Source organism: Urocampus carinirostris, chromosome 7 (genome assembly GCF_059441175.1).
Source record: "Urocampus carinirostris isolate Australia breed hairy pipefish chromosome 7, RoL_Ucar_1.0, whole genome shotgun sequence".
Taxonomy (NCBI): Eukaryota; Metazoa; Chordata; class Actinopteri; order Syngnathiformes; family Syngnathidae; genus Urocampus; species Urocampus carinirostris.
The window spans coordinates 34316081-34460259 of NC_142355.1; the positions used below are offsets into that span (position 1 = coordinate 34316081).

General features: G+C 40.3%; 2 protein-coding genes and 3 pseudogenes across 5 annotated transcripts; all 5 read right to left on the minus strand.

Moving 5' to 3' along the window:
- Positions 1 to 9184: 9184 nt before the first annotated feature.
- On the minus strand, positions 9185 to 86511 carry peak1 (pseudopodium-enriched atypical kinase 1). Its single transcript, XM_088340671.1, is given in 7 exon segments — positions 9185 to 12372; positions 12375 to 13548; positions 17170 to 17915; positions 26174 to 26385; positions 31602 to 34975; positions 48041 to 48108; positions 86302 to 86511. Coding segments are annotated over 5 exon segments (5463 nt in total). The 5' UTR covers positions 34856 to 34975; positions 48041 to 48108; positions 86302 to 86511; the 3' UTR covers positions 9185 to 12295.
- Positions 86512 to 87116: 605 nt separating this feature from the next.
- LOC148363126 (U2 spliceosomal RNA) lies at positions 87117 to 87260 on the minus strand (annotated as a pseudogene).
- A 254-nt stretch (positions 87261 to 87514) lies between these two features.
- On the minus strand, positions 87515 to 87654 carry LOC148363127 (U2 spliceosomal RNA; annotated as a pseudogene).
- Positions 87655 to 87893: 239 nt separating this feature from the next.
- On the minus strand, positions 87894 to 88030 carry LOC148363128 (U2 spliceosomal RNA; annotated as a pseudogene).
- A 10705-nt stretch (positions 88031 to 98735) lies between these two features.
- hmg20a (high mobility group 20A) lies at positions 98736 to 110006 on the minus strand. Of its 4 annotated transcripts, XM_088340679.1 has the most exons (10): positions 109704 to 110006; positions 108928 to 109169; positions 107015 to 107092; positions 105774 to 105983; positions 105563 to 105695; positions 103250 to 103287; positions 102093 to 102168; positions 100819 to 101034; positions 99264 to 99396; positions 98736 to 99151 (listed from the first exon to the last, which is right to left on the minus strand). In XM_088340679.1, exons 2-10 carry the CDS (start codon positions 109039 to 109041, stop codon positions 99124 to 99126), a joined length of 1026 nt encoding a protein of 341 aa, XP_088196805.1. In that variant the 5' UTR covers positions 109042 to 109169; positions 109704 to 110006; the 3' UTR covers positions 98736 to 99123. The 4 variants fall into 4 exon arrangements, with proteins under 4 accessions (XP_088196805.1, XP_088196807.1, XP_088196806.1 ...); XM_088340681.1 differs by lacking the exon at positions 108928 to 109169 and having other exon boundaries at positions 109704 to 110005; XM_088340680.1 differs by having other exon boundaries at positions 98736 to 99396; positions 109704 to 110004.
- Positions 110007 to 144179: the final 34173 nt, after the last annotated feature.

The window sequence follows — 144179 nt, forward strand, 5'->3', positions numbered from 1 at the left end:
TTTGGAGATATGGAAAGAATGGATGAAGGCCCTTTGACTAAAGAGTATGTAGTGCAGAAGTGGTGAGAAAAAGAATGAGAGGAAGGCTCAAATATGGTTGGATGGCTGTGGTAAATGTCCTCTGGATGGGAGGTTGATTGATTTAATCATTGCAAGAGTGTGAGCTAGGGATACATGTGAGTGGCGAAGGATAGTTAAGAATGACTGATATCGATGCAGCTCGAACTGGCTAACCTGGGCTCCGGGTGGCTTGCTTGGTCCAGCGTGGGGCCATATGATGCGGAGGGGGTAAACCAGGGTATGTTGTCAGGCTCTTCGCTGATGAGGGGCTGCATGTCACGGCAACTCTCGTCTTGTGCTGTGGGCTTAACACTGTTGGAATTTCTTGTTAAATCAACACGACCTTAAATTAATCATCTGACTCCAATTTGTGACCTTTCCCAATCACCATTCATCCAAACAATTTGCGCGCTCTTTTCTGCATAGAAAGTTCCCAGAAGCCGGGGTTTTCACTCACGGGTGGATTTTATTTCTAACACACAAATCACTACATCTCTGCACGCTTCTCCTTCCAAAAAGCTTCTTCTTCTTCTTCCGAGTTGCTCAGCAAAGCATCTCCTCCGCCCCATCGCTGGCTCTCATTGGTCCCCGTTCCCGGAAGAATGGCGCGTCGACTCCTCCGCGTAGGCCCTCAGACAGCTCGTAACCTCCCTCTGCCTGAGAGCTGACCCAGGTCAAAATTTACGGTCTCCCGAAAACTTTGGCACAAAGAGTCCAACAGACGAACCCAAATTCAAACTTCCATATTCCTTTATTCCCTCTCATGACCTCAGACGACAGGTCATCACTCAAACACCCCATTTCCCGAAAATCAGCAAACGATTAAAAAAATAGCAGAAAATTAAAAATCAATAAAAAAAATCATTCTAGTATAAAATCATTAGTAAATTTCATTCCATTATAAAATGATTAGTGAATTTCATTCCTCTCTCATGGCCGCAGGTCCCCGAGGCCACCTTCACATACCCACACCCCAAACTCCCGGAGGGCCACCTCTGTCTCTGCCTCCTGAGAGTCCTTCTGAGGGATCAACATGTACTGGCCACCCTGAGGGAGTGGCCCCAACGTACGCTCAATTGTTCTTACAGTTAATGATCTAATACAGGGAATACAGCAACAGCCACATAATACCATAATAGCGGCAAACACAGCAATAGAAGTTAGTACTGATGCAATCAAGCCTTTATATTTACCGAAGACATTCAACCAGTCAGAATACCAACTGGTGTCCACACCTGAATGTTCCCTCAGCATGCGCAGACCCTCCAATGCCCTGGTAAGTCGGCCATCTGGAGATGTATTGTTGGATATCAGAGTGCAACACTGGTCTCCAAAAATATCGCAAACACTTCCCCTTTCAGCTAATACCATATCTAACCCCATCCGGTTTTGAAATGCCATCAGAGACGTGGCCGCCAATTGTTCATGCACCGCCTGGAGTGCAGAGCTGGTGAAATTAGCCAATCGTTGGACATTGTAATGCACATAATTGATTCTATCCACATTCTTGTTTACGGCCACATAAATGAAAATGCTCTCCCATCCTGCTGCAACTTGGTCCACTAATTTCTATTCATCTGGGACCCCTCTTGGTACTCCAATTGCATCAATGTATGTAGGGTCACCTGCACTTAACCATTCCTGCATGTCCCTCTTCCTTCTCATGAGGAAGGGAATTCTTCCCCATTGTCCAACGTTTCCCCAATTCATTTTGGCCAGGTCCAATGCTGTCACACTAACTGGCATGATCAGCGTAACAAGGGCACACTTACCTGCGGCATTGGTGGGCAGCCTATCATACAATACTTTCTCTCCACACTACAACCAAACATCCGCGCGAGCAAGAGGGGCTCCTGCTGGCCAAGACACATTTTCATTACACCATGACTCCTGGAGGTTCCCAACCCCAGGGCCGGTCCCATTCAACTTCAAGCCGGTGAAATTTTGCTTTGCAACTTGGGTGTCAAAAACAGGCTTTTCTTTTCCATTCCTGTCAGTGGAAAGGCCGAGTCCAATTGGCTACACTCTCCTTGGAGAGTCTTATACAGGAAACCTAAGAGGCAAGTTTTGGATATAGCTTTTGCTGCAATGATTTTCAAAAATGGTCTTGCACCTAAGCAAACCAAACAATTCTCGTTTGTATTATTAGCTGCCTGGTCAGCCATGAGTAGCCAATTACTTGTAACCATAGAAATGCCTGTGTGAATCATAAACCAGTCATCCACTGTTGTCTCAAAAACCCCTCAACGCTATTATTGGGATACTAAGCTTTGTGATTGTGTTTAGAGCCACTGTAAACCGCAACTAATTATTATATGCCCACTTGACCATCCGAGGTTGATATCCCTTCTCACTCAGTGTCACATCGGGAAGAGCGTATTGGAATAAATGTTTGGGAATTTTGAGTGTGTTCTCGTCACTGGCCACCTCCCATTAGGGTGATATGGCGTTTGTATATAGATTACTGTAGCAGAAAAGTGCAGTAAAGGTTATAATAGTAAAAAAAAAAACAAAAACAAAAAAAACGAAAATTTTGCAGAAAAGCAAAGTCAAATAATAATAAAAACACTTCTGTGAAAGACTGTGCTAACCCCCAGACCCCCCCCCATTTTTTTAGTTCTTAGTTTTCAAATTGGAGAAAAGTTTAAATAACAAAAGTTAAAATAGGTACTTATACCAAAATATATTTAAAACTAATTTTAGTACAACATAAAAGTAGTTAAAATATTGTGAAAATGAGTACTTACCACAAGATTTTTAACATGTTCCAATTGCAGAGGATAGTTAAAAAATACATAAATATACTTCTGTTGGTAGTAAGTTCTAACCTTAAAATGTATAAAAGTTCTAGAATTGAAAAGGTAAAGGTTAAATGACAATAACTGGAGCACTCCTCTGAAAATAGATATAAAAATACTTTAAATATTGCAGAAAAGTAGTTAAATAATAATCAATAAAAGAACAGTATTGTGAAAACAGGTACTTACCCAAAAAACATTTGAAAAATGTTGCAGAAATCTAGTAAAATAATAGTAAGAAAATATTGTGTACTTACCCCCAAAAATATTTTTAATATTGTAAAAAAAAGTACAATTTAATAAGTCTATAAAAAGCTTTGTGAGAGTAGGTAATTATACTTTTTTTAAAGTTGCAGAAAACTACAGTTAAATAATAAAGAAAAAAAATCATTAATGCGAAAATAGGTAGTTAACCACGAAAAACAAATCAAAGTTTCATTTGCAAAGAAAAACATAGAAAGCAATTTAAGATTAAAATCCTTCAGCACCCCCTAGCGGCGCAATTGGTGTACTGGCTGCCCAATAATTTTGAAATAATATCAAACAAAAGGCACATTTCATGTGAAAAAGAAATGTATATATTATGACTGGAAAACTAAAACTCAGCAAGAAAACAAAGATACATATAAAAACATAAAACTTTATTGTTTCTGGTCACTGTTGGTTAACAAGAAACGTTCTGTACATGTTTAATTCAAGACAGCATGACTTTTGGTGGGGATCATTCATGACACCTAATAGGACCCAGAAAATAAAACATTTGTGCCGGAAATGCACTGCAAAGTGAACACAACTCGGATAAATCACTTTTGCTTTGTGCTCAGAAAAAAAAAAAATATTTGAGAATTCAGATTGTGTTCTTTTACAAACATGACTCCGAAGCATTTTGAATGTTGAATGACAAATATTAAACTGGAGAAATGCTGACATTTGTATTGTGTTCAAACAAATTCTTAAATGGCGTGTATGTAACGCCGCATTTATTCTACTTGCTGACGCCATCTTCTGGCTGAAATCATTATTGCAGCGCCTTTTGTTTCACGTGTTATGTGAAATTCTGAGATACGCTCAAATAAACTCTTCCCTTTTCATTTTGTGCGGGGTTTGAGTTGGCATTTCGATTATATATAAAACGGTTCTCTTCTCACATTTGATATTTTCATCCTAGAAGAAAAAAAAACCGTCAACACACATTGTATATAGTCAATATCCATATTAAACTCTACTGGACTGTCTCAGAAAATTAGAATATTGTGATAAAGTTCTTTATTTTCTGTAATGCAATTAAAAAAACAAAAATGTCATACATTCTGGATTCATTACACATCAACTGAACTATTTCAAGCCTTTTATTATTTATTTATTATCTCTACAGGGGCACCATAGAGAGTATCCTGACCAGCTGTATCTCTGTGTGGTGTGGAGGCTGCAGCGCTACCGACTGGGGTAGTGTGAGGAGGGTAACGAGGACAGCGGAGAAAATAATCGGGACTACACTTCCCTCCATTCAGGACATTGGCCAGAAGCGCTGCTTATCCCATGCTAAGAACATTACCGGGGACCCCTCTCACCCCCATCATGGACTATTCACTCTGCTAGCCTCTGGGAAGAGGTACTGCAGTGTGCGGTGCAGGACCACCAGGCTCCGCAATAGTCTAGTCCCCCTGGCCATTAGACTGTTAAATGGTCAATCTAACATATAGTTAACTTAAATCTAAACGGCTGCTAATTTGACTTTTGCACTAGTGGCAGTTTTTTTTATAGCTTGCCACTCCTTGCACATTTGATCTCTGCACTATTGTTACTTACAGTGTTATTACTTACAGTGTTATTGTTTACAATATAATGGTACTGTGTACCTGACTTGTTAACCTGACTGCCCATCTTGCACATCTGGTTAGCGTCTCTTCTTGCACTATCGGCACTATGGTAAATAACACAATACAGCTTTATTTATATCTGTACACTGAAGGACACTGAGGGAAACTGTGGGAGTCAGATCCATCGACATTTCGTTCTGTATACACGTGTACTAGAATGACAATAAAGTAGATCTGAATCTGAATCTGAATCTGAATCTGATTTGAATATTGCTGAATTTGGCTTACAGCTTAAGAAAACTCAAAAATCCTATCTCAAAATATTAGAATATCATGAAAAAGTATACAAGTAGGCTATTCAACTAATCACCTGAATCATCTAATTAACTCGAAACACCTTGCGAGGTTTCCTGAGCCTTAAAAACACTCAGCTTGGTTCAGTAAACTAAATCACAAGTATGGGGAAGACTGCTGATCTGACTGCTGTCCAGAGGACCATCATTGATACCCTCCATCAGGAGGGTAAGACACAAAAGGAAAATTCTCAAAGAGCAGGCTGTTCACAGAGTGCAGTTTCAAAGCATATCCACAAAAAGTCTGTTGGAAGGGAAAAATGTGGCCGGAAACGCTGCACAACCAAGAGAGATGAAATGAAATGAAATGATCTGCATTTATATAGCGCTTTTCAAGTCAATGACTTCCCAAAGCGCTTTACATTGTGCTTCACATTTCCCAATAGCGGCCGTGATCCGTGCAGCCATGTAAGGCGCTAACCTGCTTATTGGGGGTATTGGGGGGTTCAGTGTCTTACCCAAGGACACTTCGACATGTAACACAGACAAGCCGGGATTCGAACTGGGATCCCTTAATCCTAAAACGATCGCTCTACCTCCTGAGCTACTACCGCAGCCTTAACAAAATTGTGAAGAAGAGCCGCTTCCAGAATTTGAGGGAGCTTCAAAGACAGTGGGCTGAAGCTGGAGTCTAGGTATCAAAAGCCACAGTTCACAGACGTGTCCGGGAAATGGGCTACAATGGCCGTATTCCCATGGTCAAGCCACTTCTGAACTCAAGACAACGGAAGAAGCGTCTGACTTGGGCTATGGAGAAGAAGCACTGGACAGTTGCAGAGTGGTCCAAAGTCCTCTTTTCAGACGAAAGCAAGTTTTGCATTTCATTTGGAAGTCAAGAGTCTGGAGAAAGGCTGGAGAGGAGCAAAATCCAAGTTGCTTGAAATCCAGTGTGAAGTTCCCACAGTCAGCAATGGTTTGGGGAGCCATGTCAGCTGCTGGTGTTGGTCCACTGTGTTTCATCAAGTCCAGAGTAAATGCAACTGTGTACCAAGAGATTTTAGAGCACTACATGCTTCCATCTGCTGAAAAGCTTTATGGAGATGAGGATTTCATTTTCCAGCATGATCTGGCACCTGCCCACAGTGCCAAAACCAACAGTAACTGGTGCACTGACCATGGCATCACTGTCCTTGATTGGCCTGCTAATTCCCCTGACCTGAACCCCATCGAGAATTTGTGGGGTATAGTTAAGAAGAAGATGAAAGACACCAGACCTACAAATGCAAATGAGCTGAAGGCCGCTATCGAAGCATCCTGGGCATCAATAACACCTCAGCAATGCCACAGGCTGATTGCCTCCATGCCACGCCGGATTGATGCAGTAATCCGTGCAAAAGGATTCCCAACCAAGTACTGAGTGCATAAATGGACATTTTCAAATGTTTGATTTAGTTTTGCTGTTATAAAATAATTTTTTTTACTTGGTCTGAGGAAGTATTCTAATATTTTGAGATAGGATTTTTGAGTTTTTTTTCAGCTGTAAGCCAAAATCAGCAATATTCAAATAATAAAAGGCTTGAAATAGTTAAGTTGATGTGTAATGAATCCAGAATGTATGACATTTCTGTTTTTTTAATTGCATTACAGAAAATAAAGAACTTTATCACAATATTCTAATTTTCTGAGACAGTCCAGTATAGTTGCAAAGGCTATCCATCCATTATATGCACGCTTATCCTCAGTAGGGTCGCGGGGGCGCTGGAGCCCATCCCGGCTGTCTTCGAGCAGTGGGCAGGGGACATCCTGAACTGAATTCACTCGCTCATTCACACCTCGGTACAATTTGGATCGTCCAATTAACCTGAAATACATGTTTTTTGAATGTCAGAGGAAACCGGAGTGCCCGGAGGAAAACCACAGGGAGAACATGCATACGCCACACAGGAGGTTCAATCTCATGACCTCAGAACTGTGCCGCACACGCGCTAACCACTTCGCCGCCGTGCTGCCCCGCAAAGGCTTCAGTTTTTAAAAAAAAAGATAATGCAAATGACAATTTATTTTCATTTCTATATTTGGTGGACCAGGCAAAATGGTCGGCAGACCCCAAACAGCCCCCGAGCCACAGTTTGGTTGAAACAGACCTTTACATTATTTTCTGGTTTTCTCTGCAAGAGTGTGATCATCACGGACCTGTTCCTACAGTATTAGCTTCGGGTACTCTGCAAAAACTACGTCCTGAATTTTCCACCTATGTAGGGAAAAAAACATGAAAATGAGCAATCCAAAGCAAAGAATTGAACAGAGGTGTGTTCACTTTCTACTCAAGGTGCAGGTTCCCTCCGACAACAATGATCTCCTCGCCTCATCCTTCCCCAGTCGAGGCTGAAGAAAGTCGAATCGTATTCGGCTGCTGGAGAAAATAGCGCGTTGTGGACTAAAATAGATTACTATATATATATCCCGCTTAAAATCTCCAAATACAAAGAAAGCCACCAGTGCTCTCCAGACATTCTTCACTATACAAATCCCTCTCGCATCGTTTCTCCCGATCCATTTAGAGAAAAGTATCTCTCCCTCATGGAAATCATTTTTCCAGGCAAAAGAAAGAAGCGCAAATACAAACTAAAGCGTATCGTCCGTGTCAGATGTCGAAGGGCTTATGTGCAAAAAATCTGTAAAAGTGGAGTTGAAATCGAGGCATGTGGAGCAGAATCCAACCCTGTGTGCATTTGTGTGCTAAAATCCAGTCAGGATTAAGAAGTTTATGAAAAAATTAGGGATGCACGATCATTTTCGAACCAGTAACGACCAAATGATGTCCATTTTAGAAAAAAACCCTGACAGGGTGGTACACCCTTTTCATGACCAAATTCACTTTTTAAGGACCTTTAAAGCCAATTTTCCAGTACCATTAAAAAAATCCAATGTTAATCCTGGTTTTTTGCCTGTCCACAAATCTATCTATGATTTAAATGGTAAATGGTCTGCATTTATATAGCGCTTTTCAAGTCAATGAAGACCTCCCAAACCGCTTTAAATGTGCTTCACACTTACCCATTCACACACACACACACGCACACCAATAGGGAGTCAGCCAGGCACCTTGCTTATTGGGGGCAATAGGGATTCACTGTCTTGCTACTATTTTTGTGGATCTGAACAATACGTGTATAAATATTTTTGAGACACACCTCTCACCTTATAGGTGTTGGGTAAAAATCAAAGTAATATGTGGCTTACATTTATAGTTGCAGGTAGTTCCTGTTAGAATTTATAGGAGAATGCTGTACAAATTAATGACAGCTGCCGTTAATCAGAAGAGGAAACGCGATGGCAAAGCAAAGCCGCCATGGGGCGGGGTCGGCGTCATTTTTAGGCAGACGTGTTGAGAAACATGGCGGCCATTTCACGTTTTTACAAGCACTGAAAATTCAAGCATTTACAAGTATTTTAAGCCCCTGTATGACCTCTGTAATACACGACTTGGCCATTATCAGTCGCAATGCTCATGTTGTGTGCAAGTACATCAAATTTTTGGATGTTTATAGATTTTTAATTCTGCTTATTTAAGATCTGTGATGAGGATTGACTGCTTAGTGACCAAATCCCACAAGTGTCTTCATCGCGAAACAATGTGTTACTTTTTTATACTAGACATACAAAAAGTGTAGTACAGTCCACAAGTTGAACGTTTTGTGCTCTTAGCAGATTATCGTTGCCATACATTTGCTTCAGTTGCTCCGATATAAAGGACCTCTACAGCTGTAATTGTTTTTCCCATCTGTATCAGCATTCATATTAATGTTGATGTATTATATATACACTAATGTTTACAGCTAAAAGCCCGAGGATATCATTTCTTCCTCATGCCACGGGGCCCTTTAACTCCACCCAGGGAGTAAAAGCCCACATTAAACCCCACCCTTACATTTGCAAATTACCCTATTTTTATTAGTGTGTATTTTCTGTAGCACTATTTAAATACTCTATAGAAAAACGTTGTATTGGGTATTTTGTATTCTATATCTTTATTTAGGTCGGTGGTTCGCGCCCCGGCCGAGTCATTCCTAAGACTTAAAAAGTGGTCGGCGGCGCCCTCTGTTGGCTGCGGCTGCATCGGCTCGCTACAACGGGTCAGGTGCAATCGACATTTCGTTCTGTGTACATTGTTACACAGAATGACAATACAAGGAAATTATTATTATTATTATTATTATTTTATTTTTCAACACAGGGATACTGCTGGAAGTGTTAATTTCCCTACGGGGATGAACAAAGTATCTATCTTTCTAAAACAATGCCAATTGATAAGAATGAGCAATACATTGTTCTGAGTGAAGGCATGTGCGCCATTCAGTATTGGAGTAGATGTATTATGTATAAAAGTGCTGTATTTTCACATGTACACACCCATAATCATTCCTGTGGTATTTATGTCAGTTTTACGGCGTTCATAAAAATATCTTTTTGTTTAGTCATGACTGACAAACACAGTGGTACCTCTACTTAAGAATATCTCTGCATATGAAAGTTTCGAGTTACAAAGAACCTGAATGGGATAATATTACCGCTAGTTACAAAGGCGTTTCAGGCTACTAAGTAATACATACAGTAGTACAGAGCGCCATTAGCCGATTCCAGTGTTTGCTGAACGTCAACAAACTGGCTATCGCTAACAATCTGCCTGGCAACATAGTGCCCATGCGTGCTCCCAGCATACTCTTAGTGTCACCGTCAGAGACGTCAAGGAGGAGGGTTTCCTGCAAAATGGCGGAGAGGAGGACGCAGCCATCATTCAATCAGTCCGGATTAAAGGCATTTTGGCAAAAGTCCATGAAGTTTCAAAATTTGTGGAAAGGAATCTACCAGGAAAGTGTTGACAGGTCAGGCTATCGCAACTTCTCCCTGGCGCATTTCCGACAGATTGTCAGAACTAACCCTATTGGATCAGTTTTTCAAGAATCGTGGGGGAAAAAGGTAAATGAATATTTGTATTATTTCCTTCATTCTTTACATTCTTACATTCTGTGCCTCTTTTTTTTATCTTCATTGTGCGGTAATCTAATTTTAAAATGTATCTGTTTCATGTTCTGATGCCCTTTTATGCATTATCAAAAAATTACCGTAATGTACTATTGCGGAGCTTGGAATAGATTAGTGCATTTACATACAAAATGAGTCCCTACTCACTAAGTTGTCAGGTTACCAAGCGACTCCCAGAACTTAAATTCGTAAGTAGAGGTAGGTCAAGATTTAGTCTCTCCAAAACTACTTTTTGGACACATGTTTACAGAAGCTCTATTGCGAGAAAAAACGTTATCGTGCATCCCTAAGAAAAAAAAAAAAACTTATGTTGGTTATATAACGGCAGTTCCTTTTGAGTTCTTAGTCAGAATTGCAGGTTATAAGAAAAGCGGTTTGCATGTTCCAGAAGGACGGCGAAAGAGGCGATGTGGAATGGACGAGAGTCTCCACTGGTGAGACCGAGTGGTTCGTGGTTCCCTTTTTTGTAAGTCCACAGAGAGAATTTTCATTTTATGTGCCAACAAAACTCACTTGAAGAATCAGACTGGAGTAAAGTCAGGGAGGGAAACAACAACATTGCACATTCTTTGATGAGAAACCAAACAAATGGCCAGGTATTCTCTGATTTCTTGACTATCTCAAAATGCATCAGGGTGACTATCAGGATTTATGACCTTGAAAACAAAAAATCTGGAGATTGCTAATAAATCACGTTTTTGTTTTGGCCTTCATCGTAAATTGTGTTCCGGCAATGTATAACCGGACAATTTGTGGCAGGCGTCGGCTTCATCAACGGCTACGGAAGATTGATTTGGATCGTTTATCATAAATTCTTCAAATATAAATCACCATCATGTCAAATAATACCGCTGTTGAATAATGACTGTGGTTCATGAATAGCAATGAGAGTTTTCAGACCGATACTAGTACTTAAAAATATAGCCCTCACTGTAACAATTAGGGCTTTTACATCGTTAACCTAGAAATCTCAGTACGTCATTTTTGCAAAATTTACGGTCGTTTTCAAGTTCCTTATTGGAAAACAACCACAAAAACATAGATCCTGCCGATACTGGTATCACTCCAAATCACAAGTACCGATAACATGAACAACAAAGGCGAAATGAATAAAACTGGCTATTTTGCACAACGCAGTAATTGGTATTAGTGATGGACGAGAATCGGAACCTGTGTTGATATCACTCTTAATTCAACGTAATATATCTTGCAAAAGTTAATGTTACCAGATTTGGCTGCTTCCTTGTGGTCGTGCCCTAATCAAGGACTTGAAATTATATTAAAAAAAAGTTGAACTATACAAAAACGGTCATTTTTGCAATGCAGTACTTGCTATTAGATATGTACAAGTACCAGTACTAGAACCCGAGATCTGTGTTGATATCAGACTTCATTTAAGGTAATATTTCTTGCAACAGTGAGCGACGACGGTTTCGGCTGCCTTCTGGTGGCCATTTTATAATCTAGCACTTCAAATTATAAAAAAATTGTATACATTTCGTGCAATTCTGAGGGAATATTAACAAATACATTTTTGTTAGAGGAAAAATTACTAAAACTGATAACTTGAAATAAAACCAGTATTTGTGTAATGCAGTACTTGGTATTTTGGAGTATCCATCCATTATCTGCACCGCTTATCCTCAGTAGGGTCGCGGGGGTGCTGGAGCCCATCCCAGCTATCTTCAGGCAGTGAGCAGGGGACACCCTAAACTGGTTGCCAGCCAGTCACAGGGCACACAGGGACAGACAATATTTTTGAGTATCGATAATAGAAATTAAGGTCTGTTTAATATCTTAATTTAAAGTAATATTTCTCGCAACAGTGAGCGTGGCACATGTTGGCCGCCCTCTAGTGGCTCAAAAGGTTTTGCTGAGTATTAACAATTATGATTTTTGGAGGGCAAAGGAAGTAGTGTTGTCGGTCAGAAAAAACATGAACATTTTTAGTTTATAATCTAGCCATGTTAAACTAGTAAAGAGATCCTTTCAACGTTAAAAAAATATTCAACTGTCAACAATTTGGTTACAACCGAGAGCCAAATGATGAAGCCTCATTATTGCGTAATACTGAAATCAAGGTTGTGATGGTGTCACTATCTGAATACCTTTGGACCAAACCATTTTTGAAAATTATTGACGGTCTAACATGGATCTTGCAATCCTCTTATAACAATGTGAGAATGAGCGTCAGGTGCTAGTGACGCTAATAGCCCACACAATATGTCAGTATCGGGACTAACGCAAGCAGTTGTTGCCTTGACAACCATAGAGCAACTCAGAGTGGCTGCGACTCAGTTCTATGGAAGGTGTGTTCTAAGGGAGCGTGGTTATGCCCTGACTGTTCTGGTTTAGGGGCTCCGGTTGCTGCAGGATGTGTACCACCCGGCTCAGGCTCTCCGTGGTCGCGAAGGCCAAATACTGGCAGCAGAGCCAGTCTTCCAAGCTCACGCCAAAAGCGGAGTCCATGGAGCGCTCTGCAAATTTGATCATCATCAGAGTGCGCTTCAGGTCCAGCCAGTTCTGGAGGGTAGCCTGGCGCTGGCTGGCGGCGGCCGGTGAGGACGCGGACCCTGAGGCGATGCTGCAACCCAGAGCCTGGAACAAATCCTCGCGGGGCCCCCACAGCAAGCTCTGAAGGCAGGCCCGAGCCTCCGACATCCGTATCCTCTCCGACGGGTTGACGGTGAGCAGTAACCGAGCCAGCTGCTGCAGGCCCTGCGAGTACAGCGAGCGCGCCGGCAAGGGGGGCAAGTCGGCCCAGGTATATTCCTGCTCCTTCAGGTCCGGTGTCTCCTCGAAAGGGTTGGGCCTGTGCAGCATCTCGTAGATGAGGATTCCCGTTTGGAACTCGTCGCACTTGCGGAACTGGGTGGCCGTGATGATTTCCGGCGCTAGTCGGGAGTGGTCCCGCAGGGTGCCGGGGTCGGTGGTCACCAGCGCACTCTTCTGCTTGGCTTGTGAGAAGTTGCTGATGATGAGGCGGGCCGGACAGGTGGAGCTGGCAGCGGCCGATGATTCGCTGTTGTTGTTGGGCTCGGTGCCGGGCTGGCAGTGTACCAGCAGCAGGTTCTCCAACCGCAGGTCGCAGTGGGTCACGTGGTACGGCTTCATGTGCTCCAGGCCCGAACAAAGCTGGAGCAACAGGAGACACACCTGCCGCTCGTACAACTCTGGGTTTTGGGTGTGCCGGGACACCCCTTGGCGGACAAAGTCGGCTACCGTCTGGAAAGGAACCTCGCGCGTGATGACCACCACTCGGCTCCTCAGGCGGCCGGCAGAGTCCACTGCTGAGGTCTGGTCTGACTTGCCATTGGGACGTTTGGATTCTTGGGATTCGACATCCTCTTTCAGGGTTTCCGTTTCCTCTTCTTGGTCTGCTTCCTCTTCCCAGGGTATCATGCTGCCGGGGACATCTGCAAGAAAGTGGCCGCAGTCCTGCTGGATGTTGAAGTGCAAGGCCAAGCTCTGCCTCACTGCCAAGCTGTGGAAGAACTGCTGCTGCGTCTCTTTGACTTTGCTTCGGCAGATCTACAAAACAACAAAGGGACCCTGTTAATTTTTGCTCCAAAGTGAGCAAAAAAACAACCTGATATTTTCTTGTGAGAAACCGTTTTAAAGCTAAGAGCTACTTTTTGTTACAGCTCGTTACAAAGTGACATGGCCGGTTTCTTGTGTCCCGTTTCATCTGGAGGGACGAAAGCATGACCGACTTAGGTGCCGAGGTGCCTAACTTGTTTGGGTGTTTGGGCATTTGGGTTGGCCATGGTCAATTTTTTTTGTGTTTTTTGCTACTTTTTCCTCTTTTCTTTTCTTTGTTTTTGTATACGTGTTTGTCTTCATGTCGGTCACCCCTCTTGAAAGATACGACCAAGGTAGGTAGACAGATAGATATTTTAAAATAAACTTGATATGGCTGCAAAACATTAAAGCTTTATCTGAGTTGCATGACAAATGCAAGTGTTCGTTGAAATTTGAGTACCGTATTTTCTGCACTATAAGGCGCACCTAAAAGCCTTTATTTTTTTTAAAAGCTGACCATGCGCCTTATAATACAGTGCCCCTTATTTATGGATCAATATTAATTCGCAAAGTCTTGCAACTAACTTGCAGCCGCCGACTAGATTTTCCCCCGAACGCCAAGTAGTCTGCGGTGTATGCTGGGATTTATTTACCGGTGTTTCATTGGCTAACCAATGTGTCAATCATCATTTAAATGGATCACTATTGGCTAAAGTCATTCGGAGGTCAAGGGGAGGATCCTTTTTATCATTTTCAGGCTGGCATTGGCTTGAACGGCAAAACAAAGCCTGCAATTGGCCAAAAAAGACGTGTCAATCATCAGTTGAATCGATCACTATTGGCTAAAGTTATTCAGAGGTCAAGGGGCGGATCCTTTTTATCATTTACAGGCTGCCATAGGCTTAAAGGGCAAAACAAAGCCTGCAATTGGCCGAAAAAGATGAATGTGTATAGCACGTGGTTAACGGCTTACAGAAAGCATTTTTTACTATTCTGCATTTGTAAATATTTTATTCTCCTGGATTTACTACACTCACGGATATAAGAGGACCACGGCTGCACATTATTATGAACACAACGACTTCGGTGAGCTACTCCGGCTATATATATTATCCCTGTATCTTGTTTCAGACTGAACTCGATGTTTCTGTGATAAGCGGTGCAGATAATGGATGGAATGGAGTGTCCATTTTTTAATTAAACTCAATTCCAAGTGTTTATTCTCATATGTACAGTAAAGTTGCGAGCGAAAAAGAAAATAGAAACTAAGGAATGGGTGGCATTTCTTGAATCCCAAGACTTTAACCGTCCGAATGATGGAACGATGCATTTGAGTGACATTGTACGGACACCGCATCCGCACGTGTTCTCGACATGTATTTGCGTCTTTGCAAGCTTTCGGAATGTTAAGGGGGTAATAAGTTTGACTGAACTATCTGACTGTTTTGTCGACGTTCCCATTGTAGCGCCTTATAATCCGGTGCGTCTTATGTATGTCAAAAATAGGACCAAAAACTATTTTTTCGGGGTGCGCCTTATAGTGCGGAAAATACGGTAGTTATTTGGTCCAAAAATGTCAGATATGCTGAAAATGCCAAAAAGCTTGTTGTCAGGCTGAGACCTATAGATGTATATTAACCTTAGAACCTAAAAATGTCATCTTTGTTTATCTATTAACTGTAAATTCTAAGAATTGAGATTGGTTAATATTTTGTAAAAAAAAAAAAAAAAAAAAAAAAGCTCAACACCGATTAACTATTTTAAGATGACCAAAACCAAAACTTTTTGGATTTGGATTTTGTTTTGACATAACTGTAGTTTATCTGGATTAAGCACAATTATCGAATTAGAATTGTCTTTATTGTCATTGATATTAACATGATAATCTTCTATATTGGTGGGCAGTAAAATTTACTTTTGAAAAATTGATTGAAAATACAATAGTGATAGTTCCCTTAAATCCAAATAGTATTAAAAACATGATAAAATGGCTTGGTATGGGGTTTGACAATCTATTTGTAGATGCACAAACATTATTTAGCACATATTTTACAAGTTAGACACAGAAAAATTTGAATACTTTGGAGCTCCAGCCAAATTTAAAAAAATATCGCTAAATGCTCAGCTCAAATGAAAGTGATGTTGGGGAGGATTGCAAAGTGTTTGTATGGGCATGATTTAAAAAATCAGTCTCTTGAGTCTTCCCATTAATACAAAAGCAAAGCTTTGAAAAGCGCGGAATTTCATATCCGGTATTAGTAATGAGAACGGCCGATCTGTTTTGCATCTTGAAGACCACATAGAGCAACAACAATGCAACTCTTGGATGAGATATCAAAATAAATTAAAATTGTCCTGACAATACATCAAACTGGAGCTATCCAATTGCATCTTTTCAAGTCAAGTCACATATATATATATATAGCCCTTATTCACAAAAATGTCTCAAAGGACTGCACAGGATTACAATGACACAATTACCTGATCTTAAACCAACATGCGGGCAAGGAACAACTCAAAACCTCAGCGTGAGGAAAAGAGAAACCTTGAGAAGGGACCTCACAAGTGGTAATCCCCTTTTCAGGATGACGAGGGTGAATTACACTTAGCATTACAATACACAAACATGATAAACAATAGGTAACATAACATCTTTTCCCAATACCAATGACATTGTGGCCCGTGGAAAAGCAGGAGTGAGATTAACTGATCCTAGACTATTTTTGTAGTAATTATCCATAAGCTACATGTATTTACTTTAACCTACCTTTCCCCATTTTGAAATATTCAAATATTTTGGCAGTATTTTTTTGTCTTTAACTGTGAGCATTAATTGAGATCCAAGTGTTAAAAGGTGGCAGTATAGAGTTTTTATTCTTTATATATAAATATATATGATAAAAAGTGCTGTTAGAACAAATCTTTATAATTAAACTAAATTGGAACATTGAAAGTGTGTGGCATTGGTGAAACATAAATTTGGAACTACAGTGAGACCTCGGTTATCGTGGTTAATGGGGACCAAACCACCCGCGAAAAGTGAAAATCTGCAAAGTAGCGACGCCCCTTCAAAAATGCTTTATTCTATTATTATTATTAGTTAGACCTGCGAAGCTCTGAACCCGCGAACGTGGAACCACGGAGTAGCGACGCCCCTTCAAAAATGCTTAAAAAAAACAAAAAAATAATAATTTTTATTTTATCATTATTTTTTAGGCCCGCGTAGCTCTGAACCCGCCAACGTCGAACCGCAAAGTAGCGAGGTCCCACAGTATTCAAGAATGGCCAGTTGTCAAAGATTTTATATTATCATCACACATTTACTCATTTATAAAACATATTTTTAGTGTTGGAATAAAACTTGCTGAGAACACTGGAGGGAGAGAGCGTCAATGGGAACCTCATCGTTTTTAGCATCTCCCTATCTGTGCAAGTGCAACAAGGGTTCAAATATAAGAAGGTGCCCACCGTGCTGAGTTCAGCACTTTGTGGTTTTCTTGTATTGCATACACAAGCGACAGTTTCAACAATGTGCTTGTCAAGATATAAAACTATTGCTTCCCCCTGGAAAACAGATGCAAGGCAGGGTGTGGCATCTATAGAAACTGTCTTAAATAAAATACATCTGACCTTGATAGCATAGTTGACCAGCGGGTCCTTGGCATAGGAAGCAGTGTAATAGACAGCATCTCCCGCCTCGCAGCAAGGTGTCCCAGTGGTCAGCCTGAAGTCGGACCAGCTGTCCGTTTCAAACCTGAGGTGATCTTTTTGGCCCGCCATGAAACGATCCTCGCACTTGGACGTCAGTTTTCGGAGGGTGTCCGTGTGGAGGCCCCTGATCCTGCCCACCACCTCATCCCAGCTGTCCAGTCCCCGGTAAAGCGCCGGCCTGGTATGCTTGGCGCTTGGTCCTGCCTTGCGATTCTTCCCGGAGAGGGACTCGGTGCTGGGGTAGATTTTCCTCTCTCTCGAACCGCCAGACACCAGCGATGACGTGCTGTTAGCTGGACGGGCTTTGCTGACTGCGGCCGATGGACGCTCCAGGGAGTCGCCGCTCTCTTGATCGTGGGTGCCGACAGAGGAGCTCTGGCTTGCCGTCTCCCAGGTGGTGTCCAAGTCGTAAAGGGGGTTGGCAACACTCAGGTTGCTGCCGCCAGGTTTGGCCTCCGCCCTGGGTCGGAAGGCACTTTGGTGGGGTTCCTTGGCGGCGAGGCTGGGCTCGGTGATGGAGCGAGGGACGGCCTTTTTGGGCAGGGGTGGTGGCGTGTCCTTCAGGGCCGGTAGCTCGGTATCGAGATCGATGGACGCCAGGGTATCGTTGGATGCCTTCATGTTGCGCGGCTGCTTCAGCGGGATCATGTTGGCTCTTGACTGACCTGCATGAAAAGTTAAAAAAATTCAAAACTCATACTTTTCAATAGATGTAATGTACAGCGGCAACCTTTTCTATAACACTGACTGGTTCATTGTCTGACAATATTTTTACGGCCTGGCCTAATGGCGGCATTAGACATGTTTGTACTTTCTCTAAAATAAAAATAACAACAATTATAACATTTATAACAATGGCAACATAAATAATAATAATGTGAGGAAATCCACTGTGTAGTCATGTGGAACATTTAGATGTCCTCGTAAAATCGCACCCAAATCACATTCGTTCATTTCCCAAACTGCTAACCCTAACGAGGGTCGCTGGGGTGCTAGGCCCATCCCAGTCATGTTTTTAGAATGTGGGAGGAAACCGGTGTGCCCGAGAGCATGGGAAGAACATGCAAACCCCACACAAGTAGTTCGGTAGCTGGAATTGAACTGTGAGGTAGATGAGCTAAAAGGAACACACTCTGGCCGCGATTGTAATGTTTAAACCCAAACGTCAAGCCGATCCGCGTGCAGAGTAATAAATACAAACTTACACAATAAACTAACCCTGCAAAAAGCTTGTTGTTGTTATGTGGTCTGTTATGGATCCATGCATTCTCCAACTCTATAGCCAAAAATGTTTTTCCATAGGGGCAAGTTTTGTTTACAGTCGTTATAGCACAACATAGTTGACCATTCTCCACGCTGATTGGCTATAAGGGCAACATTTTGGTTTCATTCATCCCCTGACTGTATCTTCGGTGACAGGTGAACCCTGTGACAGGCCACTGCTCCCGCCTGTGCAAACCGCACTGATTTGAATCAAACATACGACCTCAAAGCCTCAGTTCAAGTTCAGTCTGAAACTCAGCGGTGTAAGTAAAACGTCAACATGTAAAAAATAACCAGTAACCAGTCTGCGGCACGTTGGTTGCCGACCACTGTTATACTGCAATAATCCGTAATAAAATCAACACAGCTAATTTGAGGAAAAAGGACTAAGAAATCTTTTTTGCCAACATTAGTAATGATAGGCGGACCTTGCACAGCTTGACAGGAGGTAGCGTGCTGGCGGCACGTGAGGGAGCTGGACACGAGTCTTACCCCCTGCTACTTGGTCGGCAGGCTTAAAGAGGCTGCTGGAAGAAGTGACCTTATTTTAAATGAGGGTGTTGCAAGTGACTGAAGGGGCAAAATCCAGTGCCAGGCAGCCAGATGGCACATAAGATGGAAAAGGTAGAACTTGTGATGTGACATTATACTGTTTTGAGGGGGGCATAGCAACATGAAATTGTTGGGGGCTAAATTTACAAAGATCATCATCACATCTGATCAATTATACTTCCCGTTTACATTATTAATGTACAGATTCATAGGCCACGTGGTCGCGTTTAGGCCGTCATCTTGGTAAAGAAACGGATGCCTTAAGACCGAGCAGTCAGGATGAAGCAAATGGCTTTTGTTAATCCTCCCCGGGACGAATATATTTAATGCATCTGCTTTAATCCAAGCGTGTCTCGCACTCTTAGATTCCTGCTTGACTTATTAACACTGGGCTATTCACATTGGTAAAATCTGATGAAACAAATAATAAAATGTTCATTACATTTTAACAAACACAGGTCTTTAAAAGCCATCGTGGGAACAAAGCTTGTTTACCGAAGCTGTTAGAACGAGCGGTCGATAGATAGTGCTACTTGAATTTATTACAATAAACAACAAACAAATAAGAAAGAATGTCGGGTGAAGCTGGCTTAGTGTAAACATTCCAGCCTTTATCAAAATTATAGACAATGAACGAGCATTCCTGGTAAACCCATCACATATAAAGATATTTGAAAAAAATCTACCGCTAAAGATAAGAGTCATGACATGATTTCACTTGTTGCTATGGTTCAGAGAGAAAGGCGATGTCATAAGTGGGTGGCTTGAATGGGTAAAGGCGATGCACAACAAGCAAAATCGTGTAAACGAGTTTAAGCCTACCTCAAGTGCTCCAATGTTTAAAAAATTGAAAGGAATGTAGTTTTTCTGCACTGTTTCTGTCTGCTTCCATCCCAAAGATGTCTCTGATGTAGCTCCCGTTAATACTTTCTCCCTGTGTGAGACGGCGAGCGCTGTGCCTCCCACTGCTGTGCTCAGTTAATAACAAGTGAGGGAGGCACATACTAACATGCTAGAGATAAATGAAGGCAAACATGGACCAAGAACTAAAGAATCTAGGTTTTGTTCTGAAAAGTCTTGATGCTTACCATTGAATGATTATCACCTAAGGCAGAACATATCTTTTTATCTTTTTCTCAATGACCTCAAGATGGCTAGAATCAGAATAACCTACGAATAAAAAAGAAAAGAACATGAAATTTATTTACCGAGTGTATTCTACCGTTTTTCACTTCAAAGAGGGAATCTTCTTTATGAGACTTGGGCTCATCCCAATTACTTCCTCTTTCACCTAGACACATTTTCTTGTTAATCTTTCCCCTCCACCACCTTACACTTCCACAATTTTGTTGAAGTCAAGGGGAAGATTCCTTTTTAGGAATTATGGACATATTTTCTGATTCACAAGTCATCAATTTGAGCTGTGTTTGTTGTGACATCAATTTTTTTCCCTTATTTTTTTAAATTTCACCCATTTTAAAACAGTAATATTGGAACTAGTTACAACAATAAACTTTAGAGTTTAATTTGACAAAGAAATAAGTATACTGCCAGAAAAATACTGCGCTTCACTTTTGAATATTCTTCTTCATCACAACAACCTGTCCTCGTCTCTGTGCTTTTCTTTGTCCAACAGAGCCCTCTGAAGCCATGGCTTGGGAGAAGCTAGGGCGCTCCCGACCTATTTTTGTGAAAAGAGGCTTTTATCCCTTACACTTCACTTCTTCCTACTCTTTGCAAAAGATTTGGATTTTCCCTCTAAACATTGTCTGCTTAGAGGTAAAACTGAGGGAAAGGGGAACTAATTGGGCTAAGCCCCAGTCAAACCATTACATAAATTGATTGATTGGTTCGTTTAAAGGAGGACAATGGAACTTAACATGCAACATAGTTTAAAATGAACCAGAATTGTCCAAAATGTATTTTTTGTCTGAAGCCCCCTGGCCATGATAAAAAATTGAGCATGAATAAATAAATCACAACAATAACCAATCAAAAAAAAAATTGTGTGATAATTTGGATCTCGTCTTTTTCTCATAATCATTAATTGTCAATTGATAGACCTCTAATCAAATCTTGTGAACCACTAATAAAAAAACAAAAACACATACGGAACCATGCTAGATTCAACTCTTGGCTCATTAATTGTAGTAAAGATGCATTAAGCCACCAGAACTACAGGAACTGCATGACCTCCAATCAATGTTTGACCAGAACATATTCCCAACATTTCATAAGCACTCGTGGCGTGTGTAGGCTGCAGTGCAATTCTGCCCCGCAAACGCTTCCCACCGCTTTGTAATCTTCCACTCACACAGCAACTTTCCCTGTTTCAAGTGGTCAGTTAAAAACGCTTGACAACGATGACTAACTCTCCCTTTTTCTTTTTCTCAAAGCGCTACCATGTGTAGCAAGTACGTTTACAGGAAACTGCCACGTTAAAATCTCTAGTCTAGAGTCCGTGAAGAAACAAACTGTTACAAAGAGACAAAACAATTCAGTACAGTAAGATACAACAAAAAAAAGCAATAATAGTAACGTCAATTTAAAATGCAAATGAAAGTACTACTGCAAGCTACGGTTGCAACCATCAGTCGATGTTGTCGACAAGAAAATAATTCCATTATAGACTATTGACGCCAGGCATGTTTTCCCCAAAGAGAGGCATATAAATACGCGATTGGTTGGTTGTATGTTCACTTAACCAGTAGGGTCATCGGGGCAGCATTTACTGTGGTGTCTTTGGCGTCATGTTTCCTTCCGGTCTCGAAACGGGGACCTTTTGTGTGTTGGGCAAATGTGCTAACCACTGCACTACAGAAACATTCATTCATGCACTCTGCACCGCTTATCCTCAGTAGGATCGCGGGGGTGCTGGATCCCAGCTGTCTTCGGGCAGTGGGCAGGGGACACCCTGAACTGGTTGCCAGCCAGATGCAGGGCACACAGACAAATAACTCAATCGCTCATTCACAATTTGGAGTCACTAATTAACCTGACATGCATGTTTGGAATGTGGGAGGAAACTGTAGTGCCCAGAGGAAATCCATGCATGCACAGGGAGAACATGCAAACTCCACACAGGAAGGTTCGATCTCATGACCTCAGAACTGTGCCAAACACACGCTAACCACTGTGCCGCCGTGCTGCCCACTACAAAAACATACTTGAAAATAATCTCTGCTGAGAGACGGTCTTGTGCAATAGAATCTTTGCTTCGAGCAGTAACATAAACATCTGGAAATGGCGGCATCAACATCATGAACGCATACCAAAACTTCTAAAATTTGTAAGAATTTGCGTAGAGCAACTTGCAAAGTTTGTAAAGCAGACATTGCGAATGATGGCAGTAGCTCGGTGATGCATGAACACTTAAAGAACACTCCGGCCAGTTGAAATAAATGGAGTCTGACATGCCTCGGTAAGATTCATGTAAGGTTCAAGCATATATGGTTTTGAGGACATGCATTACATGTTTTATACATATATATTTCACTGTGAGAGCTTAAGCGTTATTCAGGACCGTGCCTGAAAAACGTATTTGAAATTACATGCATGGAGACCGATGAACAAACGTGAGTTATTAAAATGTCAAAAACGACAAATGTCAGTTGTTAAAACCGTTTTATTACAAACTACAGACGCCCCCCTACTTACGGACATTCGGGTTACGAAAAACGGTAGATACGAAAAAAAAAATTCGGGACCTCAAAAAGATATCCGGGCATTGCTGCTGTAAGTAAGATTTTGTATTGTGTTCACCTTTTTCCGAGTAGAGGACAGTAATGTAGTACTTCTTTCTGCCGCTACCGGCATGTGGCGCTGTGATAGGTCACCCAGAATCCACCCCGAAGAAGAAATCCAGCTTCCTCTTCCCAGTTTGTGTGAACATACTACAGTGGGACCTCGCTACTTCGCGGTTCGCGGCTTCAGAGCTTCGCGGTAATGGTTAAAAAAAGCCATTACGACGCCCCTTCAAAATGGTTTTTTGAAGGGGCGTCGCTGCTTCGCAGATTTTCACTTTTTGCGGGTTTTTTCGGCGGAACGTCAGCGGACGCGGGATAAGGCGGCCGGCTGGATGGGGCGGGGGAGGGGGCGATGGCGGAGGTCATTCCCAGGCCGCGCAACGGAGCGAGTTCGGCGGACGCGGCGTCACCCTAATAAGGATAAGCGGTGCAGATAATGAGATGAGATGAGATCTTCTTTTTTTTTTTTTTTTTTTGAAGGGGTGACGCTACTTCGCAGATTTTCACTTTTTGCGGGTGGTTTTGGTCCCCATTAACCGGGTCTAAAAAATAATTAACCGCGCGATAACCGAGGTCTTACTGTATACTGTATCTCCAGCGCTTAGAACTTTGACATTTTTATTGATTAATATCTCGTGCATCCATTCAATATGGTTGGTGTAAAGTGTAAAGGAGAGGCGAGCCGTTTCATTTGAAAAGAAATAGGAATAAGGAAGCTTGATGGGGTTGAGAAAATGGTTGGATCGCTTTTTTTTCAACCACTTTTTACCATGGAGGAGGAAGTCACATAACTCTTGAAGCCCATCTTCCAAAAGTAAGTTAAACATCACTTTATTTATCTTGATAGAGCATATTATTTTATGAAATGTTTATTTTTCAGTACAAAACAATATAGGTTACTTATACAAGCCTTAAACATCCTTATACAAACCTTAGACATACAAAATATAGCACTGAAGCAACTTTCGAACAAATTCAACTTACGAACAATCGTTCTGAACCTATCTCAATTGTAGGAAGGGGGGGATCTGTGTTGAGAAACGTCAAGTCCTTTTGTTACAGGCTTCGCAGTTGACCACTGAATGTACTTCACAAAATTCACATATTTGTTTTATTTACTGTTCTACTGCTGCTACTGAAGCCGTTCTTGTTTTACAGGGATAATACATGTTTACTTGATTTTCACTTATTATTTATTCGCCTGTCCCTAAAAAATGAACAGAGGTTTATTTGTGGATTTACGTCCCTACCGACCGAGTACTGCGCCCGATTGTTGTTTCTACAAATCTGCATTATGTAAAAAAAAAAAAAAAAAAAAAAATTTTCTATTTTTAAAAATTATTTTCTGCATAGTTAAATCAACTTCTTCCTAAATTTCTAATTTTTTTTTAAAAGCAGCCGATAATTCAACTTATTGTTTCAACAGTCGCAACAGACTATCGCAGATAGTTCGACACACTCTGCTCAGGACTTAATGGTCTTCTTCACTAAGAAGATTCAATGCATACAGGAAGAAATTGCAAAAGATATTGTTAGTACCACACGTATTAAAGGACTGAAATTTACAGATGCACGACAGGGTGGCTGCCATGGGAAAATGGCCGGTTTTAGTGAACTGTCACTTGATGATCTCAAACAAGTGGTGAATGCGGCCAAACCGACAACTTGCCAGTTCGACCCGCTCCAAGGTTCACTTATTAAAAGTCTTTTTAGCGTCCTTGGGCCTTCAGTTCTAAATATTATAAATACATCACTCTCCTCAGGTGTAGTTCCAGCAGCTTTTAAGTCCGCCGTTATTAAACCCACACTGAAACGACCCAACCTTGATCCAGAAATCTTAAGTAATTACAGACCTGTGTCAAACCTACCTTTCCTCTCTAAAGTACTCGAAAGAGTAGTGGCACAGCAGCTGAATGCTTTCATATCTGAGAATAACCTTTTTGAATCCATGCAATCAGGATTCAGGGCTAACCACTCTACTGAGACAGCTCTGATCAAGGTAACAAATGATCTCCTAATGTCAATGGATTCTGGCGCTTCATCACTTTTGCTGCTGCTGGATCTTAGTGCTGCTTTTGACACAGTGCGCCACAATATCCTACTAGAACGGTTGGAAAAATGGATTGGTCTCTCAGGAACCGTCCTCTCGTGGTTCAGATCCTACCTCTCAGATTCTCAGATAGGACGCACTGTGTTAAATATGGTGAAACGACATCTGAGCCCTTTAATGTTACCTGCGGTGTTCCGCAGGGTTCAGTGCTCGGCCCCCTACTTTTCAACATTTACATGCTTCCATTAGGTGATATTATTCGCAAGTACAATATCAGCTTCCACTGCTACGCAGACGACACTCAACTGTATCTTCCGTTGGAGGAATCTTCCACACTAAACTGTGGAAATTTGGAGGCCTGTCTCACTGAGATAAAAGAGTGGATGTCACTCAATTTCTTGCGTCTTAACTCTGAAAAGACCGAAATGTTAGTCATTGGTCCTTCTAAATGCCGTGACTTATTCTCAAAAACTGCTGTGAACATTGACAAATGTCACATCACACAGAGTGACTCAGTTAAAAATTTAGGTGTCATATTTGACCCTGATCTATCCTTTGAGATGCATGTAAAGCAAATTACTAGAACTGCCTTCTTCCATCTTCGCAACATTGCTAAAATCCGTTCAATACTGTCTCAGTCTGATGCGGAAACAATAATTCATGCATTTGTTACCTCCCGTCTCGATTACTGTAATGCACTACTCTCCGGTCTCCCGAAGTCCAGAATCAATTCTCTTCAGCTAGTACAAAATGCCGCAGCGAGGCTTTTAACTAGGACAAAAAAGTACGATCACATAACACCGATTTTGGCTAACCTGCATTGGCTCCCAGTTAGCCAAAGATGTGACTTCAAGGTTCTCTTAGTATTGTACAAAATCATACATGGACTTGCTCCCTCTTATCTTTCAGATCTGATCTGCCACTATGTCCCGGTCCGAAGCCTACGATCTGAGAGTGCTGGTCTTCTGATGATCCCGAGAGCAAAGAAGTCTTCTGCTGGTTCGAGAGCGTTCTCCATCCGGGCACCGGTGCTGTGGAATGCTCTTCCCCCTGAGATCCGATCTGCAACCTCAGTGGAAATGTTTAAATCTAAACTTAAAACTCACTTCTACTCCATTGCATACGAATAACCTACTCCTCTTGTCGGTTGAAAATAGTCTGTGTAATATAGTGTAACAATCTGTAAAGCCCTTTGAGACTCTTCGTGATTTAGGGCTATACAAATAAAAATGACTTGAAATGACTTGACAGTCGGTGACGAGTCAACTGTTAAAATGGTCGTGAGTTGCATCCCTACTGCAAGCATCCTTACCGAGGTTACTGTAGGTGGCGCTGCAGCGGCTGGAGGCGGGAGACTGGTTGCCGTCATCTTCGTCAATGCTGGCGCTACGCTCGATGGCCTGGTTGGCGATGGCTTCTCTGACCTCCCCGAGCACCAAACTCAGATTCACTGTGGCGGGAAGTGGAGTGACAGTGGGCAGCTCCCGGGTTGCTGCCACGTTGTTGGCAAGGCCTGGTATCTGGCTGCAGGGATGGAATGAGATGATTAGCAAGGGATGTGTTGGTGGGATTAAACTTAGATTGATTATTGATCCAGAGGGTGATTTAAAAGAATTGGGAACAAATGCTATCCACAATATTTCGTTTTCAAAAACTGATTAGAATTTTTATTCAGGTAGTGAATATTTTTTTAAAAAAGGGATTAAGTCGGCTATGAACGTCAATGACGTCATCTAATTTATTGCCTTTGACAAAAGATGCTTTTCTGTAGTGCAGAGGTTAACACATTAGCCTAACGCGCGAAAGATCGCTAGTTCGAGCCCGGGTGGAATCATTTGTAGGCCTAGAGAGGGGTGGGCACCAACGGGCTGTACTTGCCCAGGTCACCCAGGAATCAAGGGTGCCCCTAAGACGCTTGTGGTTAAGGGATCCAACCAACCAATTAAAAAAATAGAAGAATGTTGTGAAGTGTTCCTTTGATATGAAACGCAGAGGTAGATCTTACACAACAGCAACAGTAATTACAACTAGGACTCTACTTACAGTATATGGAACTATGTCATCCATAATATTCTGGGATGTATTTATAAATAATCAACCTCTGGCTTTAAATTGTATGAGTTGTCCTCATTCGGGATATTTTTATGCCCCAAAGCACATTAAGACCTTTAGTACAAAAATGAAGCAAACTCTTAGATTTGGCCGTGCCCTTCATTGTGGAGTGATTTGGGTGAGGACCGTGACGATGGGGTGGCCATTTTAAGAAACAACCCTCGATTCATCATAAAGGGGAGCACTGTGATGAAAGAAGGAGGGGAGCACTGTGATGAAAGAAGGACGCGATCAAACAAGAACTAAAAGCTTTGGCGGAAATAAAGAGCAAAGGCAGAATGTCACACTTTCACTTTACCTCCAGAAATCTTGTAGAATATGATATGGTGAAATTGTGAATGTGTTTAATTGCTGTTAAAAGTGTTGATAAAAATTGTTCAAACCTCATATTGTTAGAATATGATATAATGAAATTGTTAATGTGTTTAATTGCTGTTAAGTGTCAATAAAATTGTTCAAACCAAAAAACTCACTAGAAAAGCCTCATGTGTATTGTTCAACTTCTCGGGGAAATTTTGATTTTATTTTTTTGAACCAATGGCAAAAATCCCACAGTTATATTCATCCATATATAGCGTAAATCTGAGCTTTGGGCAATCAAATGATCAAAGCGGCGCTGCCACGAGCGGCTGCCTTTTCCAGCAGCTGCCCTATTGTTTTATTGTCTGCTCCTATCTTCGGTGTTTTTTCTTCCCGTTTTGACAACTACACTATGGATTACTTCTATCCTATGGACATGGGTTTTAACGCACAAGAAATGCGTGTATTCAAGGAATTTCAACTCCTTGCCCTGAAAAATTCTCGTGCCGGCGTGATGAAGGGGCCTATCGTGGAAGAAAAGCCGGAGCTAGCGAAGCGGCTAGCGGCGTTATAAGTCTTCGGTACCATCCGTAATCATGGTAAATGCGAACTCACGACCAAATAAGATCATCGAGTGCTGGTGGAAAACATCGAAGCGCACAGGGAGCGCAGTTGCTGTGTTTTGCGGAAACGTGGCTCACGTTTAGCATTCCGGACGCTAACGTGTAGCCACCTGGAGCTACCCGGAGCAATCCGGCTTCAACGCCGCTAAACAGAGACACGAAAGCCGGGGGGAATCGGAGAGGAGGCGGATATGCTAACACGAGGTTGTGTATCCCTGGATTTTCACAAAGAAAAGTTTTCCATCTGCCGCAGGGATGTCGAATTTTTGGACTGGCGTGACGTCATCCACTTTGCTACAAGCACCCCTAGGGCATCATGTTCATCTGTTAATAAACAACGGGGTAGACTGCTGGAAGTGTGAATTTCCCTACGGGGATGAATAAAGTATCAATCTATCTATCTATCTATCCACGTTAAAGTACACCCTGTGAACAGCAATGGAGCTCACTTTTGGAGCGTGGACAAAACAAGCAAGGTACCTCACTGAATGTGGAGATTGACATAAAAGAAACCTCTTACTTTATGTTAAAAGTTAAATGTCAGAACACATATTTGCCCAATGAAATTGCTCCTGCTTTGCTTTTGTAATCAGAATACGCGCAAATGAAATGTAAATGGGCTTATATGCCTGTCTGTAGGCACGTACACGAGTCATTCGGATTACTCCAGAATTCCCATATTCCCATTTCAATCAGACTATTGCTTGCATGTAAACCTAGTCATTGTCGAGACACTCGAATGATCCAAAATCAGATGAGTCATTTACTTTGGGAAACGTTTCGATTATTCAATTTTCAAATGACTAACAGAAAAAAAGCCCCAGCCTGCGCACTCAACTTTTACTCTAAGGTCACTGAAACATGGCACAGCATGTCTGAAGTAAATAAATCCCAAAGTTTCGCCACACGGCAAAACCTTTCCACTCAACATACTTAACATAAATATGGTGTAAAAGCTAACTGCCGTATTAAAGGAATGACTTAGTAACACATTTTACAAACACTATATTCCAAAGTACAATAACAGTCCTAGGCCCTGAAATGAAAGGTGAGATTCCGCACAACTCGAATACAAGATATGTCTCAAACAATGAGTGTAGAGGAAAGATTGCATATACAGCTGGAGGGACCTTGACACCAGAAATACCTTTACGGCTGCTACACGTTTCAGAGTCAGGATCTAACTTGTTGAGGTGGCATGAAAGCTAGTTTATTGTGCACTCTGTTTTCTTTGCTTGACTGAACCACTGAAAATTAATTAAATTTATACAAAACCTCTCACTATATCACATCGTCCCCAGGACTTTTTTCCTCAGTTACTGGAGCCAATGAGAAACACACAGTTGACAGAAAAAATATTTAGTTTTGTCCTCACCCACTGTACTGGCTTACGCAGCTTCCCATTTGTGAATCTTGACTATCACATGAAGAGAAAATCCCCTTGTAAAGACGAACACATCTGGTAAAACATTTTCTTGCTGGTTTTTGCCTCGTCGCCGCCAAATCTTCCTACCTGCGTAAGGTGATGTGTGCTTGCTAACACGGTAGAGCACGCCTACTGTGTGCTAATAAAACGGCCTCAGTCAGGGGAAAAAAAATGATAGCATAGTTAACTCTTTACGTAGCATGAAGAAGTGGTCCGAAGACTGGTTTACCACCGATGGACCGCTTTGTTTACTTAGCAATGGCTCAGGCTTTTACGAAGGTGCTGTAGAATGTGAGAAGTCGGAGAATTACAGCTACGAAAAAAATTCAAATGTCACATACTCGTGGGAAAATGCTTCTCGACTCTCACAACAGCTGACTACACCACTCAGGAATTGGATTCACATTCCCAAAACGTATAAGGGAGTTCATATTGGAGTGAAGCAAAAAGTGCCGAAATATCTTTCTGATAGAGAAATGAGAATGCATTTTTATGTAAATAACCGTTCATATTTTAGTAAAAAAGCTAAACGACCAGTAAATGGTCTGCGTTAGCGCTTTTTAAGGTACATAAAATGGTCCCCGTATCCATTTGTCACTTGTGATTTGTGCTCCACTCAAAAGGTATAGCCTCACAAAAGCAACTTAGTAAGCCGAGTCACATGTTAAAGTGACAGTGTGTAATAATTCACCACTCCAGGTCAGTGTGCTGACACTATAGAAGGACAAAAATTACCATTTGGCAAAACTTTTGTTGTGCGAGCAAAAATGAATTTCAGCCGGTGACAGGACATGAACGTTCGTGTTAACCCCTCCAAACAACCCCGATAGAAAGATGGATTCGCCCGGAGCTGCTGAAATGAGTGAATAGCTCCAGTTGGAAAGAACTAATATAAGTGGCTTACTTGACAAAACAATCGCAAGAGAAAATTTTAATTTTTCAAGCGTTGGGACCCCGAATCACGGAACTCAGCGAAGTGACACTGAAGGACGAAAAAGGAGCAACTAACTGTAACAAGACCGGCTAGGGCAAGTAATGGCCTGCAGTCAGGTGGCCAACATTAGTGGCTAGACAAGGAAGCAGTGAAAAAAACTGCCTTAATTTGGGGGCTCGTCCACCATCACATGCGGTGCTCATCTGTGTCCCTGGGCAAAATGGTAATTCAAGCTTTCGTAGTTGTAAGATATAGGCCAAATAGGGCTACACGATTTTGGAAAAACAAAACAAATTATTTGCGATTTCAATTTTAAGAGAAGAGCATTTTCTTTGATATTTTTCTTTTTGAGAGTACTTAATCATAGTTAGTTTTGTTTTTCATAGAATATTTTGAGACGCTGGGGGGCTGGACAGTAAAGGTCAGGGGTCTCCAACATGCAGCCATGGAGCCAATGCAGCCGGCGGGGTGATCGTTTGCCCTTCTCCCGTCATATGAAAGTTTAAAGGGACGGTTTTATTATTTAGCGCCTCCAAGTGATTAAAAAAAAAAACATTCATTAAAAAGAACAAAATTGATAAAAAAATAAATAAAGCAAAAATACATGAATTATAATATAAAAATCAATTTTTAAAAAAATAACATGTTCCTCTAGAAATTAGCAATTATTTTACATAACCTAAGTTAATAGTCAGCCATCTTGCTGCTATGGGTAACTAAAAACCTCAAAAAGACTGGGCAAGAAAATTTTGCAATTTTGGTCACTTTGAGTCTCAATAGTTTGCATTCTTCCTTGCACTGGTTTTTGGTTGCACTACACAATACAGTAATATCTAGTGTTCAAATAATACACATTGTCCCTTTAATTTTATTAAAGATTTTTTTCTCAAGATTTTATTTTGTGTAGCAAATTAGAAAATATTTGAAAACAGTGGGATTTTTTCAGTCAGAGCTTTCCTTGTGACAAAACGGATTTGGCCCAGTTTCCCCTCGAACCTAGCTTCAAAACAGTACTAGGAATCAAATGGACCGAACCATTTCAAGGCACTGGAGTATTTCTGATGCTTTTGTTTTGTTTCTCTCTCTTTTTTTAAATCTTTTATCTATTCTAGTCTCAGGTCCTTTATTAGGGAAAATAGAGTTTCAAAAATGCAAGAATTTTTGGGGGTGCTTGGGTTAAATTTGGAGTGCTTGTGCAACCCCCCCAAATGTCCAGGGGAACGTAAGAGTGCGGCGGCGAGATCATCCAATAGACCAAAAAAGCAGTTCGGGGACAGAAAGGCCACGAGCATTAATATGTCACTATATAATACACACCGGGGCTTCAAACCTTTCTGAGAAATACCTTATATCATTGACAGGAGCGACTTCAGCGACCTCCGGTGTTGGTGCTTGTCGTCCTGGGCTCAAAGGTCTAGACTCCTCATCATCGCAGGGCTTCAGCACTGCAGTCTCTTTACATTCTTCTACTTGCAAATCTCCTTCAGCGCTTGCGTTGCTTACACTTTCCGTTTTATAGGTAAAAACAATGGTCGGTTTCTGAGAGGGATCCTCTGGTTTTGCCTCCGAGAACCAGTGCCGCTGCTGAACCGGGGGCGGCGGAAGTATGTGAATGACAGTCCCGTCCAGACCGACCAACTTGCCCTTTTCCTTCTCTGTTCTCTCTTTCTGGTCGTCCTCATCTTTCCGTCGACGGAAGAAACTCTTAAACGAGATCCAGCGTTTGGGTTTTGAGCTCTCGGGCGGATTGCGCTTGCCTTCACCGTTCAGACGGGTTTCGCCTTCACTGGAGCGCATGGGGGAACTGGAAGCTGAGTTCCTCGTCCAATTGCTAAAATGTCTCTGGAGGATATTCGAGGCATGATATGGGGAAGATGTCGACCTGGGAGGGGGGAATGGGGCATTGGGTTCTGACCGGCTAGGGGAGAGGGGTACAGCAGCAGAGGCACTCTGAGATTTGGACAAAACTTTAGACAGGGTGTCTTTCACAGGCTTGGAAACACTTGCTTCATTTGAAGAAAATAAGGATTTTGGTCGTGAAAGTGTCTCCTTGAGGGCATCGGGCGGAAGGGCGTAAAGTTCCTCGGGACTGAAAGTTTTCTCAGTGGCAGAAGGTGACTCTGGAGGGGACAGGGGAGGTTGAATGGAAGCCACAATCTGTGAGAGTACAGCACTGGCATCCACTTGATGGTTTAGTCTTGCTCCTAAGGAGGAGTTTAGTTCAATGAGGTTATCATGACTACCCAGAGTCGGACTACTTTTCGGTGGGGTTTCTGATAGAAATGGGGAAGAGTTGGTTAATGCAGTGGTTAAACTAGTCCCTGTTGGGCTTGTCACAGTGCTGCGGTCTGCAGTGGTTATAGGTTGTAAATAAGTTGATTTTACTGTTGCTTCTGAGGGAGCCATTGTTTCCTCCATGGACACCCTGTCTGATGTGCCTTGGGTCTTGTCCGTGGAGGTAGAGCGCACGCTCTCGGAGGAGCCGATTTCTTCGTAGGTGTGGCTAGTCACACGGCTGCCAATCCCTTTTGGCTGTGTCATCTCCCCGTGGAGTCCCAAGAAACTCTTGTACACGGCTAAGTTGTCATAAGCGCTCGGATTGATGACAATCGGTACCTTAACAGCGTTTTTGGAGCTGCGGGCATATGCTGGCTCATCTCGGATGATGATGGGGAAAGGAGGCATGCCCGCATTGTTAAAACTGTTAAACTTAATCTCTGATAAATTTGGAGATTTCACAGGTACCGTTCGGGAAGAAGACAGACCGGCAACGGGGGATGTAGGAGCCGATTTGTGGCTGAAGTGTTTCGAAGTTATAACTTGGCCGGTGGTGCTCCCATTTCCCAGATCGACTCTGGGTATCTTTTGACGAGGACTTGTGCTTGATGTCCAGACCTCTTGGTAACGTATGCTCCCGACTTTCTTTCGCGAGGCGTTTGAATCAACAACGGCTGTAGACGATGGCAATCGAGGCGATGTCGGGGACAGCGGCTGGCCCACAGAGGTGCTGGAGTGCATTGGTTGTTTTTTGTGCTTTGGTAGATCAGATATGTGCTGTTTTTTGCTCGTCATGGAAGCCGATACGTCAACAACAGTGTACGGTTTACAAATAAGTGATTTTTCCAAATTGACCACACGATATGGCTTGGCCTGCTCCTCCGTGGGGCTGAAACTGATAGTAACTGGTTGACCTGGAAGAGCCTGAGGCATTGATGTTGACTGATCCTTGTCATCCAATCTTATTGCAAGAACAGCCTTGTGCATTTCCGTTACCTTGACTGGACTCAGTGCTTTGTGAGCGGGCTCTTTTTTCACAGGAGAGGTACAAGACACAGGGGATTTGACAACTGCCGGGGAAGTCAATCCATTTTGGTTAATGCATGGCACACAGTTTTCACTGCTAGATGCAGTCTGAGAATCTTCCGGTACTGAGGAAGATGATCCCGGAGATATTGTCGACTCTGAATTTGTCAAGAAACCGCTACCTTGACAGTCTTGAGTTCCGTAATGTGGAATAACTCCCGTGGAATCCATGGAGGGGTAAGCATTCAAAATTTCATCGTAACTGTCGTCGTAGTCAACCGCACAAATTCGCTGTAAAGAACGATTGCGGAGCGGGACGGTATTCCACTTTTTACTGGCGGCAAAGGGCACTGGAGACAAAGTGGCGGCACGGAAGTTTGCAAAACGTGGCTGACCTCTCATACGGATCTCCATCGCAAGTAACTCTTCATCACTTTCATCCCAGCTTTCGTGCTCATCGTCTCTTTCAGACTCTTCCTCGTCCTCATCTTCGTCATCTTCTCCTTCGCTCGAGAATTCGGGGTAGCAAAAGCGACCGCCCTCTGTGCTGATTATCTCTTTGCTATCACTTAAAGATACGCGTTTTTGACTAGCACTACTACCACCACCGCCGCCGCCGCCAGTCATGCAACTTCCCATTGCCAAACAGCTTGCAGCTGGAAGGCCTCTTTCTAATGACCTTTGGTAGGAACTATTGATCCGCCCCCAAAATAAGTCTTTGGAAGCAGGTGTTAGACTGGGACCAGGGCCCAAACCGGCTATCTCTTTTAAAACATCGGTCAGTCCACTGTTGTTATTCCCGCTTGGTGTCCTAGGACTAAGTTGCTCATAGCCCTCAATTTCCTCAACACTGTCTTCTCCCTCGTTGTTGTTGCCTGTACCGCCCTTCCTCTTACAGTTGTATCCATTGCGATTCCAAACCATAAAAGCTGAACTTTTGCCCGGCTCCAGGACATTTGTCGGACTTTGCAGGTTGCCGTTAAAAGCTGACCCTAACGTAGAACATGGCAGCATCATAGTTGGTTTAACAGCAATGGTTGGTTTCTTTGCCACAGGGGGGCGGAAGTGTCCTGATCGTGCAGTCCCAGTGGTAGGCCTCTGGGAATTGTTTGTCTGGTTGGAGTTGGCTCTGGTCCCAGCATGGGGCGGATTCTGAAGCTGAGAGGTTGCCAATCTGTGTTCAGATCGAGGCTTGTCTCCCCCGCTCAGAGTGCAATGCAGACTTTTTGGCTTAAAGCAGTTCTTGCACTCGCCCGGTTTCCACACGTGCTCTGTAAATGTGCCGCAGGCAGACATGGCTGCTGATCAGTTTTCCTTCCGTCAGTGGACAGCAAAAACCTCCATGTAGATCCTGACCACAGTACCCAACTGCAGTTATAAATCCCGCTTAATTCTTATGAATGGGGGACGTTGGAACTGCAAGACAAAACAAAATAGAAAGGCAGGGTTAAGCTTTTGTTTTTGAAGTAAAAAAAGTAGATTGGAACATTGTTATATGTTTTCCACTCTACGGTGTGGAATAAGTGTTTTTCAGGGCCTTCTTTCGGTATTTTCCCCACTATACAACAAGATATTATAAAACTTAATGGTATTTATGCTTATGTAAAGTAACGTCTCTAATATAAATAAAATGCTGGGCTGCTCTTGGTGTGTCTCAGAGCGCCCAGCCACTTTGCAACTTGACCAGTTCATGTTACACCACACCAAATGGGAATACAACTTCATTGTTCCTTTACATGTATATTAATTTAGTCTTATGCATGTATATTACACCTAAATAGTACTTAACACATACCATTTTGTTATTTTAAGGTTTTTACTTGGGGTATCGGAGGTTATGAAGGCTCCTCCGTGTTATATGTCGAAGTGTCCTTGGGCAAGACACTAAATCCTTAAATGCCCCCAATAAGCAGGTAGGCGCCTTTCATGGCTGACTCCCTATTGGTGTGTGAGTGTGTGTGAATAGGTAAGTGTGAAGCACATTGTAAAGCGCTTTGGGAGGTCTTCATTGACTTGAAAAGCGCTACATAAATGCAGACCATTTACCATTAGCTTATTAGCATAAGTTTCTATATCCTGCTATGAGGCAATTCCACTTTACAAACCCCACCTCAGAAAAGATTCATGTAATTTTCCAGGGATCAACTGTATTCTTAATCTGATTAATCCAGCCTATGTTACAAACAACTGGAAACTGGGTAAAAATACCAGGCGATAAACAATAGGGGAGAGGAAAAAATATAAGAGGTAGTGCTGCCGTTTCCCCAATAGATGGCAAACTTTCTCTAGTATTTTTCGGAGACAGCAGCAAGACTTGTCCAACTCCACGAACAGGAGGAGAACAAGAACAAAACACTTAAGGGCAAAGGCAAAGATGGCTTCAAATGTTTTGGTTGTATTTTTCAAGTCGATCAGTTATTATTGCACTGTACTTATACTTCCTGGTGATTGTGACTCCAAGCATTCTAGGCACCATTTTATTATCAGGCTTTCATGCTTAATTTACAGTTGAGCTAAGTATTTGGATCCTTTTTTTCCACAGAGACTTTTTCATTTAATATCTATTCATAGAGCTTTGGTACAGGGATGCAAAACAGAAATATGTTCTGTCAGAGCAATATCCTCCTGACTACCAGTAGTTCAAATTTGTCCTCTGTAGATTACATTTCTAAACCTAAATATCTCCTACCCAGTGCACCCTATTGTGTTAACTCATTTGAGCTCTATAGAGGACATTCTTTCCAATGATACCAAACTTTTAGGAATGGGGCTTTGGTACGTTGACTTCACGGTGGAATAAAATGTCTTCCCTCAATGCAAGCACTTTTTTGGGGAAGAAAAGTGTTTAATACGCCTTGAAATGTTGTTTGCATTTTATTGATAAGACTCTTATGAACATGTTTAAGTCTTGTTTGAGTTATTTTATGTTTGCCTGGAAAGGGATGGGCGCCGCCAGGCTGTACATGCGCAGGACACACCATGGGAAATGGTGCCCCTACGACTTTAGTAGTTATGGGATCCAACCAACCAACAACCAACTAAGTGTTTAAAAAAATGTCCATTTTGGTAGACATTTGAAATTATTTCGTCCATTTTGTTCTTTTATATACAAACATTCAAATGTATTGGGACTCAAGTACTAAAGTAGACAAAAGCATGTCAGAATCCAGGAACAAAAATTGGTTTTAAAAATTTGCCAAACTCCGTCAAGCTCGTCAACGACCTTGATGTTTCAGATCAAGAAAAATCATGTGATTTCTGCTGATGAACCAGGCGTCTCAAGGATGTCTGAGTCTGCCAAGAACAGGAAAATTCTGCATTGATGATTACTGGTCAAAACCCAGTGTGACAGTATGTACCGGGCAAACCAAAGATAACTGGAATGAAGGTATTTGTCTTGGCTGCACCAATTAGTATTATTTTAGATTTTGTGGTCTAGCAAGTCAAAATGACTTTCATAGCTACAGGAGGAAAGGGAATCAGGGAACAAGTTCTTCTTCAATTGACAGTGTCTGTTCCCCAAGGCACCCACCTGTTTTTTGTCAGGTACTTTACAACAATCAGCCTCCTGGCTACAAAAAGAATGACAGTGACAGGAACCAAAGGTCCAAAGGACTGCAGGATCACATGCAGAGAGCTGAGGTTGAGTTTTTCCTTGCCCGCATGTTGGTTTGAGATCAGGCGATGGTGTAATTGTAATCCTGTGCAGTCCTTTGAGACCGTTTTCCGATTAAGGGCTATACAAATAAATGTGACTTGACTTGACTTAAAACATGTTATTTGCTTCAAGTGCAAATTTTTTTTTTCTGTTTTTTTCCAAGAAAGGCAGTTGCTTTTTGAAGTATACCAAATAAGCATTATGTTAACAAAAGTAAAACAAATATGGAGAGTTATGTCTATGTTGAACACTTTGTCAAGTTGACGTTTTGATATTTTTATTGGACCGTTTTTCAATGGATTTCCGTTTAAAAACAAAAATAACATAAAAATAAATAAAGTTTGCTGTATTCCTATTCCTTCACATAGATTGGGGGATTTCAAATTAAACGTGACTAGAAATAATTTGTTTTCCTCGTAGTCAGGGGGATGTGAGGAAAGGTAGCCTATAGAAATGTAGAAACTCATTACCAAAACCACCCAGTCCCTCCACCTTAATTTACAACATTAGTAAAATAACGCTTTAACATTTTAGTGCCCCTGCTCATGGCAACCTGAAAAAAGAATGGACTGCTATTCTTTAACTTTCATTACATACATTATTGACTTACGCTGATTTATGGCAGAATTTTTATTTGAAACGAAATCCAATTTTAGGGAGGACGGGTTCAATACAAAATTGCAAATTAGTATGCAATAAAAACATGCCAGTAGATATGAGCATATGAATATCGGCTGTGTGTTTGGGTTTTTCAGCCTTTAGTAGTCCGTTGGATGTTAGTATGAGTTTTCACTCAGTCCATCCAAAGTCCATCTATTCCTAGTCCATCCATAGTTCATTCATCCATCCAAAGATCATCCACACATGAACGCTTCCATCCTTGAACCCCTCCATTTATGCATCCATCCATGAACCGCTACATTGATCCATCCTTTAACCCCAGCATAATGGTAATGTTTCAGCCCGCCATTGGTCGATTTCACACACGAGAAAAAAAAAAAAAAAAAACACTATAAAAGGTCAGGCCAGGTATGCCTGGCTGCATAAGCCGCAGTCATTTTAAACGGCGAACAGCATGCATGCTTCAAGTCTCCTCAATTAAAGAGACGACTACTTTTTCTTTGTTTTCAAAGAATTTTCGTACATTTTATGATACGATCATCCTCTCCCTTCAGGTACCAAATCGTTCGCTGTCACAGCCCCTTTTCTTTGGCTCACTCTCCTGTCCCGCACACTAGTTTTCACATATTATGGAGACAAGTGTTTTCTTCAGGCTCTTGCCAACTTTTCCTTCTTGCCGCGAGGTACAAATGTGCCTCCCTTCTGTCTGATTATAATTCACTCCAAAACTTTAGGAGTCAATTGACTTTTAAAACAGGAAAAGGCATTGATGCTTGCATAATTGTAAAACAGAAAAGTCTTTGCATCAACTTAAGGTGACAATTGTCTTTATAATTTTCTAATTTACCATGTCTAATTTCATTCTGACGGATGTACATTGTGTTGGAACATATGACAGTAAAGAACATACTAATTTTAATTTTCAAGTGTATTATTTCAGTACTTTCAACAGACCATGACAACTTGAGCATCACAGTTAACGACCAAGACCATATACATTTGACCATTATTTGTGTTTTATCCAAAACAAAAAAAATTATGTGAAGATGTTACTGTGAATACAGTATTTCATAACAGGTTATAGAGGCTCGTTAATGGCAGAATTATGTACAGTGTTTAACATAAATAAGAGGAAATAATTGAATAAAACAATCGCAGATGGAAATTTGACAGAATATAACGGGTTTCACTAAATAAATAAAGAGACAATTTAACATTATTGTCGTTTTTAAAAGATCACGATCCTGTTAATTATTTGAATGTTCTAATACTGTCATATTACCACCCCTACCATAGATCAAGAGAATAAATACAAATCCTGAAAACTCTTCAAACCAGATGCAATTCAGATTTTCTTAGCTTGGCTTTAAGAATTCAGCTGTGTGCCTTTGGAGATCCTCCTGCTTACTGAAATTCTTGACAGTTTTGTCAGAAAATTAATATATTACGGTTTGCTGTAACAAATCAGACGCAAGAGTCAGAAAACCCAGGGAATGTAGATTTTTTTGAAAATTTGCACCAAAAAAAAATAAATAAATAAATAAATAAACACACACAATATCTATGTTTTTCATTAACATAAAAATATCCAGATGATCATGTATTTTCTAATAATAAGGTGAGATTATTTGTAATTTAAGTGACCTTGTATGAAAAAACACTCAATTACAAGAGCCAAAATGATCAAGCCTGCAGTACAACACGACTTCTAAATATTCTGGGATTCAAGCACAAAAAAAATCACAGTGGGCACGCTAAGAATAGATGCGCTTCATGTTTGAGTTCCCGACAGTGAAAAGTTTATTTCAGGCTTGAAAGGAATAAACCTTATTCTTTTTATAGTCTTCAGGATGAAAAATCAAAATAACCAGGAGGAGTGGAGACAGTAAATCTGTAAACTACAGAAGGGAGAAAGTATTATATTGAAATAATCTATGAAAACACAGTTCGCTTGACACATAGTTGAAAGTACTATCTGTATTTTTCATTTTTCATAGCCAGAGCATGCGTGGCCCATTTATGCACTTGTACAATGTTTAGATGTGGTGTGTTAATGGTGCAATGTTCAATAAATAATGATAAAAACAAATTTAAGATACTTTAAAGGTCTGGTTCTCAACTAGTCTGACTTGAGGACACACCATTCCACCCTTTTGACAAGTTGCAACCCAAATCAAGAATAAATGTCTACTTCTCAAATTTATCCAAGAAAAGGATTGTGCTGTTCTAAACAAGATAGTACGGTGTATTTACCCTTTATTTAAAAACCATATTACTTTAAGTACTGTATATAGTCACATATATGCCTACATCGCATATAAGCGACCCCCTAAAACTGCTTTAAAATAGCCACATACTAAAAGAAAATAAAAATGATAATAAAGTCAAGTACAAAACACTAATGATTAATTCATTACGTAGTTAAAAAATAATAAATTAGGGGCGGTTTGCAGCACTTTCACCTGAGTTTTTTGAAGGTAGTAACGTTTCAACTTATTAGATAATTTTTAAGGATATTGTGAGATTAAGGAATTCTGTCCTTATCTATATTTTATGTTAATAATGTATGTGTATTGTCTGTACATCCCTTTGTGACTACTTGTGATTAAAGGCTATACAAGTAAACAATACTTGACTTTTATAAAACCGGCCTCATGGCGCCCTCTGCCAGACCAAAGTGGTGCATGAGAATTCGAGATAATTAGTTGCAGACGCTTTTAATAATCGGTTTTATCGATTAGTTGTTGCAGCCCTACATTTATCTATCCGAATCCTGCATCCCTTCCAAAAACGATTTAGTCCTTGAACTATCTGGTCAAGCGTTTGAACACTGCATGTTGGCATTCACATCACAACGTCAAAGGCAGAGAAGCAAGAAAACAAGAAAAAAAAACATTCCAGCATTTGATATTGTGTAAGATCTGGGAGCATTTTGCCTGGGAAAATAAGAAAGACAAGGTCCCTGAGGAAACCAACCCTCAGGCTGAGTAGACAAGGCCAGATGTGTGGGAGGATGAACACACAATGAAAAGCATTTTTGAGGGCATGTAGTACACGCAAAAACAATACAATACATGCAAAAAGTCATTGAGAGGGTTTTGCTACCCCAGACTATTATCATTTGCATTTGTGAAGGAAACAATAGTACCAAATTGTATTCATTATAAGGCAAACCCCAAAAAAATAATATTTTGTGATATTTCTTTCAAATTTACTGCAAGGGATACATTTGCACAAAAAAGAATTTTATTTTTATTTGTGCATGGATAGATCAGTCGGAATATATCACTGATAACAAGTGCAAAACAGTGGATGGAACGAGAATCTGACCAAGATTGCGGCGTGGAGCACAAAGGATCCTCTCCACGAGACCACTAAGGATACAAACAACACATGAAAAGGCATTAAGTCTTCTCATAATCACACTATTTTTAGTAACAATACAAATTGCTGATGTTGTTATTAGGCAGGGCTCGAGAATATTTTCAAAAATTTAAACAGTCAGTGGCAAAGCTGACCCGCAAAGTCTATACGAAGCGCACGAGATTCTAAAATGAATAACGAGAAAGCCATTGTGGAAAGTAATTTGGTTGCCTGGAACTGAATGAAGAGTGCCGTTGCATTGTGCAAAGTAATTTGGTCGTCCTGAAAGATAAAAAAAAACAAAAAAACGCATGGCTGTATATATTCAAAACGTCTGTCAGTCACAATGCTTAGTTTGGGTCGAAAGAATGAAACAACATTCTCTCTAACTTATCTGGTACTGTGACTTAAACTGTGTAATAAAAAGATAAGATCTAATGTTTTGTTGTCCCTATCCCTAGTGATCTAGAGTGCAGGGGTTGGGAACATTTTTGAAGCAAACAGCTATAAAAGCAGAATATTTTCTTTTTCTTTTTTTCTAAAGAGAGCCATACTATAAATGTTGAGACAAATTTCAGCAAAACTGCCAATCCCGCGCTCCAGACAAAAAAAAATAATTTTCAGCGCATTTTAATTCACTGTGTGACATTGGGAGATTTAATAAAAATTACCGTAATATTCGGACTATGAGTCACAACTGCCCCCCCCCAAGCTTCCAACCCTGCGGCTTATACAACAATGCGGCTATTTATGCATTTTTTTTCCTAACGGCCACTGGGGGCGCCCAAAGAGTAAAGGTGAGAGTGAGACACAAGGAATATATGTGCTGAGGAAAACGCAAGTATAATGTAACTTCAAGAGCCATATGTAGTCCAGTGTTCTCGTTTCCCCGCGTCCCTGACGCATCATTTTTGCTGGGGAAGCATAGTCTCAAATCAACGTGCGTCCCCGGGACACCACTTTTTTGACACAAAATTGTCATTATTACCCAAATACATTTTTTTTAAACAAAGATTTACCACACTCCAAACTTTTCGTTAGGCAGATCCGGCAGATGTTGTTTTGGTCTCGCGGTTCGAGTTTTGGTCTGCACGCCGATCTCGAGTTGTGTGGTGAAAAGTCCGTCTCTTTTTAGAGAACCGGCTCTTTCGGCTCAACTCATTAAAGAGAGCCGGCTCTCAAACGGATCACTTGCTTCGATGCATTACATTACGAATTATGATGTTGTATAAAGAAGTTAAGAAAATAAAGGCAGGTTTGTGGTTATCCCTTTAATCGGTATATTACCATAGAAAATGAATTAATAATTTGATGATTAAAACTGAATGAATAAATAGATTTCTATTATATATTAGTCACTGATTTACAATTTCAACCTCGATAACACTAAATTTTGGGGACCCATAGATCTCTGTTGGGACCCATTGATTTTTGAGCATGTGAGTCCCCGGGACCCATCACTTTTCAGAGGTAAAATGAACACTGGTAGTCATGAGAAGAGCCGTATATGGTTCGTGAGCCATATGTGCTCATGAAAAGAGCCGTATATGGCTCGCGAGCCAGATGTACTCATGAAAAGAGCGGTATAGGGCTCGCAAGCCATATGAACTCATGAAAAGAGCCGTATTGGGCTCGCGAGCCCTATGTACTCATGAAAAGAGCCATATATGGCCTGTGAGCCATATGTACTCACGAAAAGAGCCATAGGTTCCCGACCCCTGGTCTAGCGCAGTGTTTCTTTAACCTTTTTTGAGCCAGAAAAGTCAAAATTTATAAAATGACACAGAACAGTAAGTTCAATCACAATATAATTTATAATACCACCAGTTTTTACAGCGCAGACCCTTGACAATGACATAATATTTGCAGAAAATGATTCATAAATGTTTTATAAAATTTAAAATTTTAAAAAGTGACATTGGATAATTTCTCCCGGCACACCTGGCGATCTCTCACGGAACACTAGTGTGTCGTGGCACAATGGTTGAAAATCACTGGTCTAGTGGATAGGATCCGGCACTCTCCCCGCCTTGATCTAGTTTGATTCCCTTTTAACTCAATGATGAGCAATTGTAAACCATCCATGTCCCTAGCAGCCAGGTGGTTAGGATTTGGTGCTCTTGCCCTTGCCATCTGGTTTGATTCTCATTGCAACCATTGATATGCAATTGTGATCAGGCAATAAAATGTGAATGACTGATCAATAATTGCAAAAATCAGGTGCACGTTCTGATCAATTTGGGGTTTTTAGTGCGCCTGAGAGTCTGGAAAATACATGATATTAGGCCTCTATTCTCAAATAAAAGACAGTGACTTGTTTGTTTGGATTAGCATTAGCGTCACAACTTTATTGGCACTCAGTCAGACCCACTCTAATGTAGTCTGACCCCAGGCAGTAATGGAGATGAGAACCGTGAATTTACACTCTCACACTTGGAGTGTAAGTCACAGTGTTCCACTGCAGGGCTAAAAATAACGCGATTCCCCCGCCCTCCTCCAATCATTATCTTGAGCGGCTTTCTCAAAGTCTCTCACCAAAATATGTCAACACAGCTTGTCTCACTTTCTGCTACTTTATTATGGAGATGTAGCGATATATTAGCCAGGGGGCTGATGACACAAGAGAACGTATGAAACTTTGCTAAGCTCCCTGCCGAGCCTAAGCCACCACCTACCAAAGCCTGAGATTTATTTTAGGGATGCAGTAAAACTGTTTTTCACTAATAACATACAATCCAAATTAGCAAAGAACATTGGAGTGATGAGTAGATGCAGACGTATATTTGACCAGAAAACTCTGTATGTAATGTACAGTTAATTCATTTTGCCCTAATTAAAGTGATTTTATAGAGATACGGTGGAACCTCGGTTTTCGAACGCCTCTCAGCTCGGACAAATCGGTGTTCGACCAAAAATTTCGAGAAATTCTTGCTTCGCTGTTCGGTCAAAAAATCGGAGTTCGAACGCCGGTACGCTAGGGTGCGATGCTGAGCGGCGTACGGGTGTTTTAGCCCCTAATTATGCCTCCAAAGAAGGTCGGTGCACGCAGGACAGGTGAAAAAAAAACAAGTTGTTCGTCCAACTATTGCCTTTAAGAAAGACATAATTGACAAATATGAAAGAGGTGTATGAATTTCCGATCTTGCTAGTGAATCCAGCATGGCTAAATCTATCAGTACGATAGTAAAGAAGTCAGCGCTATAAGCAAGCAACTGCCGCAAGTTTTGGAAGAGGTTGAAAAACTTTTGATGATTTTTCTCTCCCCACCGTCCACCACAAAGGTAAGAAATCCTATTCATAATCCTTTTTTTTATTTTTACACGTTCATGTTAGCTTAGTTTCTGTACGAAAGATTACGCTAACGCAAACGTACGATTAGCCTGGGTTAGCTTCATGTTTACGTTCTTGCTAAACATTCAGGGTGTTGGAACGGATTAAAACGGTTTTACATTACTTTTAATGGGGAAAAAGATTTTCCGTGATCGACCAAATCGGTTTTCGAACAGGGTTCTGGAACGGATTATGGTCGAGAATCGAGGTTCCACTGTATAGGGCAGGGGTCGGGAACCTATGGCTCGCGAGCCAGATATGGCTCTTTTGATGATAACATATGGCTCGCAAATCTGGCTCGCAGATTTGGGTTTAAAAAAATTATCGTTTGCTTAAATGCATCCATCGATTTTCTATTGATCATGTCTTGTGCAGAGTTGCAGTTGCACGAGCGATGGTCTATTTTAATTGGATGATAATACCCGATGTTGGCCGTTACTGGGGGGCACAGGTACACGCCCCCTTTTGCGTCCATTGGCACTTGGCCGTTGGTCATTAGCTCAAAGCTAACTCTTCGACGGAGAAGATGGCGAAACGAAAGAAAGATGATGAATATCGTACATTTCAGGACGAACAGCCCGAAGAATTTGCCTTTGTGAAGAGGTATGCCTAATTTGCTATGACAAAATTGCATCGATGAAACAGTCGAATGTTAAGCGGCACTTCGACACACGCCATGCCCCCTTTGCACGGTTTTACGGCTTGCCTCAACGAAATACGGATTTTTCTTGAAACGAAAGGCAACGAGCATCCTGAGGTAGCGAAAACTGAGTGGCTCCTCAAGTTTTATTATCTCGTCGATATTACCGAACATCTAAACCAGCTCAACGTTAAAGTGCAAGGCGTTGGAAATACAGTGTTATTCCTTCAACACGTTGTGTTTGCTTTTGAAAACAAGCTGGAGCTCTTGATCAAGGATTTTGAAACAGGTCGCTTACTACATTTCGAAAAACAGAGTTTACAGAGGCATACACAACAAGTGAGCCCACTCAAAACATCTCCACCAGCTAGCTGGCTTCACATCCGGTCTCCTCCAGTCGTTCAAAGCGCACTTTGGAGAATTTCGTGAGCACTGTGGTCTTATTAAGTTCACCACCCATCCAAACGAGTGTTCACTGAACACAGCCGACCTGAGTTGCATTCCTGATGTCTCCCTGGTAGATTTTGAAGCAGAAGTGGCTGACCTGAAGGCCTCAGAGATGAGGATGAGCAAGTTCAAATCACTGAATGAAGAATTGGAAATAATTGCACGACAGAAAGCGGAGTTGGCGAGCAAGCACATGAGGACAGAACTGGACAAACTTCAATCCAAAGACGAGCTGATTCTCAAAGCTTGGAACGCGCTTCCAGTCACATACCACACACTGAGGCGTGTGAGTATTGGTGTATTGACAATGTTTGGATCGACGTATTCATGTGAGCAGTCATTTTCACATCTCAAAAACATCAAGTCCAACCTACGATCACATTTAACGGATGAAGGCGTCAATGCCTGCATGAAGCTTTAACTCACCAAATACCAACCAGACTACAAAACCATCAGCAAATCCATGCAGCACCAGAAGACGCATTAATGGTGAGTATTATAACATCATTATTTAAAATAATAAATTAAGACGCTTGTTATGCTCACATTTAATTGAATTCAGTCTTAAAATATATTATATGGCTCTCACTGAAACACATTTCCAAAAATTGTGCTTTTATGGCTCTCTGAGTCAAAAAGGTTCCCGACCCCTGGTATAGGGAATTACATGTAAGAGCAATATGAAAACGTTTTTGATTAGAGAAGGAAGCTATTAGGATTGTGCACAACGTTGGGTTTAAAGAACATACAAACATGAACAGCGACCTTGGGTGTCCTGAAAGGCGCTTGAAATACAATGTATCATTATTATTTTTAGTTTGTAAAATCTGAAGGGATAAACTTTGAAGATAAACTGAAATTCAAATCCTTATTATTAGTAAACAAAGCAGGTATGCACCAACTCCCAGCAAATATCAGAAATTTGTTTCTCTGTAGAACAGACACTCATCTTCTCAAGGGAATGCATAACTTCCAGGTCCAATGTTCTCGCACAAGATTGAAAAGCCATTGTGCCAACCGAAAAAGGTACATTATTCGTTTATAGAACGATTTGAATGATGCGCTTAAAAATCGACTTAAACTACATCAACTAGAAAAAATAAAATAAAATCATACACTATACATATTTTTGATAGCTAAAGACGATTAATATACAGTATCAAGAGATTATTTGGGCATTAAATACCATAGGAGTTACTCGCGATAAGTTTGAAGTGGCATTTCTTTGTTTTGTTTTTTCTAATTTTCCTTTTATGGAACAAGGTTCTGCTTTCTTTTTTTAATTTTGAAGTTTTCCCTGCAAGAGCATTAAATGGAATAGGAGTAGGCACTTAAAAACTCCCGTTGGGCTCACATTTATGTGTTTTATTATTGTACTGTGTAAAGCTGTTTTTAGTGCACAAAGTTTATTATTTCCCAGTGTTTATTAATGATGGATGTTTGTTTTTTTGGGCTGTGCCAAAATAAAAAGCCACAAACAAGAAAATATTATACTCGATAAAATCCGTCTTCTTTAGACTGATAATAATAACCGTTTTTTAAAACTGCCCTCTATATCTCAATGAAATACATGCACAATCAAATTACTATTATGTGTGTCTGAATAGAGGTTGACTTCATCAATGTATCAATACTTATCCGTTTGTCAGTAATAACTATAATGATAAGATATTGTTATGAGAACACACTACTGACATATAGACGTTTCAGAAAATGCATGATTATGGGATTGTTTATTATGGGAAACTATGTCACTTCTAAACATTATGCAAGTGCTCCAACACATGACTTGGCTAGGAAAAATATATTGCTCAAATCATAATATATTCTAATGAGGAACATAAATGCATGGAATCTTATAACAAGTAGTGCCTGCTGATTGAATAACATAGCTGGCAGTAAGTGCCTATCAGTTATTCTTTTCTATTGGGCAGATAACTGATGTCATGTTTGGCGGTTATCAGTTCAATAATTATTGACCTGATATTTATTGTGCATCCCTAGTTTATTTGGCTCTCCAAGTATAAAATGGGAAGTAGGGGGATGATCCATAGCTACCAAATGGGGCAAGGTGAAACAAATAAATTTCCTAAAAAAAAAATAATTTTGCCTCAAGATTGAAAAACTTTACCGCACAACTCTTGTTTTAGATCTCCCTGCCTTACAGGCCCAAACCACTTGAGTTGACAACCAAGTGTAAAATTGAGACTGATGGGTCTTGGTGGAAAAAAAAAATCTATTTAGCTGCCACATAACATTTTCTGCTCACAAGATAAAACCGTGTCTGGCAAAATGAGCGTAAAATGATGCCCCTTGAGCAAAAAACTTTCAGTTTTATATTGTACCATTTAAAATATTTTTATAGGTCATATGAATAAAACATACACCACAAACACATGGAAAACTGTGATACTAAACTCACATTGTCGTGTGCCAACTGGCAGCCATTAAGTCCAAGTTGGTGAAGCGGACAGTGTCACCTGCTGAAATCTGAAAATAACAGAAAAGCAAAGAACATAATTATTAAAAAGGCAAAACAATCAATCAATGACTACCACGTCAGAATATTTAATATTATATTATTATATTTACGTTAAACCGGTATTTGGGTGGACAGTAATGATTTAGCAGAGTACCAACTTGCCAACAAGGTCTTATTTCCGCCTGATACAGATATCTGGTGCATTAAATATTCATAAACACTAACTGCATTATGACTCAAAGGGCTTGCTTTTTAATAGGCTCTATGCCATGGAGCCGAAAAAAATAACCTTACACTAACCCTTAACACCTAACACTAAACCTCTTGACCCGAACAAACCCTTAACCCTGACCCATAATACCCCATGACGAAATTTTGAACGACCTTCTACAACTTTGAAAAATGTATATGAAAAAATGCAAACAAGAGCTACTTTCAGTGTAAATGAGCTTTTATAATGAAGGGGTAATTTTCACAGCGGTGTTGCACAATGCCTGTGGCAGCTCCAAGTTATTGTCAGTAAACAACAGCTGGTTACAGCCGCTTGTAGATGTTGTAAAATGACATGGATTTGAGGAATGCCTTGAATTTTTTTTCTTTGCACTTAAGAATGTGCACTGAGAATTGATGGTGAAATTGGATAGATATTCACAGCACAACAAAGTCCATCAACATAGGCAAAATAATTTACATTTACAGTACTCCAAGGTTACAGTATCCATAGCTTCTGATATAGTCACATTATGATAATGATAGGTTGGTCGTTTTGGTTGTAACATTTCTCAGAATTCACTGTGTGAATATAACTTGTTTTCATATTCCTAAATATAAAAACAATCTTTCACACACACACACACACACACACACACACACACACACACACACACACACACACACACACACACACACACACACACACACACACACACACACACACACACACACACACACACACACACACACACACACACACACACACACACGAAGTAATGTTTCAATAATCAGTCTAATTCCATCTTTTGTACGTTTATCAGTCTTGTACTCTTTTATTTTGAAGTCGCATTTCCGGTGTATTTTTCTGTTTCCTGTGTGAATAAAGTTAACTGCAAACACGGGAGCGGGCAGTGCTGCCGGGCACTCGCCCGGGGTGGGCCACAGGAAAGTGGTCTCCCGCTTGGGAAATTTATTTACCTTAATGCTTGTTTTTATTTGAGTAATTCTGTCAAAATAGAGTTTATATAAGTTTTAACTTTATCAGATATGGAATAAGATGTTTTTTTCTGACTCTCGTTACGCCAATTTCCCCACTATATGACATCCACAACATTTTATTTTGCGTTACGAAAACTTTACAGATCTAGCTTTGCTGTGTTTGTGCATATAACTGTGCAAGTCTGTAGGGTGCTCGTCTGCAATTGGTTTATGCCACGGTATTGGCAAAATGACGATATGCTATTGGCTGAACTCCCCACAATGCTCCCTTTCTCTCTCTTTGTCTGTATGAGTCTCATGTAACAACTTGAATCCAGTTAGCTATGGGTCCCAAGACCTGTGGTGATGCTAAAGGGAGAAAGAAAACATGATAACCATGGAAACAAAGCATGAAGTCGTTGACAATAAAAAGAAGGGACGCACATTATCTTTGCTTAGTAACCAATCAATGATCAACAGTTTTGTTAAAAAGGACACTATTTGAGTCTTTAATTTGTAATTTGCTGTGTCCTTCCTTTCTGCATCCACCAACGACCTCCACCATGCAATCTTAAGTCATGTCACACCAAAAGTTGATAACATTTATTATTTACTTTAATGTATATTAATATATTATATTATTACATTGGGGCAGCACGGCGGCGCAGTGGTTAACGCTTGTGCAGCACAGTTCATGTCATGGGAACCTGTCGTGGGTTCAAATCCAGCTCCAGACTTCCTGTGCGGAGTTTGTATGTTCTCCCCGTGCTTGCGTGGGTTTCCTCCGGGCACTCCGGTTTCCTCCCACGTTCCAAAAACATGCATTTCAGGTGAATTGGCCGGTCCAAATTGTCCCTAGGTGTGAATGAGCGAATGAGTTGTCTGTCCCTGTGTGCCCTGCGATTGGTTGGCAACCAGTTTAGGGCGTCCCCTGCCCACTGCCTGGAGATGGCTGGGATGGGCTCCAGCCCCCCCGCGACCCTAATGAGGATAAGCGGTACGGCTAATGAGATGAGATGAGATTATTACATTGTACACAGATATACTGAATATATATATATATATATATATATATATATATATATATATATATATATATATATATATATATTTGTCGATGTTAAATATTTACAAACAATTTCTATGTTTTCACCTGGAATAACGGGGGTTCGGAACACAGCCAATGACTATAGCTTTTTATCTTTTCCATACAACAATTTCACCTTGCGATCCCCACCTCAGAAGGGATACATGTCAGCTAAATCATGTTTAATGCCCCGATTACAGCATCCATATTTAGGTAGATTGGGGGAAAGGAGGGCTAGCTGCAACCTAAAAGTGAGATGCACACTGGCTGGTTTCAAACACTGGCAACACGGTCAAACCTAAAGCTGTTTGGTCCCAAGAGAACGTGTGAAAACTGGGCAAGTGTGGGTTGTTTTTCTGCTCTGAGGCTGCAACTGATTAGAGCGTAACATGTCGGGAAGATGGGTGGGATTATCCGATACATATATATGTCCCGAAATAGATATTGACAAACCACCAAGTCTTGTTATATTATCCTACATGGTCATGCAAAGGCTTGGCAAATTTCTAGTCCCCGTCCTCATTTCCAGCGTGCCGTTTAATCCAATCACGCTGCGCTTACTGCATTCAGCAAAGAGGGAAAGTGCTTTACAATTGACAAGCTTGGCCTTTCCCCTTCACTTCTGCAGTTCCTATTCAAACCCAGATGTGCAATCATCTCCATACCAGTCAAAACACCAGAGTGCACCGAAGCCCTCGGCAGGGTTACCACGAGAGGGAAACAAAGAAGTCAGACAAAGCAGAATTCTCAGAGAATTCCCAAAGAGACCTATCAACGTCATAATGCGGCGTAATGATACATTCAGCAGCCATCATAGCCGGGCAGCTGTCACCCTCTTTGAGATACAGACTAGAATTAAGTCGATTCCTGGCTTGTTTACAACAACTCTCCCAGCACGGCTCTAATGGCTTTTAAAGTGTGTTTTTGAACAGAGAAAGTGTCTTGGCGACCAATCTGGAGATCCAGAAATGCATGTTCCTAGACAGGCAAAAAACACAAACGTTTTATATGACATTCACTTTTTTGGGCCATTATAAACACATTTATAAATACACAGAAAATATAATACCTACTAACCCTAACTGTGAAAGCCTATTAACAGTTTAAAACCCTAATATTAAGCCTAAACCCTAGTTTTAAACCTTAGTTTGAAATCCTAAAGCTCTAATATAAAGCCCAAACCAGAGTTTTGAACACTGAAAGGCAAAAAAAAAAACTTTAAAACTCTAATATGAGGCCCAAAACCCTAGTTCAAAACCTTAATTCAAAGAAGAAGTTTTAAACTAAATCCTAAAGCAGGTTTAAAACCGTTAAATGAAGCCCAAAGTCTGGTTTTAAACCCTGAAACCTTAACAACAGGTTAAAACACCACTATGAAGCCCAAACTCTCGTTTTAGACCCTCGTTTGAAATCTTAAAGCCAGTTTGAAACCCTAACATTAAGCCAAACCCCTTGTCTTTAACCTGAAAATAGTTGAAAACCCCTAATATGGTACCCAAACCCTTGTTTTAAAGCCTAGTTTAAAACTCTAAAAACGCTTTAGAAGCCTAATATGAGGCCGAAACCCTTGTTTAGTGCCTAATTTTAGGCACTAAATTTGTCTTCAAACCCAAATATGAAACCGGAACCCTTGTTTAAAACCCTAAAAACACTTAAAAAAAAAAAAACAAATATGAAACACCCCAACCCTAGTTTAAACAAATGTTTAAAATGCTAAGAAAACACCAGGGTTCCCTGCAGCTTCATAGGCCTGGTGGGCCACCAGGCTTAAGTTTAACCTGACAATATATAAAATTCGTCATTTTAATGTGCAAACTCTCTTACCCCATCAACAATAGAACAATAAAAGTTTTTCCAAGACATTCCAATAAAAGACAAAGAGGAATTACAATAGTTTATCATCAGACCAACCCTACAAAAAAAAGAGCTTCAAATAGGTTGTTTCCCATTGGCCACGGTGCATTGAGACTACTCATGCATGCAGCTGGCAGATGACATGATGAAAAGTATTCAGCCCCACCATTTGTTCAGGCATTTGGTCCATACCAGATGTCTACAAGTAACCAATCCTTCCTTGAAGCCAGGTTTGTGCTTTAAACCTTTTGTACAGAAACAAGACCCCCCTCCAATTCTAATATTTTTCCCAACCTAGGAAACAGACAGTACAGGCTGTTAAGTGCAATTCTGTTGTGAGCCCACAACACAACTGCTCCCCGATAGGAATCTGGAGTATGCCTCCTTTTAAGACCGGAGAAGGTCAGATTGAGATAAAGCAATGCTAGTCAGAACCTGATGAGAAAAATAGTGTGGAAGGTCACAGTAACTTCTGAACTGCCAAGGAAAAATCAGCATTTTTTTCTATTACTCTTGGGCAGTTGTACTAAGTCTATGAGAAACGCAGAAGACACAATTTTTCTGAGAGAGGGTCATTTAAACTCAAATAATTAACTTACAAATGTATTCAAATGGAGCAGCACGGCGGAGCAGTGGTTAGCACGTGTGCGGCACAGTTCTGAGGTCGTGGGAACCTCCTGCGTGGGTTCAAATCCAGCTACCGGCCTTACTGTGCGGAGTTTGTCCAAATTGTCCCTAGGTGTGACTGAGCGAGTGAGTTGTCTATCCCCATGTGCCCTGCGATTGGCTGGCAACCAGTTCAGGGTGTCCCCTGCCCACTGCCCGGAGATGGCTGGGATGGGCTCCAGCAACCCTAATAAGGATAAGCGGTACAGCTAATGAGATGAGATGAGATGTATTCAAATGACAAATTTCTGCAGAAAGGAGAACCTAAGGGGCCGGTCACACAGCCGTTTGCGGCTGAATCACGGCTAAAATTTTGCGTTTTTTTTTTTGCCCGTGGTTGCCCGGGATGGAAAATGCGCAAAATTGGCTAACCCGCTGTTCATCGGTGGTATGCCCGCAAAACAGACGCCGGCGACTGTTCCGCTTCCTCATCGCGTCATTTCTGCGTCATTTTCTCGTGTGGACCACGGGTATAAAAGCTCCCGAGCCGGTGTTGTGCCCAAATCCGACTCCTACGCAACACCCACATCGCCCCACCCCCTCGCGTGACTTTTTCATCCACGTTAACAAACGCATTTTGTAGAATACGATCGCACTTTATTGTTTAAATAAACACGTTATATAGACTAGGATCTCCCAATTGTTATAATTTAGCTCGCTTTATAGTTTTAATAAGCGTTTTATATAGAATACGATCGCTTTCGTTGGAAGCGCAGCAGAATGCGCGTTCACGCGAGGGGGGGGGGGGGGATTTTATATACGGTGTGCATTACTGTTCGATTACGTTCACAACAAAAACAAAGACGGAGTGGATTAAGTTGTATTACATTTCCAACTAATGCAAGACGATGTGGTTTTAGTTATATGTTCGCCATTACATTCCCTAAAAGTGAGATAAAACGAGGTAAAGGTGGTTGTCTTAGCGAGGGGATGCAAATCTCGGCACCAGGCTGTAGCAATCATAACCGCACAAGACACAGTCCCGTGAAGATCAAAATTTCAAGCTATGGCATCATTTTTATTTTATTATCTTGAAAAGAAATGCCTAGAAATAAAAATGGATTAAGACGAGATCACTACCCTGACGGGGGGGATTCAGGGTGATTGTTCTATCTTCTTTATTCATTATCCATTATCGATCAATTCTTAATACGCTACAGAACTTAGGAGCCGGGACTCTTACTCTCAATCAAAAGGCCAAGCTAAGGTCCCAGAATAAAAGCTTTGATGCGAATGCACCGAAAGATTTATTCGAAATGAAGAGAAACTACGCTGACAGGGATCCATGTTCACCCCCTTGACGTCACGAGCACAAATGACGTGTGATCGGCAAATCGCGCTGTATATACGCAGAGAAAGGCGTTTGACTGTCACACGCGTAACACGCTAATTTCACGTAATAACACCGCGATACAGGCGCAGAACATGCTATTACCATGCTCCACCCACGATTACCCGCTGAAATTTCCCGTCCTACCCATGTGTAACCACGCCCTGGCCGCGGCCAGAGCACGTCGTTCCGCGTCATTACTTCGCGTTGACCACGTGTGTGGCACGCGGTTTAACACGTGCTCAAACTTTTGAGCAGGTCAAAACTTTTGAACGCGGCCAACCACGTGAAAATTTCCGACCGCGAGTAAAGCACTGCTCTATCTCGTCTATATAGCGGTCTTAAAACGTCCAACAGCGCCCAACAGCATCTGCTTCGCGGCCAGAAATTTCTGGCCGTGGTTCAGCCTCAATACGCTCGTGAAAGGCTGTGTACCCGCGCTCTGAAGAATTGAGCAGCGCAAAACTTTTTCGCGCAGCCGCACGCGCGCGAATTCCCGACCTCGTATTAAGCACCGCTGTATCTCGTCTGAATGGCGAACTCAATACGTCCAATAGCGTCCGCCTCAAAGGCAGAAATTTCTGGCCGTGATTCAGCCGTAAATGTCTGTGTGACCGGCCCCTTAGAGTCCTCAAGACAGTTCAGAAAACCATTGGCTGCTCTTTGCCCGGACTGGAGGACATTGCCGGCTCACGCAATTTTTTTTTAATGTTAAAAAACCTTGAGTCCATTAATAATCAAAACTGTTCACCCTCAAATATTTGACAAAAAATTGCATTAAAAAATTAAATTAAAAAAAATGATCCTACATTAAAGCAAAGAAAAAAAAAGCACGTCTACGTTTTGTTTCCTTGTAAGGTTTGTTCAAAGTTTGTATTTTAGAGGCTGAATTGATCAAACATAATTGCAAGTCAATAAAATGGTCGTGACTGACGACCAATGTGTTTAATTTAAGGTGCATCAGGCCAAAATGATTGATTTTGCTCTGATAGATCACACTTTACTATATCTGTCATTACTTTTTATTATTCATGAGAGAATCTTTAGGGCGGCGTGCTGCAAGGATTTTAGTACTTACGAGTATTTCAATGAATTCATCTGAAGACCGCAGGGATACAACATGAATCCATTCTGAGGTAGAGATTGCTGAGTTAAATAGTGCAAGCTTTGTTTCCATGACTATAATGTATTTACTTCTCCCTTTAGCATCACTACAGGCCTTGCGACGGATAGCGAACAAATATAATACATAAAAAATTCTGTATTGTATTGCTGACTCGCAGTCTTTACGAAGCATACAAGATTCTGAACCGAATGAATACGAAAGGCTTTGAGGGAAGTAGTTCAAACAATAGCATATCAGCATTTTTATGATGTCGTGATGCTGACCAATGGCAGACGAGCACCGCAAAGTAAAAATGTCATAAGGTAAGGTTGCTGTATCCTGGGGATCTTCTGTAAAAGGCTTTCTGAATTAAAATTTAAGGCCATCAGCAGCAATTAGCATTCAATATCAAAAGCCATACAATCTGATTAGTTTAAAATACAACATGTGAGCTACCGCGATAAATCACAATCATCCATTGTACAGTCCTTGCTAGAATATGCAATTAAAGCAGATTTAATTACAATGATTGTTACAACAGTGGCAGCAATAAAATCTTATCAAAAGCACACAAGGAACATCAATTCACTGTGACATTGTAATAAGGAGGAGGGGGCGGGCACAGCTTGTTGGCCACAAAAACGTGGAACTGTTGTCCCGTTCATGTCAGTCTTAACAAAACAATTTCCACTGACATGGCTCCAAATGAATTGTTCCGATTTTGTGTCAAGGCACAGAGCAAAAAAAAAAAAGAAAAAAGAAAAAAAAGTCAATCTTTATCTTGGACTGCATTAACATGGATGACAAAAATCGTTGGGACAATCTGCAAGTTAAGAAAGCCGAACAGGTAATAAGTGTACTAAGAAAATGTCAAAGTCTCATTGTTCCGTTCTGCATAACAATTAAGAAGCCACGGGACAACGCATTGACCCTCATTAACACCTTGCTACCAATGCATAGAGATGAAGTCATTATCAACGATGCACTGGACTTTCAGCACAAAAATGAATCAGTAAAGCTGAGGCGGTGTGACTAGAGAGCAGCTTGGGTGCTCCTGATCTATCTACGTGAAAGGAAGCTTGTGTCCCTCACTTACCCCTCCCTCTATGCTTAACAAAGGAATGGGACTGACTTCGTCTCCTTAGTTACATGAATTATTAGAGTAAGGGGCAAAACGGAGGGAAAGGTACAGAAAAACTGTACCAGTTTTCAATAAAAGGTTTCAGCTACTGTATAAATTCTGAGTGAAAAAGGTAGAATTTAGATCAATATTGTGAGCTTTACAGGTATATCACTATGCACAGGCAACTAAAGATCAAAACCAAATGCTAATGCCTTGGTTATTTATAGACAGTTTGCTAACTCATTAAGCTCATTAAAATTCATCTTATCCCCTCGTTGACTTTGCTTAAGCGGGACAGGAGATACTGAAAGCAGGAGATAAGCTAGGAATGCATGCCAGAATTTGTTGATGGGTTCTTTGTAATTCTCTCAGAAAATTAATAATATATCCCCATGTAAATATGGAGACAGTGCGCATAGTTTGGGAATTAACAGAAAGTATTGACATATTTACTAAAAAACATGCCCATGGCTAGTTGCATTACATGCATACAGAGAAGAAGTACTGAAATTAAGAGTGAAAGTGATCGATGAAAAAGCGATCGAGGCTTTGTGGCCAACAAGTTGACTCATGGATCAACGATCACGAGATGTGCTGAGCAATGTAGATGAGGGATTTAGTGCGAGCGCAAAAGCACCAATTTCATATTCGTCAATAAAGTGTTCCATTTGTATTCAACACTCTTGAATCATGTCAACTGGACATCTATGTTTGCATTAATAAAAGGATAAAATAAAATATGATTTTTTTAAGCATTACCTTGCCCAGAGGAGGGAAAACCTTTTGACAAGTGTGACACCTGAGATTCTAAAATTTATCACGAGTGGCCAGGATCAAATTAAAAAAGGATTTATTGATCCAATTACTTGAATTGAATTATCTGCACATTACCGTTTAAAGCAATAGTTACACGAAATGCATTGAAAAGGGCAATGTTTTACATGAAATTGGAATTGTGTAGGGAAACACTGCGTTATATTATAAAATATAATACAACTATACAAATATGATACACACATGTAGCCATGAAGTTTACATTTGAATGTTATGAGGGCAGGACACTTTAATGTGCAGCCATGAGGCTATATAAGAATATTTTTGCATGGGGTGGTGCACAGGTGGATAGCAGGGACAAGCGTGGCACACTGTCGACAAGTACACATGATTTCATTCATCAAAAAAAAGCATAATTAATGTATGATCTTGTGAATCCCACCTTGCATGTCATTAAATAATAAGCGATCGTTTAAAACTGCTAATCTTGTCTTTTAGGTTTTTTTTTCTGGACACATGCGTGGCCAATAATACCTATAGTCGGGAGGAATTTATACATTTGGGTCTGCGTCTAAATTTTGACTTTTTGGGCAGTATTTATACCACCTTTGATATCCCGCAAGAAATACAAAGAGTTGCAGGATCTCCGTGGGTGGCCAACCCGCTTACGAAGTGGCGGAGACGGCTTAGGGATCGCAAACTAAAGCGGGGCTGTCGCTCGGGCCACGGTGCTAAGTTAAGGGAGCTACATCGGCGAAATGGCAGAGAAGGACACGAAGATGATGGAATTGTGCCTAATCCCACCAATATTTCGTCATCGATCTTGCCTGTCAACCGACGCCTGAGACTCAACACGCCCGAACGGCGACATCATGTGACGATTCAGCTAAGTTTAAAGATTCAGCAAAGCTAAATTTGGTATTTTAAATATTAGATCGCTTCCTCCTAAAGCTCTACTTGTTGATCATATTATTCGTGATCACAACCTTTACCTGATTGGTCTGTGTGAAACTTGGTTGAGACCGGATGAGTTTTTACCGTTAAATAAGGCTTCTCCTCAAGACTACGTGTGCTGTCATGTAGCACGCTCTTTGAAGAAGGGTAGCGGTGTTGCGCCAATTTCTGAAAAAACACTCAAACTTACTCCCCATACTTCTAATAATTAGAAGGCGTTTGACGCTCTTGTTATGCGGTCCTCTTTATTGTCAATTTATGTAGTACTCACCACACTCAGTTTTCTTAGATGAATTCAATGAACTGTTGTCTGATCTAGTAACCTATGCAGACAAAATAATGATTATGGGGGACTTTAACATTCATATGAACTCCCCACTCAGTTCATTTTCTGTTGCGTTTCGGTCCAAAATCAAGAGCCTTCAGCTGGTACAAAATGCTGCAGCGAGGCTTTTAACCAAGACAAGAAAGTCTGATCACATTACCCCGATTTTAGGTTGCATTGTTAGCTTAAGATGTGATTTTAAGGTTCTGTTGGTAGTATACAAAATCATGCACGGACTTGCTCCCTCATATCTTTCAGATTTAATTTCCCCCTATGTTCAGGTCCGGAGCCGTCGCTCTGAAAATACTGGTCTACCAGTGATCCCAAGAGCCAAAAAGAGATCCGCAGGTTCGAGAGCATTCTCCATTCGGGCCCCGGTGCTGTGGAATGATCTTCCCCCTGAGATTCGATCTGCAACCTCAGTGGAAATGTTAAAATCGAAGCTTAAAACACACTTCTATTCTTGACTTGACTAATGGCCATCATTGTTCTGTCCACTTTCAAATCGGCACACTTTCCATTTTCCCTGTTTCCGGTCCAATACTTTTTACCATGCAGAATTTAAACAGAGTAAAAAAGAAAGAAAAAAAAGAAGCTTGCCAATAAACTAGCTACACTAGCATGTGTTAAAGCCTCATTGTACTTCCCATTACTAATCTTGCAGCTGGGAACAGGATGGTGTACTCCTAATAAGCAGGTCGGCGCCTTGTATGGCTGCAATTGGTGTATGAGTGTGTGTGTGAGTGAATGGGTAAGTGTGAAGCACATTGTAAAGCGCTTTGGGAGGACTTCATTGACTTGAAAAAGCGGTATATAAATGCAGATCATTTACCATTTAATAACGTTTGATGTGTTTTAGTGGTCCGTCCATTGGGGAAATGTGGGCATTCCGGCAAAGGGGAAAAAAATATTGCTACTTTTGACATCGCACTTTTTGTCCGGTGGGCCATTTTAAAAAACATAGCGAGCCCTATGTGGCTTGCGGGCCGTAGTTTGGACATCCATGGCTGAAGGAGCCCTCAAAGAATTTTAAGCAATATTTTAAACCTTGTCCACTGGCTGTGGATGATTCCCAAGAGTACAATCTTGGCACGTCGTGTCAAGTATGAGAGAGAGAGAAATGTAAACACATTGGAAGCTGCACACGTTTGGGCAACTCACTCAATCATACGTGTATATGCACAGAAAAATAGAAGACTATATACTCTACACACAGCAACTAAAAAGCCATTATGAATGAACACAAAGTAACAGCAATAAAACACATGCATCAATCACAATGGAATACAAAATATGGAACAAAATAAGTACGACTGTCTGGATGGGAAGACAGTTTTCACCCCACCCTTCCAGTTCCACGGAGCTGGCATGTAAACACAGCTGAAAAAACAAGGCAGAAGTGGGATGACCGAGGTCCAGCACAAGTGGAGTCACAACAAGTCTCGGTCTCGCAACAATCCCACAAAAGGAGACAATATCATACGTTGTCACTTTGATTGATTGTTTTGATGGTCAAGCACAGTTGCAGCCTCCTCACCTTACGACATTTTCAATGTAGAGTGTGGAATAAGAAGTTTTTCAGCCCCTCCTTTAAATGTACATTGCGTAATATTTGACCACTAGATGGGACTGTATTGTCAATTGCGAATGAAAACCAGTGCCAAATGAGCACAGTTTAGCAGCAAGCTGCCAGACGAACATGGTGGCGACGACTAGGAATGGATTCCACTATCTACAAGAAATACACATTTTTTTGACCAATGAATATTTATGAAAATTCACATTGGTATGATCGTTCAATTTTTTTCTTATTATTATTCAAATCATTGTTTTTTTACTGAACAAACGTTTTTTTGTACCACTAGTGGGCGCTAAATATTACACACTGTCCCTTTATACGACATCAACTAAAATTATATTGGGTGAACAAGAAGCTTAAAAAACTTTGCAGTATTCGTGGGTATGACAGTGTGTGTTACATCTTTAAGATGCCTGCCTTCTATTGATTGATGTGATATAAAATGCTGGTCTGCTTTTGGTTTGCGTCACAGCGTCATAAAAATGCTGATGTTATTTGCTGAACTACCTCCTACAAGCTCCCTTTCTCTCTCTCTGTTCAGTTCAGAATCTCATGAAAAAAAAACATGATGATCAGGAATATAAAGCTAGCAATTATATAGAAATACACACGCATTATTACCCTTGCTAATTTGCATGGCACTAACCAATCAACTATTGGGACCATTATAAAAAGGAGATAATAAATAGGGACCATCAATTCAAGAAATTCTTTAAAGGGCATTATAATCCTCACAAAAGGAAGTTTTAAAATCTTTTTAATTTTGAATCCTCCATCTTCTTCACCCTCTGCATCCACCCACTAACTCCACTGAACCCGTTCAAGTCAGGTTGAACCAAATGTAGATCCAATTTCATTTACATGTATATTTATTTATAATTTTAATAAATCAAATAAACATATAAATAGTATTTCTTATACACTATTTTGTTTTTTTAATGCTTTTGTATGGGGTACGACCCTGACCTCTTTTTATTGGTCTTTTGCCATGTTGTTAAGTCACATGGTATTTGTTCTTTTTCTTGCCAGTCAAGTCCACAGATGGGTCAAAGAGGTAACAGCTGAAACTTTAGTCAGTTTTAAGACTTGGACAGCAAAAGGTTGTCGAGACCGTGACACAATGGGAGGCCAGACTGAGGGCCTTAGCTCACGTTGAGTTGAATGCACCAGTGGGCAATAAATCTCAAACACCGATGACATGACAACACGTGGGGTAACTGGAGATGAATTCCAACAAAAGGGGCCCTCTGTAGTTAGCGATATGTTCTGGTTTCATCTCGGCAGCTAATGAATAATAGAACAAAGAAAATCACATTTAATAGTCATATTCAAGGTTCTGCATCATAAAAGAGGACCATTGCTTTGGGGCTTAAACAGTTTTTTGATATAACATAATCATGCTTGGGTTTTTGTTTTTTAGGTTTGGTTTGGGGCTACACAGGTGGTAAGACCCTTACCTTAAACGTCAATGAGCAAACACCTTTTGAACCCCAGTGAACAAAACACTTTGGGAGTAACAGAATATATGTAATGGCGATATGCAAACTGGATAAACAACAAACAAAACAAAAACATATATATGTATGTATATTCTATTATGTTACAGTTAAAGAAAAAACTCCTATATTTTGTAAAAAAGATGTTAAATGGTCTGCATTTATATAGCGCTTTTCAAGTTAATGGAGACCCCCCGAAGCGCTTTACAATGTGCTTCACACTTACCCATTCACACACCAATAGAGAGTCAGCCATGCAAGGCGCCTACCTGCTTATTGGGGGCATTTAAGGATTCAGTGTCTTAGGACACTTCAACATATAACACGGAGGAGCCGGGAATCGAACCTGCGACGTCTTGATTCCAAGACGAACACTCTACCTCCTGAGCTAATATAAGAATACTTTACAGGATTAAAATTTTATTTTAAAGTAATTTTATGTTGCACACAACAGGGCACAGTATTAAAGTCCGGTGTGCGTTACTTTTAATACTTTTTATTCTTTCCTCATTGGCATTCGCTTTTTTTACATTCGCCGTGTCTGGTCGCGCCGCTGCAGTCTCATTCATTCCACACACACGAGGCACACTCAACAAACAAGTATGAACAAATGAGACGTATAAAATGATGAATGCAACTTAATGCCTGGGAGCTTTTCCACAGCATTCTCTTGAGCATAATTCACTTTCTGCACTTATTCACGTGTCTTTCATTTATATAATACACTCATAGATGAATTGTGTCTATCATAACTTTAATTACTGACATACTGAGAGAAAAAGAAAGATGATAAGAAGTCCCAGGGAGTGTTAGAAATTTAGACAGTAGACACCTTTGTGTTTTTAAAACAATATTGGTTCTTGACGTGCTCAATGTGAACTAAAACAAAGCACAGCTTATCTGCAATGTGGTTAAAATGTGAGCATTTTTTTGTTGGATACAAACAACTACCTGGTCTTGTTTTCCTTTATTTCTTTTTCAAAGTTACATTGATCATTTACCTTAAATCCAATATAGTAAATTTATGTATATTTAGTTTATATTGTATTTTATAAGCATATCTTGTATTTGAGTAATTCAAAAGTAATAGAAAGTAATCAAGACGCATTACTGCAATAATATGGTATTCAGATTACATAACTGGTTAAATTTTTCAACAGGTAATTAGTAACTGTATCAAAATAAATTTTACATTTTTAAACTAACCCCCAAACATAACCAACTACCACACTGGGGGGGAATGGTAGTGTTTTCTATAAAAAAAGCTTAGACTTACGAAGAATTTTCAGTACAATATACAGTCCCGGGTTATGGCATCAGCACAGTCAAGTCAAGTCATGTTTTTTTGTGATGCACTTCATCACAAAGAGTCTCAAAGGGCTGCACATATCAAAGACTATTGCAAACTACAGACTATTATGACACAATTCCCTGATCTAAAACCTACATGAGTACAAATAATACACATATATTGCCAACATAAAATATAGGTCATTCATATGCTATAGAAGAGAAGTGTGTTTTAAGCTTAGATTTAAACATTTCCACTGAGGTTGCAGATCCAATCTCAGGGGGAAGAGCATTCCACAGCACCGGGGCCCGAATGGAGAACGCTCTCGAACCTGCGGATCTCTTCTTGGCTCTTGGGATCACTAGTAGACCAGCATTTTCAGAGCGAATGCTCCGGACCGGAACATAGGGGGAAATTAAATATGAAAGATATGAAAGAGCAAGTCCATGCATGATTTTGTATAGTACCAACAGAACCGTAAAATCACATCTTAAGTTAACAGGGAGCCAATGCAGGTTAGCTAAAATCGGGGTCATGTGATCAAACTTTCTTTTCTTAGTTAAAAGCCTCGCTGCAGCATTTTGTACCAGCTGAAGGCTCTTGATTTTGACTTTGCTATGTTTTCACGTTATGATTTGGAGTAAGACGTTTTTTGGCCCCTTGTTGCATCATTTTTTTCCTCGCACCATACGGCATTGGTTAGTCGTATCTCTTCTTTCTATACTCTTTAATATGTGCACGAGGCATCGGAAAGCTAGGTCATAATCAGTCGCACGAGCAAACGTAACATTTGCACTCCCTGCATCAGCACTTGTATACAGTGAACAACCAATAGTAGAAGCCTTTAATATTTTTAAATTATGTATCGAAAAATGGGATTTCTGACCTTATGTACAGACTTATTTTGGAATTTTGTTTCTGCTAAATGTATTGCAATATTTTTCATTGCATTATTATTACGGTGAACTTAAAAATAGTGAATCCAAGCACCACCCTTAAATATATTTGCCCAATTTTCCTGAAATTCTTTTTATCTTATTTTTCTCTTTTAAGGTCTTTATCTTGGAGTGCCATGTTGGAGTAAAAGGTAAATGGTATGCATTTATACAGCGCTTTTTCAAGTCAATGAAGACCTCCCAAAGCGCTTTACAATGTGCTTCACATTTACCCATTCACACACACACTCAGACACCAATAGCGGCCATGCAGCCATGCAAGGCGCCGGCCTGCTTATTAGGAGTACACAATATTCACTATGTTGTAATCAATGACAATGTCGTTAATTCTAATTCAAATTTTAACATGCTCAAACATTTGTTGAACGGACGATATACAGTGCATCCGGAAAGTATTCGCAGCGCTTCACTTTTTCCACATTTTGTTATGTTATAGCCTCATTCCAAATTGTATTAATTTAATCTCTTATCTCAAAATTCTACACAAAATACTCCTTTATGACAATGTGAAAAAGTTATTTTTTTTACTTTTTTGAATTTATTTTTAATAGAAAACTAAGAAATTACATTTACATAAGTATTCACAGCCTTTGCTTAATACTTTGTTGATCCACCTTCGGCAGCAAATACAGCCTCAAGTCTTTTTGAATATGATCTCACAAGTTTAGCACACCTATCTTTAGGCACTTATGCCCATTCTTCTTTGCAAAAACTCTCAAGCTCAATCAGGTTGGATGGGAGACGTTTGTGCACAGCCATTTTCAGATCTCTTCAGAGATGTTCGATCGGATTCAAGTCTGGACTCTGGCTGGGCCACTCCAGGACATTCACAGAGTGGTTCTGAAGCCAATCTTTTGAGATCTTGGCTGTGTGCTTTGGGTGGTTGTCCTGCTGAAAAATGAACCTTCGCCCCAGCCTGAGGTCAAGAGCACTATGGAGCAGGTTTTCATACAGGATATCTCTATATATTGCTGCATTCATTTTTCCTTCTATCCTGACTAGCCTGCCAGTTCCTGCTGCTGAAAAACATCCCCACAGCATGATGCTGCCACCACCATGCTTCACTGTAGGGATGGTATTGGCCTGGTGATGAGCGGTGCCTAGTTTCCTCCAAACCTGGCGCCTGGCATTCACACCAAAGAGTTCAATCTTTGTCTCATCAGAATTTTGTTTCTCATGGTCTGAGAGTCATTCAGGTGCTTTTTGGCAAATTCCAGACGGGCTTCCATGTTCCTTTTACTAAGGAGTGGCTTTCGTCTGGCCACTCAACCATACAGGCCTGATTGGTGGATTGCTGCAGAGATGGTTGTCCTTCTGGAAGGCTCTTCTCTCTCCCCAGAGGAACCCCGGAGCTCTGACAGAGTGACCATATAGTTCTTGGTCACCTCCCTGACTATGGCCCTTCTTCCCCGATCGCTCAGTTTAGAAGGCCGGCCAGCTCTAGGAAGAGTCCTGGTGGTTCCAAATGTCTTCCATTTACGAATAATGGAGGCCACTGTGCTCATTGGGACCTTCAAAGCAGCAGAAATTTTTCTGTATCGTTCCCCAGATTTGTGCCTCAAGACAATCCTGTCTTGCAGGTCTACAGACAGTTCTTTTGACTTCATGCTTGGTGTTTGTGCTCTGACATGCACACTCAACTGTGGGACCTCATATAGACAGGTGTGTGCCTTTCCAAATCATGTACAATCAACTGAATTTACTGCAGGTGGACTCCAATTAAGCTGTAGAAAGATCTCAAGGATGATCAGTGGAAAAAAGATGCACCTGAGCTCAATTTTGAGGCTGTGAATACTTATGTAAATGTGATTTCTTAGTTTTTTTATTTTTAATAAATTCAAAAAAAGTAAAAAAAAACATTTTCACATTGTCATAATGGAGTATTTTGTGTAGAATTTTGAGATAAGAGATTAAATTAATACAATTTGGAATGAGGCTGTAACATAACAAAATGTGGAAAAAGTGAAGCGCTGTGAATACTTTCCGGGTGCACTGTATATATATTAAACATATTTTTATGCATACTTGCTGTCCTGTCAAATAAATGACTGTTTAGCCAATCAAAATGCAGAATACAATGACATAGCAAGACTGTGACAAGTGAACCATGTTATAGCAAAGGTTTACTGTATTTATTTTGATTTAATATCATTATGTTTAGGGCTAAGAAAATGCCACCGATCAAAATGCTTGATATACAATTTTTATCTGTAACTTGAATTATTTGAACACATGTATCATATCTAAACGTGACAAATTTCCACACAATGAACACACTCATTATCATGATCACTTTCTGCAATATTTTATGTCAGCGTTACGGAGCTCATTGCAATATCTTGTCATGAGTGTTAATACTGTCAAACATAGTAAGTTGTGATGGATTGATTAATAAAGTTCCTGAAATTAATGAATACATGAAATGAATGAACACCGAGCTCTAGTCTCTCTTTATAGAGACATGTTTAGGAAAGATGTAAAATAATTGGATTTTACGTTTGTGTGTGTGTGTGTGTGTGTGTGTGTGTGTTTTAACCCAGATATAGCCTGCACGTATCAGTCTCCAGAAGCAGAATTTTATCGGTCGGGGAAAAACTGTTATCCAGCTTCGCTAGTAATTATCAATTGGAGCCTTGTGGAAATTGTCATGGTTTTAAGAGAAGTAGTAGGATGAGAACACATGTTCCAAACATCCACTCAGTAATTGATCACCTTTGACCTTGCACCGCTCTGGCCGCTTCAAAGGCAGACCATTTTTTTTTTCATTTTGTTCTCACACAACTCCCCAAAGTAACCCTTTTGCTGGCTTAATTGATTCAGACCACTGAGACGAGGTCTTCATAGTAGAACATTAATGGGAATGGCCACTTAGTGAGCATTGTTGCTAAAGAACACTGGAGGCGAAAAAACACCGGACACATCCTAATGCATTTATCAAGGACAATCACAGTGAGGAAATGCATCAATCAATACGGAGAGTAACTCAAAGAGCTCCGATGAGTCAACAGAGTGTAATCCTAATGGATGCGCGTCGCGGCTCGATAAGGTCCGACTTTTGCTGAGTACATCTTTCAGCAAAGCCACCCCCACGTATAAAATCATTAAGGTCGGTTCAAATCCTATATAAATTTTCTCATTTTTCTGTGAATACATTTCTAATGTAGGGATGACTTTGATGCATTGTTTTAGAGATGCAAACTGGATGCCCCAATCAAAGGAACCCTAATAAGAAGACAAAACCAAACCACCATCACAAGCTATTAACCAAGAAAACACGACTCCAAGCAATACCCATTTTAAGTAGACAAGTAAACAAGTAAGACTACTCCCCAGTCTCAACCTTATCCCTTCAAACAATCTGGTTTTGCTCTCGTGAGCTCAGGCAAGAAAAGGAAGCTATATAAGGAATTGTTGGTGTTCTGTGCAGCTTTTTGGCTCTGAACAGTTAACAGCTCGGGTTAAGTGTTGGATTTTGTTTACACTGAAAACCTTTTCTATGTTTTTGTTTTAAGAAGGTACGACGTACATCCTTTTTTATAGACAGTAGGGGACAAGTAGGTAGCACATGTGTAAGAACAGGATTCCCTCGAATTTTAGGTTGATCTGTTCCATAACCACACTTATTAGGTGAATTTCCTCACTGAGCACACACAGTTTCCTTTATCCGGGATATTTTAATTGCCACAAAGCACCTTGGACTTTTAGTAATAAAATGAATGAAACAAGTCCTGCTTACTTAATAGAAAAGCTTGATGAGTATTGATTTATTCATCCGATAGATTTCGCATTTTATTTTCTGCCCCATGCCAAAAACGCCACAGAGTAAGTTTAGTCAAGTAAAGTCATGTTTATTTGTATAGCCCTTAATCACTAGGAGTCTCGAAAGGCTGCACAGACCACAGTCTATTGCAAACTGAAGACTATTATTACTCCATCTGATCTAAAACGTACAGGAGGGCAATGAAAACTCAAAAACCTCAGCATGAGGAAAATGAAGTAACTTTAGGCTTCGAGCAAGTCAAATAAAAGCACACCTTGTAAACACACGAGATAGAGCAATGGAGCAGACTTTTGAGAAAACAGTACTTTATTGATTTGTGTGACATGAATAAAATCATCTTGTATTAAGTGATGTATTTTTCTTAGCCAAGGCATGATCTGCATTTATATAGCGCTTTTCAAGTCAATGAAGACCTTTACAAGGTTCTTCACACTTTCCCATTTACACACACACTCACACACCAATAGGAAGTCAGCCATGCAAGGCGTCTACCTGCTTATTGGGCATCTGTGACATTAAGTATTGGAACACTCATATTACTGTAAATGTAAAAAAAAAAAGGCAAAAAAAAAAAACAAAAAAACGTTTATTTAAGCCTGTGCTTGCCACCTTATAAGTTTTCTCGCAAACACCATGTATAGAGGGTTATTCCTTTGTTTCTTGGCGTGTTAACAATACATTCAAATTGCCCCAGGAAACAGAAGAACATTTTTGGATTGGTTTGAGTGTAAAGGCACTTTTAAAGTGATTCTGCAACCCCGCCAAGTAAGTATTTATCACTGAAAGATATCAACACAAAAAAAGGCGATGCACCTTGGATGCAAAAGTCAAACCGTGAAAGAGCAAGGGAATTCTGTATAGCATAAATGGCTTGTTAAGGTAATGTGAAGTTTACATTGTTTCTAAGCTAAGCAGGATACACAATCGAAAAAAGAAAAAGGGTAACCCGAGACCAATCAAACTACCACGCCCGCATCCCCTACCACGGCTAAAACCTAGTGATCTCTCGATATATTGACTGATCTTGTGCTTATAAGTGTAGTAGAAAATATTTTACTTGAGAAAATAATAAATCATGGACTTCAATAACTATCTACTACACAGAAGCTGTAAATACAACTGACTTGAATTTTACACCGATTTGCGTTGTTTGGTGTATCATAGAAAATGAGCATTCTTGGTTTGGACAGGAAATGTTCTCTATATGTTTCCTGCTCTTAGCAATTTGCACAAATTTGTGGAGTGTGCAGCAGACTAAACGGTCTAAGAGGCCACAGGAGGAGCATCAGACTGTTTGCAACGGTTCACGGAGCGTGACTGTAGGCCAAGAAGCAGTTGGGCAAAACAACAACACAAGTCCTTATAGCGAGGAGCTGTGAAGTTTGCTATTCTACAATAAATCAGGAAAGGTGCAGCTGAAGAAAAACACTCTCACTCTAAAAGCATAAGAAAATGCCTTCAAAGAGCAGTTTTTTTAATCTGATGGTTATATTTTGATAGTCTGGGATACGGAATCAAAATACAAAAGGATATTTTTGGACATCGTCATCCATGAAACAAAATATTCTAAGTAGATGTTGATACGCAATTTATTTAAGTCTCAATTTAAGTAGGATTGGATATATTCTAATCATTGTGGGCAAAGACAACAGACCAAGTCCGCAACTGAGGGTCTTAATCACGACTCAATTCGTAACTTTTCTGGAATAGACATACACAGTGTAGTGTATTCTAATATTTTGTATTCTTTTAGCATATAATCACTGCCATACATTTGCCTCACCATTTGTGTATTTATTTTCATTTATTATAAGAATGCCACTTGAAAAGAAAGAGTAATGTATTTTTCTTAGCAAAGCTATGTGTGGCATTCTGTATTTGAGCACTTGTACAGTATACTGTTCGAAAGTGATGTTCATATGCACTTCCAACAATATTATATATAAGCCGTTTTAAAGGGACAATGTTGATAAACATTCATAGGTTGAGAAATGTGTATTTCTTTTCAACCGCGGGCTCCATACCTAGTAGTCACCGCCATGTTTGTCTGGCATCTTGCTGCTACGTTGTGCTTTTTTGGCACAGTTTTTGATTCGCATTAGACACTTCAGTGCCATCAGGTGCTTGAATGTTACACAATGTTTTTTTCTCTCTCTTGAATATATATATATATATATATATATATATATATATATATATATATATATATATATATTATATGTAAGTATATTTTTAAGTACAGCATCCAGAAAAAAAATTCATTCAAAAAAGGTAAAGATAAATATTCGTTTTTTTTCTTTGGCCACATATGATGTTGAACTGCTCTTATACAGTACTGTCTGTTTCCGTTTTTTTTTCGAGTGGGATTTGTGGTTAGCGCAGGCAACCGCAACCTCCCCATGTGAAGTTTGTACGTTCTCCCCGTGCCTGCGTTGGTTCCCTGCGGGCACTCCGGTTTCCTCCCACATTCCAAAAACATGCATGTCATGTTAATTGGCCGATCCAAATTGTCCCTAGATGTGAATGAGCGGTTGGCTGTCAAACTCCTGTGCGGAGTTTGCGTGTTTCCCCCTGCTTGCGTGCATTGTCTCTGGACACTCCGGTTTTCTCCCACATTCCAAAAACATGCAAGTCAGGTTAATTGACCGATCCAAATTGTCGTTATAGGTGTGAATGAATGAGTGAGGTATCTGTCCCTGTGTGCCCTACGACTGGATGGCCAACAGCTCAGGGTGTGCCCTGCCCACTGCCCGAAGAAAGCTGGGATAGGCTCCAGCACTCCCGTGACCCTACTGAGGATAAGCGGTGGACATAATGGATGGATATAAAAAAATGTGAGTTTAAAATAATATTTTTATTTTAAAAGCGATCGGTTATCAGTATCACGTCTCCAGGAGCAGGACTTGAACAAGTTAACAGTACGAGAAAAAAAAACTGTTGTTGTGCATCCATACTTTAAAGTTTATTTAATCACTGACTGGAAAAGAAATAATTAAGCCAAGTAGGCCCAGACATTCTTTTGCTCACGGTAACAGCAAGTGTCACTACTAAACCTTGGGGAAAACTTAGTGGGCAGTAGACAAAGCTGTGTCCATTCAACATGATGTCATTATAGCGTGTCTCGGAGCCAGGGCGGAAAAGAATCTGGGCTGTCCCATGGGGATCACATTTACATGGCATCAGACGCTATATTTAAATTTACTTCTGCAACAGCACGGGAAAAAGCTCGGTGTCCCCTCGAAACAAGTGACATATTCTACAGCAAAACATTTTGTTTACATTGAAAGTGTCTATACTTGGTGATCTGATTTGCACATTGCATCAATTTAGAAAATAATGCATTTTCAAGAGACTTTGCAGAAAGTGTATATAATTATGAATGTACGCATGATGTGAAAATATGTAAATTCTTCATTTTATACAAGTGCTCTGATGCTTAGTGTCACGCCTGGCTTGGCTAAGAAAAATATATCAGTCATTCTTTCAAAGTGACATTATCTTAAATGTACAAGTTAGTAGCTAAAATAAGAAAAAATATGCAAATGATGCAGAGGAGGAGCTAAGATATTTATTCGTGTATAACAAGAATTCGTGTCTAACGTGTACCCCTAATTTTAGATTGAAAAGGATGTAAAATATGTCTCACCTTTTTTCATCTCAAACAAAGCATTGTAAGTGAAGAACGTTGGACGATGGTTAAAAATGAATACAATACAAACATAAAATTTACAATATATTACTTTAATGTCGTTAAATGTCTGATTTATTATCAGAAATGCCAAAGAGATGTTAACCTAGTCGTGCTTTTTTGCTTTTATTTATATCTTCTAGGACGACTTTCTGTTTACTCCATTGTGTAAACATCTGTTTCTGGTACCGCGAATTAAAGTAGTGTGATGCCCCCAATAAGCAGGTAGGCGCCTTGCATGGCTGACTCCGTATTGGTGTGTTAGTGTGTGTGTGGATGGGTAAGTGTGAAGCACATTGTAAAGTGCTTTAGGAGGTGTTCATTGACTTGAACACATTTGTATGTATTTTAAGTATTGTCAAGATATCTGTCAAACACTTTTTTATTGTTTTAAATGATAAAATATTGTGTTTTTTGTGCACTATTTCTATCTATCCAAAACTTCAATATTTGAATACAGGACGACATTAAAATTGTGTTTCTTTTAACAAATTGTACTCACCCATTCATCGAAAGAATAATTGACCGATTCATCATTAAAATAATCGTCAGTTGCAGACCTAGATGATTCCAATGCCTTTTCAATTATATTACTGGTAGTCCAGTGATAAGAATTCTGGGCTCTCACTGCCGCAACCCTGGACTAAATCCTGTTTAAACCAAAAATGCACACTTGGACTGAGTTCTTTTTAGGTAATAAAATACAAATCAGAACGCTCTCCGGTATGGTTTAGGGGGCTGGACAAAATGTGGAGGTGGACCACTGCTTTAGGCCTTCCCAAAAACCAAAACAAGTGAGGGTTTATTTTCAGCAAGCAATTGAAGATACCCAACACACAAGAAAAACAATATTTCGTCTTTAGTCAAAGCAATCGCAAGATTTTGCTTGCTGTAGACTTGTTTGCAAACCCCAGCGCATGTTGGTTTGTTATTGCATGACCACTGTTCCTGTCAGTCAGTCCCCCGGATCACCCGTGCTACTTAGCTGAAACCCTCACCACTCAGCGGCCAGTGGCCAGATGCCAATCTCCGGGCAGGACACCCAACCTGCAAACGCCAAATCAACATCAACAAAGCGTTGGAGTCGATGTATCGATTCTGCAAAGCGTTGTTCTAAATCAAGTCCATCATTATTCATGTGCATAGACCTACTTGACATTCTCAGACAAACACGTCATTTAGTCATTGTCTTATCCTCAAGAGACAATCAATCCTTAAGCCTGATTTAGCTGTGGAATGGGTCACAATGTGTGCCGAGTTTTGTTTAATCATCTTTTTGTGTGATGGGAGTTTCTGCAAATCAATTGATTAATACTTTGCCAGAAATAACTATGACTGAAATGTAGATACAGCAGATAGCGCATATACTTATGGGTGTGTTCATGATGTTAAAATATAACGACTCTCAGCATCCAAGTGCTCCAAGGTCACAAATGCCTTGGCAAAGAAAAATATATCACTCCTTCTTATCAAGTGGCATTGACTTAGCGGTACACATTAGTAGTAAATAAATAGAAATGAATAACCAGTTTCCTACAGCTTAAGTTGAGGTAATTCAAGACATTAGCTCAGGAGGTAGAGCTCTCATCTTGGGATCAAAAGGTCGCATGTTCGATTCTTGGCTCCTCCGTGTTATATGTCGAAGACACTGAATCCCTAATGCCCCCAATAAGCAGGTAGGCACCTTGCATGGCCGACTCCCTATGGGTGTGTGTGTGTGTGTGAATGGGTAAGTGTGAAGCATATTGTAAAGCGCTTTGGGAGGTCTTCATTGACTTGTAAAGCACTATATAAATGCAGACCATTTACTTTTTTAAATGCCTTTTGACATCGATTTAAGACTAAGTCAACAAAAAACAAAACACAAATGAACCCCCCCCAAAAACCCACATAAATAAGTGGCAATTTTAAACAAACATTTTTTTTTTTAAATTTTAAAGCACATTTTGGTCAAGTTGAAAACTTTCCATCTGAAAAACCTAGCACTCTCCAAAGTTTTAGTCATGGAAAACAAGAAAAATAAAAAGGATGTTTAAAGTAGATTATGGATCCTTAGTCAAAACTGTCAAATAACTACTAATTCCATAAAACTCTTCTGCTACATTCATGAAGCATTTTTATTTCTATATTATTTAAGTACCTTTTGTATTTTTTATCATGGCACATGATAGATGACTTTTTTTTACAAATATTTTCAGTTCAAACAAATATAAAATCTTATTAATGTGTTCACGTTTCTGAGACTTTAGAAAATTGGATTCAAGACATTTCAATGCCCATTTAGGCGCTATTTTTAGAACGATGCCTTTTAAGACTTTTAGGGCTCCGTAGGAACCCTGGATAAATATGAAAATACTGATGCAGACAGAGGGAACCTAATTAATCAAATGTAGCAACCATATTACAATCTATTTTAAAGTTATGTCGTTGATATGTATTTTTCATAGAAACAGGTGAAAACCACAAGAGCATGCTGGGTAAGGCACAACAGAAACTGTAACTCGTAGGAGAAACAAAGGATGTGCAACAACTTTTTCTCCCCTACGGATACAGAGAACACCCTGCTTTGGCAAACCGATACTGATCGTTTTTTGTTAACTGCAGGCTATATTTTAAAAAAACATTGAGAATTCTGTGCCATGTCTTAAAAAAATTGAATTTACAACAACATGTTGTCCCTTTGGAATAAACACAGTTATGACTCAGTAACTCATTTGTGCATCGGCCCAAAACCCTGTTGATAAATCGAAATGCCACCCTGTTCCTTCCCAACTTCTTCCAAAATAAAATATGTAAAATTATTGGGGTTTTTCCTTCAACGTGTTTTAAAATGTGATTAGCTTCACTAACAAAGTGACCTTTCAGCTTGTTTTAAGCATAACCAATCACTGATTTTTGTATTATACGTTGACATTTAGAATTTGATCACCATTTGGAAAAATAATTATCCTAAACAAATGACCTAGATTTAATTCCCATTGTGTAGACTACACATGCAATAAAAAGCGATGTATAAACCATACACTAGTTGTCGGACATATCTGCATGTACTTGTAATCTGTAACACTAAGAATGCATATCTTTGGAATGTGAGTGCTAACGTTAGACTGTATGTACAGTGGGACCTCGCTACTTCCACGTTCGCGGGTTCAGAGCTTCGCGGGTCTAAAAAATAATAATAATAAAATAAAATATTTTTTTTTAAATTGAAAAAAAAAATATATATATATATTTTTTTTTTTTAAAGCATTTTTGAAATGAAATGATCTGCATTTATATAGCGCTTTTCAAGTCAATGACTTCCCAAAGCGCTTTACAATGTGCTCCACATTTCCCAATAGCGGCCTCGCAGCCATGTAAGGCGCTAACCTGCTTATTAGGGGTATTAGGGGTTCAGTGTCTTACCCCAGGACACTTCGACATGTAACACGGACGAGCCGGGATTCGAACTGGGGTCCCTTGATCCCAAGACGAGCGCTCTACCTCCTGAGCTACTGCCGCCCCATTTTTGAAGGGGAGTCGCTACTTCGCGGTTCCATGTTCGCGGGTTCAGTGCTTTGCGGGTATAAAAAATAATAATTAAAAATTTTAAAAAAAATATATATATATATATATATATATATATATATATATATATATATATATTATTTTTTTTAAGCATTTTTGAAGGGGCGTCGCTACTTCGCGGTTCCACGTTTGCGGGTTCAGAGCTTTGCGGGTCTGAAAAAAAAAAAATAATAATAAAATAAAATAATATATATATATATATTTTTTATTGTATTTTTTTTAAGCATTTTTGAAGGGGCGTCGCTACTTCGCAGATTTTCACTTTTCGCGGGTGGTTTTGGTCCCCATTAACCGCAATAACCAAGGGATTACTGTATTATAAAAAGTCATTGAATTCATAGCTGTGAAAAAATAGACCTGCTGCCAAAAATGCTTACAATTCAAGGTTTTACCACTCCACTAATGTAATTTTTGCTTCATGATTACCAAATACTATATAATCTTGGATTAAATTATGTGGTTTGGAATTACTGCATTATCCTGATCCAAATAATTCTAGTCTTTTAGTCTCAACAAATTATACATATTCATAGCTCTGCCCAGAGCTAGCAAGATAATGAATGTTGACCTTGTATGTGATTTTGCTTGTCAAGCTGGAAACATTGCAAAAAATGTTAATGCCATTGGATACAGTCATAATTTTTGGTATCTTTTTGGTATCCAGTGACATATTTTTCTCAGCCAAGGCATGTGTGACAAAATGCATCAGAGCACTTATATAATGTACCTAAGTGACGTATTTTTATATTGTAAACAAGCCCATGATTACTTCCAGCAGATATCTATGAGAACGTCAAGCTCTCGTGTCACCAACACTACTTCTTTGGAGACCTGTTTACCAAAGCTCCATCCTGTTATTGTAAATGTAAATGAAAATAAAAATACAATATGAGGTGACAATATAAATATTCTTATGCTAAACTGTTATTTTCACTCCTTTTTCTATGCCTTGTTTGGTTTTGTTGAAAAGGGCTACAAATAAACCTCAAGCGGTTCTTCATTTGCATTTTGATGGACTACTGTTGCAAAAGATCCAAAATGAGATAGCTATAGATGGAGTGTGAGGCGCTTCTCAGAAATTCTGCATGTATTGTGGTCTTCCAGTGACTGCAAATGCGGCAAGTATTCCAGTGCTTGTGATAAACTAGGTCATGATTGCTCAGATGTTGGCATGGAAAAATGTTAAATTTAAAAAACTGCAGCACAATATCGATTATAAGATTTGTGGTAAGATCGGGCCTAAAAATAAAAATTAAAAAAGAAAAAAAATCAAGCTCGACCTGACACAGGTCAGCAGATGATAAAGCCAGATCCAGGCAGAGCACGACTAATTAACTTTTTTTGCAGGACTGAGCCCGAAGCAAACCCCAAAATTTCACATTTTATTTGTTGGGATTCGGAAGGAGGTGAGGCGAGGCGATTTATGATAATGAATTAAAGCCTGTATTTTGTGACACAAGTTAAACAAGACCGTGTAAACATTTACATATTTCATATTTTTGTCTGCAAAGGTAACATTAACCGACAATTTTCCATCATTGGCAGATTTTTTAAGAGTTGATGGGAAAATATTAAGGCCGTCTGTAAATTGGGCCATAAACCAAGGCAGCAGTACGTTCTTAAAACCTGGTGTGGAACTTGTGGAGGGAGTGGTGGAGACAGACAGAAAAACAATGATGGTTGGATTAAAAGACAATATGGAGTCATTTGAATTGATTTTACAATAGTACAGTAAGCGAAATTATATAAACACACACTTGTTTAAAAAAAAGTCAGCGAGAGAGAAGCTTGACCCGAACGTAAAGATTGACATTTTCGGTTCGACAAGAGCCAAAATGTAATTTTTAAAAGCGATGCGCAATTACTGCTTTTTTCCTATCGATACCAATAACCGATAAAATCCAGCTTCTGGAGACCAATATCAACTGCACTGCCATTTTATCATCATTTCGACTTTGAAAAGAGTCACCGTAATGTCTGCCATGAGCCTCATCAATTACCTCGTAACCACAACATCACGTTACCTTTTACAAGCATTGAGAGGAGAGACAGGTGAGCGGTCTTAAAAGTCATCTATAATCCCAGTTATCCAAAAAGGCCTTGGTGTCACCTCTGGCAGAGGATCCACTTTTTGTTTCATAAATCCCAAAGGACAACGATGACGTCAGGCAGACTTTATCCCGCAGATGCAGTTCGGCTTTGAAGGAGAGAGAAACCCCGACAGCTTTCACCGATGAAGTTGTTTCTTTCTGCAATGAATGGTTGAACTCTGCGCGCCTCACCAGCAGGACACACTTTCAAATCGCACGCTTTGATGAAAGGACAAGTTTGATGAGGGAGTGAGGGGAGAGCGCAGTAGCTTTAAAACCAAAGTCAATTCATTAGTCTCATCTGAGGTAATTGCCCGGACAGCGGCACGGCAGAGTTGAGCGACACATACAGTAGTGGACTGGATCGAGATATGAAACAACCCCACAACTTTAAAAATGAATACATGAGAATGGCATGCTGATAGTAGGGTAAGGAGTAGCTAATTTTCCTTTGCTATGAGTGCAAAAATTATGGAAGGCTAATACACTAAATTGCTACAAAAACTAAAATATATAGTTTTTACAAATAACAGTAGACGCCTGGGACACAACCTTGGGATGTTTTCATGTTACAATGTGGAATACATTGTTTGTGGAACCCCTTGTTACGGCATTTTCCTCACTATACGACGTAAATAACTTATTATATTAAATTCCCAATGACTTTCAAAATGTAAACTTTGCGGTGATAATGTGTATGACAGTGGGAGTCACGTGCTCTATGTTTCTACAATACCTGTCTGCTATTAGGGGCCGGTCACACAGCCGTTTGCGTCTATATCGCGGGTAAAATTTTGCGTTTTTTTTTTTTGCCCGTGGTGGCCCGCGATGGAAAATGCGCAAAATTGGCCAACCCGCTGTCCATCGGTGGTATGCCCGCAAAACAGACGCCGGCGACTGTTCCGCTTCCTCATCGCGTCATTTTCGCGTCATTTTCTCGTGTGGACCACGGGTATAAAAGCTGCCGAGCCGGCGTTATGCCGAGAAATGCATCCTTGCCGAGATTTGCATCCCCTCGCTACTACAACCACTTTTACCTCGTTTTATCTCACTTTTATATCACTTTTAGGGAATTTAATGGCGAACATATAACCAAAACCACTTCGTCTTGCATTTGTTGGGAATGTAATACAACTTAAACCATTCCGTCTTTGTATTTGTTGTGAATGTAATCGAACGGTAATGCAAGCCGTATACAAATCACTTTTGAGCAGGTAACATGTTTATTTTGCCTTTTTCTATTCAAATCGCTCGTATTGAAACTGTTATGCACTCTACCATAAAGCTTATTTCTGCATAATAAGCTTTACGGTAGAGTGCATAACAGTTCTCAAAAGTGATTTATATACGGTGTGCATTACCGTTCGATTACGTTCACAACAAAAACAAAGACGGAATGGTTTATGTTGTATTACATTCCCAACAAATGCAAGACGAAGTGGATTTGGTTATATGTTCACCATTACATTCCCTAAAAGTGAGATAAAACGAGGTAAAAGTGGTTGTAGTAGCGAGGCGATGCAAATCTCGGCAGGGATGCATTTCTCGGCATAACACCGGGCTGTAGAAATCATAACCGCTCAAGACACAGTCCCGTGAAGATCAAGATTTCAAGCTATGGCACCGAAGAAGCCAATATGTTATTATTGTAATAGTTTTTCATTTTTATTTTATTATCTTGTTATGAAATGAAAAGAAATGTCAAGAAATAAAAATGGATTAAGACGAGGTCACTACGCTGACGGGGATCCATGTTCACCCCCTTGACGTCTCGAGCACAACTGACGTGTGCTCGGCAAATCGCGCTGTATATACGCGGAGAAAGGCGTTTGACCGTCATACGCGTAACATGCTAATTTCACGTAATAACACCGCGATACAGGCGCATAACATGCTATGACCGTGCTCCACCCACGATTACCCGCTGAATTCACCTACTAATTCCAAAGTCAAGGTGTACAAAAGTTTAAGACCCCTTCCTTTTGCCTTTATATTGATTTTTAACATGATTTGATCATATGAAATGTTAATGTTTTTACCTGTGGTTCTGAGAGTTTGGATCGCATTAACTCATTACCATAGATTTTCTGTACCCGTCATACAACAATATTACTTTGCGATCGCCACCTTAAAACAGAATAATGTCGTATCCCGGGGTCCAATCTAGTAGAGTAACTACCATTTATCCCTACTGTTGCTTACAAAAAATAAAATAAAACACTAAGGACTGCAGTGACCCGAATTAAAGTGCCACTTGACTTGAATGGGACCACATTGGAAGGTCATGACTAAGCAGGCAAGAACACATTTGTCAAACCGAACGAAGCAGAGAAGATGAGAGGCGTCCCCTTGTCCCGGATCAAAACGCGCAACCAGCGGTCGTCAAATTTGATGAAATTAAAGTGCCACTGTGATCTATTCCATCAACCATATTTCTCTCTCTGAGAAACATTACCCTAAACTGCCATGCCACTTCTGAGGGACGCGTAAACTCTGCATGACAAGTCTAAAACCGAGCCCCTTTGAAAAGTCAAACCCAATGTCATATTCTGTTACATCAGTGTGAAGCAAAGAAACTCGAGTTGGACTTGAATTCAAAGATGAAGCTGGGTTCCTAGCTTCGGCTTTCATATTTTTGTTAGTTTTTAGCTGAACTTTGGCTCATGTTTACAGTCCGAAGGATACCAAAAAAATTAACAAGCCTTCTTCAATAATTTTTTCGGGTCAGCAAAAATGAGTTTCAGCCAGTGAAAGGACATAAAAGCTTGCATTAATCCCCTCCAGCGAGAAACAGGAGACTGAGCGAGTTGGTTACACCAAGAGCAGCTGAAAAGAGTCAATAGTTGGGGTTGGTCCGAGCTGGTATAAGTGGCTAACTTTAGCCATTACAAGGATAAGCTACTGAATAAGAGCAGCAGAAAAAGAGCAAAAAACTATTGTTGATTTAAGCTGGTAAATATGGTTGGACGAGAAGCCACTAAAAAGACAACTAACCAGAATTTTTAAACCTTCGGTACGCTAAATCACTGTACTCAGCAGTTTACTTGCTTGACCAAAAGCAAGAGCAGCTAATAATAGCAATAGTGGCTAACGACAAGCAACAGCTTGCAGCCAATTGGCTAACATGAGTGGCTAGAAATGGAAACAGTGGGGGGGGAAAGTAGAAAATGCCTAAATGAAGTGACTTGGCAATTATCAAATGTGTGGCTAAACTGTGTATGGTAAGCCATTCAGACTTCCGTAATAGTAATATGATGGCCAAAACCTCTTCAAAGATCATCTCAACTTGTGTATCATTGCAAATTTCTCAAAACAATCATGTACAGGTGTTTTTGTTTACTAGTTGAATCATTTGTGTTTGGTTTAAATAAAGTATTTTACACCACTGGGGTCGATACATAATACATACTGGGGCTTTCAGACGTATTAGGAGATAAGTGAATAACACTGCTATCTCATTTGTGTGTGTGAAAAAGCACTACTTCACCTCAGGGTTACACCTGTTGCCAGACTTTAGTCCAGCATGGGGGGAGAGGTCAGAAGTTGAGGGGTCGTATGACACTTGGTTTGTTATTTCATTGGCAACCCACACATAACCACCGTCAACTGAAAAAGCATCGACTGCCGGTGTCAACGCCAAAAATGTATAAATTATGATTGCACTTTGGGCCAGATGTTCAATTAAACTGTCAATTCTTTAGTCGATAAATGTATTAGTTGTAGATGGGAAACATGTTTTCTTTTCACTCTTTCCGTTTTGATGTGGAAAATTAGTTGAAGTTTGGATAATTTGATTAATGATGTGGCTCATAAATAAAATGCATTATTATTATTATTATTATTATCATAAAGTGTTAATTAGAAAATATTGGTTGCCATCAACTAGAATAAAAACAAATATGGATAATGTATCATGCATGGCCTTACGGGTGAAATTCACTTTTTAATGGACGCAGCAATATGCAATCAGGATAATGGATCACGGAATATATTTCGACCGGACAATGCACTGAGGCTGTAAAGTGCAAAGCACAAAGTAGCAAGGGATTACAGTAATTTCTTAAGATAACACTCTTTCCTAAGGCTGATCAACTGAATATTTTCAGGGGAAAAAAAAAACAAAAATGTAGTTTTCATTAAAAAAATAGTGTTGTTAGAAATATAGGTCTCGTGTCTGTTAAATAGTTATCCACAGAACTCAAGTAAATTATTGTGCAACAAATTATAATGTAATAAACATTCTTATCTAACTATTGAAACAGAAAGTGCGGTGAATTCAGCTGAGTCGATGTGAGCCAAACAAAAAGGAGCCATGCAAACGTGTACAGTGCCAAGTACCCGTGCTGCATATCACACCGGCAAATGCTGGAAGCATTCATACGTAAAGTGCCGACCACAAATGCGTTGCTGTCACTCAAAGAAGCCACGAATCAAATGAAACTCAAATATCGCCGCGGAGAACGATCTGGCCGGCGTTTGCCGCAAAGAATGTCGAGCACGTTCACGTTGCAACAATCCAGCAAAACAATTCCAACAAGTTGTTTACTTCACATAGCTTGCGGGAGAGGTTTTCAAATGTCAACAGCGTTGTGGTCTTCTTTCTGTAGGTGAGGAGGAAACAATGGCTGACCACTGTGTCTTTGTTGACAATGATATTATCCAGTTAACATGTCTCCAAAAAGCTATGTTGGAGAGAATAGAGCTTGGCTTGAATCTATCGATCAATATTTTGTCTGGTACTAACCTAACCTGTTAATAACTTAAATGCAACGTTCTCATAAAATATTGTGAGACCTTGGTGGGTGTCTGTGGGCATGATTCCCGAAATAAAACTGTGTACCTTATGAATTCAAATGTATCATTCTGGTGTTTTTAGAGCAGAATCAGGAAACTTGATCTATGATGAATGTGTGCCCTTGTAAACATTTGAATCATAAACACACTAGTTATAAAGGCAATGACACAGAAAACAAGTCACACCCACATATCATTGAAGACTTAACAGGAGTTCAAATCTGCTCGTCATGTAATTAGACTAAAAATAGTTGATCCAATCCGATTCTGTACTATTTTAAGGTATCATATCGGCATGTCAACAGACAAAATTACCTGTATGAGTTTCAAATGGAATTGAATGTAATTCTCATATTGCCATTATACTAGTGTTTTCCTTCTCTGAGAAAAAGGTTTCTAATTGCTTTCAAGGGAAGTTTTTATACAGTGTAGAAAGTGCCAGCAGTGAGGCGCCGAGCAGGTTTCCTGTGCGGAGCGCTCAAAGCTAAACCTTTTTTTTTGGTGGCTGAAAGTTTAAGTTTTCAAATTAGGGAAAACGCCACGCTCTTCAATGTCACATTTTAGCCAGCCGTCTAGTCACAGTGCAGGTGGGTCAGAACAAACACAGCAACAACCGAATGTCATCTTTGCATCTTTTGATAGAGATACGTAGCACAAATTCACACAAGGTGTTAGCGATCATTTATATTATATAAATGATCGCAAATCTAAGAGTTATTTTGATTGACTAAAATATGATCTTTTTTTTTACAATACAAGTAATGAGACTCTGGCAGGATCAATTAAACCCTGGCAGCCTGACAGAACATTCCTACGTATGGGAAACACTGCAATGACAAGATAGTGATGAGCGCCATAACATTGACATAAATATTACAGAAGGTGTATTCATGATGTGAAAATATGTCACTAGTAAACATTATACAAGTGCTCTAATATGTACAGTCGTCACACATAGGCTTAGAAAAAATATATCACTCATTCTTATTAAGTGGCATTGTCTTAACTGTACACATTATTAGTTTATATACATCACAATAACTATACGAATGTTTCATATATTTTAAAATGGTCATCATATCTTGAATCCCAAGAGTTTAAGCTTTCCAATGATAGGCGACATCGTACAAACATTAATTTGTTTATCAAAAGTCCGATGGCTCATTAAGTTAAATCATGTCTTTCTTCTATAGTTTGAGTAAGTCTAGTTCAGAAAAGTAACACAATGTGTCGCTATCAATTGTGGAATTGGTCGGGCTGCTGTCAATTGGATTGTGATGAATAGAATTGTCTTTATTGTCATTGATAACAATGGAGTGAGCATTGCAATGAGGGCAAACATATAATAAAGACTTAAAAGAAAAAATAAGAAAAAAGAATGTCAGGATAAACAGGAAACAATATTTACAAGGAAGTGCTTGGAGACAACTAGTTGTAACAATAATGCATTGAAATAATAGTGCATTGAAAAAAAGTGTAATAAAAAAAAGTGCAATATCATTAGGCAGCAACACAAATTCCAAAATAGTTGATAAAGAAGATCTGAGTACATGTTTTTCCAATGCAATTGGCAAGATATATACAGTATTTTTCACAGTTTGTCACTTGGATTGAACAATGTGTCTTCATATCTAATTTATTAATTTGTAATCTATAATTGTAGTCTCGCAAACACACTTTGGTGTGCCTTCAAAAAAACAAAACAAAAACAAAAAAGATATGTCAAAACAAAACTCAATGTGCGTGCTAATGTCCAGAAGCAATTACAATACTAAAAGCTGAGCAATGTAACTGATAATAGCCAAGCTCTAAGATGCCTTGCACACTTTATGAAGAGTTAGAGAAGAGTCATGACCAAATTCTGCTACTTTTCTGTAGAAAATCAAAATTATATTATCATGAGGAACATGCTTAGAATATTTCTAATAAGTAGTTTTGGCTGATTTGATATTATAGGATGGCAGCAAGTGACCATATATCAGGACTCTCCAGGGCCTCGCACACATTATGAAGAGGTAGAGAGGAGACACAACCAAGTTGAGCTAATACTTCCAACAGGAAATCAAAACATATTCTGATGTCGAACATAATAATTCTAATCCTTCAACAAGTAATGTCAACTGATATGAATATTATAATGAGTCATCAAATGACTACTTATGGGGTCTTTATTTTTCCTATAAGGCCGATATCCTCGACCTAATAGTTGGCCAATATTGGTTCAATAACCATCGGCCTGATCATTTTTGTGCATCCCTGAAAAGAACAGCATGAACTGGAGCCAGATGTGAACGCACAAACATGTCGTATATCATTGAAGTCACTGTCTGTTTCCAATAAACGGGGCTTAAAATGCATTTGCTAAAAAGTTTTAGAGATGATAAAAATCAAATGACTTTCACAAACACATTGCCCACTGAGCTCACATCTACTCGTTCGTATTTTCTATATGCAAACCGTGATTTATCCAGATTTGATCAAGACTTGCTGGGGAAATTTCAAGTTTCTTAGTGCCGGTTGAGTTGCTTACGATGGGTCTTATTTGATTTTAACCAGACTCGCCATATGTGTGCAGTGTCAGAGGCTGTATAAGTCACACAGACTTTCATCTTGATCCAGTCCAGATTCAAATTTTATTGAAAAACAATCCAATTTGTCTATTGCTTATAACAAAATTTCCATTAAATGTTGGGGAAAAAGCCCCCCCAAAAAATAAATAAAAAATATTTTATACAAACAGTAGATTGTTGTGTTATGGCGTCCCTACCTTATGATATTTTCACATTCCCATGTTTTTTGACCACCTAGTTACAGCATTTTCGCCACCATACAAAATGAAAAACAAATTATTTCAGAAGCCCCAAAAACAAAGACAATTCAAACTTTGCAGTGTATGTGTGTATGACGAGTTTTATAGTATTAGCTGAACTACTTCCCACAATGCCTTTCTCTATTCGTTCAGTATGGAATCTTATGTGCTTCTTAAGGACTTGGCATGTTAGTGAGATTCAATACTGTATTTTTGTACCGGTTTTATTAGCTATAGGTTCCTAGACTTGCTAAAGAGAAAAGCAAAAAGATGATAACCAGGGAAACACAGCTCGCAGTTATCCTAATTATACGAAGAGAGCACACACATTATTACCCTTCCTAAGGAATATGGCTGTAACCAATTGATGATTGATGGTTTTTAGGAATTAGAAGATAATTAAAACAACAGAGACTTTGAAGGTCCCAACACAAGTGGAAGTTTTAAAATCAGTTTTAATTCGAACCGGCTGTATCTTCCCCACATTGCATCCACCCACAAACTCCACTTACCAGCTCAAGTACCGCCGCGCCAAAAGGTAAATATAATTTAATTTCTCCTTTAAATGTATTTATTTACAATACGTTAGGTGATCATGCAAATTTATATTATGTAAAAGTAGTTTTCGGTATACACTTTTTTGTTATTTTATGTTTTTTATCCTTGGGTACTAGGAGTACGGAACACATTAGCTAATTATCATCATACGATTATTTGACCTTCTTATCCCAAACTCAAAACAGATTAATGTTTTATCCCGGGGCTCCACTGTACTTGAGTAAATAAAGAATTAAATGGGGTTAAATCAATGGAGTATTCTAAAGGCATTACAACCCTCATAAGTGGACGTTTTTAAATCAGTTTTAATTTTATTTTGCCGTTTCCTGTACTCTCTGCATCCACCCATTACCTTCATTGTACCAGCTCAAGTCATGCCACACCAAAGGTACATAAACTGCGTTTTTCCCTTTACAAGTACATTTATTTATAATGGTATTTATTTAGTATATACTATTCTAATAGTTTAATGTTATATCGTGGGTGCTGGGGTTTCTCAGAACATATTAATATCTTATCCTGGAGGTCTACTGTACTTACGTTAATTAAGAATGAAAAAGGGATTAAAGCAGTGAAGTTGTCTAAAGGTGGGACAATCCTCTCAAGTGGGAACTTTAATATCAGTTTTAAATTTAGTCGCTGTCTCCTGCCCTTTCTGCAAATACCAGTTAATTCCACTCTACCAGCTTAAGCCATGTCCCTTCCAAGGTGTATATTTTTGCATGTATATTTAGTTATGCTATTTAATCATTCAGTATTGCGTAGAAGTATTACTTAGTACATATTAGTTAGTTATTTTAATGTTTTTAATGAGGTACGGGGGGTAGCGAATTTCCATAAGTGTATATCCTCCCTTATACGACCAATTTTCATTTTACGATCCCCAATTCAAAACAGATTAACGTCGTATCTCGGGGGTCCACTGTACTTACGTTAAAGAAGAATTTAAAGAACTAAAATTAGACCATCCGTCCTCTTTATAAGCGATGTATACTCTCCGTACTGACAAGACATCGGGGTGGAAACGTCACGTAGCTCCACAACAACCGCTTACGAACTTGTCCACGCGAGGAATGTGGACATTTAATCCCGCTGTCGACTCGCAAAAAGTGTAACTTAAAAGAGGCGGGCGAGGCGACTTGGAGCTTTCTTCATGTGAAGCTAACTTTTTTTTCCTCCTTACCTCCTCGACGTTTAGCGGTTTCCGTCCCGTTGATGAGCCCGCCCGGAGAAGCAATCCAAAGTCGAGGACATGGAGCGGTGCCGCTTTAATACGGGTGGGCTTTTTGGTCCACGGAACGTCCGCTCGTGTTTCTCTTCTGCGTGGAAACGACAACTGCCGCTGCATTCTCCACCAGCCTGACGCGGGAGCGCGCGCGCGCCGGGATCCTGGGCAGGCCATGAGAGTCGCGTGAACGCGCACCCGCAATTCAGTGTTTCAAGCACCAAACTTGAACCACTAAAGTATTTTCAATACTTAAATTTAAGTATTTAAGGTATTGCGGTGAAATTAAATATTGACCTATTTTAAACCAATTTAAAAACCAAACACGATACCCAGAATGCACTTTGTTTTTGCCCCAAATTAACATCACTGATTTCGCTTACCGTGCTTTTTAATTGTTGTTGTTTTTTTTACGTTTTAGAAAACTACACATGAATGAAATCCACACTTTTGTCATCACCGTGGTAAGCAATGTTTCAAAGTATGCTCCTGATAATAGTAAAAGTAGCATGCTAACGATAAGCTAGATAAACGCCTAATAGCCACGAGAGCCGTGTGAACGCGCACCCGTGATTGAATGTTTCCAGAAACAAACTTCTTTTCCCGACCAGAGGGGGGATTTTTTAAGGCTTATTGTTCTGTCTTCTTTATTCATTATCCATTATCCTTTATCGGCCAGTTCATAATACGCTGCAAAGCCTAGGAGCCGGGACTCTTACTCTCAGCCAAAAGGCCAAGCTAAGGTCCTAGCCTTAAAGCCTTGCTGCGATCATTGCGAATGCACCGTTCCCGGAGGTACTGCAATACCGGGCTGATGCGTGGAGTGGACAGAGCAAGCTCTTATTCCATCTCCGGATTGCAAAAATCAAGCCTTAATTGGAATTACAATAAATCCAATCGTGCTAACCTGATGGTATCTCCTCTGCCAGGTCAGTTCAACAACCACGGCCAGATATTTCTGGCCGTGAAGCAGACGCTGTTGGGCACTGAATATAAAGTACACAGTGGGGTTTTGGGGTTTTTAAGGGTTATTGATCTATCTTCGTTATTCATTATCCATTATCCGTTATCGGTCAGTTCATAATACGCTACAAAGCCTAGGAGCCGGGACACTTACTCTCAGCCAAAAGGCCAAGCTAAGGTCCTAGCCCTAAAGCCTTGCTGCGATCATTGCGAATGCACCGTTCCCGGAGGTACTGCAATACCGGGCCGATGCGTGGAGTGGACAGAGCAAGCTCATATTCCATCTCCAAAATGCAAAAATCAAAGTGGCCAAGCTAAGGACCTAGCATCAAAAGGCCAAGCAAGGCCAAGCTAAGGACCTAGCAGTGAGCATAAAGCTTGCTGCGATGAGTGGTGACATTGCCTGTAACAAGGCTCAAACATGGAGGGGGGGGGTTTTAAGGGTTATTGATCTATCTTCGTTATTCATTATCCATTATCCGTTATCGGTCAGTTCATAATACGCTACAAAGCCTAGGAGCCGGGACACTTACTCTCAGCCAAAAGGCCAAGCTAAGGTCCTAGCCCTAAAGCCTTGCTGCGATCATTGCGAATGCACCGTTCCCGGAGGTACTGCAATACCGGGCCGATGCGTGGAGTGGACAGAACAAGCTCTTATTCCAACTCCGGATTGCAAAAATCAAAGATCATGGCAAAGGGCCACACGGCCAAAAGGCCAAGCTAACCTAACCACTAAGCCATTAGCGTGGGTGAAATATAAATTCAGAACCACCACCATATAAGTGTTTGCAATACAAAATAAAATAAAATAATTCATCATTATTTCATTAGCTGCAGCGCTTATCCTCAGTAGGGTCGCAGGGGTGCTGGAGCCCATCCCAGCAATCATCGGGCAGTGGCAGGGGGACATCCTGAACTGGTTGCCAGCCAATCGCAGGGCAATAAAATAAATAACAATACAAAACAAATATGTTGAAAAACAAAACACGATACCCAAAATGCACTTCGGTTACTTCGAAAATTTACATTGCTGACTTTGCTTACAGTACCTTTTTTATTTAACTATATAGAAAACTATACGCCAATAACGACGCTAATGTCAACTCTTTCTGCAGTATACTGTATCAAAATATGCTCCTCTTAACTCTTTCACTACCAATAGCGACTAAAAACGTCAAAAATATGTTCCCCATTAAGTGCCATTGACGGTTTTAGACGTCAATTCACCATTCTCGACTAAAGCCTTTATTTAACATATTTAAATTGAAAATTAGGGACTGACATCTAAAGCTTTCAATGGCACCGAATCGAGAACAGATTCTTTTACATTTAGTTGTCAATGACATCAAATCAGTTAAAGTAAAAACATTTATTGGACTTTAAGCCTTGCTTAACTCATTACCATGCACAGTTACCGAGCAAGCCTACTTAAAGCATCAGTGTGTAATATTTGACCACTAGATGGCACTGTTGTCCAATGCGTACAAGAACAAGTGCCACAGAGCACGGTGTAGCAGACCAACATGGTGGCAACCTCTCGGTAGGGATGTAAAAGAATGTAAAATAATACCAATTCATCGACCTATACTGTAATTCATTTTTCTTTTTATAAAAATGAACAATAGTATGATAGTTTTATGTCGTTTTTTTCCTTGTATACAAATTGATGTTGTTTTATTTTTACTGAATTTTTTTTTGTACCTCTAGGAGGCACTAAGTATTAACCACTTAGAGTCTAAACGGATGATTGAAATCTGTGAATACTACTAAATTCGACGTCTTTAGTCGTAATTGGTAGCGAATGAGATAATAGTGAAAACAGTACGCTTATGATATGCTTGCTAGAAGCCTCATAGCCACAAGAGCCCCGTGAGCATACGCCCATGATTCAGTGTTTTAAGCATTTTTTTACTTATACTCTTTATTCCTGTTTTTTTTTTTTTAAATCTTAAAATAGAAATATACAGATTCTTCACTTCTGATACTATACTGTACTGATATTGCAGCCTGGAGTATTCATCCAATGCCGAATTTGTCTGATTCAATACGAGTAAAATAAAACCACTATTCAAACAAAGAAAAAAAAAGAACACACATACATAATTCAACAATCAAACACAGAATTAAGCCATCCGATATTTAGGTCTTTTGCACAGAGAGAACAGAAAAAAGATTTTGTTTAAAAAGGGGCAGAAGTCAAACAACTTTAGTCCCCTTGTATCAATTATTTTGCATTAATCACTTTGAAATCATATAACAGGTATAAGAAGTAATTTAGTAAGCAATGAAAGTTTTAATGGAGCCAACTCTCCCAACAAATAGACAAAAACGTTGAAACAAGCAGGAAAGTAAAATGGAATTCAACCCATGTTTCAACTTACCCGTTTTTCTATACTTACTGGTCTTTGTTAATTTGTCTTTGATATTTTAATCGTCAATGTTCGAATCAGAATGTATCTGTTGCTCATTCATCGCAAATGTTTTACAGTTCTATCGTGGATCTAAAATGGGAGAATGAAAACTATTAGGGGAAAATGATCCCCCATTTGTGCTGTATTTAGGTCCTTTGGAGAAAAGCTGCATAAATGTTAAAAATGTCAATTTAATTTGTTGTTATTTATTTAGAACTAGACTTATTAATTTATTCCTAAAAAATACATGGCGATCTTGAAGGGAGAGAAAAAAAATGGGGAGGGGGATAGCTCACAGCCAGAGCATGACACGTGGGAATACGTTCTTTTTTTTTCTTTTTTTAAAGTGAATTCCAATCATTGTTTCCTCCTCCTTCTCTCAGATCCTCTCACACTCCACAAGCTGATAGCTTTCATGGTCCAAAATGGATCAAATAGAATGATAAACCTGAGTCATGCATTTAATGTGTGCTTTACTTCTAAACAGACTATTTATACCATTGTCTGAAATAATGTCTGTTTTTTTTTAGAGAGGATGAATGGTAGCTTATAACAAACGTTTCCTTTATTCCGATTTTCAAATCTTCATTCGTTTGGAAATTTCGGTTCGTTTGGCAAATTTGCATACTCTGCAGCCAATGAGAAGCCTGCATCAAATAACTTCGTGCTTCCGGCCTTTCCCGAGTCTTATAAGGTCGCGAATTTGCATATCATTTTCCAAAGTAGACACACGGAGAACACAAGAAAAATGGTAAAGTGGTCAGGAATCAAGCCAAAACCTCAGCCCCAGAGGAAATATTCAAAAGAAGCTAACAAAATTGATGACGCTACAAAACGTAAACGTACATTAAAAGCATCTTGAAAAGAGGAGTTCACGTGGCCTGTCGCAGACGACGCAACGCAAACATTGCAAGAATGAAGATGAGTAAATACAGGTACATACTGACGGTAGATGGAAAACAGCGATGTCACACCATGCAATGAATGTTTTAAGTAGATTTATAATAAACTTAAATTTTAAAGTGTTGTTCTGTTATATATTCTGATTATCAATCCTTAATACTTTGGAACAATGGCTTTTTTTGCGGTGAGTCGTCTTATTGTGTTTCAAGTTGTGAAAAATGGGGCAGGGAACTTTATGGCTGGGCAGGCAACTTTTCAGAGTTGTGGTGTCCGCTAACTTTTTGGCATGAGTTTCAGACACTGTCTACGCGACTATTATAAAAACATGACTTAGAAGCAAAATGGCTGACAATCATGTTATTGAAATCAAACACAACTTTCTCAACATATAATTGTTTAAAAACACGCTTATATGATAGCTCTTTCATTGTGCTTATTATCCAACTCAATATTGCTTTTTGTTTTTTAAATAAATTACGTTTTATTCACCACTTGGGGGTGCTAAATAATACACAATGTTCCTTTAATGTTTACATTTCCAAACCAGGCATTCATTTAGCATCTCTTCAAAATGTTTTTCTGTTATTTTTTTTACCTTCATGTGATATGGCTTTAACTGGTACATTGGATTTGTAGGTGGATTAAATTCAAACAAACTTCAAAACCTTCTGTGTTGAGGATTGTCACACCCTAAAAGACTTCGTTTCTGTAATGGCCTGCTCATTCCTAATAGTTTTCCAGATCGTTTTTTGGGATTACTTCATGTGCGGCCCCTTCTGAAGATTTCCTCATTTTCCTCAGGTTGAGGTTTTTGAGTTTTTTCTTGCCCTCATGTAGCTTTTAGATCATGGGATGATGTAATAATAGTCTGTGGTTTGCAATAATCTGTGGTCTGTGCAGCCCTTTGAGACTCCTTGTGATTAAGGGCTAGACAAATAAACATGACTTGACTTGGTTAAAGCCATCTCCCTTATCGAGGGTAACGATGCGTGTGCCTTTTTTGTTTTTCTTGATACTTGTGAGCTTTGTTTCCATGGTTAACATGTTTTTCATTTTCCCTTGAGCACCACTGCAAGTTTTGGGACTCAAAACAAAACCACGTTTCTGACAAGACTGAACTGAACGAGAGGCATTGTGGGAGGTAGTTCATCTTAATGCTGTGACACTAACCTATAGCAGATAAACATCTTACGTGAGGCTGACCAATAGCAAATAGGCATCTTTGGATATGTATAAAGCACAGTCATATGCATTAGCACTGCAAAGTTAGAATTTTGTATGCTTTTGGGCACGTGAAAGGATTTGTTGTTGTTGTCATATGGTGGGGAAAATGTTTGCAACGTGGGGCCCCCAAAAAAATGTTGTATTCCACAGCATAACTTGGGTTAAGGATCTTGTAACTTTTGGGGACTACTGTAACTTCCTGCAGCACACCAGACAAATTCTTTATAGCACATTGGTTGAAAAAGTGCACTAAAAATAAATCCCATATGGACTGAACATTTTAACCAAAGTAACTCTGAAAGGCACTCAAAGAGATGGCAGCAAAGCAACATAAATGTGAAAACTAAGCATAGCATTCAGAAGAAACTAATCAGCAAAATATGCCGGTGCAGCCAAATACAAACACAATAGTTGGTGCTGGCCGCTTCAAAAGATGTGAGCGTGAGTCAGTGTTGGCAGGAAGTCAGCTGTATAATGATAAAACTTTCAAGTGACTCACTGCTAGAAAAGACGTCGGGCCTAATGATGGAAGCAAAGCGGGAACAAACTCAAAGAACTCCACGCCAGGGACGTTTTTGTGCTGTAAGGATTTGGCTGTGGAGCGCGACAGAGTAACAAAATTCAATTTAGCTGGATTCACATTTGCAAGTCGAGATGAACCGTGTTGTGTTGAACAGGGGCTGCATTTATATTAATTTTCTGAGAAAAGGAAATGGGAAATTAGAATTTGTTGGAAGTACACATATAAGCGTATAGCTTTGTCATAATTAGAGGGAGACAGAACACCCAATTGATTGGCAAATTCGTTTTTATATTGTCAATCGTATGAACAACTGTTTTCAATTCCAGCTTTTTAAAAGTAAATACAGATGCTGCCCTACTTACGAACAAGTTAGTTTCTGGACGATTGTTCGGGAGTTGAATTTGTTCGTAAGTTGCTTTAGTGCTATTTTTTTATGTTTATGGTTTGTATAAGTATGTTAAAGGCTTGTATAAGTAACCTGTATTGTTTTGTAATAAAAAATAAACATTTAATAAAATAATATGCTCTATAAAGATAAATAAAGTTAAGTTTAACTCATTTTTGGAAGATGGGCTTCAAGAGTTAAGCGCAACTTTGTCCTCCGTGGTAGAAAGTGGCCGAAAAAAAGCAATCCAACCATTTTCTCAACCTCATCAAGCTTTCTTATTCCCCTTTATTTCAAAATAAACAGCTGGCCCCTTATTTACACTTTACACCAACCATATTGAATGGATGCATGTGATATTAAACATTAAAAACGTCAAAGTTCTTAGCGCGCTGGCGATACAGTACACGTCGTTATGGTTACCCACGAACCAGGAAGTAGAAGCCGGATTTCTTCTTCGGTGTGGATGCTGGGTGACCACTCACAGCGCCACACGCCGGTAGCGGCGGAAAGAAGCACTACAATAATGTCCTCTACTCGTAAATAGGTGCACACAATACAAAATCTAACTCGCAGCAATGTCCGGATATTTTTCGACATCCCAAAAAAAAAAATGATCGTATCGACCGTTCTGCGTAAGTCGAATGATCGTAAGTAGGGAGGCGTCTCTATTGTAAGATTTTTTTAAGGTGGTTCATATTTAGAAATGAGATCTTTGTTTCTATACGATTAATCGATTCGTTTTTTAAAATTGTATTTCAAATTTCAGCTTAACAGTAAATATTGCCAGATTGTTTTGTTTAAAAAATGTCTCCCTAAAGTAGGCTAAATGGAATCAAAAGTGAACGTTATGCTGATATCTGAATCGGTAGAACGACCAAGTGATTAAGTAATTGGTATTTTTGTATGATTATTTGTTTGAATAGCTTTGTTTTTATTAAATTTCTACTGGATTCTTTTACTTAGGTAGGCTAGACAGAATCTAAAGTGAACATTAATCAGATGTCACAACTGAAATTAAGTGGGTCATAATTAGAGGAGGAACAATCAATTGATTGCCAACTTTCTCCCCCCAAATTTAAGATTAAAAGTGTATATATATATATATATATATATATATATATATATATATATATACCTGTTTTTCATAAAGTAGGCTAAATTGAATCATACAAGGAAATAATGTCGCAACCTCAAAGGGTGACAATTCACAAATGTTGTTATTCTTCATTTGACTTTTTATTCAACTATTTTGGGTGACAGTAAAACTGTTTGGCCCGATGGTAGTGCTTTTGTTTAATATCAATATTGGTATTCACATATGGCATATTGGTATTTTTTTGGACATGCCAAATTAGTACCTAATTTATACTTTTCTACGATGCTATTTTGAAATTATATTACGATGATAAAGGTGCTGATCCGTGATCAGGCGGCTTCTCCTGCTACTGGTAACCATGGAAACCAGTTTCATGTGGGGGAACCAACCCTAACCAAAAAGCGGACTGGAGAGAGATGGGTGCCACCAGACTGTATTACCAGAGACACACCAAAGGGGGATTGAAAATCATTAGTAGATTATTTCTTCCAAAAAAAAAAAACAAAAAAAATTGACAACACATTGATCAAATATTTACTAATTCATAGATGTGGAAGTCCTCGTCATAGGCAAACAAATGCACAATAGAGATAAGAGGTATGATGTGATAGCTCGACTCCTGTCCACCCATTTTGAGTCACGCAGGAAGGAAGGATATTCTTCATTTTGGGTGGACAGAAAAAAGCAAATGAGATGGATGGGAGCGGCCGTGAGGTGACTTGCCTCGTTCAAATTGAGCATTCTTGCCAGTTGAAATGAAGGCCAAAAAACAGCATTCACAAAACAGTGCTGATAAATGGAAACCAATCCTGTGTTTCATGTTGAGGAGAATACACCCGGCTGCGGCAATCTCATTAAACAAATCAGCTTAGGTGCCAGCTTAGTGCAGGAGAGCGACAAGATGCTGAACGGCATTTGACAATATGATGTCGGGGGCTCACGGGTAACACCAGCACAATGCGGTAAATTTGCTATTTCATCAAGATTATACCTCAAAATTACAGTATACCTTTAGGGTACAGCATTATTCCATTCTGAGGTGGGAATTTCAAGGTGAAATTGCTGTAAATAGAAACTTGCTGTAATTTGCCAATGCGTTCCAAATCCCCAGTACCCAAGGTAGAGAAATTAAAATTTAGTAATTGTATTCATATTTAGTTTCTTTTGTCTTTTATCAGTATATTTGGTATTGGAGTAATCCAAAAGTAAATGAAAGTAATCAAGTTAAAGTAACCCTACCCAACCCTGCCAAAAAATCTGAATAAAACGTTTAATTTGTAAAAAAAAAAAAAAAAAAAGTTGTCGGCCACCCAGGCAAAGATTTTTTGTAAGTTGTACGCCTGACGTAAAAGATGCAGGCCCCGGGCGTCCGGGGAGAAGTTATTTCAGACACTGGTGTATATACTGGACTGTCTCAGAAAATTAGAATATTGTGATAAAGTTCTTTATTTTCTGTAATGCAATTAAAAAAAAAAAAGTCATACATTCTGGATTCATTACACATCAACTGAACTATTTCAGGCCTTTTATTATTTTAATATTGCTGAATTTGGCTTATAGCTTAAGAAAACTCAAAAATCCTATCTCAAAATATTAGAATATCATGAAAAAGTATACAAGTAGGCTATTCAACTAATCACCTGAATCATCTAATTAACTCGAAACACCTTGCGAGGGTTTCCTGAGCCTTAAAAACACTCAGCTTGGTTCAGTAAACTAAATCACAAGTATGGGGAAGACTGCTGATCTGATTGCTGTCCAGAGGACCATCATTGATACCCTCTATCAGGAGGGTAAGACACAAAAAGACATTTCTCAAAGAGCAGGCTGTTCACAGAGTGCAGTTTCAAAGCATATCCACAAAAAGTCTGTTGGAAGGGAAAAATGTGGCCGGAAACGCTGCACAACCAAGAGAGATGACCGCAGCCTTAACAAAATTGTGAAGAAGAGCCGCTTCCAGAATTTGGGGGAGCTTCAAAGACAGTGGGCTGAAGCTGGAGTCCAGGTATCAAAAGCCACAGTTCACAGACGTGTCCGGGAAATGGGCTACAATAGCCGTATTCCCATGGTCAAGCCACTTCTGAATTCAAGACAACGGAAGAAGCGTCTGACTTGGGCTATGGAGAAGAAGCACTGGACAGTTGCAGAGTGGTCCAAAGTCCTCTTTTCAGACGAAAGCAAGTTTTGCATTTCATTTGGAAGTCAAGGCGCCAGAGTCTGGAGAAAGGCTGGAGAGGAGCAAAATCCAAGTTGCTTGAAATCCAGTGTGAAGTTCCCACAGTCAGCAATGGTTTGGGGAGCCATGTCAGCTGCTGGTGTTGGTCCACTGTGTTTCATCAAGTCCAGAGTAAATGCAACTGTGTACCAAGAGATTTTAGAGCACTACATGCTTCCATCTGCTGAAAAGCTCTATGGAGATGAGTATTTCATTTTCCAGCATGATCAGGCACCTGCCCACAGTGCCAAAACCACCAGTAACTGGTGCACTGACCATGGCATCACTGTCCTTGATTGGCCTGCTAATTCCCCTGACCTGAACCCCATCGAGAATTTGTGGGGTATAGTTAAGAAGAAGATGAAAGACACCAGACCTACAAATGCAAATGAGCTGAAGGCCGCTATCGAAGCATCCTGGGCATCAATAACACCTTAGCAATGCCACAGGCTGATTGCCTCCATGCCACGCCGGATTGATGCAGTAATCCGTGCAAAAGGATTCCCAACCAAGTACTGAGTGCATCAATGGACATTTTCAAATGTTTGATTTAGTTTTGCTGTTATAAAATTATTTTTCTATTTGGTTAGAGGAAGTATTCTAATATTTTGAGATAGGATTTTTGAGTTTTTTTCAGCTGTAAGCCAAAATCAGCAATATTCAACTGATAAAAGGCTTGAAATAGTTCAGTTGATGTGTAATGAATCCAGAATGTATGACATTTTTGTTTTTTTAATTGCATTACAGAAAATAAAGAACTGTATCACAATATTCTAATTTTCTGAGACAGTCCAGTATATATAACAAATGTGTAACTGGAGTGCCACGTCCAATTTTGTTGCCACAATATGTTCAACCCATTTTGTAACAAAGATAATAAAGGTATACATTCTATTCTATTTATCAGGGTTCATACACCTTTTTAGTGGCCAAATTAAAGCACTTTAAATCCAGTTTTCCCAGTACTATTAAAAGAAAAAATTGGAGTGAATCATGTATTTTGCAGAGCCACACACGCATGGCACTTAAAGTCCATAATTGACACATAATCCTTGCACTAATTCACATTTCATAGTGCCATGTTTATATGGAGCATGCACCAGTCCTCCTGTGCGAGACCCAGAGCGGGCGACAACGCTTCACGGGATAATGCTGTACAAACTACTGCCAGCTGCAGTTCATCACAAAGAAAGGAGAAATGCAACGTCAAGGTGAAGCCGTCAAAGGACAGTGTCGGCGGCATTTTTGAGCAGACTTTTTGAGAAACATGGCAAGAATTTTGAACATTTACAAGCACTTCACCCAAGTTTCAAGCACTTTTAAATCGTTGAAAACAAACTAGTGGATTCCAAGAGCCAAGAAGAGAGCCGCAGGTTCGAGAGCGTTCTCCATCCGAGCCCCAGTGCTGTGGAATGCTCTTCCCCCTGAAATTCGATCTGCAACTTCAGTGGAAATGTTTAAATCTAAACTTAAAGACACTTCTATTCTATAGCATATGAATAACCTATATTTTATGTTGACAATATCTGTGTATTATTTGCCCTCATGTAGGTTTTAGATCAGGGGATGGTGTCATAATAGTCTGTGCTTTGCAATAATCTGTGGTCTGTGCAGTCCTTTGAGACATTGTGATTCAGGGCTATACAAATAAACATGACTTGACCATCAAAATTCAAGCATTTTCAAGGATTTCAAGCACCCTTTTGAACCCTGAATTATCATTTGTAACAAAATAGTAGAAGTACTACATATAATGTGCGTGTATATGATTACACAACATTATAAATAAATAAGAGGACAAAGGACAAATGAAATTATTTTGGCGTGACGTGACTTGAGCTAGTACAGCAAGGGTGGATGCAGATGAGGAAGGAAACGGCGATTACTTAATTGTTCAATTGTCACGGTAAAAGATGCGTTCTTGATAATTGCAAACTTCTTATCCGGGTTGATTTCGCTTTGCCATTTAGCTCCACTGCAAGACCTATAGCTAAAAAATACAATTAAAATATGCAGTATCGTATTGCATTAAATCGCAAACAAGCACACACTGAATGGAGCATGGAGAAAAGGGCATTATTGGATGGAGTTCAGAAAAACGAGTATTGACATTGTCATGAAGCAAACTAATATCAGACAAGCATCTCATATGTCAACCAATAGTCGGTAAGGTCTTTTAGAGAAGTATAAAATACGCAACTCGCATAGCACAAAAGCAGCAAAGTTAGAATTGTTTTGGGCCACACAAAAAAACATTTTTGTTGCTGTGGCGGGGAAAATGCCATAATCAGGGCCCCAAAATACATATCTTGCCACATGGTAAGGTAGGGACGCTGTAACCCGGAGTATAACTGTATAGGACAAAAATGTTTGAATTAGATGTAATTCAGTTTCATAGCAAAGTCACTTTGTTGTATTCATAAGGGCAATTGAGCAGAACAGGACGTCTGTTTGAGACGTTTGTGACATGTGTGGCCTTTGTAGACAGGAAGTCTTAGCTGGCAACATGGAGGGAGAAAATGTCCGTGTTGAATGAAAACAGGAAGCCGCATAATCTCATTCACTTGCCGAAACCTATTTAGAATTCCTTCTTTTTCCAAGTGTTTGTCTTTGTTGAGTCATAAGTGAATTCAGTGAGGATTCCACAGGGCATTGTAAAAAGTCTGGAATTTTCTTTTTTGAAATGTTTATTGAAAACACCACTTTTTTTATACAAAGACACAGTAAATAAATGGCACATTTGTCAACAGAACATAGACATCCAAAGCAAAGTAGCATTTGTTTTGTAAACACACAAACAAACCCAAACATCCCTTGGCAAAGTGTTTCCTCCACATAGTTTGACAATTTCTGAGTGTTTTACTGACATAACTGCGGTAGACGAAAAAAAGACACATAATAAATAACAGGAGCGACATCATCTTCTGACACTTTTGCAGAGAACAAAATGTTTAGTGGGCAGAGCGTAAGGATCAACGTGTTTCAACCCCACAAAAACGTGTAGCAATTATCCGAAATGGAGCAAAACGATGTTCACTTTTATCACACTGAACTGAACTACCAACAATGAACATTGGATGCAGGCCTACAGGGCATATAAAAAGTCAACACACCCAGATTAAAATGATGATGAAAATATTCAATGAATCAATTGTGTGTCTTAAACGTGTAAATCCTGATTAATTGATTACTATTACCTGTCCAAACGATTGACAAGTTCCCTCACAGTGTTAATGAGGCCATCGTGTTCTTGCGGGTTGCTCATAATGATGCTGTGCAGTTTCTTCATGTATGAGTCGATGGAGTCCAGGGTGGGCATCTCTCCGCTGCCTGTTGAAGGAATAACGGGAATAATTTTACAGGATGCACCAAAATAATTGGGGCAGAGAACGAACATGCCAAACGCTTGGCCCAAGGCCAAAAACGAAATAAACAAATAAAATACTTATTGTTTACATTCTTGTTAAACATCTTCAATACAAAATGCTAACTGACAGGCATTTTACAAAAAGTGTTTCATTTAATACATTCTCATAAGCCAACAAAAAAAAGGCAATTAAGCGCTTAAGAAAAATCCAGTCAGACAACAAATACAGAAGAAGTCAAACACAAATTACAAAAGCAAGTTAATTGCGCTTGTACACAGAAGCTGGTTATAATGAAAAATAAATAGCTTGTAGCTGCTACACTGCAATCTCGCTCACCCCCTTTTTTAAGTACAGTACAGGGTTTTGTGGCATTTTAGCTTTTAATGGATAAGACCGTAAGCAGTGACAAGAAAACCAGAGTAGGAGGGAATTCATCATGATGGTGTGGTAGTTTAGGCAGGCGGATACAACAAATGAGTCACATATTTTCGCCACAGTTGAATCACCATAGTGAATCAAACTTTTGCTGCATATAGTTCAGCACCAGCCAATCGACTTCAGGGACTAATGGATTGAATGACACACAAAGTACATTGTTTGGGGGTTTGTACTCCTTTTCCAGAGCCAAATGTAAGCTCCTTTCAAGCCCTTTTAAAGCAAATTTGTAAATTTCTCCAGCACCTAGCATCTTGGTCTTTTCACCCGTCTTCTTGGGTGCAACGGGTATAGGGCAATGATGTTTCAAATGACGCCATACAAAATAATGCCAGCTACTGTTAGTCACGAGGGAAGAAGAAATGCAATGGCAAAACAAGCCACCAGGGCAGGTGCATCTGCACCCTTTTAAGCTGACTTTATGGATTTCACTTCATTTTCTTAATACGAGGTCTATAGAGTCAGACTGCCGGGAAACATAGCAACAATTTCAAGCATTTACAAGCACTTTGCCCAAACTTCAAGCACTTTTCTAACTTTGAAAACACAACATAGACATTAAAGCATTTACAAGGTTTCAAGCACCTGTACAAACCCTGATGTTTGTGAATTTTACCAGACAAAATGTAGAAAGTTAACGCTGTAGCGTACTCCATCTCCTTGTTTTTTGAGTGAAAGTGAAAAAAAGCAGCCGTATTGTGAAATATTTTGGCACATCCCTAATGATTTATGCAGCTAGACTTTTAAAAACACTCACGTTTAATCTAGGAAGCTTGGGGTGGAGGGAAAAATAAAACATCAAGGTCACCGAATACATAACCACTTAAAACTAATTCAATTAAATGAAAAAAAAAAACTAAAATATGCAAAAAGAGATGTATAAGCTTAGCCCCGGGCATCAAAACCAATTAACCAAAGAAAAAAAGTTATTTGTCAGCTTGTTTACTACCTGGCAGAGGCACAGAGGAAAAGCTGGCGGTGAGCGCCTGCCGCAAGGTGTCGAGGTGCTGGTGGAGCAGGCCGTTGCGTCCCCGTTCCTGCATCACGTCACCTTCCAGGCGCTCCACCGTACCACGCATGCTCTCCACGTGTTTTTGTAATGCAGCGTTGCGCTCCTCGTACTCCATGTTGGTCTTCCTCAGCTGTCTCATCTCGGCTTCGCGGGCTACACGAGACATCAAAACGTCAAAGACGGGAGGAGAGGGACGGAAGACGGCATTTACAATTTCATTTTGCCTTAAAAACTACATTAAACATGACATCACTACTTTTGGCTTGGGTTATTGCTGGTTCACTGCTGAATTGAATTCTTTTTTGTATTTTATAACAAATCTGATAATGGGCACACAGCAAATGCTACCACTGGGGCAGGTTCTATGTGTGTGTATTGGGTGGGTGTGACCAACTGTGTACGCGACTTTGATAGGCTTGTGTATACTGTCAGTCAAACATCAGATGGGTGCACAAGTGGCCACCAAGCCAAAACAAACTGCGAAGCATGGCACTAGTTAGCTTTTAGCAGCACTTTACATTGAAAAAAAAAAACAATTAAATCGGACTCTGAGTAACGAGAAACGAGGAAAGTCAGAAATGAGTAAAGAAACAACAGGTGCTCCGTGGATTGTAATAGGGCGGAATCGGAAGAGAATGCAAATAGCTCAGCCTGCAGGTCAAGCCTACTGCTACATCTAGGTTAGCAACTTTCTTAAGCCACCCTTGCAGAGCCTGTATCTCACCAACGGCACATCCGTTACCCATGAAATGGATAACCTGCAGCTACAACTCGTGAGAATCCGCTATATTAGGAAAAGTTGTATTTCAATCATCAAGCAGACCTGGCTCAAGTTCAGGTAACTGATGCTAGCGTGCAGATGGCTTGCCGCTCTCTAAATTGCTTTCGGGAAATGTGGAGCACATTGTAAAGCGCTTTGGGAAGTCGTTGACTTTAAAAGCGCTATATAAATGCAGATCATTTCATTTCATTACACAGAAAGTAGAATCCCTATGATTTCGTTCTACTTTTGAATAATGGCAATTCTGTGTTTTGTGTTTTTATTGGTATATATACTGTAGTTATTTTGTTACAGTTGTATACTATCAATCAATAGGGATGTCATTTCGAGGTAGGTTTGACTCTTAGAGGCTTTTAAGAAGGTGCAACACTACAGATTTTCACTTTTCATAGAGGGTCCTGGTCCAGCACATTATTTGTGTATTCTTCACCTTTGCTGTGGTTGAGGAACTCCTCTGTGAAGATGGGGATATCAAACACTGTTCGATCCTTTCCTTCTGCGTCCTTCTGTTGATCAACAGAAGCATTTAAGCGTGAATATGATTATATGGTCAGGGCATCCCAGTAAAGGTTTGTTTACCTTTGTACAAAAAACTGTTAAAACTCATTGCCCATTCAATAAACAAATGTTTCAAAACTGTAAAGTTTTAAAGGATCAACTGCAACACTATTGTACTTAGAGGTTAAATACAACTAGGATCTAATTAAACAATACAAAAAACTTAGGCCTAATCCCATTACTTCCCCTTTGACCCATCACTTCCAGTTTTATGATGAGAGCAAGGTAACGATTTCTCTAGCATTTGGGAACCTACTTACTGCTTACCATGTCACCACTTTCAGCTGCGCTAATTATGACGTTACATACATTTGAGTTTTTTTTTTTTATTGATTCATTCAACTTTGAAGGATAACGTTAAAACTGGTTGCAACAATAAAACAAGTGTTTGTCTGGCAAAAGAGGTAATTATGCCACCCATGGGGTGCTGCGCTTCATTCTCTCTTATTCTCCCTGGCAACCACCTTTCACTGCTACCACTTTGCTCTTCCTCATCTAGCAACGCCCTCTGTAGAAATCTAAGATCCATAACGCAACCCAACCAATCGACATAACTAGTTTATTCCTTTCCATTAATGTTTGAAATTTCATTTTCATTTCACTTCATTAATGTTTCAAGTTGGTGAGCCATCCGGAGGTAGCATGTCTAGGTAGAAGATAGGTTGCTCCTGACCCATCTTTGTCAAAAGAGGCTTGCCTCATTTACTCTTCCCCCTCCATCTACGCTCAGTCTTTGTCCCCTTTTGAGTGGCATTTTTAGAATAAGGAGCAAAATAGAGGGAAGGCGAAGTAAAATATAGATTTTACCAGTTTTCAATGAAATGTTCAAGCTATGGTTTTAACTCAGTATAAGTTCATTTGCCGATGTACCAGAACTCAAAACGAAATTAGTACAATGTGTCCCAGTGGTTATCCTCCAACAAAGGCTTTTGATACTATTCCAATAGTTGCAAGGGAGGAACTCCAGAGTATAATTTCAATCAACTCCATGTCAAATTAGTGTTGACGGCCCAGGAAAGAGGCACTGACCTCGTGCAGAGATTCGTTGGCCGCCTGGTTCCCGACATCTGGTGAGGAAGGAAAAGAAAAAAAGGGTAGAGAAATGGAGAAAGAGGACAGCAGATGAGTCATGTTTCCGTCCCTGGGAGCCAGCTTTCACTCTTGACCCAGCGAGCTAAAGTCACCCAGAACACTCCGTCCACTTCTCTTTACAACTGTTGTGATGTCGACCAAATATTCCTTTGTTTCAATTTTCCAAAGATATGCCACAGCAACAGGTGGTGTGCTCAGACCGATTAGCATAAAACCATCAATATGGCTCATATTGATTTACATTTATTTCGTTACCATTAAGTGTTTCAGAGATATCTTAGAGATTTCCTTGAATAGAGAGTTGTATTGAATTAGTCAGTATTACAATTCTTATAATTTTCCAGAAAATGTAGGAGGTATTTACATACGTTAGTGACATTTAACAATCTTAAAAGGATACATGATAAACTTGACTTATTATTATTATTTCACATACCCAAAAACCGAATTCAAACTTTGCGTTTGAACTCATGACTATGCGATTTACATGTCCCTATATGTTTCCAAGACTCCGATTTGCTATTGGTTGATATTAGATTCATATCATGAAGATACCAATTGTCCTATTGGCTGAACTTTCTGTAATAATGAATTTCTCATCATTTAGTTCAGAATATTGTGTGCTTCGTAAAGACTTTGCGAGTTAGTGTGATAAATTCTGTATTTTTTAAGTATGGGTCCCAAAACGTGCAATGTTATTAAAGGGAGGAGCAAAATACGATAACTATAGAATCAAAGCTTAGGATCATCCAATCCAAAGAATGTACAAGCATTGTTGCCCTCGTTAAGAAATATGGCTGTAACCAATTGATGATCGGAACAATTTTTATAATTATGGTGTCTATTAATGCTAAGAGCATAACAACCACTGAAGAGGAAATTTTAAAATCTGTTTTAATTTGAATATGCTGTCTCCTCGCCCCTGTGCATCCACCTACTAATTCTATTGTACCAGCCCAAGTTACGTCGCACCAAAGGCAAATACAATTTTATTTTCCCTTTAACTGTATATTTATAACTTTATTTAATAAAAAAACACAAATATTACATCTAATTAGTACCGTATTTTCCGCACTATAAGGCGCACCTAAAAGTCTTACTTTTTTTCAAAAGCTGACCATGCGCCGTATAATACAGTGCGCCTTATATATGGCTCAATATTAAATTGCAAGGTCTCGCAATTTACGCAACAGCCGCCGACTCGATTTTCCCCCGAACGTGGAGTAGTCCGCGGTGTATGCTGGGATTTATATACCGTCGTTTCATTGGCTAACCAATGTGTCAATCATCATTTGAATCGATCGCTATTGGCTAAAATTATTCGGAGCCTCTTATAGGCTAGAGGGCCGAAACAAACCCTGCAATTGGCCGAAAAAGATTTGTCAATCATCCGTTAAATCGATCGCTATTGGCTGAAGTTATTCGGAGCCTCGGATTGGCTAAAGGGCCAAAACAAACCCTGCAATTGGCCGAAAAAGATGACTGAATAGCAAGCTTGCTAAACTACGCCATAAAGAAACATGTTTTATTAGTCTGTATTTGTAAATAGTTTACTCTCCTGAATTTACTACACTCACGGTTGTAAGAAGACCATGATTGCGTATCATTATTGAATGTGAGAACTTAGGTGAGTTATGCGGCTTCATATTTTCCCGGTATCTTGTTTGAGAACGATCTTGATGTTGCTGTGATGAGTTGAGTGAATTAAACTCAATTCCAAGTGTTTATTGTCATATGCACAGTAAAGTTGGGAGCGAAAAAGAAAATAGAAACTAAGGAATGGTTGGCATTTCTTGAATCCCAAGACTTTAATCTTCCGAATGATATTTGAAACGATGCATTTGAGTGACATCGTACGGACACCGCATCCGCACGTGTCTACGACACCTATTTGCTTCTTTGCAAGCTTTGGGACTGAATCATCTGACTGTTTTTGTCGACGTTCCCATTGTAGCGCCTTATAACCCGGTGCGCCTTATCTATGGAATATATAGGACCAAAAACTATTTTTTGGGGGTGCGCCCTATAACCCAGTGCGCCCTATAGTGCGGAAAATACGGTACTTTATACTATTTTGTTACTAATGTTTAAAATGTATTAAACATTTTCTTTTTTTTACCTGAGGTATGAGCTAATTACTATAGGTTTCTATTCTCCACTATACAAAAATTTCACCTTGCGATCCCAAACTAAGAACATATTACGGGAATATCTCTCAGGGTTTCAAGTAAAAATTGGATAAATCCTCACCTCCTCGGTGTCTCTTGCCCTTCTGCTTCTCTTGGACCTTCCTGGTGAAATGTTTGTAGGCCTCAGTCTTCTGGTATTTCTCCAGTTCCTGCATGTAGCGCTCCTTATCGCGATCAGCCTCGTCCAAGTATCTCTGCATGCAAAACAAAGTCACACACAATGCAACTCTATTGCCCAAAGATGCTTTTTGAGGTTTGACGACGCTTCCCACCTGTTTGTCCTCGGCTGGCAACTTGCTCCACTCGTTCCCCAGCATCCTGGTGATCTCCGGGAAGGGCACGTCGGGACGCTCGGCCCTAAGCTGCTCGCGTCTGTCGTTCATGAAGCGGACGTAGCCCGTCAGCGGCACTTTGGGAGCATTCCTGTCCTTCATGGGCTTCTTCCTCTTTCTGCCCTTGGTCCAGCTGGCTCGTCTTGTCTTCTGAGATGATAGAAACCAATATCTCAGGTAAGAAACACCCACAAATAAGTTGGACGATGAACTATTCAAATGGAAACATGGGCAGTAAGGCCTCAATAATACAGCTTTGATTTTAAAATTCTTTTTGGCAAGGAATTATATGTGAAGAAACGTATCCCTCCATTAATTTCCGTGAAGTAGGAACCATTGCGTAACACAATCAGTTTCCCTTACATATTTATATATTCCTCTCATATTTTGATGCCGCAAAGAACTTTATGCTTGTAGTACGGAGAAACAGGATCACAGTCCCTATATATTAGAAGCAGCAGTTGTATTTATCCATGTATAGTACAAGTCCATACTTCTGGTGAGCCACATACAAGATCACGTAAACAAACAGGACAACAGAAATGGAAAACACTTAGAGCAAACGAGCACAGTACTTAGTTGAATGTGTGTAATGACATCAATTAAATCATCCTTTATTTAATGTTAAAAGGTTAAAATGTGGAAACGTCTATTTCCATGATGATGTTGCTCTCGCTTCACCCTTGTAATCAGATTACTCGCAAACACAACATATACGCCGTTATTGGCTTGTCTCCAGGCATGTAAATGATTCAATCGGACTGCTCCAGAAATCCAATATTACGTTTTACAATCTGATAATTGCCTGCATCTAAACGTAGTTAGTGTTACATCGTTAACGTTTGATTTGAAAACACTTTTTGGGCATAGGAATTAATATGAAGTAAATATAGATACATTTATTTGTCATGGGCTATGGCAAGAAAAATAACCTTGATTGGAGTACCTCCTGTTAACTCATTTTCACCAAAAGTTGGTGTGGCACGAAAGAAAACTAAGCAGATTACAAAAATTACAAATACTACCCGGGCGATATGATTTCAAGATCAAATCTGCAGTTTTTTCAGTTATTTCTTTTTTTATGCGAATGATAAAGTGCACATGCAATACAGTTGGATTTGATTTTTCGCTTGCAACTCGAGACAAAAAGAAAAACGGATCAGCCAAGTTTCAATTCATACCTCGTCTCCATTTCTCTGTCTGGCAGTCTCCGTGTTGGCTGCAGGAGACGACTGCTGCTCATCCATAATTTTGGAATCCTGCAGACAAAGAAGAGAATAAATTGTCTAACAGTGACCAGTTTGGATTTTTTTTCCCCTGTCCCAATGAGACGATTGGAGATGAGTGTACCATCTGGAAACATTTGTCAGAGTAAAGCTGACGCCACCCGGATCAGCCCAACTTTGATATTTAATTTCCCATCCTGATTATTAATCAACAAACATGCGAAAACTCATTTCAGGCCAGTTAATATATAAATATTCATTCACTGGTAAATTTGAAAGTATAAATATTATTGAGTGCTTGTATAGAAACAGAATAAACTCCAAAGACAACCACAATGCAACATCCTTTTAAACTTTGAACCCATCGACATCATTGCATGGGAAGTGAGTGTCAACATCCTGGACGTCCTTTCCGCCCACAGCCATTAAACATGGTGGGAAATAAAGACCAAGAATGATATAATACACAACAAATATTCCTTTTGGGCAGGGGGAGTCCAGGGCGGGTTTCTCTCCCAACATTTTTTCATGATGACTCCATTTACTTTTCGAAGCATTTTAGTCATGAGTCAGGGTTACCTTATTTATAGCTCAAAATATGTATGTTACCGTATCCACAGAAGGGCAAACACACTTTGTCTGATAAGCACTCACCATGCGTTTTTTTAATGGAAATTAATATTTGATATGGCTTAAATTGTCATCAAAATCTCTCTACAGATCAAGTTAAGAGCAAATAGGATTGAAAACTTTCACTTAAACAAATGAGATCTAAAATAACCAAACAAAAATATCAACATAAACAGATCATTGTGTAATAAATAAATAAAATAATGATACTAAAGCAAAAAATAAAGACCTAAAACTAAATATGCGAGTGGAAAAATATAAGACTTGTATTCAAATAGATTCAAATGAGTGTATTAACAGTCTTTGAACTTTAACTTACTAAACATAAATGTCACTTTTGACATGATCCGTTCTGCACATGGCATCTGTTGGAACATTCAATTTTATCTGCACCTTTGTGGCAACACCAGTCAGACTCCTTTGACGCATAATGACATGACTGGAACAAATACAGCCAACTGTTTTATATCCACGTTCAAGCTAATAAAACATGTTGTACAAACTTGGCTCAAAGACATAAACTCACATAAAGTTACATGAAAGGTGCATCCTCAGTCCCTTGAGCTGCAGTTCAACAACAGTGAGGGCCCCTTCGTTCCGCAATTATAGTTAATAAAATATTTCCTGATTAGACTGCTAAAAAGGATTGAATCAAATCAGCATGTTTGTTGAAACTTCTAGTCTGTGAAGTGTATGCACTTCAATGGGTCAAACTAAGTAGCTAGTCAATCGTATAGCAAGATAGACGCACATTGTGCTTAACTATTAGCATGTGAATCAGTCCCCAATTTTGAGCCCTCTCTAACTAAATAGTACAGAGGTAGCATCCATATCAAGCTCACGTTAGGCACACCATGCTTTAATACTGGGGGTCCCCAAACTATCGTCTTGCTGGCTGCAAACAGTCCGTAAACTTAACCTTGAGATTCCTGCTCGACAGTCTTAAGTAAAAACTTGCACCTATATCTTATGCTGACAATATCTGTGTATTATTTGTTATTGCAACATCCATTGCAGCCTGGTCAACCTGGAAGGGGGATTACCTCATGTCCGGTCCCTTCTCAAGGTTTCTTCATTTTCCTCATGTTGAGGTTTTCGAGTTTTTCCTTGCCCTCATGTAGGTTTTAGATTAGGGGGTGGTGTAATAATAGTCTGTGGTTTGCAATAATCTGTGCAGCCCTTTGAGGCTGTTTGTGATTAAGCGCGTCACAAAAAAACATGACTTGACTTGCACCTACAGCAGTGTGGATGTAAAAACTCCTGTCAGCAAAGTCTGAAGACTCAGGAAGTTCCTCTTGCAGGGCAACCCACACCCCTCTTTTCGTGCACTCAATGAATCCTCTGGATCCCATTGTAGATGTGGTAGTTGATCACTTGGGAGCAGTAAACTACTCGTTTTGAGTTTGAAAAGTCCGACGAGGTCATGAAACTTTTTGTTATATACTGAATAATGCTGCGCTGACCCCTTCTGGTTGGCAGCCTATAATGCAAAGGCAAGTGAAATCGATACCATCCCACGCAATTTATCTGAATGACGTCACTTTGTCAATATGGACAGATGTGCAGATCATGTTAGCCTTTGTGTAAAGCACGAATTTAACTGAACCCAAATCAGCCTGAGTAGCGCACACCAGTGTTTTACTTTGGAAATAGAACCAATCAACAGGAATTCACCATTTATTGTTATAGCCTGCAATCAACGTCGTCTACTAGTTTCACTTTTACTTAGTTAATGACGTAACAGCTGCTTTTTATCTTTCGTTTCAGGAACGATTTAAAAGTGACGTCAATACCTCACCCAAAACGACATATTTTATTGGATCATTGTTGGATAAAACATTTTCGAAAATACAAAGTCTATTTCAGCATCGAAGCTGCTAGCTAACAAGCTAGTCGTGTTGTTAGCCTTGTAATTACAGAAACGTACTTTTTACTAAAGCTCCCCCAATGTTACGTCTAATGAAACAGCAAGAAAAATATAAATCGATAAAATAAAATAAATCCCAAAACTAACCTTGTAAACGTCAACGGCAGCCGACGAGTTTTTTTCCCCTCTTCTATCAAAACAATGCAGGAGCGAATGTTGTATGAAATAAAGCGTATCCTTGAGGGAAATTAGAGCCGCGTTAGTACATTTAATACCACCATATTGTTAGTATGTCACTTAGACAATTAGAAATATGTATTTGCGTCAGATATGATGCAAAATCGCTCTAAAAATGTAAACAATACATTTACTACGGTACAATTTCGAGACACGCTCTGTCGGCACTTCTTTGGTAAAAATGGGACCGGTTGAGTAAAGCCACATTGAGTTTGATGCTGCCGTTCAACGGTCATTGTGTGTACTACATACCTTCATAGTTTTTATTCCTTTTATCACAGGAGCAAAGTCAAGAAAAACTACAAAGTAATGAGATAATGGATATGAAAATACTCAAACAATCCTGTGCTTATCGTGGTCCCGTCTCCGTATCAACTGACACACAAATGGCATGACATAAAATAATCAGAACAACATTTTGACGACGAGACAATTATTTGCGTATGAAATCCCTAAATGTCATTGAATCACAATCGTCTGAAAATAAATCTAGTGAAAAGTTTTACTTGCATTTGAGATTTGACACTGACTTTATTTTTCCATTCATATTTAAGAACAGAAGAGATGGCAAAAAGTCACACCGGTCTAAATCGATAGATTGATAAAGATAGAAAGAGAAAAAATGCTAAAGGAATAGAGATAGTTAGAAAGAAAAAAAAATAAAAGAGAGATTGATCAAAATACAGAAAGACAAACAAAACCAAAGAGGAATAGAACCAGGGAGAGAGAGCAAGAACGGGCATAAGAGAGATAGGAAGAGATATGGACAGTCTGATATAGATAAAGAGAGCAAATAAGATAGAGAACTAGATCAATAGAGAGAGAAATAAAAAGAGGAAGAGAATGAGAACAGGAGAGCTCAGGAGGTAGAGCGCTCGTCTTGGGATCAAGAGGTTGCAGGTTTAATTCCCAGCTCCTCCGTGTTATATGTGGAAGTGTCCTTGGGCAAGACACTGAATCCCTAAAACCCCCGAAAAGCAGGTAGTGTGTGAATTGGTAAGTGTGAAGCAGATTGTAAAGCGCTTTGGGAGATCGTCATTGACTTGAAAAGCGTAACATAAATGCAGACCATTTGGAGAGAAATATATAGATAGAGAGATAAACAGAAAAATACATGGATAGAGGAAAAGAGAGGAAGAGAAAGGGATCAAGAGAGCAAGATATATATCTCTAGATAAAGAGAGTGAGTGAGAGTTCGAAAGCTAGAAAGCCAGAGTGGTCAAGTGATAAATATGAAGACAGATAGACAGGGGGTGAGAGAAAGATCAATAGAGATAAAGACAAACTGGTGGTAGAAGAAACAAAAGAGAAAGAGAGGGATGAAAAGAGATAGGGAGATAAAGAAAAAAATACAATATTGGAGACAAATAGAAAAGAGGAAAATAAAGAGAACAAGTGAGTAAAAGAGGGGGAGATATATAGACAGATATAGATAAAGAGAGTGAAAAGGAGAGATAGAAAGCAACATATAACTATAGATAGAGAATAGAGAAACACCAAGAGAGCAATATTGAGAAAGAGAACAGTTGAGAAAAAAAGAGATAGAGTGGGAGACAGAAAAGAGAGATAGAAAATAGAGAGAAGTAAAGAAAGGAAGAGAAAGAACAAGAGAGCAAGTGAGATGGATAGAGATAAAGAGAGCGAGTGAAAAATAAAACTATAGATAAAGAGAATAAAAGAAAGAGCAAGGTAGAGATAGACTAAGTTAGAGAGTGATAGAGAGAGAAAGAGAGAGAGAGAATAATAAAGAGTGGAAGGAAAAATTGATTGATGGATAGAAAGAGAATAAAGGAAAGAGCAAGAGACTGAGATGAAGAGTGAGTGAGAGGGATAGAGAAGGAGAGAGAGGTAGAGATAAAGAAAGTGAGTGAAAAATAGATTGATAAGAGACAAACTGCGTGATGGAGAGTGCAAGAGAAATAGATAGATAGGGAGAGAGATAGATCTTCCTATTAATTTACTTTTGGTTGCGATATTTCAATCATCCTTTCATTAATAATATTTTGCAACTGTGATTGTTCAGATTACAGTAAATCTATTTAAAATAGTTTAAATATAACGTGATGTTCATATATTAATTCCATTGAATACTTTACTGTATTTGCAAGCAACAGTCATCTGTCAATGTTCATTCATTCATTCATTCATTCATTCATTCATTCCTTCATTCACTCCTGTCCTTCAGCGTCCCTGCGAGAATAAGGTTGAGTTTAGTCTTCACATCCCATCTGGCCGGAGGGGAAAAAGAAGGAAAAAAAAGCAAGCGAGTGTGCCTGTACGGGAAAGGTTCTCAAGCATGTCACGCCACCTTCAATCTCATGCTAGCTTGCTTCCAGACCTCTCTCGGGTGCTCCAATTCCCTCCGGGATCCATAAAACAGGTGGCGTACACAGAGAAAACGTATACGGCGAAAAATAATGTTAACGTACTAACAACACGCTTGTTTTTTTCCTTGTTGTGTTAGAGGGTTTTGTGATGGTAGGGGAAAAAAACATAGCACACTGATGTCACATTCCCTGGTGGTTTAGGGTATAAGCAGCCATATACAGGGTTCGTACGGGTGCTCGAAATACTTGAACATGCTTGCAAGGATTAAAATGGGCTTGAATTTTGGGTGCAGTTCTTTTCAATGCTTGAGATTGTTGTCATGTTTCCCACCAAGTCTGATTAAAAACAAAACCAACACTGCTCTCTGGTGGCTTCGCTTTGTGATTGACGGTAGCTGGCATTAGTTCGCATGGCATTGTGCTAAGCTGCACCTACCTGCACTTTCAGTTTGAGAGCCAACTACCAAGGTTTAGCAACCCTATAAGAATCCAGTGATTTTCTGATCATAATCTCATCTCATCTTATCTCATTAGCCGTACCGCTTATCCTCATTAGGGTCGCGGGGTCTGATCATAATATTGATATTAAAAATTACAGTCAGTGTTTTTATTTGAAACATTTAAATTACATTTTTTACTGTGATTGTTCTTAATTGTAAGAAAAAAATATTTATTATTTTCTTTTACTATTTTATAATTACTCTATTCTTTGTCTGGTTAGACATATATAATTCTAACAATATTAATAGTAACAATAATAACAACAAAGTTAATAATAATTATCAATAATAATTTTAGATTTGTTTTTAAATTTGTTATGTCAAGACCAGAATGGAGACAGGACCCACTTGCGTAACGTTTCTCACAAGTTTTATTAAAGGAAAGAAGAAGGACTACGCCCACGATCCGGTCCCGTTAAACAGCCCGCTCTGAACGCGGAAGTGGGACTTCCGTGGCGAGCGGGAATGGAAAAACGGGTCAGTAGCCAGGACAGGAAAGCAAAAAACGTGGTCGGGATCAGAAACGAGTCGAAAGCCAGGAGAGGAGAGTAGACGTCAGGATCAATAAACGGGTCGAAGCCGGGGAACAGACGGGTGCAAAAACAGGTGTGAGTCAGGGTCGAAAAAAGCTTGCCTAGAGTAAACTGAGGTTCGCAGACGGACTGACAACAGGTGACAGATAGATGTGGATTTGAATAGGGACAGGGAAACAATCAGAGTCCAAGGCAGTTGGCGCCAAATGTGCGGGCAAAGGTGACTCACATCAGTAATCATGACGTTATTAATATTTATTTTATTTTATTAAATAATTAAATTAAAGATCTATCATGATAAAAATCTAATAAAAAATACTAATAGCAACAATATTGTATCATTTGTATTATTTCATTTGTTAGTAATGTTTATTAACTCACTTGTATTCAAATAGACAATTAAATTAGAAAAATATAGTAATAACAACAACAATAGTAAGAATAATGATGAAAAAATAATAACAAAATAAATAATTTTATAATGGGTATTAGTACATTTTTTAGATATCTCTTTAGACAAGCAATAATTACCAATGATAATTTTATAATTTGTTTTATTCAGTTTTGTAATATCATTTTCTAACATAGTCATATGTATTTAATAAAACAAATAAATGAAATTATAATTATATCATAATAACAGCGAGAATAGTACTAATAATAATAACAAAATCAATCATACTTTTGTTATATGTTATATTATACTTCTTGGATTTATTTTTAACAAACTAATCTATATTTACTTAAACATCAATCCGTAGGGTCGCGGGGGTGCTTGAGCCCATCCCAGCTCTTCGGGCAGTGGGCAGAGGGGCACCCTGAACTGGTTTCCAGCCAGTCAGACAACTGACTCACTCACTTGCTCACCTAGGGACAATTTGGACATGCATGTTTTTGGAATGTGGGAGGAAACCCATGCAGGCACGGGGAGAGCATGCAAACTCTGCATGGGGAGGCTGGTTGCAGGATTTGATCCCATGACCAGAACTATGCCGCTGAGGCGCTTACCACTCGGCCATTTAATTAAACAATAGAATCAAATAAAAAAAAATACATCGTATCGAAAATAATAATTACAATACAACAATCATAATTATAAGTGTATAATTCATATTGATAAATGTGTTGTTTTTTCAGCAAACTCATAAGTATTTCATTGGACAATATAAAAAAATATATCATGATAACAATAATAATAACAACAAAACCACTAACAGCAACAATTGTCATGATTACTGATGTGACTTACCTGTGCCTGCTTATTTGGCGCCAGCCACCGCGGGTTCTGATTGGCTCCCTGTCACTATTTGAACCCTGTCCTGTCAGTCCCCTGTTGTCAGTCTGCCTGCCGGCAAGCCTTTTTCGACCCTGACTCCCACCTGTCCTGTTTTTGCTCCCGTCTGTCTCCGGCTGCGACCTGTTTTGATCCTGACCAAGTTTGCTCTCCCATCCTGGCTTACGACCTCTTTTTGTCCCCAACTACGTCTACTCTCCCGTTCTGGCTTACGACTCGTTTGCGACCCCTGCCACGCTTTGCTCTCCCAGTCCTGGCTACCGACCAATTTTTCCGTCCCTGACACCGCCATCGCTCGCTACGGATGATCCACTTAACAGATAACAGTCCGAATCCGAGAGCGACTTGCTTCCCACGTTCAGCGAGCACCGGATCGTGGGCGCAGCCCTTCCTCTTTCTTTCAACAAAACTTGTGATAAACGTCACACAATTTGGTCCTGTTTCCGTTCTGGCCCTGACAACAATAATAACTATTAACTGTGATTTTACAATTCATTTTATTAAATGTATTAGTATTTTTAGTGTTTCTTTTTCAGATTTTTGTATTAATTGAGGTGAAACACTATCATTTTACGAATAGACATAACTGTTATTACTATAACATTAAGTTGTCATAATTTGCCATGGATGCATTTACAGTTAGCTTGCAACGGCTACTTCAGTTAATAAAAAATATAAAAAGACTAACAATGGTTACATTGAATTCAATTTGATGAAGGGTTTCTATCTCATCTCATCAGCTGTCATTGTGCCGGGTTGGGATGCTGCAGCTCACCCACAGGAATACCAATGAGCGTTTTTTGCAGGGAAACGAGAACGTCAACAAAAAGGAAAAATGCGTCGAGTGGCTTCGCTAATGAGCATCTGCGAAGAGCATGCTTGGGTGTGAGCCAGAGTTCACAACTGCAGTAGAATAAAAGCGAAAAAACATCTGTGCACCTTGTACAATGTCAAAGACATCGGCGACGAGGGTTGCATCACCTCATGGCCATGAAAACACATAATCGAGTTAGTCAGAGGTGATGAGATTCACTGGAGCAAGGCAAGAGGAGTGCGTCTCAATCCATCAGTATTTAGAGTTGCCGCTAGATGACAGTATCACTCTGTAGCATTGCCTTCAGGGCCTTGTACGATTTTCAAAGAAATTGAGCTCAAGTGCGTTATTGATGTTTATCAAGGTCATTTGTCGTTGTAACTTCATACCTCCTACAGCCATTCAGCTTTTCTAAGCACTTTATTGCTGACAACATAAGCAGTGGCGGTTCTACATTAAATCACACCTTGGGCAAGATCCCCCCAAATCAATATCAAAAAAGAAGCTCCAAGCTTCAAAAAGTTGAAGATTACCTGCTGTTTTCAAATGGTTTGTGGAGTATTTGTGTGTATTTGACGATTCAAGGGCAGTCTTGCATTCCAAATAAAACTTCTAATATTTGTAATTGAATGCTGACATTATTGAATGCTCACACCTTTTCAGGATGCAAGATACGTACAAAAAGACCAGGTCAAATGATCTAGGCACCATGAAAAATAAAAAAAAATCCGATGAGTTTCACAGGGTTTGATGATTCTTTGTACATTCTTTAATTAAATGCAAAGCTAACCAAACTTAATAAAGACTTAAGAGACACAGAAAAAGAATCACACTGGTTGCTGGCTTTTGAGGTAGAACAGAATTGTCTTTATTGTGATTGATATCAACATTGTGAAAAATAACTACAGTTCTCCTGCTGCCTGTGGTAAAAAAAAAATGGTGTCAGAACCGGAACAGACGGAGGACCCAAACACGTAACGTTTTCACACCAAGCTTTATTTTACGGAAATGTGGCAGTCATGCGCGGGAACATAAACGCCAGTGATTCGGCGATCGCTGGGCAGAAGAAGTGAGACAGAGAAGTCAGGCGCGGGAAAATAGGAAGCCAGGGGCAGACGAGCAGATCCTGGACAGGACAGGATCGATACCGGATGCAAGATGCACAAGCAAGATACCGGACAGGAAGGGACAGACGGGGTCAGTACCAGATACAGGATGCACGAGCAAGATACCTGACAGGAAGGTACAGACTGGATAGATACCGGATACACGGTGCACGAGCAAGATACCGGACAGGACGCGACAAACGGGATTGATACCGAATACATGAGCAGGATAGCAACCAGGACGGGACTGACGGGATCAATACCGGATACTAGATACACGAGCAGGATACCGGACAGGACAGACGAGATCGATACCAGATACACGAGCAAGATACTGGACAGGCAGAACTGACGGGATCGATAACGGATACAGGATGAACAAGCAAGATACCGGACAGGACAGGACAGACGGGATCCATACCGGATACTGGATACAACAGCAAGATATTGGATAGGACGGGACGGACAGGATTGATACCGGATACTGTATACACAAGCAGGATACCGGACAGTCAAAATGCATATATTGCAAGTGCAGAGGTTCGTTGACGGACTGACTGACAAGGAGGGAATGAGAGCTTAAATAGGCATTTATATATATATATATATATATATATATATATATATATATATATATATATATATATATAGTTTGAAAATACTCATTCAGGGTGTACGATGTTCATTGTGGTCAGAATTGAAGTACAGTGAGTAAATATCATCTACTAGAGGTCACTGTAGCTTAAAGTGGAGCATTCGAAGAAGACGATCGATGGAAGCCCCAAGGATACCAATTTTGGAAGCCTACTTCCATGTTTTTTTCCATAAGCAGAGAAAATTCAGAGAACAAAAGGACATCAAAGTAGCGGTTAATTCCCAGCAGCGACAACAAAAGACTAAGCTAGCTGGATAAATGCATGGCAGCTGAAAAGAGCCAAGAGCTGGAGTTGGTCAGAGCTGGTGTAAGGGTTAACTTAGCGGCTAGTGGGAGAAGAAATTCAAAAATGACAGCAATCAAAATTTGTCAGGTGTTGAACCATAGTTCATGGAACTCAGCGACGTTGGCTTGAATAACCAGTTGTGAAAGGTCAGTGTGAGACGAAGCACGAGCAGCTAACAATAGCAATGGCGATTATCAGTGAGCCTTAGAATGCACCGATGTTGTTAATATGAGTGGTGAGAGAAGGAAACAGTGGAAAAAGAGTGGAAGATGCATAAATGACGAGGCTCGGCAACGTTCGCTTGCATAAGCAGCTGTGGAAGGCAATTGACACTGAAAGACAAAGCAGAGGTGACTAACAATAACAATGGCGATTATCGACGGGCCTTAGCATGCAGCCATGTTCCTAACATGAGTGGCGAGGGAAGGAAACAGTGGAATAAGGGTGGAAGATGCATGAATGACGGGTCTTGGAAATGTTCACTTGCATACGTAGCTGTGCAAGGCAATTGACACTGAAGGACAAAGCAGAGGCGGCTAACAATAACAATAGCGATTATCGACGAGCCTTAGCATGCAGCCATGTTCCTGACATGAGTGACGAGAGAAGGAAACAGTAGAGTAAGAGTGGAAAATGCATGAATGACAGGTCTTGGAAACGTTCGCTTGCATAAGCAGCGGTTGAAGGCAATTGACACTGAAAGACAAAGCAGAAGCGGCTAACAGTAACAATGGCGATTATCAACGAGCCTTAGCATGCGGCCATGCTGCTAACATGAGTGGCGAGAGAAGGAAACAGTGGGCAAACAGTGGGCGTTGCATAGATGACTCGTTTCGCCAACTTTCATTTGTATAAGCAGCTGTGGAAGGCAATTGACACTGAAAGCTAGCAGCCAAGTTATTAAGATTGTTGAATTTCTAGAGAAGGAAACAGTGGAAAAAAAGTGGAAGATGCCCTTATCACGGCACTGGGCGACCATCTCAATCAGGGCTTCACTGTGTGCCGTTAGCGGCCGTTAAATACTAAGGGCGAGATCCGTCCAAAATGGTCATTCGGGTTTCCGTAAAAATAAGAAGGTGGTCAAACAATTCAAGTTGTGTAATATTACAATATTAAACTTAAAATTATCTTATGAGAAATGTTTTGCTTAATATTTGCATCTAATTTTTTAGATTAATGAATGACACATTTTTACACACTCTGCCTTTAAAAAATGGCCTCTTTCTCCGGGAAACTTTTGGTGGGTTTCATGACCATCTCGAAACAGCCCAGATAAAACCTTTAACGGGGGACAAGGCAGATTTGAAGGGACACCTTGGATGGCGCCTGCCCTTTGTGAGAGGATAAAGAGGTGAGGGAAGATGACAAGGGATAATAACTTGATGTACGACTGCGCCGCGCTAAGCCTTAAACGTCTTATCTAAATTCATACGCCGCCGCCGCCTTTATCATTCCTCTCGCCTCGCCTGGCAGATAATGGACAAAAGGAAATCAATAAGTTAGAAAATCGCAGCGAATCATAGGCCGGCGCTGATGAATTCTCCGTATTCTCGGGCGAGCGGTAGATCCACTCGGTGAGGGATGGCGTCCTCTCCGGCCGTCTTTCTACTGCGCTTGCTTAACGTCGCGCGACCGGAATGCAGGAACTCGTGCGAGCGCTGATGAAAGCGCCTCGCAAAATGATAATCAACGTTTCCTGTTGAACACGAGCTCGCTTCTGGATAATTGAAGTAGTGCACGGAGATGTGCTCAAATTAGTAATAAGTGTTGCCGATGAAATTGTTTACCCTTCAGCGGCGATTCGTACGTCCCCTTTTCACGGAAGGTATTGCTCGCTTTACTGTTCCGAGAATGATTTCTGGTGTTTGACTTTAAAGAAAAAAGATGCCAAGTACCACGGTTGTAATTCACATTGTGGAATGCAAATACTTCAAAACAGTGGACCCAAATGCGTAACGTTTCACACAGCACTTTATTAAGGGATCGGAGGGATCAGGGAGAGAGGAAAAAACAGCGATATGGTGCTCGCTGGGCAGGTGGAACAGGATGGCGAGGTGGACAGCCGGGGCCGGAGAGCAGAGCTGGATCGTGGATCGGAACAAGTCGGGTAGTCGGGACGGGAGAACGGAGCGTGGTCGGGGATCGGAAGCAAGTCAGGGAACCGGAGATGATCGGGAAGCCAGGATCAAAAGTGCTATATTTTGTATGTTTGAGGTGTATATAGGTATGTTTAAGGCTTGTATAAGTAACATGTATTGCTTTGTACTAAAACAAACATTTAAAATAATACGCCCTAAAAAGAGAAATAAAGTTAAGTTTAACTTACTTTTGGAAGATGGGCTTCAATAGTTAGGCGACTTCCTCCTCCATGATAAAAAGTGGTCGAAAAAAAGCGTTCCAACCATTTTCTCGACCGCAAAACGCTTTCTTATTCCACTTTCGATTAAAAAGAAATGGCTCGCCTCTTCTTTACACTCTACACCAACCATATTTATTAGATGCACGAGATATTAAACAATAAAAATGTCAAAGTTCTAAGTGCTGGGGATACAGTTTAGTATGTTCACACACGAACTAGGAAGAGGAAGCGGATTTTTTTTCTTCCAGGTGGATGCTGGCTGATCTCTCACAGCGCCACACGACGGTAGTGGTGGAAAGAAGCACTACAGTACTGTCCTGTTCTCGGAAAATGGTGCACACAATACAAAATCTAATTGACAGCAATGTTTTTGGAATCCCGAAATTTTCTTTGCGTCTCTACCGCTTTCTGCAAATCAAATGGTCGTAAGTAGGGGAGCATCTGGACTCGACCGTGGATGACGAATTGGTGACATAACAGTTTGGTTAATTTAAGAATGGCCACAATGGCACACTTATTGCACAAGCGGAGAAAAAGAACTGTCCTGCCCCCCCCGACGAACAGGGATAATGAATTGTGGCCAGAACAGTGCAATTTATTTTAAGTGGGCTGCAAAGGCACTCTTCAGCGGCCCAGACATAAAAAAGGTGCACTGACGGGCCTTTCTCTCTGCAGTAGTCGACTGGAGATAAACTATGCAGTTCATTTTAGGCAGGCCAGAACGGCACACTTCCTGACCTTAATGGGCTTTGCTGGTCCACAGCATTATTGGGTTGGAGATAATGGATTGGGACAAAAACACTGCATTTCACTTTAGGTGGGCCAGATAAGCAAACAATCTGACAAAAGTGCCTCCTACCTGTCCCTGCTCACAGCAAAATGGGATTGGAGATAATGGATCGCGGCCGTGGGATTATTTTAGGCGCTACACTAACGGCAAAGAAAAAAAAGGCTTGACAAAACAGAGCTCTGCCAGTCCTTGCTCACATCATTATGACATTCGGGATCACGGATTGTGGCCACACGAGTGCAGTTCACTTTTTGGTGGAAAGAATGGCTGCCAGGCCAGATCAAAATGTGCTGCAGCCCCCTTGTAGCAAAATGCGATCAGGGATAATGGATCCTGTGGACGTGGCCTTGAGTTGCTATTTCTCGTGTGTCCAAAAGATATACATTTATAATAAACTCTATCCCAAACGTTGATTAATATTAAGTTTTAGTTTTTCCTTTCAATAAGAAGGAAAGAAAATGGTCAAAAATCTTCATAAAATGTAGGTATATTATATATCTGCCCAATAGTTTATTAGAGAGTGATTTACAGAGTCATCATTTTCAAAATCTACCAAAATAAATATATGGTTGCTTTCATGTAAAGACAATAAAGATATTGTCAAGACCAGACCGGAAACAGGACCCAATTGCGTTACGTTTCTCACATGTTTTATTAAAGGAAAGAGGAAGGGCTGCGCCCACGATCCGGTATTCGCGAGGCGCAAGTACTTGGATTGTGATCTGAACACGGAAGTGGATCTTCTGTAGCGAGCAATGGCGGTCTCAAGGATGGAAAAACAGGTCGATAGCCGGGACAGGAGAGCAAAAACGTGGTCGGGGTCGGAAACGGGTCGTAAGCCGGGACAGGAGAGCAGACGTGGTCTGGATCGAAACGGGAGGAAAAATGGGACAGGTGGGAATTAGGGTCGAAAAATGCTTGCCTAGTATACACTGAGGTTCGCAGACGGACTGACAACGGGATTGACAGTACTGGGTTCAAATAGTGACAGGGAGCCAATCAGAACCCGCGGCGGGTGGCACCAAATGAGCAGGCACAGCTGAGTCACATCCGTAATCATGACAGATATCTCAAATTCATATGAATTGGAGGAATATTCCTTTTTCAAATGACAGCGATGATATGCAAGTAGCTTATTTGTTCAATTTACAGGAAAGGAAAAAAACAAATGACAGTCAAGGTGACAGCCTTGATAATTCTATAACTGTTTCAGCACAATCTCGTGCAGACAGCCGTAAAAAAAAATCTCTCGTAGGATTTACAAAAGCGCATAACAAATCTTTTTAGTGTCTGTTGTGACACTCGTAATTTTCTTATCGGATACAAAACACGACAACACGTTGCAAATGTGAGCATGTAATACGACGATGCGCCATCAAACTATGAATTATATCAAATGGAGAAACCACAGCTCGTTCAAAGAGCGGATTTTCGATCCACAACGTTTTCTGTAAACGGTTGCAGGTAATTAAAAGAAAAAGACAACCGAATCACAAAATGATTACACATAGATACTAGCATTAGTAGTTACTGTTAGTTTGATTAGTTAGAATGACTTGCTAGTGGCTAAAGAGAAATGATACACACAAAGTGTTTTTGTTAATGCAACTAGCAGTTGCTTTAGCGAAAATATAGGTAAATCCTGGTCAGATCTAAAGATTTCTTTATTGTCACGATTTCGTCACTTGCTAATTGCCCTCACCTGTGCTCACTCTTTCAGCGCCAGCTGCCACTCATTCCCTAATTAGCCCTCTCCCTATTTAAGCATGTCATTCTTGTCTACTGGTGGTCAGTCCGTCAGCGAACCTCAGTTCATGCAAGGCAAGCTTTTTTGACTCTGGCTCTCGTTTTGATCTCGACCTGTCCCTGTTTCTGTTTCCTGTATCGATCCTCTATCCACGCTCCGTTCTCCTGTCTCGTCTACCCGTAACTTGCCAGATTCCGTCCCCTCTTTCTGTTTCGATCCCCGACCAAGCTTCGTTCTCCTGTCCCGGCTACCCGACTTGCTTCCGATCCACGACCACGCTTCGCTCTCTTGTCCCGACTTGGCACCTGTCACCGGTCGCGAGGGCTTCCTGCTCCTTCTACCCTGCGAGCACCAGATCGCTGTCTCATCCTGTCGCCCTGACTTCCCTGATCCCTTAATAAAGCATTGTGTGAAACATTACGCATTTGGGTCCACTGCTTGTTCCGGTCGTGACATTTAAATGTTACAATTATTTAAAAATATGTTGTAGCTAATATCTAGCACATGTCTGACCTTTTTCTTTACCTGTCTTACTGAAAGAAAAACAATCTTAACATTTTAGGGAATGTATCTACTCTTTGAACAGTGTTGTATTTAAAACTTGCATGATTAAATATGGACACCAGCATTAGCGACTAGCATCGGCGTCCAAAAGGTTAGCATTAGTAGATGTTGTTTGTGACGCTAGCATTAGCTTCTAGATTAATCAGAATTAGTTGCAATAGTGATGCTAGTGTGTAGTGTTTTTGCTCGTCATTGCAGTTGGCAGTTGCGTAAGCAAAAATAAAAGCTGAATGCAGGCCAAATCCGACGTTCTCTTGTTTAAGTCTTTAATGATCAAACATCAATACAGACAAATACAGCAATCGCCTACTTAGGACCATTCCACTTACGCAAAATGGTAGATACGATAATTTTTTTTCGGGATGTCGAAAAACACATCACATTGCTGTTCGATTTTTTATTGTGGGCACCTTTCTCCGAGTACAGGACATTACTCAAGTTCTTCTTTCCGCCACTACCGGTCTGTGGCGCTGTGAGAGGTCACCCAGCATCCACCCAGAAGAAGAAACCCGCTTCCTCTACCTAGTTCGTGTGTAAACATTCTATACTGTATCTCCAGCGCGCAAAGAACTTTGACATCTTTATTGTTTAATATCTCGTGCATCCATTCAATATGGTTGGTGTAGAGTGTGAAGAGGTGAGCCATTTCGTTTGAAATGAAAGTGGAATAAGCAAGCTTGATGCGGTGGAGAAAATGGATGGATTTTAAAATTCACAGCGCACCAATGGATTTGGGTAACTAAACTTGCTAATATCCATCTGCGAAGAGCTGCGATCTGTTACCGTTGTCTTCACAACCCTGCATTTTATCTCCTCTTTCACATTTGCCGTCAGGGCCAGGTCCAGAAGCGACCCAAAAGAACACAAAGTAGACTTCAATAAGCATTAGTCACACCTACTTACAAACACCTAAGTCGCTTGTATTCCATCCACAAATAAAAAAAGCAGGACAAAGTCAAAATCAGGTCGTCCTTTTCGTCCTCTGTGTTTCTTTTTTGGCGGCGATCCGAGAAGGCGGATCCGTTTGGACGGATACCGAAAATGAGTGAGAGTTGGACTTTTCGAAATTGAGACATTTTGACATTGTCAAGGCTGGCCGAGAGATGAAGGGAGGTCTCGAAAGGAGTTTTTGGGAGATTTTGAAGCGGGCGATATTTGAAAGGTTTGGTATAATTGAATTTTGAAGCCTTTGCGATGAATTGGACTTCTTGTAGCTTATGCTGAAATCAACAGATGACACCAAAGCTTCCTAGAAAACGCTACTTGGGTGTCAATTTTTGAAGGTAGCTTCAGGGTGCTTGAAATCCGAGAAAATGCTTGAATTTTAATATTGTTATTTCAAGGTCAGAAAAACGCTTGAATTTCGGGTGAAGTATATTTGTTTGGCCCTTGATCTGTCATGATTTGCCAATTGCCCTCACCTGCGCTCACTTGTTTATCCCCAGCTGCCACTCGTTCCCGAATTAGTCCTTCATCTATTTAAACACGTCATTCTCGTTCAGTCCTGGTCAGTCCGTACTGTCACGACCAATACAAGCAGGGGACCCAAATGCGTAACGTTTCACACAAAGCTTTATTAAGGGATCGGGGAAGTCAGGGCGAGAGAAAAAAGACAGCGATCTGGTGCTTGCTGGCCAGTAGGAGCGGGAAGCCCTCACGAACAAACGGTGTTCGGAACAAGTCAGGCAGTCGGGACGGGAGGCCGAGCGTGATTGGAGATCAGAACAAATCGGGTAGCCGGGACGAGCGGGAAGTCAGGGATCGGGGATTGATACAGGAAATGAAATCGGGCAGGATACGGGTAGCCAGGACAGGAGAATGGAGCTTGGATCATGGATCGATACAGGAAACAGAATCAAGATGTGGGTAGCCGGGACAGGAGTACGGAGCTTGGATCGGGGGTCGATATAGGAAACAGAATCAGGATACGGATAGCTGGTTCAGGAGAACGGAGCTTGGATCATGGGTTTATACAGGGAACAGAATTAGGATACGGGTAGCTGGGACAGGAGAACGGAGTTTAGATCGGGGATTGATACAGGAAACAGAATCAGGATCCGGGTAACCGGGACAGGAGAACGGAGCTTGGATCAGGGGTCGATCCAGAAAACAGAAGCTGGATACGGGTAGCTGGGACAGGAAAACTGAGCTTGGATCGGGGGTCGATACAGGAAATGGAATCAGGATACGGGTAGCTGGGGATGAACGAGTGAGCGCAGGTGAGGGCAATTGGCTAATCATGATCACAAGGAGTCTCGAAAGACGCAGACCACAGACTTTTGCAAACTACAGACTATTACACCATCTGAACTAAAGGCAATGAGTGATTTACGTTACTATGACTATAGAGTGGCGGTACAGCGGCTAGGTGGTTAGCACGCAGCCCCACGGTACGGAGGTTCAATGTTTAAGTCCAGCTACTGCAGCCTCCCTGTGTGGAGTTTGCATGCTCTCCCTGCTCCTGCGTGGGTTTCCTCCGGGCACATTCCCCAAAACTTGCATGTCAGGTTAATTGGCCGGTCCAAATCGTCCTTAGGTGTGAATGAGCGAGTGAGTTGCCTGTCCCTGTGTGCCCTGCGACTGGCTTGCAAGCAGTTCGGGGTGTCCCCTGCCCACTGCCTGAAGATGACTAGGATTGGCTCCAGCACCCCATGACCCTAATGAGGATAAGCGGTGCCGTTGAAGGATAAATGACTATTGAGTCATTTAGTTCCTAACTCAGTTCCTTTTTTGAAAGAAGTAGTAACAATAACTAATTACTTCCTGAAAGTAACATCCCCAACACTGCTTATTGCTGTCATCTGTACCCAACACCTATATATTTAGTTGAATTAATGTACACTGTCACTTTAAGAAGGAAAAAGTAATGGTCGAAAGGTACTCAGACAGTATGATGTATACATCTTTAATCATTTCCATTTGTGACCTTCGGATCATCTTCAGACAGGTTGGATTAAAACGAATACCACTTCGCTGAAGGTCTTGTCAGGTTGCCGGACGAAGAGGTCGTCTAAAAGGAGTGACGCTAATCTTCATTTTTCTTTGTTTTGAGACACAACGACAGCGAGAAATAGTGCCTAGCTTGTAACAATTAATGACCCGAAGACGCCAGTAAATACTGAGCAATGATTGTATTAAGACCCCCCCCAAATGGCCTTTGTTTTGCAGATACGCAGAAGTGAGCAGAGCAGAGTGACACGCGAAGCCGACGGCTTTCCGCAAAGAATAAATGCGGCGGATCCGTCAAAGGACGGGCTTCATTACGGCGGCGTAAAAGAAAGGCCTTTATCTCGACTCTCTGTTCTTATTATTAGCGCTCAAGTGAAGGATGGAGACGGTCCTCGCTTCATCAAAGGGACGCGAAGCATTCTATGGCCTACGCGTTGGATATAGGGTAAAAAGAAAAGGTCTGTTTGAATCGTTAGAATATGCATATGGGATGACATCATTTTGGGAGAAATATCAGGAAAAAAACAGGATATACCACACATAAAAAAAGGCTTGCTAGTCATTTTTGGACAAAATTTTTGACCAGTTTTTCGACTATAATGGGAAAATGTTTTTCTGTTTATCAAGCTTTCCTCTGTCCCCACCCTTTCTCTCTAGTCCCCCCCCTCTCTCGGTAGCTATATCCACTGTTGTTGGGGTTGTCCATCGATTCAATGATGACCATCTTCTTTTATTTGTGAGTCTGCTGATGTTTGAACAGTCCAATCCTGGATTGTGGTCGGAGACTCAGGTAAAAGAGGATACCTGCACAATGACGGTTTTTAATGTGGCGTAAGGGGTGCGCTTTCCCCAACGCCACTATCTTGATTGTAAAGAAGATGGTTCCAGTGGCAAGGGAGACCCTAGACGACCGGCATCTTTCTACAACTGCAGGCGGCTAACGGGATCCAGGGCTGTAGGAAACCGCCTCAAAGCGTGCCGCCACCAGCTTTTGGGATCACTCTTAGTCTGGACTCTACCCTTCGACCTGTTCGGCTTGGGTAACCCTACCAGGAGTACGAGACTCCCGCCGACATAGCTCTAGGGGTCATGGAGACGCGCAAAGTGCCCCACCACGATAAGGTGGTGATCCGTCGGGACACAATATATATATATATCCGCTGACTCTGTCTTTGTAATTCATACTCTCTCTCCAGCTCTTTTTCTTCTTCCTCTCTCCCTCTCTCTCTCTCTCTCTCTCTCTCTCTCTCTCTCTCTCCCTCTTGCTTTCTGTGGCGAGTTCTTTCTCTTTCTCGCTCATAAGCTCTTTCCCTTTCTCTCTATTACAGTAGCTCTCTCTATTTTTAGCTTTCTCTCTCTCTCACTCTCTCTTTCCCTCACTCTCGTTCTCGTCTATTTCCCTTTCTCTCTATTACAGTAGCTCTCTCTATCTTTAGCTTTCTCTCTCTCTCTTTGACTCTCTCTCTTTGGTCATCTCCAGTTTTCTGTCTCTTTCTCTTTCTCCCTCGCTCCCCCCCTCTCTCTCTTGCACACTCTCTCATTTGATCTCTAGCTATAACTTTATCTGTGTTTTGTCACTCTTTTATTCTCTCCCCCTCTTTCTCTCTTTTTCTCTCTTGTCGTCTCAAGTGTTTTCTCTCTTTCTCTCTCCCTCTCTCTCTCTCTCCTTCCCTCTCTTTCCCTCTCCTCTCTTTTTCCCGCTCTTCCACTTGATCTCTCTAGCTATAGCTCTATCTCTGTGTTTTGTCACTCTTTCATTCTCTCTCAGTCTCTCTCTTTTTGTGCTTCTCGTTGTCTCTCTCTCTCTCTCTCTCTCTCTCTCTCTCTCTCTCTCTCTCTCTCTCTCTCTCAGTCTCTATCAATACTTTTTTCTTTCCCTGCAGTCTCTCTTGTTTCTCTCACCCTCTTCATTTAAATAGGTCCAATTAAGGGGACTTGGCTGAAAAATATTTCACAGGGCGTAGGTCATTGAAAAACGGAACTGAAAACGGTCTTAAAACTCTTCACTCTTCTACGTTGGGAGTTAGATTTACCCAACAAGGCCCATTTAAATTATCCAGTCATACTTATGTTGTCTCAGCTGCCCTGGTGGACTGTTCTGGTCGGAAGCCTTAAGTTTTTCAAAGAATACAGTAATTAACCATCATAAGCGATTCATGAGCCCAGCCCGCCCACTATTGACGAACGAATCGGTTAAACCTGTATTCTTCCGTCCGACACTATCTGACAGGACCTATTTTTCCCGCCGCTGCGTCCTCCATTCTACCGTCAGCCAAGTCCCAAAACGTCGCCGCGTCTATTTTTGGGACGGCAATTTCAGCGGAGTTGGTGACACAAAACAAGAGAGCGTGAGGTGTGCCATCTGCACACTGTATTATTTATATTTCCTTATTAAATGAAGCTGGCAGAGCAGCGCCGAGGACGGGGAGGTTGGAAAATGACGCAGGCGCCGATTGACCCATCAAGAATTTCCGCATGATTGCCATCTGCAATGCGGCGTGTCCGTCAGGGGTTCGCCGAGATGGCCTATAACCGTGCAAAAGACAAACTATTATAGCTCAACCGACCGTTGCATTGAGTCGGGCTTCTTTTGGACGTGTACTGCCGTTCTGTTGCAGTAGAGGTCAGCGACGGGCAATTTAGAGGTTGTGTGTGTTGAGTAGGGCCGCAAATAGCTTTTATCGTTGTTTCTTGTAAATACTCGTTTCCCCAAAAACTTCTAGAAAAAATGTTTTTTTGGGAAAGGATACATTTCAAGCAGAACCTTCCCTTCAGTGCACACCTTTCTGCATTTGTGATATCTCTAACAACTAAACAATGCTTTCCACAAACGAAAGGGACTTTCCTTGAAAAAATGATTGCAAGAACACTGAACTGATGCATTTCGGTCACCATGGCAATTGCGTTTGCTCGGGTGACCTTGTTAGTTAAGACATGCACGAAACGTCATCCGTCTCTGACCAGACATCGTCTTTTTTTAACGAATATTCTCTGCCGAAGAGTTAACTGCCTATTACTATTTCTCCATGTCTCGCGACTCACACCACACTGCTTTGCCATACAGGGCCGCCCACACACACTCATTCTCAGGATACAGGAAGCAGCACTAGGAAGTTGTGCTCCCTCAATGTGCGCACAAAAATCTGATCAATGCCACTCCTTCTATCATTCCGATAGGTTTGGTACTTTATGATGAGCAGCGGAAATCCTTTAAAATACTTTTTAGAATAGAATAAGTAAAACATATTTTTATATTTTGACGCTCAGGGGCAATGTTTCAGAAAACATTTTTCTACGTTATGGAATTAAATAAGTATATAGTAGTAATAATAGTAGTCAAAAAATCCGCCGATTATTACATTTTTATTTATCACTTGACTGCAAGTTATGGCTCGCTGCCAGCTGTTAATGCTATTGTTAACTGCTCCAGGCATCGTCTTTCAGTGTCACTCGACAGTCACAGCTGACCCCTGCATGCGATGGTCGCTGAGTGCTGTGATTCTTTATTTTTCCTTCTCTAGCCACCCATGTTAGCCTTTTGGCTGCAGGGTTTGGCTCACCACTAACTGCTTTTGTTATTGTTAGCTGCTCCATGTAAATAAATAATGTAGGCTTACTTTGGCTTCAGACTATTGCTTGAGCTTACTGTATAATTGCTAGCTCTATAATTTTCTCATTTTAAAAACTTATCTTTACTTGAATTGAGACATGTATCCTTGACATGAACTAAATTAAATACCGTCATGGAACAAAAAATCCCCTCATGTTTCTAGCAAAGAAGTTTGATAAAAATAGTAAATGTGGTGCCCCTACGACTCTGACTGTTAAGGGATCCGTAAACCCAAGAACAGGCTCATTAGCAGCAGTAGAACAGTGAATAAAACAAATATGAACTGAATTTTGTGGTCAATCGTAAAGCTCCTAACAAAAGTACTTATCGATTCTCAACTGTTTGAAATCAAACAGTTGTAACTGTTATGGTTGCCATAGTGCCCATTTGCCCCCGCCCATGCGGCGCCAACTGTAGCTTGTTGACTGATTGGCTTCCTGTCAGTATCTAAACTATGTCCCGTCAGTGCCCTTTTGTCGCTCCGTCTGCGAATCTCTGTCTTTATACGGCAAGACCTTTTTCGCCTGTCCTGTTTTTTTGCCCCTGTTTGTCTCATGTTACTATCTGTTTTGATCTAGACCACGTCTGCCTTCCTGTCCCGAAGTATGACCTGTTTTGATCTCGACCACGTCTGTTCTCCCGTCCCGAATACGGATCCGTTTTTTATCTCGACCACGTCTCCTCTCTTGGCTTTCGACTTGTTTCCGATCCCGTACACGTTTTTGCTCTTCTATCCCGGCTACTGACCCGTTTTTTCCGTTCCCGACACCGCCATCGCTCGCCACGGAAGTCCCACTTCCGCGTTCAGAGAGACCTGCTCCCCGCGAACAGCGATCACCGGATCATGTGTATAATCCCTTCTCTTCTTCACAATAAAACTGTGAAAAACGTTAAGCGAGTGGGTCCTGTTTCAGTTCTGGTCCGGACAGTAACGACTGACGTTTGTTGTTTTTAACATGTTAAGAACTGCCGTTTGTTCTTTAGACTGCATGCATTTGATTTAAATGTCTTTAAATGTTCATGTCATGATTATTGATGTTACTCAGCTATGCCCGCTCATTTGGAGCCAACCGCCACGGGTTCTGATTGGTTCCCTGTCACTATTTGAACCCAGTCCTGTCCGTCCCCTGTTATCAGTCCGTCTGCGAACCTCTGTGTATGCAAGGCAAGCCCTTTTCGACCCTGACTCACGCCTCTCCTGTTTTGCTCCCGTTTGTTTCCGGCTACGACCTGTTTTGATCCTGACTACGTCTGCTCTACCGTCCCGGCTTACGACCCATTTTTGATCCCGACTACGTCTGCACTACCGTCCCAGCTTACGACCCATTTTTGATCCCGACTACTTCTACTCTCCCGTTCTGGGTTACGACTCATTTCCGACCCCGACCACGCTCCTGACATCGCCATCGCTCGCCGCGGAAGATCCACTTCCGTGTTCGGATCCCAAACCGAGAGCGAGAGTGACTTGCTTCCCGCGTCCAGCGAATACCGGATCGTGGGAGAAGCCATTACTCTTTCTTTCAATAAAACTTGTGTTAAACGTTACGCGATTGGGTCTACCCTTTGTGCTGGTCCTGACAGTTCATGTGTCACCCAGCTACTGCTATCAAACGCAAGGTCTGCTTTGCAAACTTAATGTAATTAGACTTTTTGCTGACCATATCCAGGCTTAAATACTCCCACACTGGTGAAGTTATGGTACACGTACGAGATGTGGACTCGCAGCAGGGATTATATTCATGTAGAATTGTCTCCCTCTTGGAAAATTGTGTTTGGCGACTGTTTCTCTTATCGGTCTATGTCGACTATGTCGGCTAAATGTTGCAGGCCTAGTGTTGAGATTAAATGACAAAACGATCCCTGAAAAATGGCAAATTAGCTCACCTCCAAAGCAGCCTTCAATTATCGCCCCTGGAGACAGTGACAGTCGGTCATGTGACCTTTTCATCAATGCGCCGGGTGTCATTTGAAACAGTGGCTAATGTCAGCTTCAGAAAAGGGAGACGGTATCAGACACTCGGCTTTAGATGGTTTCAAAAGGCCAGAGAAAATGACACCAAGATAGCTTTTCTGTAAGATCTTCAATTTGGGTTCACTTGAGATAGTACACCCCCAGCATATGACATGAATCCATTCGGAGGTGGGGATCATATGGTAGAATTGTATAGCTGGGGATTAAAACCCGTGGCAATTAGCTAAAGCATTGCAAACCCTCGGTAAAATGATCAAAAGTACTAGGTATATGTAATATGTGTTCGTAATTAATTAAAAAAAACTTGTCTTTATCTTTGGTGTTACGTGTCGTAAGCTGGTACAATGGAGTTAGTGGGTGGATGCTGAAAGGAGAGGAGACAGCATATTTCAATTTAAAACTCATTTTAAAACCTACACTTGCAAGGATTGTGATACACTTTGACACATTTGTTGCCTTAAACACCTCCATTAAACCCACGCTTAAGCGACCTAACCTTGACCCAGAAAGTCTGGGTAATTATAGGCCAGTGTCAAATCTGTCATTTTTTGCAAAATTGAAAAGGTCATTGCACAGCAGCTAAATGACTTCATGTCAGAAAATAACCTCTTTGAAACTGTCCAGTCAGCATTTAGGGCAAATCACTCTACTGAGACAGCCCCAGCTAAAGTAACCAATGATCTCCTTTTGGCAATAGATTCTGGTGCCTCATCAATGTTACTGCTGCTGGATCTCAGCGCTGCTTTTGATACTGTCGACCACAACATATTGTTGGTTCGTCTAGAACCCATTGGTATCTCAGGAACTGTACTCCCGTGGTTTAGGTCCTACCTGTCAGACAGGATGCAATGTGTTAACTATGGCAATCTGACCTCCAAACAATCTAATATCCCCTGTGGTGTTCCTCAAGGCTCTGTACTTGGCCCCCTTCTTTTTAGTATTTATATGATCCCGCTTGGCAACATTATCCGCAAGTATAATATTAGTTTCCATTGCTATGCAGATGACACTCAACTGTATGTGCCACTGGAAAAAAATGGACATTTAAGTTGTAGAAATCTGGAGGCTTGCCTTACTGAGATTCAAAGATGGATGTCACTTAATTTTTTTACACTTTAACCCAGAAAAAACTGAAATGTTGATTATTGGTCCAGCTCACTGTCGTTAGTTGTTTTCAAACACTACCCTGAACCTAGACAAATGTAATATCACCCATAGTGACTCGGTCAAAAATCTAGGTGTTATATTTGATCCTAATCTGTCGTTTCAGTTACACGTGAAAAATATTACTAGAATAGCTTTCTACAACCTCGTTCGATGCTGTCCCCAATCAGATGCAGAGGTTTTAATTCATGCGTTTATTACTTCTCAGCTTGATTACTGTAATGTATCGCTTTCTGGTCTCCCGATGTCTAGCATTAAAAGTTTGCAGCTGGTTCAGAATGTGGCAGCTAGACTTTTGACTAAGACCAAAAAGTTTGAGCATATTACTCCTGTATTGGCCAACTTGCACTGGCTCCCAGTCTACTTAAGATGTGACTTTAAGGTTCTCTTATTAACATATAAATGTTTGCATGGGCTTGCACCCTCTTATCTCTCTGATTTGATTTCCCCCTATGTTCCTGCACGGAGTCTGCGCTCGGAAAATGCCGGTCTACTTGTGACTCCGAGAGCCAAGAAGTCTGCAGGCTCGAGAGCGTTCTCCATCCGACGATTTGAGATGAGTCCGCGGACCAGCGTCTGACCTGAAACATGTCAACCCCTGCATTTACCAGCTGGCAGAGATGGGAAGCTGCGTCGTGGCCGTCATAGACTTTCTGGACTAGTTTACAGGCTGGGGGCATTGTTGGTGTCATGCTTTTTCCGGACATCTTCAACATCTTACCTAATGTTTACTGTGTACAGTAATGCTAATTGTAATTCACCCTGGTCAATCCTGGAAGGGGGATTACCACATGTGAGGTCCTTTCTCAAGGTTTCTCTTTTTTCCTCACACTGAGGTTTTTGAGTTGTTCCTTGCCTGCATGCTGGTTTAAGATCAAGTAATTGTGCAATTTTGTAATTGTAATCCTGTGCAGTCCTTCGAGACATTTTTGTGATTAAGGGCTATATAAATAAATGTGACTTGACTTGACTCCTTTTTCCTGATATGTCTCCTGATCGGCGATTGGTTACAGACATATTCCATAGTAAGGGTAACGATGCATGTGCCTTATTTGTATTTCCTTCCTCCTTCTTTCAATAAAATTGTGAGAAAATGTTACGTGATTGGGTATACCCTCTGTGTTGGTCATGACACACTCAGTAAACAAACCGGAATTCTTTTGACCCAAAAGAAAAAACAGTGTTAACAAAACATTCCAACAAAATTGTACCATGAAAAAGAACAAGCGATGTGTGGTAAACTTAACTCTGATACTAATGTACTTGATAATATTTGTAAGATACTGGACTGGATTCCACTACTTCATACAATGAACAATCTCATTTGACCAAGCTCTAAAAGGTCTTTTGCATGTCAAGTCAAGTCAAGTCATGTTTATTTGTGACACCCTTCATCACAAAGAGTCTCAAAGGGATGCACAGATCAAAGACTATTGCAAACTACAGACTATGATGACACCATCCCCTGATCTAAAACCTACGTGAGGGCAAATAATACACAGATATTGTCAACATAAAATATAGGTTATTCATATGCTATAAAGTAGAAATGTGTTTTAAGCTTAGATTTAAACATTTCCACTGAGGTTGCAGATCGAATATCAGGCGGAAGAGCATTCCACAGCACCGGGGCCCGAATGGAGAATGCTCTCGAACCTGCGGATCTCTTCTTGGCTCCTGGGATCACTCGTAGACCACCATTTTCAGAGCGAAGGCTCCTGACCGGAACATAGGGGGAAATTAAAAGTTATGAGGGAGCAAGTCCATGCACGATTTTGTATAATACCAACAGAACCTTAAAATCAAGCTAATAGGGAGCCAATGCACTTTAGCTAAAATCTGGGTCATGTGATCAAACTTTGTTGTCTTAGTTAAAAGCCTCACTGTCGCATTTTGTGCTAGCTGAAGGCTCTTGATTTTGGACTTCGGGAGACCGGAGAGTAGTGCATTACAGTCATTGAGACAGGAGGTAGCAAACACGTGAATTATAATCTCTGCATTCGACTGAGACAACATAGGGTGAATTTTAGCAATGTTGCGAAGATGGAATAAAGCTGTTCTAGTAATATTCTTAACGTGTGTTTGAAAGGACAGATCGGGGTCAAATATGACAACTAAATTTTTAACTGAGTCACTCTGGGTGATATTACATTTTTAATGTTCAGTGCCGTTTTTGAGAACAAGTCACGGCATTTAGATGGACCAATAACTAACATTTCGGTCCTTTCAGAGTTAAGGCTAAAGAAGTTGAGTGACTTCCATTCTTTTATCTCAGTGAGGCAGGCCTCCAAATGTCCACAGTTCAGTGTGGCAGATTCTTCCATCGGCAGATATAGTTGAGTGTCATCTGCTTAGCAATGAAAATTGATATTATAATTGCGAATAATATCACCTAATGGAAGCATGTAAATGCTGAAAAGAAGAGGGCCAAGTACTGAACCCTGCGGAACACCACAGGTGACACTAAAGGGCTCAGATGTCATTTCACCATATTTAACACAGTGTGTCCTATCTGAGAGGTAATCAAACTTTGTGTGGTCGTAGATAAAATGAACAGAAGACAAACCTTAAACAGAAAATTTGTTTTTGCCCAATCATCTTCATCTTCCTTTTTTATTTCAGGATTGGGACATCGCTAGTTTGGACCCTTTTCTTTTCTTTTCTTTTTAAAATGCAGCCTTCTCACCTTTTTTCTTTATCATGAGATTACAATGAGAGTGTTTCTACCCCAAATTCATCTAGGACAGTAGCCTCCTAAGAGCATCTAAGTAGCCCAAAAACTGGTTTTGAAAATAGCTCACCAGTGACTAGGTCAAAGCGATTTTCTAGGAAATCGGATTTCTAATTTACTGGCCGTGAAACACCGTAATTGTGCATTGCTTGATCAGTTTGAAAAAATAACAATATCACAGTTGCCCATTGCCCTCAATTAGCCCCGCCTATTTGGTGCCAGCTGCGGCTTGTTGCCTGATTGGCTTCCTTCCTATTTAAGTTCGGTGCTCTCACTCACCCTTTGTCATTCTGTCAACGAACCTCTATACCCGCAAGACGTGTGTTTTGACTCTGTCTGGTATCCTGCTTGTGAATCCTGTCCGGTATCGATCCCGTCTCTTTCGTCCTGTTTGATATCTGACCCCAGTCCCCAGTGTCCGGTATCGTTCCCGTCTGTCTCGTCCTGTCTGATATCCGACTCCAGTCTCCAGTATCTGGTATCGATCCTGTCTGTCCGTCCTGTCCGGTATCGATCCAGTTTGTCCGGTTTCTGCTTGTGTTTCTTGTATCGATCCTCACTGTCCCGTCCTGTCCGGTATCGACCCTTTCTGTCCGGTATCTACTCGTGTATCTGGTATTGATCAGCGATCACCGAATCACTGGCGTTTGTGCTAAGGTGCATGACTGCCCCATTCCCGTAAAATAAAGCTTGTGTGAAAACATTACACATCTGGGTCCTCCTCCTGTTCTGGTTCTGACACACAATCGCAAATCATTGGATTCAATGGGAATCAAGCCCGTGTTGCTGCAGTGTGAGCGCCAGGTCCTAACATCGAGACCACCAGCGATGTAAATGACATATGAAAAGGCAATTGATTTAATATCATTATCACACTGTTTTTATTCACAGTACCAGATAAAAATGAATGTTAGGGTTTGGAAATATATAAAGAAACACAAAAAAACATGATGAGGGAAGCAATTCTTTGGTGTATCTGATGATAAATCGGACTTTGAAGGATATGAAATGCATAGATTGTAAATTTTATCATGTTCTGGTTCATAGTTGTCAACAAATATACAGTATCTTAACATGGTCGCATACATTCAACAACCTTTGTCAATTTCAATACTTTGTTTGAGCTGAGAAAAAGTCAAAATTTGATTTACATTTTCAATGAAGAATTAGGGGTGCTCATTATACACAAATAATTACAGTATTTCCTCCACACCCTTCTCATATTTTTTTTTAGCCCTGATCCATTCTCATGCCTGGTCTTGCATTTATCCAGAAAAGGGGTCACAAACCTGGTGCTTGGAGACCCAGGTAGCCGCCAACAACGCCCAAGTACTTTAAACACCAGTTTTGGTGCTAACTCACCAAGGATGGGTCATTGTAATTTTCTAGGATATCGGATTTCTAACCGGCATGACTATTTAGTGGTTGGCTGAGCCTATATTCACCCTAAGTCTAATAATTACATGGTAATAACATAATAACGAAGTAAAAACCTGGTAGAGTTAGGCTCGAGCCTGAAAAAAATTCAGCCCGACCCAACCCGACTCACATATATAAACCCGAACCTGTCCGAACCCGACAGATTAACTTGATTTGATAAACGAGCCCGAAAGAAACCCGAAACTTTAATATACCGCAAAATAAACATGAAGCTTTACTCTGGCCGTGCTTACTTCACCGGGCGTTCTGCAGCTTGTGGTATACTTGGGGCCGAATCCCTCAGGGTCTAGGAATAAACTTGAGAGCCAAGGGGGCGCCAGCCTGCAAAATTGTGTCTACTACATAGTAATGAAGGATTTTATACATTTGACTATAAAGGATTTTATACAATTTAATACACATTACATTTAATGCAAAAAATATTCACTGACTGGGCTGTGGTGCAAGGTCAGGGCACCCTGGTGGAAAATGTTGTTTACAGGAACAGCAGGAACGGGACGCAGGCCTGATAAGATAATCAGCACATCCAGACGCTGTTGATGCAGAAATGCCCTGATGACGTAGAAACGCTCGGTGTGGTTTTGAGTACCCCGGACATCGGGATGCTCTTCTACGAGATGGTGAAACCCAGGGGGCTTCTTTGGCGCGCCCATGGGAGGAGTCGGCACGCCATTATGCGGGGAGAAGATGGCCAATAGGAGAAAGCTAAAGGACTTGAGAAAAAAAGGCTTCCCGGAGACTCCAACGTCACTAATTCGGCCGTTTACGATGGAGTTCGGCTTTCCTGTTCATTTTTCCCTCGAGAAACTAGTGCAAATAAATTATTGGGTGAATGTAGGTTGTGTTTGGTTAATGGAGTCAGAAAACTAATTTCGAACAGTTTGGTAAACACTACATTTTGATATTTAATCCCAACAGTAATAATAGTAGCATTTTTTGCTAATCAACAACAACATTTTTGAAAGTTCAGTTATCCCTGATCCTGGATACCTGTCTAATGTGAGGCGTACTATAGAAAATACCCATGCCAAGACGCTAATGCCCATCACTACATGACTGCTGCAGACTCCCATTGTCTGTGTTTTCAGGCCTTAATAAGGCTTGCAGAAATGCTGCCTTGGAACAGACACAAGAAGTGCCGCTCGTGGGGGTAAAAATAAGAATGCCAGCACTGCAGGTCATCCAATTAGACAAGCGGCTGCTCATATTTACATTCAATAGATGGTAAACAGTCGCCAGAGGAGGCGCTGTCACAGGCCAGGGTTGGGCAAACTACGCCCCGATGGGCCACCCGAGGCCTTTCAGGCTATTTAATCCGGCCCGTCAAACCAAAATACTCAAAATCTGATGCCACAACATATAAAGTATTTAGAAAGATAATAATGTACTACTAATTTTCTACAACAAAAACAATACAAAAAGAAATACGACAAAATCATTACAAAGTTAAATATGACCTCATACATTGTTTTGCACTCATTCTACAAAAAACACCAAAACACTACTAGAGAAATATTCTGAAAGAAATACTTCAAAAATACAATTACAGTAATACTACGAAATTACTACAGATGCACCAGAAATATTCCACTATAGAAATACTGCAAAAACACTAGAGAAATACTAGAGAAATACAACAAATATACTACTATGGAAAAAAAACAAAAAAAAAAACTAGTAGATTATAACAGTACTACTGATCTACTAGAAAATGTATACGATGAAAATACTACAGTAATACTACAACAATACTAGAGATATACTAGAAAATATTTACTATGAAAATATTACGGTAATACTACAGCTGTACTAGAATATGTATCCTATATAAATACTTCAGTAACACTACAAGAATACTACAGATGCACGAGAAAAATCTCTATGATGGAAATACTACAAAATGATTACAAAACTAAATATCACATTTAGTGTTTAAAAACAAGGACCTCATATAATATTTTGCCCTCATTTTACAAAAAAATACCAAAACACTACTACAGAAATATTGTGAAAGAAATACTACAAAAATGCAATGACAGTAATACTACAAAAATACTCCAGATGCACCAGAAAAATTCTACTACGGAAATACTACAAAAACACTAAAGAAATACTACAAAAATACAACAAATATACTGCTATGGAAAAACTACAAAAATACTAATGATACTACAGCAATACTACAGATCTACTAAAAATGTATACTATGAAAATGATACAGTAATACTACAAAAATACTACAGATGCAGGGGAAGAATTCTCATATGGAAATGCTACAAAAACACTTGTGAAATACTACAAAAATACCACAAATATACTACTATTGAAAAACTACAGAAATACTCCAGTAATACCACAACAATTCTACAAATATATTCTATGAATATACTTTCTTAATACTACAAAAATACTACAGATGCACCAGAAAAAAAACCTACTTTGGGAATACTACAAAAATAATACAGATATACTAGAAAATGTATACTATGAAAATACTTGTTCGAATCCCAATCCGAGTACGAGAGCGACTTGCTTCCCGCGCCTAGCGAACGCCGGATCCTGGGCGCAGCCCTTCCTCTTTCCTTTAATAAAACTTGTGAGAAACGTGACGCAATTGGGTCCTGTTTCCGTTCTGGTCCTTGGCCAAATTCAGGACCCCAGTGTGGCACCCGACTCTGAATAGTCACCCACCCCTGGTCTAAACAATCATCGGAGTTGGCCCCGGTCCGACCTGTTGACTTTCCCGGCACGAGTCTTTCTCTATCATATTAATCATGCGGTCCTTCACCTCGCCGGCAGCTAATTGGGGCCCGCGAAGAGCGCGAGCGAACGGGTTCCCACGACGACTTCGCGGATAACATCTCTGCCCAAAGACTCGTGGGAGATTCTTCCTCTCCGCCTTTTCTTCAGGCGCTGGCACGCAATAATGCGAAGTGGGGGATGCGGGGGGGCCTAATTAAGGGCCATTCCTTCAGGGGGAGTCTCTGAGAGCAGCTGTACTATTTGCATAACCCGATATGCGGCCAGGTAGCTTATTTTCCCCGTTTTCATCCCTCCTGCTCTCAGCCTCGGGGGCTTGTGGGACAGCGACACAAAATTTTCAGACACATGGCGTGTTTAGTCAAATTTGCGTTTTGGGCCGTGTAGAGAGGGATACAAACCTAGGGTAACGTGCAGCTAATACGTTCCGAAGCCCTTGGTACCCTGGATAAATAATGAAAATTAAAAAAAATAACTAAATAGTACATAAAACGTCCCATCCATCCATCCATTATCTGCACCGCTTATCCTCAGTAGGGTCGCGGGGGTGCCGGAGCCCATCCCAGCCATCCTCCGGCAGTGGGCAGGGGACACCCTGAACTGGTTGCCAGCCAGTAGCAGGGCACACAGAGACGAACAATTCACCCGCTTATTCACACCTAGGGACAATTTGATCCGGCCAATTCTTTGGAATGTGGGAGCAAACCGGAGTGCCCGGAGGAAACCCACGCAACCACGGGGAGAACATGCAAACTCCACACACGAGGTTCGATCTCATGACCTCAGAACTGTGCTGCACACGCGCTAACCACTGTGCCGCGATGCTGCCCCATAGAATGTCCCGCTATGTGTAATATATGTGCATATGGCGGCAAGGCAGCTGAGTCGTTCCGAGGTCATGGGTTCAAATCCAGCCACTTGCCTTCCTGTGCGGAGTTTGCATGTTCTTCCCGAGCTTACGCGGGTCTCCTCCGGTTTCCTCCCACATTCCAAAAACATGCACGTCAGGTTAATTGGCCGGTCTGAATCGTCCCCAGGTCTGAATGAGTGAGTCAGTTGTCTGACTGGCTGGCAACCAAATAAGATTATATCACCCTCGGCGAATCTGTATTGATAAGAGAAAAAGACTCACATTTATAGTTCATTTACCCTACATGCATTACAACGGCACTGTCAATACAAAAAGAGCATTATTATCTTTCGTAAAGGGTCATTCCATTATGCAACTGTACCAAATGACTTTTCAGGCTGAACGGATGAATTCAATTGTACTTTGCAGGACTGTGTTGTCCTTGGGGAGGGGGAGGGGGGGTCTTGACGCGATAAGTGAGCGGACCCTATTCTTTTCCCGTGGCCATTCTTCACAGACGCAAAGCTCAAACGCGCTCCACCCGACCGGGGCATTTACATAAGCTGGCGTGCGCGTCCTCCGTCACGATAATAAGTGTGCGACGTCCGATGTCGGCGAACGGAAACATGAGAAGCGCTCTCGTCCGTACGAAAGAAGCGGCGGTAATTGGTCATCCTGGCGCCGCGCGCCATTTTAGCCCGCTAACCTCGAACCGACTTAAAAAAAACAGGAGAAAAACTCTTAAATTCCCTCAGACTTGCTCTGATTTCCATGGAAGTGTCAAACACGGAGCCCCGCAGGGAGAAGCACAAGAGAAAAACGAGCTTTCAATATGTCCGAATGAAGTGGCCTAAGACAGGCACCACTCTGAAAGACACAGGAGCTGTATTTCTTGCTCTATCTCTCTTTTTCTCTCCCTATTTCTTTTTCTCTTTTCTCCTCTCTCTCTCTCTCTCTCTCTCTCTCTCTCTCTCTCTCTCTCTCTCTCTCTCTCTCTCTCTCTGTCTCTCTCTCTCGTCTCTCTCTCTCTCTCTCTCTCTCTCTCTCTCTCTCTCTCTCTCTCGTCTCTCTCGTCTCTCTCGTCTCTCTCTCTCACTCACTCTCTTTCTCTCTCTCTCTATCTCTCTCTCTCTCACTCTCTTTCTCTCACTCTCACTCGCTCGCTCTCTCTCTCTTTCTCTCTCTCTGTCCCTCTCTCTCTTTCTCTTTCTCTCTCTCTACCTCTCCTCTTCTCTTCTCTTTGCTTTTCTTCTCTTCTCTTCTCTTCATCTATCTGCCTCTCTCTTTCTCTCTCTGTGCCTCCTTCTTTCTCTTTTTATCTCTCTCTTTGTTCTTCTCATTTTCAATTTCTCTCTCTTTCTCTCTGTCTCACCCTCTTGCTCTTTTTCTCTCTCATTTTCCCTAAATATGTCTCATCCCTCATTCTTGTTCTTTCTTTTTCTTTCTATTTCTTTTTTTTCTGTCTCTTCTTTCTGTTTTATTTGTCTATCTGTGTGTCTCTCTTTGTCTCCAAAGATCTTTTCTTTTTTTCTCATTTATCTTCTTTTCTTTTCTTCTTTTTCACTTCTTTTATTTTCTTCATCCTGTCCATCCCCACTTTTCTCTCTATACTTATCTCTCTTGTTCTTTTTCTCAAATTTTCTTTTCTTTCTTTCTTTTTTTCTTGTTTTCTTTCTTTCATTCTTTCTCTCTCTTTCTTTCTTTCTTTTCCTTTTTTTTCTTGTTTTCTTTTTTGCTCTCTTTCTTGTTCTCTTTCTTTCCTTCTTGTTTTTTTTTCTTTCTTTTTCTCACTCTTTAGGAGAGTTGGTCATGGGCCGCACAAGCTCATCCCGGCGCCGGCACGCCAATCCATCTCGCGAACCTCAAACTAACGTGAACAAAATTGCAGAAAAGACACTTAAATTGACTCCGACGTGCTCGTGTTTCCATGTAGGACATGTTTAACGCTCCCACAAATCTCTTTGCCGCCATTGTATCATCTCTGCCGGGAACGATGATGCACCAATGACAATGCCATAAATACCACCCAAGAGCACGGAAAGCACAAATGGGATTGTGGAGTGTCGTGCATCAACAACTGAAACAATCTTTGTCTCCCCCGTCCCGAGTCGAAATGATGCAGTTTATCCCTAAAAAATGTAGTTAACTTATTTAATACCAGACGAGGGAAGTTTTTCATTTTTGAAGAAAATGTAGTTCAATAGTTTTATAGGCACAAGGGCATGTCATAAGAAAACAGTGAGCGTTTACCATTGTTTCACCTTGGTTTAGTAAACAACAGTTAAAAATGTATTAAGTGGATTTAAAATACTCCTCTGAGGAAAATGGCATTTTGTGAAAGGAGGCATTTTGGTCATTTGGGGGTTGCCCACACACTCTCAATCGCTGGATACAGGAAGCAAGAGTAGGAAGTGGGAGCTTCGCTGATGTGTGGACAAACCTTTTTTTTCTTATCTTTTTTCAATTGTTTCCTTTTTTTTCTTTCATTGTTTCTATTCCTTTTTTCTTTATTTCTTTCTTCTATCTATCTATCTATCTATCCAACTATCTATCTATCTATCTATCTATCTATCTATCTATCTATCTATCTATCTATCTATCTATCTATCTATCTATCTATCTATCTATCTATCTATCTATCTATCTATCTATCTATCTATCTATCTATCTATCTATCTATCTATCTATCTATCTATCTATCTATCTATCTATCTATCTATCTATCTATCTATCTATCTATCTATCTATCTATCTATCTATCTATCTACCTACCTACCTACCTACCTACCTACCTACCTACCTACCTACCTACCTACCTACCTACCTACCTACCTACCTATCTATCTATCTATCTATCTATCTATCTATCTATCTATCTATCTATCTATCTATCTATCTATCTATCTATCTATCTATCTATCTATCTATCTATCTATCTATCTATCTATCTATCTATCTATCTATCTATCTATCTATCTTCACAAAAGGTTATAAAACAAATTGTGAGAAAATATTGTTGTTTTTTGATCACTCCCTACTTTATATTCTTCCTTTTGCTTTTTACCACTCATTTTCGGTAGCACAACACCATACAGGGACATATCGTCGTAAAATAGTACACACTTACCTTTCAAAGCTTTATTACGGCAACACTTTGCTCCGTTTCGACTACGTTGTGAGTATGAACTGTGCTGTTTTTTCTGTAAGAAATGCAAGGTTTAGTACTGCCATCTACTGTCATGTATGTGCAATGACATTTTTTTTGTAGAACTGAAAAAAATATATATATTTGGGGTGAATTTATTAGGTTATCTCAGAGTAGTTCTGTATTAATAACCCAGGAATATCAATTAAAAAACAGTCATGAAAAAAATAAAAAAATCTATAATTAAGTGTGTTACGGGTGTTTTTTCCCGATTGGTATGCAGATGCTTGGCCGTCCTCGGTTTGTTCTATCAGGCCCAAGGCGCAACTACTTATTTATGTCTGATGGACCCTCACATCAATTCCTCGCTCACCTTGCAGCCGTTCCGTAAGAAACACGACCGGGGCGTTCATAAATATTTGATGTAAGGCCTTGTTTTACTTGATTCCATATACGCACGCCCTGTAAACAAAAGACTTTCTTGAAAGCTGCCACGGGAAGTTTTTCTGTTGGGATAATGCACAAAAATGACCTTGTGAACGTCCTCTGTATATTTCATTTGTATGTATTATATACAAGGATCGTATGGGTGCTTGAAATCCTTTAAAATACTCAAATGTGAAATGATGTTGTTTCAAGGGGAAAAGTGCTAGAATTTGGGGGGGAAGTGTTTGTAAATGCTTGTAACTGTTGCCATGTTTCGCAACAAGTCATCTTAAAAATAAAGCCGGCACTGCTCTCTTCTAGTTTTCCGATGCTATTCAATTTCTTCTTCCTTCGCGATTAACGG

Bases quoted from the DNA above. Each gene is read 5' to 3' on its own strand.
- hmg20a (XM_088340679.1), bottom strand. From the start codon at position 109,041: ATGGGATCCAGAGGATTCATTGAGTGCACGAAAAGAGGGGTGTGGGTT. The intron at 101,035-102,092 runs GTGAAGAATACA...TGTCTCGTGTAG, and splicing joins GTTCCTCAACCACAGCAAAG to CCCGCGAAGCCGAGATGAGA. The intron at 99,152-99,263 runs GTAATAGTAATC...TATGCCCTGTAG, and splicing joins CTTGTCAATCGTTTGGACAG to GCCTGCATCCAATGTTCATT.